Consider the following 103,908-nt stretch of genomic DNA (forward strand, 5'->3'; position numbering starts at 1 on the left):
AATAAAGTCAGTTTAATTTTTGCACTGGACCACACAACACAGAAGTTTTTCTCTTGCGATCTTAAACCCACGAAACATTCCTATGTAAAAAGTTGGGAAAAATCCGAATCTGAGATCAAAACTCCGAAAAAATAACACTGTAAAGTGTAAAAGGTCGTCAATTTTTATTTTCCGTTCTAATGAAAGAGTTCAAATATGTGTGACGTAAGACTTTACGCAGTTGTTTTTTTCGTCCGTTAGGTAGCGCCACTATACAAGCGCGCTAGCGGAGGAGCAGAAAGAACTGCGCAGAAACGTATGCGCAGAAACGTATGCGCACAAACACATTAATGCGTTGCCTGCGAGGGAGCTTTGCTCAGGACATTTGATATTTTGATGTGACGTCATCGCCTACGGGAGCGTATGCCGTGACGTCAAAGTTCACGATTTACCGGCATTTTTTCAATCGATTTATCTCGGGATCTGGAAGTCGTAGAAGAAAAAGAAAAATTCCGTTGGTCCTCATTTTTCCTGCTCTATGACTTTGAAACAAGGCTCGTTCTCACTTGTCGTTCGGGAAAAAAATCGTGTCGTATGTAGTGGGAACACTCTCATTTAAACTACATTTTGCCTACAGGACATTCGGAATAATCGGACGAAACTGACGGCAAGTAGGAACGGCCCTTACGTAGATCTAGGTACCTAAAAAAAAAAAAAAAAAAAAACGTATTTTTTTTCACAACTGATCTATTAGGACTGTGAGGAAAATAATTGATTAGATGATTAGTAAAAGCTGCTCGTAATTGCGAGTAGCTTAAAGGGGACTGCATCTGCCTTGTAGGCCCTAGGCCGCGTATACGATTACCGCCCGGCCACCCGGGGCAAACTTAAGCCAAAATGGGATGAGGTATTTTCGCTATTCGATTTTGTGGGTCCGACCGGGGAGGATTTTATACGGATAATAAGGTTCGTTCTCGGAACGGCTGGCTTTCTCCCAATCCTTTCTTCCTTCTCCCGACCAGCGTTTTCTGGGTGACTAGGTATGAAATTACATTGAAACACCAACGTCAATTCCACATTACGGTGGTGTAGTGGTCAAGACGCTCGCCTGGTAATCAGGAGGGCGTGGGTTCGATCCCAGCCGAGGTATGGAATTATCATCCTCATTTATTTGAGAATTTGACCACGTAATAATGGAGCTCTAAGGGTTAGGTGGTAGAGAACGCCTCCGGCGTTAACCTCGCCTAGTGGGTTAGAAAAAAAAACTGCCGTCTTCATCGACTATCATTCTGCGACACACAGTTTTTCCTGGTTTCCAGGTATACAAACACATTTGCCTACCTACCTCAATTCCTGTTGAAATAATAAAATGAAATAACAAAACCTCCTGTGTTTCCAACAAAAAAAAGGACATGAAAAGATTTAGGAGCGGGCTTATTTATTGAGGTCGCAGAAAATATGGGCATTTGGAGCCGGATAGTAAGGTTCGTTCTCGGAACGGCTGGCTTTCTCCCAATCCTTTCTTCCTTCTCCCTTCGCTATAATACCTCTATATCAAACCTTTTAGAAAAAAAACTGCCGTCTTCATCGACTATTATTCTGCGACACACAGTTTTTCCTGTCCAGGTATACAAACACATTTGCCTACCTACCTCAATTCCTGTTGAAATAATAAAATGAAATACAAAACCTCCTGTGTTTCCAACAAAAAAAGGACATGAAAAGATTTAAGAGCGGGCTTATTTATTGAGGTCGCATAAAATATGGGCATTTGGAGCCCAAAAATTACCAATTCGACCTTAACACAAAGGTTTGGAAAAATATTCACCCCAAAAAAGCCAGGAAGAATATGGGCATTTGGAGCCCAAAAATTACCAATTCGACCTTAACACAAAGGTTTGGAAAAATATTCACCCCAAAAAAGCCAGGAAGGGAAACATATTGGGAGGAAATTAAATAGGAGAGAGAGAGAGAGAGAGAGAGAGAGAGAGAGAGAGGACAGGTGAACAAGAGAGAAAAAAGGTAAACCAAGAGAAGAAAGAGGCAAAAGAAAATGGAATATGGAATGTAAAAAAAGAGGGCAGGTACCTAAAAAGGGAGAATGAGAAAAAAGTGAACTAAAAGAAGAAGAAAAAGAAAAAAAAGAAGGTAGACTTGTAGGTAGATAGCCGAAGAGTAAAAAGGAAATTAAAAACTGAAAAATAGGTACCTACCTACCTAACTTTATTCTATTCTATCTACCTCCCGACCTACCTGGGTCTATTATTATTATCATGTTATTATACCTATGTAGGTATTTCTTATAATATGTATGGCAATTTCTAAATAAATAGGTAGGTAACGTTTACAAACTTTATTTTACGGAATTCAATGGAAAAAATGGTGTTGGTGTATTAAAAAGTAAAAACACAATACTTCCCGTTTAGATACGAGGTCAGCAGGAGAACACCACAGAGAGTAATCCGTTCAAACATTCGCAATCAAAATATGAGTGCTTTTTTACTTTCTATTACTACAGTATAGCGGAGCTATACTAGTAATGAAAGTATTGCAATCGGTCCAAATTTTCAAAATCGGGAAATGGTTGGAAATATCCGTTTTGGGATCCCCTGATGTCAAAAAAGTGATTTTTAGCCCATGGTCTGTACGTAACGTACGTACGTACGTAACGTACGTACGTAACGTACGTACGTAACGTACGTACGTAACGTACGTACGTAACGTACGTACGTAACGTACGTACGTAACGTACGTACGTAACGTACGTACGTAACGTACGTACGTAACGTACGTACGTAACGTACGTACGTAACGTACGTACGTAACGTACGTACGTAACGTACGTACGAAAAAAAAAGTTCAATTTTTGGACACTTTTTAATGATCCCTCATTACATGGGGAGTATTTTAAGATAGGAAATTTTCGACCAAAAATCGGACGCCGTAGGGGGCTCAGGCTCGGGACTTAAAAAAATTTTCTTTTTTTTTTTTTTTTTTTCAAATACGTATTCCGCAAATGTAATAGAAAGTCGTGTGATGTTCACACCAGATTTTTTTTTTTCTTTTTTTTGTCGGTGGTAGTATTTGAACCGGGAACCTTGTGCATGATTGACTCCGTGACTGGCTGTTGCGGGGCCCACTCAGCCTCGTGAGGAAAATGAGTAGGTAGCTATGACAATATGTTAATGCGCATAGCGACCGGTGCCAGCATGGTAGGTAAACATTGGATTTTAGGATTATTGAGATATTGGGAAAAATCCTACGGGAACCGGTGGCTCCTTACTCCATAGATCTTTGGGACTTTGGCCGTAAGGGCCCCTTTTTTCTGAACCCCTCGATCCCAAAGGCCAAAATGAAAAGCTGATGCCATTTTGAATTCAATAGGGCATTCCCGTGTTAATGTTTCCAAGGTGGGAAGTCGAGGACTCTAGGGAAATTTAGAATTTTTTTGGCGTTGGCATGGAGAATTCGATTAATATTGGGTGGTGTATGATCCGTCTGTCAGGTTTCCACCCAACCACTGAATTTTCCTTTCACTGTGAGCCTTTTTAAGGGGATTTTCCCCTTTTTAGCCCGTCCTTCCTCTATTATTTAGGGGGAAAATGAACTTTTCTCCTCCTGAATAAAATTCAGGAGTAAATGGAATTTTCTTTCTTCTTTTCGGACCACGTCGAGGACCAGTTGAAACCCTCTCGCGGGCCACCATTGGTAACCGGACCACAGTTTGGGAACCCCTGCCCTAGTCATATAATCCCCTCTTCCCCTACACCGGTAATTTCATCGTGTAATCAAATTTCCAGAATATACGGGATAACGGGGACTCTCTTGGCTTTTAATCCGTTCCGTGTCTTTTGGCCCACTATACCGACTTGTTCAGCCGTACCTGTCAGGTCTACCTGATAGTGAGTGGCCGGCCTTAGGAAGAAGAAGGTTCCAAGATTTCCCATCCCCTCTTCCCCTACACCGGTAATTTCATCGTGTAATCAAATTTCCAGAATATACGGGATAACGGGGACTCTCTCGGCTTTTAATCCGTTCCGTGCCTTTTGGCCCACTATACCGACTTGTTCAGCCGTACCTGTCAGGTCTACCTGATAGTGAGTGGCAGGCCTTAGGAAGAAGAAGGTTCCAAGATTTCCAGGTATTAATCAAAAAAGGGACTTCTCCCTAAGTTCTTTTCACAGTTGGCGGTCAATAAATAGAGTATTTCTAACAATTTTATTGTACTACATAATATTATTGTAGTCTCAGGAAAAATCAGCCTACCCTGTGCTGATTTTTTTTATTTTGAACATTTATTTCAAGAGGGACTAACATCTTAGGTCTTCACCCCTAGTAGGCTGATCACTCTAATTAGAATTTCAATTGGATCCGTTGTTGGTGTTCACATATAATCGACTCGATCGATGGTCAATCGACGAGGTGAATCTATGTTGTCGAAGCAGTGATCGGTTTCAGTCGACATTGGTCGAGTCCATCGACTATCAATTAACTGCTGATCGATTATGTTTTCGCCAGCCTAGTTAGCTTAGTTGGTATTGCGTCTGCCTTGTTAGCGCTAGGCCGCGGGTTCGATTCCCGCCCGGGGCGGATTTTATCCTGATGGGATAATGTTCGTTCTCGGAACGCCTGACTTTCTCCTATCCTGTCTTCCTTCTCTCTTCAATTTCGGGACGATAAGACCATAGCAGTTACAGTTCCCTCTGTCAAACCTCTTTAAAAAAAAGATTATGTTTGGACACAGCTTTAGAGTTTGACAACCTCGGATTAAACGGGGAAGTCCAAAACGGGTTAATGTTTAGGTTAAACATGCTGGAGTTATCTTTGGTGACCCTAATTCCTTGGTTTAACACGGGGAGTGTCCTCCCCCCCTCCAACCTTCCAGCTATGTTATGTACACTGGAGGATATCTTTAGGTAAGAGGGGGGAAGAAGGAGGAGGAGAAAATGGAGGAGGAGGAAGAAAAAGAGAGAGGAGGAGGAGAAGGAGAAGAATATTAAGGAGGAGAGGGAGGAAGAGGAAAGGAAGGAGGTTTTTTGGAAGAAAACGAGAAGGGAAGGTGGAGGAGAAGAAACATTTCTGGAGATATGAAAAGTGCTACAGAGAAGGGAGGGGAGACGAGGAGAAAGAGGAGGAGGAGAGGGAGGAAGTGTAGAAGAGGGAGGAATAGGAGGAGAAGAAGAAGAAGAAGAAGAAGAAGAAGAAGAAGAAGAAGGAGGAGGAGGAGGAGGAGGAGGAGGAGGAGGCTTGCAGACGAACTGAAAAGAAAAATCGTTGATTTAAAATTAAAAAAGAAACTGTCTTCGTTCAACTAGTGTTGAAGAAAAATACCGAGGAGGAGGAAGAAGTAAAAAAGAAAATAACGAAGCAAAATAATAAATTAACGATCATTATTATTAGATGACAAGAAAAGGAGACGAAGAGAAATAGGAAGAGAAAGATGAATAAGAAGAAAAACAGGGAGAATAAGAAGAAGAAAAATGAAGGGGGAAAGACAAAGAAGAAGAAAAAGGGGAGGAAGAAGAAGGAAACAAATAGCAGGAAACAGAGATTCACAGAGTCCTCATGAATCACATACGAACAACATTCTGGAGATAATATTAACAGCGTTGGAGGTATCAGAGAAGGAGGAGGAGAAAGAGAAGGAAGAGGAAGAAAAGGAGGAGCAGAAGGAGGAGGAGAAGGAGATAATAAGGACATGAGTCTCCTCCTCAGGACTCTAGATTTACGGATGATAATATACCTCCGGTGTTAGAGTTCCTTTTCTTCTTTTTGGCCTTATTTTAAGTGGCAGGCTTCTCACTTACGAGAGCTTTTTCACCCAACCTCTAATCAAAGAAAGAATCAAAATCAAACCTCTTAAAAGGAAAAGGAAGAAGAAGAAAAAGAAGAAGAAGAAGAAGAAGAAGAAGAAGAAGAAGAAGAAGAAGAAGAAGAAGAAGAATGAGAATGAGAATGAGAAAAGAAAAATCACGCCAACGACATTCCATCACAAAATGACACTGCAAGCTCTCTCGAAACGCCTTGACATGTAAAGAAACTAGTCAGGCGTCAAATGTAGCACAAAGCTGAACATGACATGAAATGCATGACAAACCTTGACATGCAATAAGGGGGGAAGACAAAGGAAGAAGAAGAAAAAGGGGAGGAAGAAGAAGGAAACAAATAGCAGGAAACAGAGATTCACAGAGTCCTCATGAATCACATACGAACAACAATAATGAAAAGAAAGAAATGAGAAGAACAAGGAGGAGGAGAAAGAAAGGAAGAACAAAAAGAAGAAAAAGAAAGATGAGGAGGAGGGTAAGAAAAAGTGTGACAGCGCCGGGATAAATGGCGGGTTGCGAGAACGAGAAAACAAAAAAAAGAAGGAAGAAGAAGAAAAAGAAGAAGAAGGACGAGAAGAAGAAGAAGAAAACAATGTCACACATTCAAATAATTTACATCTCACTTGAGAATTTGGGAGAGAGGGAAAAAAATAATAATAAACGAAAAAGAAAGAAAAAGTGAGTGTGGGAGAGAGACATGAATACATTCGAAGAACAAAAACATACTGGAAACAAAAAAAGGAGGAGGAGGAGGAGAAGGAGGAGGAGAAGAAGGAGGAGAAGGAGGAGGTGGAGAAGGAGAAGAAGAAGGAGGAGAAGGAGGAAGAGAAGGAGGAGAAGGAGAAGGAGGAGGAGGAGAAGGAGGAGAAGGAGGAGGAGGAGAAGGAGGAGAAGGAGGAGGAGGAGAAGGAGAAGAAGGAGGAGGAGAAGGAGGAGAAGGAGAAGGAAAGAAAAGAAATGAAAGTAATGAAACACTTAGGTATCTTTTTATGTGCCTACAGGCTCGTTCCCACTTGTCGGTCGGAAAAAAAAATCGTGTCGTGTGTAGTGAGAACTCATTTAAATTACATTTTGCCCACAGGACATTCGGAATAATCGGACGAAACTGACGGCAAGTAGGAACCGCCCTTACGTAGGTACCTAAAAAAAAAAAAAAAAAAAAAAAAAAAAAAAAAAAAAAAAAAAAATTTTTTATTTCGTTTTAGTCCTAAACCTTCCTTCTATGTTTATTATTATTCTGAGGAGTTTGACAACCTCGGACTAAACTAAAAGGGGTTAATGTTTAGGTTAAACATGCTGGAGTTATCTTTGGTGACCCTAATTCCTTGGTTTAACACGGGGAGTGTCCTCTAACCCCGCCAACCCTTCCGGCTATGTTATGTACACTGGAGGATATCTTTAGGTAAGAGGGGGGAAGAAGGAGGAGGAGGAAGAAAAAGAGAGAGGAGGAGGAGGAGAAGGAGAAGAATATTGAGGAGGAGAATGAGAAGGAGAAAGACGAGGAGGGGGAGGAAGAGGAAAGGAAGGAGGTTTTCTGGAGAAACGAGAAGGGAAGGTGGAGGAGAAGAAACGTTTCTGGAGATATGAAAAGTGCTACAGAGAAGGGAGGGGAGACGAGGAGAAAGAGGAGGAGGAGGAGAGGGAGGAAGTGTAGAAGGGGGAGAAGAAGAAGAAGAAGAAGAAGAAGAAGAAAAAAATGTTGCTGTTTAACTTTTTCATTCAGGTCAGCCATCACTATTGAAAGAGAAGACTGATTTAAAAGTCCTTTTATAGTCCCAGATAACTCGAACCCGCGACCCAGCTATCCTATAAGTGACGGGATTCGAACCCGCGATCTACCGCTTACAAGGCAGTTACGCTACCTTCCAAGCTATAACTATTAAAAAAAAAAAAAAAAAACTCATCTTCCTTCTTTTGTTTGTCCTTCTATTCTTCTTCATCTTTCTTCTTTCCTTTTTCCTTCCATTCTTCTTCTTTTTCTTCTTCTTCTTGTAGACCTTGATTTCCAGGTGATTTTTTTTTTTTTTTTAGCTAAACCCTCTGTGGGGGTGAGCTTTTTCTTAAAGTGAGTAGACCTTGATTTCCAGGTGATTTTTTTTTCTTTCTTTTTTTTTCTAGCTAAATCCTCTGTGGGGGTGAGCTTTTTTTTTAAGTGAGAGTTTACCGTAAAAAGATAGCAAGGTTGAGAGTGAGAGAAAGGAAGAGAGAGATAGGGAGAGAAAGAGAGAGAGAGAGTTAGGGAGAGAGAGAGAGAGAGAGAGAGAGAGTACATTATATCTATATTGTTAGTACAAGAGAGAGGGAGAGAATAAAAGAAATATTGTCAGTGTGTGTAATGGAGGGAGACAAAGAGAGAGCGAGAGAGAGCGAGAGGGAGAAAGGAAGAGAGAGAGAGAGAGAGAGAACGAGAGAGAGAGGGGGGAGAAGAATGACATTTCCCCCTATCTACCTACCAACATGTCGCTTTTTTACTTAAAGTGAGAGTTTACCGTAAAAAGATAGCAAGGTTGAGCGTGAGAGAAAGGAAGAGAGAGATAGGGAGAGAAAGAGAGAGAGAGAGAAAGGGAGAGAAAGAGAGAGAGAGAGAGTACATTATATCTATATTGTTAGTACAAGAGAGAGGGAGAGAATAAAAGAAATTTTGTCAGTGTGTGTAATGGAGGGAGACAAAGAGAGAGAGAGAGAGCGAGAGAGAGAGAGAGAGAGAGAGAGAGAGAACGAGAGAGAGAGGGGGGAGAAGAATGACATTTCCCCCTATCTACCTACCAACATGTCGCTTTTTTATTTGCTTTTAATGTCTCTTTCTATTATACTCTATAAGCTGAAGCTAAAACGTTAAATATACGAGTATTTGTTGTCTCTCTCTCTCTCTCTCTCTCTCTCTCTCTCTCTCCCTCTCTATTTTTCTCCTTCTCTTTCTCTCTCTCTTTCTCCTTCTCTCTCTCTCTTTCTCCTTCTATGTTTTTATCCATCTATATCTCTTTCCCTCTTTTACTCACATCTCTTGTCTATATTGTTGTTCCTGTCCTTCTATTTTTAGCGATTTATTTTTCCAACCTTTTTTTTACCTCTAGAATTTCCGGTATATCTCCTTCTCTCTCTCTCTCTTCCTTTCCTCCCTTTTTCCTTCCTCCTTCTCTCTCTACTTCCTTTATCTTGTTTGGTAGTAGTTTTGGCCAGATGATTTGTCACAATAAATGTTCAGTCTGAAATCTTGAGGAGACCTTGGAGGAGACACCCTTGAATCCTCACAGCCTCCTGATGTTGATGTCTTGACTGAATCCTCACAGCCTCTTGACATTGATGGCTTGATTGAATCCTCACAGCCTCTTCACATTGATGGCTTGATTGAATCCTCACAGCCTCTTGACGTTGATGGCTTGATTGAATCCTCATAGCTTCTTGACGTTAGTGGCTTGACATTTTCGACCTTTTACAGTTATTATTTCGAAGTTTTGACCTCAGATTTGGATTTTTCCCAACTTTTTACATAGGAATCGACCATTTATTAATAATTTTTACCCATTTGCAACTGCTCCATTCCCCATCTTCTACCACTGTGAACGAAACGAATCCAGTCCCCGAGTGGATCCTTTGGATTCGAATTTTCAAAATACGTTTTTTTTCCTCTCAAAACGAATCCGGATTCGACAGATACATAGTATTTGGACAGAAAAATACGCCTACATATTATTATTATTATTATGACGCTCGCCTGGTAATCAGGAGGGCGTGGGTTCGATCCCAGCCGAGGTATGGAATTTTATCCTCATTTATTTGAGAATTTGACCACATAATAATGGAGCTCTCGGGGTTAGGTGGTAGAGAACGCCTAAGGCGTTAACCTCGCCCAGTGGTTGCCTTCCACTCAAGAGTCTATTATTATTATTGTTATTATTAGCAAAAAAGTGCTCTCGTTTATTTTAAATTCATTTACAACAGGTACATAATAATAGGTACAATATGTATGTGTATGTGTGAATCCCTTTCACTTACCCGTAATGACGAAGTTCTGCAGCTGTTTGAAAGCGAGCTCTTTGAGTCCGGCACTCCACAGGTGCTTCGTATAGGCGAACGTCACATGTGGATGGTCTATGGGCAGCGGATTGTCCGGATGAAGTGAAGGGGCCTAGTGGGTTGCCTTCCACTCAAGAGTCTATTATTATTACGAATTCGGGACCTCCGATGTGCAAGCCTAAGTAGGTACCCACTCGGGCCCGGTCGCCCTCACCAAACACAAAATATGAACGGAAACTAGGGGTCTTTATACGGATAAGGGTGGTAGGTAAGTATTGATGTTTTGTATGTAAATTAGACCCCGTTCACACGATTTCTATTCAAGGAACAACTTGGATTTTGTCAGCTGATATTCAGGCGAAATAATTGAGCTGTATGGTCGGTCCTTAAGGGGGGGGGGGATAAGAAGCGACTTTGCATTTGGTTTTTACTTTCCTTATTCTATAGCCGGTTTTCGGTGTAATTTAACCTGTATGTAAATTAGACCTCGTTCACACGATTTCTATTCACGGAACAACTTGAATTTTGTCAGCTGATATTCAGGCGAAATTATTGAGCAGTATGGTCGGTCCTTAAGGGGGGGGGAGGGGGGGAAGAAGCGACTTTGCATTTGGTTTTTTCTATATATCTTTTTGCCTAAATTCTGTTTAGGGATAAGGGGTAAAGTCAAGACTTTGGGAGAAGGATTAAGAAGATACAGAGAGAGAGAGAGAGAAAGAAAGAGAGAGAGAAAGAAAGAGGAGGAGGAAGAAGAAAAAGATACAAAGAAAGAGGGAGAGAGAGAATGAGAGAAAGAGAAAGAAAGAGAGAGAGGAGGAGGAGGAGGAGGAGGAGGAAGAAGAAAAAGATACAAAGAAAGAGTGAGAGAGAGAGAGAGAAAGAAAGAGAGAGAGAGAGAGGAAGAAGAAAAAGATACAAAGAAAGAGTGAGAGAGAGAGAGAGAAAGAAAGAGAGAGAGAGAGAGGAGGAGGAAGAAAAAGATACAAAGAAAGAGAGAGAGAGGAGGAGGAGGGAGAAGAAAAAGATACAAAGAAAGAGGGAGAGAGAAAGAGAGAGAGAGGAGGAGGAAGAAGAAAAAGATACAAAGAAAGAGGAGAGAGAGAGAAAGAGGGAGAGAGAAAGAGAGAGAGAGGAGGAGGAAGAAGAAAAAGATACAAAGAAAGAAAGAGAGAGAGAGAGAGAGAAAGAGAGAGAGAAAGAAAGAGAGAGAGGAGAGAACGAAGAAGAAAAAGATACAAAGAAAGAGGGAGAGAGAGAATGAGAGAAAGAGAAAGAAAGAGAGAGAGGAGGAGGAGGAGGAGGAGGAGGAAGAAGAAAAAGATACAAAGAAAGAGGAGAGAGAGAGAAAGAGAGAGAGAGAGAGAGAGAGAAAGAAAGAGAGAGAGAGGAGAAGGAAGAAGAAAAAGATACAAAGAAAGAGGGAGAGAGAGTTTATTCCTATGAATTTCACCCTGGGGGACGTTAACAATGGAAAACTTGAAACAAAAAGTTAAAAAAAAAAAAAATAATAATAATAATAATAAAGAATATTAGAAAGAAAATATGAATATTTCAAAGCATTAGAATATTAGCTTCGATTATGAATGCTGCTCCACTCCGCAGCCTAGTTAGCTTGGTTGTTTTGTAGCGCCTGGTAAGCGCTAGGCCACGGGTTCGATTCCCATCAGCCCGGATTTTATCCTGAACGCATAAGGTTCGTCCTGTCAGAACTGCTGGCATGCTCCTTACCCATCTTCCTTCCTTCTTCGATTTCAGGAAGATACGACCTTAGCAGTTACAGTTTACAGTTCCTTCTATCTAACTTCTTGAAGAAGAAGAAGAAGAAGAAGAAGAAGAAGAAGAAGAGAAGAAGAAGAAGAAGAAGAAGAAGAAGAAGAGAAGAAGAAGAAGAAGAAGAAGAAGAAGAAGAAGAAGAAGAAGAAAAAGAAATGCTGCTGTTTAACTTTTTTCATTCAGGTCAGCCATCACTATTGAAAGAGAAGACTGAAAAGTCCTTTTATATACACCGAAAGTCCCAGATAACTCGAACCCGCGACCCAGCGCTCACAAGGCAAGTGTGCTAACTTAGCTATTCTATAAGTGACGGGATTCGAACCCGCGATCTACCGCTTACAAGGCAGTTACGTTACCTTCCAAGCTATAACTATTTTTATTTTTATTATTAAAAAAAAAAAAAAAAAAAATTTATGCCCCCCCAGGAAGGGGAAAGCCGGGTACAAAAAATTCCAAAAAAAAAAAAACATTCATGCCTCTCCAGGAACGGGAAAGCTCGGTCAGAAAATTTCCGCCCTGGCCGGGATTTGAACCCAGCACCTCCGAGTTGAGAGTCAGTGTTCTTGACCACTCGGCCACAGAGGTGGAACTGTTCTGGTAACGATATTTCTCTGCAAAAGCTGGATCGTGTAAACCCGTCCTGTCAGAGTTTAGAGGACCCTCATAAATTGTCTTACCTTCCTAGTGTTTAAAGTTAGTTCGGACGTGTAAAGTGTTTCATTAGAGAGAGAAGAGGGGGGGAGGGGGGGTCAGAAAGAGATGTGGGAGTCATATCGTGCCCCCCTCCCCCCCTAGACCAGGGGTTCCCAAAATTGCTCAAGCCACGGACCACTTTTATCTTGATATCCCACGGACCGCTCAGCACCCCCTTCTTATTAACTAAAAATATCATTTTTATTTATCTATTTTTAAACTTTTTTACGGCTTTCTTTTAAGTGACAGGATTCTCCTAGAGGAGCTCTTCCACCTAACCACTAAATTTTCTTCCTTTACTGTGAGCCTTTTTAAGGGGATTTTCCCCTTTTTAGCCCGTCCTTCCTTTATTATTTAGGGGGAAAATGGATTTTTCTCCTCCTGAATAAAATTCAGGAGTAAATGGAATTTTCTTTCTTCTTTTCGGACCACGTCGAGGACCAGTTGAAACCCTCTCTCGGACCACCATTGGTAACCGGACCACAGTTTGGGAACCCCTGCCCTAGTCATATCATCCCCTCTTCCCCTACACCGGCAATTTCATCGTGTAATCAAATTTCCAGAATATACGGGATAACGGGGACTCTCTTGGCTTTTAATCCGTTCCGTGCCTTTTGGCCCACTATATACCGACTTGTTCAGCCGTACCTGTCAGGTCTACCTGATAGTCAGTGGCCGGCCTTAGGAAGAAGAAGGTTCCAAGATTTCCAGGTATTAATCAAAAAAGGGACTTCTCCCTAAGTTCTTTTCACAGTTGGCGGTCAATGCTATGGATACAATATACAATGGAATGGAAAAATTTAGGACAGTTTTCAGTTTTTATTGAACATTGTTACAGTCATTTTAAAGTCAATCTGTTCCAAATTTTCTGCACGTCAGTGTTTTGAAATTAAAATGTAAAAGAAATTTGGAAATACACATTGCGCTTGCGTAACCAGGAAGAGTTTAGGATCCACTATGCATATGAATTTTAGGAAAGCACTAAAAGGAATTCCTAATCATTAAGGTACCTACGTACGACTGTGCATTCGGCCCTTAATAATCTTTATACGAGTAGCCGCAGAGAAAAAAATAAAAGTCCCAAACACAAGGGGAATAAAAATACGAAAAATATAGAGAGAAGATTTTGGGAAAGGAAGAGAAGGAAAAGAGGGTGAAGAAGGAAGAAGTCCAGAAGGAGGAGGAGAAAAGGGAGAAAAGGAAAGAGTAGGAGTAAGAAGAAGAAAAATAAGAAGAAGAAGATGACCAGACGAAGGAACGAAGGAAGAGACAAGAGAGGAAAAGAAGGAGTGGGTGAAGGAAGTAGAAGGGATTTTTTTTCTTCTATTTCTCCTCCTTTTCATCTCGTTCCACTTTATATTTCTATTCTTCTTTCTCTGGTTCAAATATGGCGTCTGTTCGTCATAGGCCACTTTCGATTTTTAACCTATTAAACTGTTCAAAAAAGTTTTTCTGCTACTAACAACTTAATTTTATGATCAATTAATTGAGGAAAAATACGAGAAAAATTAAAATTACATTGTTCACTTGTAATTTAGGACCCACTATGCATATGAATTTTAGGAAAGCACAAAGGAATTCCTAATCATTAAGGTACGTATACGACTGTGCATTCGGCCCTTAATAGGTAATCTTTATACGAGTAGCCGCAGAGAAAAAAATAAAAGTCCAAAACACAAGGGGAATAAAAATACGAAAAATATAGAGAGAAGATTATGGGAAAGGAAGAGAAGGAAAAGAGGGTGAAGAAGAAGGAAGAAGTCCAGAAGGAGGAGGAGAAAAGGGAGAAAAAGAAAGAGTAGGAGTAAGAAGAAAAAAAAAATAAGAAGAAGAAGATGACCAGACGAAGGAACGAAGGAAGAGACAAGAGAGGAAAAGAAGGAGTGGGTGAAGGAAGTAGAAGGGCTGAAAGAATAAAAATAAGAACAAGAACAAAAAGGAAATGGGTAATAATCGTAAACGTAAAAGTGTTCAAAACAAATGCCATTCCTTTGCCTTCTTTACGTCTTTCTCTTCTTCCTCCCTCTTCTTCTTTATCTTCTTCTTCTCTTCCTTCTTAAATTTCCTTTGTGTTCTCCTTTTCTCTGTCTACCGACCCCTGTTGTTTTGAAAGAAAGAGAGTATACGAGGAAACGATCACAAAATTATGAGAACAAAATAAAGCAAGAACAATCTCTTCTTCCTCCCTCTTCTTCTTTATCTTCTTCTTTTTCTTCTTCTTCTTCTTCTCTTCCTTCTTATTTTTCCTTTGTGTTCTCCTTTTCTCTGTCTACCGACCCCTGTTGTTTTGAAAGAAAGAGAGTATACGAGGAAACGTTCACAAAATTATGAGAACAAAATAAAGCAAGAACAAAATACAAAAGCTCCAAAGAAATTATTGTTCCGAAAATACCTAGTTTCATAGCTTTTTTTTTTTTTTTTTTAGTGCCATTTTTTTTTCATTTATTTTTTAGTGCCAGCCTGAACTTTTGAATTTTTAAAACTTACAAAAATATTATCCACCGTATTAATAAAACACCAAAAAATTTCCCTCGAACTTGAGAAATGAGGTGAAAAAAGTGGCTTTGAAAAAGTTTTTTTTTCTTTTTTTTTTTAAATTGGAAATTTTTTCTCTAATTAGTTTTCCGTTTTGATTTTTTACTTTTATTATTATTATTATTATTATTATTATTATTATTATTATTATTATTATTATTATTATTATTATTTCACATGCCAAACTAAAATCCACACTGAAATGTAAGAGATTTTAACGTTACCTATTTTATTTTATGTTATTTTACATGTTTTCCCCAAACTCTCCCTCTCTTTTCTTATTTCTCTTCTTTTTACTCTTCTTCTCCTTCTCCTTCTCCTCCTCCTCCTCCTCCTCCTCCTCCTCTTTCTTCGTGGAATCTATTCCAGTTGTTTTTACTTTCTATTCTTCTATTTTATAAGTATTTATTCTTTTACCATACCTACGTCTTTATCGAAGCAACTTCTCTTTTTCTCACTCTCTCTTTCTCCCTCTCTCTCTCTCTCTCTCTCTCTCTCTCTCTCTCTCTCTCTCTCTCTCTCTCTTCCTCCTTCCTTCTTTCTATCTCTCTCTTCAAAAAGAGCATAGCTAGAATAGTTAGCTTGAGATTTTTTTTTTTTGAGAAAAAAATAAATAAATAAAATAAAAATAATAATACATTATTCATCAAATTCAATTCAAGTTCTCTCTCCCCCCCCTCCCTCCTCTCCCTCCCTCTTTCTCTCTCTCCCATCTCTCTCCCTCTCTCTTTCTCTCTCTCTCTCCCTCTCTCTTTTTCTCCTTCTCTCTTTCTCCTTCTATCTTTTTATCCATCTATATCTCTTTCCCTCTTTTACTCACATCTCTTGTCTATATTTGTTGTTCCTATCCTTCTATTTTTAGCGATTTATTTTTCCAACCTTTTTTTTACCTCTAGAATTTCCGGTATATCTCCTTCTCTCTCTCTCTCTCTCTTCCTCTTCTCTCTTTCTTTCCTCCCTTTTTCCTTCCTCCTTCTCTCTCTACTTCCTTTATCATCTATCTCTCTCTTCTCTTCTTTTGTCAATAATTTCATACAACCCTCTATCTTCCTTTTCATAAACAATCAAATCAAAAGCCTATAGAAACGTGTTCGAGTATTTCCTTTTGTGTGCTACCTAACCCTCTTCTCGTTGTAAAACATTCTCCATTTTATTCTTCTCCTCCTCCTCCTCCTCCTTTTTCTTCTTCTTTTTCTTCTTCCTTTTTTCAACTCTCAATCCTGATTCGTTTTCTTCTTCAATTTGATGTCTGTGTTTGTCAGAGCCACAAGTTAGGTTGAAAGAATTCTATTTTTGGGTTATTTCTCCTAATAATATTCAGGGTGTGGAATGTTACAGGTATTATAGTGTCGAGCTTCCCGATATTGTGTTCCGGAACTCAGTCACTCGATTGGGCTTCCGGAACCCTATTTTTCTCTCTCTCTCTCTCTCTCTCTCTCTCTCTCTCTCTCTCTCTCTCTCTGCAAGGAGCGAGATTATTGCTTGGGGCATTCTCATCCACAATACCCCCACTTGAGCTTAATGGCATCTGTTGCTCTAATGACGTTTAAGCGGGTTCAATGCCCACCATCGGCTTAGAGAGCATTCTCTCTTTCTCTGAAATTATTTGTGGTAAAGCAGAGCTTTTTCACAACTTTTGTGGGTATCAGAGGATTACTAAGTGGGGGTCTACTCCCAATAGCATCACCAGAGTCTTGTGAGATAACATGTACCGTTGGGATTTGCGACATAGGGAAGCGTATTTGAGCCATGTGTGCATGTCTTCATGAGGACTGATGACCAAAGTATGCACCTGGGGAGAGAAATAAAGCAGGTACTGGTAAGGTGATGAAGATAAGGGACATGCTACGGCATGGGCTCGATACGACAGAGATCAATATGATCATAGCTCGAGATCGATTTAGATTTCGGCAAAATCATAGACGCTCAGTCCCGGACTGCAGTCCAGTGTGACAGAAATCTAGAACATAGCAGGATCTGAGAGCAGGGGAGGACGAAGCTTTGAGTAGTTCAATACTGAGTCGTTTGAGCCACTCTAACCAGTCATCTCTAGATACTCTACTCTCTGTAGTCCATGCCTTACGCAGATCTGATACTGAGGCAAACATCTGAAATAGGAAATAAGTAGTGCATAATACACAAGGTTTTTTTTAGTGAGGAGGAAAATCTTTTTGACTTTTCTAGTATAGCTAGAGGGTATGCTGGAGTCACGGCTCAGGGTATGGTGTTTCGCCCTTCTGTGGCACCATTCTTGGCCGCTCAACCCGTTCCATATTTCAATAATCTGGTAATGCCGCCACTGGTCGCTACTCGATTAAAGTAGGTACTCAATTCTAATCACGAGGCTGAGTGCACCCCGAACTCCGAAATAGTAATCGATAAATGGTACGATTTTTTGAGATTACAGAGAAAAAACTTCTGCTCACTGGGGGATTCGAACCCGGAGTATATCTGTCAAAGTATTGAAACTCACATTCCTGCTTGCTTTTGCATGACAAGTATCTTTGCTCATAGATACTAGACCAAACGTCCTCCCATTTAATGCTTGTTCCTACTCACCTGTAAGCCAGAGCATACTGGTCCTTATGTACAGCCAGAACAGCACGGTACATAGCGCCGTCCGTACTATCCTGCGGTATGCAACCCACATAGCGTGCCATCGCATCCCACTGACCGAGAGGCCATGCTCCTGCCGCTGCTGTTCTCGCCATACGCTTTCTAGCACCATCACCTGGAAACATTATTTCGTAGCAATGAAACAACTGCTGCATTAGACTCGTGTTTTCTGTGTGGTAGCATGCCCATCTCGTAGTATGCCTCTCAGATGGGCGAGAAGAGACACACTACTTCCCATTTAGATGCTGGGTCAACACGAGAACACCAGAAAGTAACCCGTTGAAATATAATCGAAAAAAAATAGTACAAATTTTCTGTCGACTTTTTTTTTTTTTTTTGAAAAGTTTCAGATAAACAATTCTAAAAGCTGAGCTTACTAACTCGAATTTCAACATTCAAGTTCCATTGAATATTATTCAGAAAAGCATACTAAGCTATCACAATGAATACCCAATACCCAAGTAATCCAAATGTTCCAAGTCACCCAACACTTACCTAGTTTCTCCCAGTGATAATCTGCAGCGGCACTCAATTGTTCCCATTCACCCAATGCTTCCAGACATCTCATTTTGCCCAACGCCAATTCCTCGTTGTTTTCATCCTTGCTTAGTTTTTCTTCGTAGGAGGCGAGAGCTTTGTCCCAACGCTGTGGAAATTACGAGTATTATAGTTAAGGTAGAAACACGTGAGCTCACGTGACGTGATAGTAGTGTGGTAGTGAGGCTGTCCTGAACGAGATTACCTACAATATTATGGGGAAACTTTGAACTACATTTTCCTGATTTCCCATGAGCTCACATACAATTAATTCTTTCAGGCATTAGCCACCTTTGATAGCCTTGCACGACAGAAGCCAGAGTTCACGAAATTACGAGTATTATACATAGTTAAGGTAGAAACACGTGAGTGACGTGATAGTAGTGTGGTAGTGGGGCTGTCCTGAACGAGATTACCTACAATATTATGGGAAAACTTTGAACTACATCTTTCTGATTTCCCATGAGCTCACGTGACGTGATGGTAGTGTGTTTCTATGTTTACTGTCTAGCTGGTTTATTATTGACGTTCACAAAACAATCGTGACATGTATAATGAATTAATTCCTTCAGGCATTAGCCACCTTTGAAAGCCTTGCACGACACAAGCCCGGGTTCAATTTTTGGTGAAGCTTTCGCCTCTTCCTTGGATTTCAGAGTATACGTTACCCTGTTTAGGACAATGGACTGGGTGCTTGGTGCTTGCAAGTCTTGTCTCTAATTCAGCAAAGAGTATTTGGATCAATTGAAAAAAAAAGTACTTAGATACGACGATTGAGAGTCGGCAAGTGTAAAATAGCCTCTAGACCCGGTGGGCGAAAAAAATATTGCAAATGATTTCATTAGTTTCTGGCAATCATTTTAATAGATCAGTTACGCTTACTTGGGTCATGTTTCAAAGTCATAGAGCAGAAAAAATGAGGACTAACGAAATTTTTCTTTTTCTTCTACGACTTTTAGATCTCGAGATAAATCGATTAAAAAAATGCCGGTAAATCGTGAACTTTGACGTCACGGCATACGCTCCCGTAGGCGATGACGTCACATCAAATGTCCCGAGCAAAGCTCCCTCGCAGGCAACGCATTAATGTGTTTGTGCGCATACGTTTCTGCGCAGTTCTTTCTGCTCCTCCGCTAGCGCGCTTGCATAGTGGCGCTACCTAACGGACGAAAAAAACAACTCCGTAAAGTCTGACGTCACACATATTTGAGCTCTTTCATTAGAACGATTAGTTATTAGTTTGTCATTTACAGGAATCGACCTCCAAGCTAACTATGTAGCTAACTAAATAATTAGTTATTAGTTTGTCATTTACAGGAATCGACCTCCAAGCTAACTATGTAGCTAACTAAATAATTAGTTATTAGTTTGTCATTTACAGGAATCGACCTCCAAGCTAACTATGTAGCTAACTAAATAATTAGTTATTAGTTTGTCATTTACAGGAATCGACCTCCAAGCTAACTATGTAGCTAACTAAATAATTAGTTATTAGTTTGTCATTTACAGGAATCGACCTCCAAGCTAACTATGTAGCTAACTAAATAATTAGTTATTAGTTTGTCATTTACAGGAATCGACCTCCAAGCTAACTATGTAGCTAACTAAATAATTAGTTATTAGTTTGTCATTTACAGGAATCGACCTCCAAGCTAACTATGTAGCTAACTAAATAATTAGTTATTAGTTTGTCATTTACAGGAATCGACCTCCAAGCTAACTATGTAGCTAACTAAATAATTAGTTATTAGTTTGTCATTTACAGGAATCGACCTCCAAGCTAACTATGTAGCTAACTAAATAATTAGTTATTAGTTTGTCATTTACAGGAATCGACCTCCAAGCTAACTATGTAGCTAACTAAATAATTAGTTATTAGTTTGTCATTTACAGGAATCGACCTCCAAGCTAACTATGTAGCTAACTAAATAATTAGTTATTAGTTTGTCATTTACAGGAATCGACCTCCAAGCTAACTATGTAGCTAACTAAATAATTAGTTATTAGTTTGTCATTTACAGGAATCGACCTCCAAGCTAACTATGTAGCTAACTAAATAATTAGTTATTAGTTTGTCATTTACAGGAATCGACCTCCAAGCTAACTATGTAGCTAACTAAATAATTAGTTATTAGTTTGTCATTTACAGGAATCGACCTCCAAGCTAACTATGTAGCTAACTAAATAATTAGTTATTAGTTTGTCATTTACAGGAATCGACCTCCAAGCTAACTATGTAGCTAACTAAATAATTAGTTATTAGTTTGTCATTTACAGGAATCGACCTCCAAGCTAACTATGTAGCTAACTAAATAATTAGTTATTAGTTTGTCATTTACAGGAATCGACCTCCAAGCTAACTATGTAGCTAACTAAATAATTAGTTATTAGTTTGTCATTTACAGGAATCGACCTCCAAGCTAACTATGTAGCTAACTAAATAATTAGTTATTAGTTTGTCATTTACAGGAATCGACCTCCAAGCTAACTATGTAGCTAACTAAATAATTAGTTATTAGTTTGTCATTTACAGGAATCGACCTCCAAGCTAACTATGTAGCTAACTAAATAATTAGTTATTAGTTTGTCATTTACAGGAATCGACCTCCAAGCTAACTACCTAGCTAACTAAATAATTAGTTATTAGTTCGTCATTTACAGGAATCGACCTCCAAGCTAACTAAATAATTAGTTATTAGTTTGTCATTTACAGGAATCGACCTCCAAGCTAACTAAATAATTAGTTATTAGTTTGTCATTTACAGGAATCAACCTCCAAGCTAACTAAATAATTAGTTATTAGTTTGTCATTTACAGGAATCGACCTCCAAGCTAACTAGCTAACTAAATAATAAGTTATTAGTTCGTCATTTACAGGAATCAACCTCCAAGCTAACTAAATAATTAGTTATTAGTTTGTCATTTACAGGAATCGACCTCCAACCTAACTATGTAGCTTACTAATATAATTAGTTATTAGTTCGTCATTTACAGGAATCGACCTCCAAGCTAACTATTAGTTTGTCATTTACAGGAATCGACCTCCAAGCTAACTATGTAGCTAACTAAATAATTAGTTATTAGTTTGTCATTTACAGGAATCGACCTCCAAGCTAACTATGTAGCTAACTAAATAATGAGTTATTAGTTTGTCATTTACCTGTATGGCTCGTTCTCCCAGTATGGCCGTATCGAGGGGCAAAGGTCCCTTGTCACAGTGGTCCATAAACTCGGCCAGGTTCAGTATGGTCTGTGTGATCTCAGGTAGGTCAGGTACCATGATGGCCTGCTCCAGAGTGGCCAGGAGTTCCTGTTGAAGACTCTCAGTAAGGTCTGTCCAGCAGGACATAGGAAAAGGCTAGGAAGAGGAACACATTGTCAACTAAGAAAAATTCGGAAAAATTGTAGCTTTGGACAGAGAAAAATCGGACAAAGGAAACGTTGAACAGATCGCGAGGTAGCTGGGGACAAATAGGAATGAATAAACAAACGAGAAAATAGATCTATTCTCACTTTTATTTTTCAAAGGTTTAATCGAGGGAACTGTAACTGCTAAGGCATTATCGTCCCGAAAGCGAAGAGAGAAGAAAGACGGGATAAAGAGAAAGCCAGCCGTTCCGAGAACGAACCTTATCTGTTTAGGATAAAATTAATAAAGCCTAAAGGAAAGCCACGGTCAACCAGGCAGTAACGCGCTTCCCATGCAGAAGGTTCCATGTTTGATGCCCGGCACTCACAAAAGATTGATTTTTTTTTTTTGCATCGGTGCTGGCTATTAAGCCAATGTGACACTCGCATTGTAAACAGGTTTCTTTCTGGTGTTCTCATGCTGAAGTATCTATGTAATGTGAAGTATTGTGTCTATTCTCGCCCATATGATGAGAGACACAGACCGACCACACGAGTCAAACAGGCGAAGAAACATCAATTTTTTTTCCTTTTTAATAGATATTTTAACATTCAAAATTTACCTCTAAGTAACAATAAGAATCTCTTACCTGTGAATAAGTCTGTCCTAGAACATAGAATGAGAGACACAGACCGACCACACGAGTCAAACAGGCGAAGAAACATCATTTTTTTTTAATAGATATTTTAACATTCAAAATTTACCTCTAAGTAACAATAAGAATCTCTTACCTGTGAATAAGTCTGTCCTAGAACATAGTCCTAGCAAGAGTACTATCAAATAGACGCACTATGGTCTCCATAGCAACAGTACTATCAAATGGACGCACTATGGTATCCATAGCAACAGTACTATCAAATAGACGCACTATGGTCTCCCTAGCAACAGTACTATCAAATAGACGCACTATGGTCTCCCTAGCAACAGTACTATCAAATAGACGCACTATGGTCTCCACAGCAACAGTACTTTCAAATAGACGCACTATGGTCTCCATAGCAACAGTACTATCAAATAGACGCACTATGGTCTCCCTAACAACAGTACTATCAAATAGACGCACTATGGTCTCCCTAGCAACAGTACTATCAAATAGATGCAATATGGTCTCCATAGCAACAGTACTATCAAATAGACGCACTATGGTCTTTATAGCAACAGTAGGTACTATCAAATAGACGCACAGATGGGTTTTGTTCTCGGAAGGGCTGGTTTTCCACTATCTTGTCAGAACGGCTGGCTTTCTCCTTCTATTTCTCTCCGATTTTGGAAAGCTAAGACCCTTGTTGCAGTTCCCTCTATCAAATCTAAATCGGAAAAATCATCGTAGTTATAGGTAGTAAAAACCAAAGGAAAGTCTAGTTGAAAATTAGATCTCGCTTCGTTCTTTCAAAAATCTTACCTTGACAGTGACAGTTCTATCCTTGCTCGTATCATGAGTGAGTACTCGCAGTATTTGTGGCATGAGTTGTGGTAGATATATTTTGAATTCAGCGCCTAGAGCTACAGCTATGTGTTCTATTAGAAGTATAAGGGTGGTTTCTAGGTAATAATCTTACCTTGACAGTGACAGTTCTATCCTTGCTCGTATCATGAGTGAGTACTCGCAGTATTTGTGGCATGAGTTGTGGTAGATATATTTTGAATTCAGCGCCTAGAGCTACAGCTATGTGTTCTATTAGAAGTATAAGGGTGGTTTGTAGGGATGCTGTGCTTGACCAGAGATCCTGAGGGAGAGAGAAATGGGTATTGATATAAAAATTCGGGAATAATTTGTGGTGATCGACGTCTCACATTTTTGGGATATCAATATCACAGTATACATTTATGTGTACCTATGGTTCACATGATTAATTAATGAAGGTCATTAAAAATTAATTATTATTTATAAGCATCATTTTTTTTTTTTTTTTTTTTTTTTTTTAAGGAAGAAAATGATTATTGATCAATCTAAGTTTTTTTTTCAAAAGGTTTGATAGAGGGCGGAGTTAAACAATCTTTCGGCCCAAACACGACAAATTAAATAAATTAAAAGCCAGCCTAGCTAGCTTGAAGGGTAGCGTGGCTGCCTTATAAGCGCTAGGTTCCTTTGTTCTCAGAACGGCTGGTTTTCTCCTATCTCGACTTCCTTCTCTCTTCGCTTTTAGGACGATAAGACCTTAGCAGGTACAGTTCCTTCTATCACACCTCTTGGAGAAAAATCGTCTTTATTTTAATTGCAATTGTAATTTATTTATTTGCATCGGGTATACATTATAATATTGAAAGGGAAAACACATGATAGGTACAATGAAAAATTCTGCCATTTCTGTTCCTGTCTTCGGATCATACCTGTATGAGTGTCTTCCTCAGAGAAGGCATAACGTAAGCTGGGTTGAGAACAGACAGACGTCCCAGTATACACACTGCTCGCTCCCGGATTTCAAATATTTCATCGTTCATAGCTACAAACAGGGCGCTGAGATTTTCAGCCTGGGCCAGATGCTGATCGAAACTTTCATCTAGAGATGCTAGAACCCAGAATCGTACTTCGGGCACTGGAATACATACAAAATAATAAAGAGATATGGAATAATTGGAATATGGATGATCGAACGAAGTGAACTCGTTTTAATTTTAACAGAAAACCAATTTTCCTTTAGTTTGTTTTGTTTTTTTTTGTTTTTTTTTTTTTTTATTTTACCTAGTATTTCGAGAAAGGCCTGGTCCGACTTGGGTAGGAATGTAATTTTTTTCTTCTTTTCCAATTTTTTCCAAATGTGTGTTTTTTTTTCTGAATAATTTGATTTGAATTTTCAGAATAATCTAGGCCTTATCTTGCCCTTGAGATCATTTTGAAACCCAAATATGGTTACGAGATTTTGAAATTAAGAGATTGAACTCCAGAAGCCTTGGTCCATTGGTCCAAAGATTCATGCACAGGCTAACACCCAAAGCTCACCTTAATAAGTTCAAAAATATCATCCAGATAATTCCGGATGTGCTGCTTGACAATGGCGATCAGGAATGCTAACTGTTGCACCAGGAACTCCTTCAGGTTAGTATCCGCAGTTCTGATCACATTGAGAAAACTTGGCATCACTTGAGCTATGAATGGAACACACTTGATCCCGAGGGATTTGAATATGAACGCGATAGCCTGGAATGAAAGGAAAGATAAAAGGAATTTTAATTGTGTTAAGCATAAATGCTCGTCACAAATGTCGTTCCCCGCTTAATATACTACGCTAAAGTTCATGACATGACTTGGATTCGAACATCCAACCTCCAGATTCAAAGTCCACCGTGCTAACCACTGCACCACTGAGGTTGAAAGAAAAGACAAAACACAAGTTAAGTGAACCATGTATTTAATGAAGAAGAAAGGAAGAGGAAAGTACAGGAAGACACAAAGAATCGAAGGAAAGTAAGAAAGAACTGATAGCGAGAAAATGCAGAAAGAAGAAAAATAAAGAGAGAACAGATAAGAAAGAAATCAAGAGACAGGAAACGAAGAAAGAAAAGGAAGAAATAATTTTAGAGAAAATCAGTACCTATGTGCCTTTGTTTAATATTCAGTGTATTATTATTCTTGATATGATTTTTTGATTTTACTTTCATGTAATGATTTAAAATCAAGACTACAGCCCGTTCTCCCTTTATTCCCAATATAAGGTTCAAGTCACCCATCCATTTATTGGCCTTGCTCGGCGTAGCTTACCATAGGTGACGCAGGGAGTACAGGAAGACACAAAGAATCGAAGGAGAGTAAGAAAAAACTGATAGCGAGAAAATGCAGAAAGAAGAAAAATAAAGAGAGAACAGATAAGAAAGAAATCAAGAGACAGGAAACAAACAAAGAAAAGGAATAAATAATTTTAATTCAAAGGGATAAAGAAAGAAATCTGGTCTTTGGGGCAGAGTATTTTTCTTACATAAGACTCGAGACCAAAGTTCACTGACTACCCGTTATGAATTTTCTGTGTGAAGATGACAACAATTTTTGTATCATCTGGAGGTAGGTGATAAAAAACTGAATATTAAACAAATTAGGTAGGTACATAGGTACTGATTTTCTCTAATCACGATCGAATAAACTACGGGTAAAAAATTCCCGGAGGGACGGGCCCTTTAGGACTATTGCACTGAATTTCTACAAAAGTCTGACAAATTTATGAATAACAGAATAACAAAAAGAAAAAGAGATAAAATGTATGTTGACTTACCTGTACCACCATGGTGTGATAGTTGGATAGAGAGGGATCTCTGAAGATCTTGATCAGAGTAGCTATGGCAATGGCTGGATAATATTCTTCCAATGTAGAGGAACTCATGTTGACCAGCATCTCACTTGTGGTCAACTCTGGGAAATCGGACGAAAAAAAAAAACAACTGCGTTAAGTCTGACGTCACACATATTTGAACACTTTCATTAGAACAGAAAATACAAATTGAATTTTCGACCTTTTGCAGTTATTTTTTCGGAGTTTTGACCTCAGATTTGGATTTTTCCCAACTTTTTACACAGGAATCGACCATTTATTTATAATTTTTACCCCTCTGGGAAAAAATAATTAACATACGGTCATTTGAGAAGTAGAGTACCTCAGACAAATTTTTCACAATAGAAAAGTTGCGCTGACTGGTAAGGTTTCAAAGTCATAGAGCAGGAAAAATGAGGACCAACGGAATTTTTCTTTTTCTTCTACGACTTCTAGATCCCGAGATAAATTGATTTAAAATATGCCGGTAAATCTTGAACTTTGACGTCACGGCATACGCTCCCGTAAGCGATGACGTCACATCAAATGTCCCGACCAAAGCTCCCTCCCAGGCAACACATAAAATTGTTTGTGCGCATGCGTTTCTGCGTATTTCTTAAACTCTGAGGTCACAACTCTGAACTTTTTCATTACAAGGGCAAATGAAAATTGAATTTTCGTCCTTTTCCAATTACTTTTTCGGAGTTTTGACTTCAGATTTGGATTTTTCACAACCTTTTACTCGTACGTAGCAAGTGCTCCATTGGTTTGGTGAACTGTTGAAATCACTCAGATAGGGCCCTTGCCTATACAACTTGTTGTTGTTATAGCGGCTTTAGCTATAGCCGAAAGATGATGACAGATTAGAGAAAATATATCTCTTCTATCTGCCATACACCAGGGTGATGGTCTCTAGCCATGTTTGACTGGCTCGTCCTGAACCGCAGTTGACCATTGTGAGGACTTGTGCTTGTTTTAAGCAGATGCCTATACTACTTACCATGACTAGTTTCAGTTTCACTCTTGAGATCAGTCATAAGGAGTAGTACAGTAGAATCTATCTGAGAATCAATCTGGCCTAGATTCATCTTATGTTTATAAGGATCCAGAGCGCCAAGAAGTCCCAGCACTCGAATCGTTTCTCGCCTGGAATTTAAAAATAAGTAGGTAAACCATTTTTATAACTTTTGGAGATGTTTTGAGAGAGGGAACTGTAACTACGAAGGTCTTATCGTCCCGAAATCGAAGAGAGAAGGAAAACATAATAGTAGAAAGTCAGCCGTTCCGAGAACGAACATTATCCGTTCAGGATAAAATCCGCCCGGGGCGGGAATGGAACCCACGGCCTAACGCTTACAAGACAGACGCGCTACCAACCAAGCTAACTAGGCTAGGCGAAAAAGTTTTAATAAAGTTAACCATAACCAAGAAGCTATCGCTTGTGTTTGGTTATGGTTAGTAGATTAAATTATTTTAGTTAATTTGTTAATTGCCATTTTCTTTTTACCATTGCCATTACCTGATAATACACTGCTCATATTACCTGATAATACTCTGCTTTCAGTACCTGATAATACACTGCTCACATTACCTGATAATACCTAATAATACACTGCTCACATTACCTGATAATACTCTGCTTTCATTACCTGATAATACACTGCTCACATTACCTAATAATACACTGCTCACATTACCTAATAATACTCTGCTTTCATTACCTGATAATACTCTGCTTTCATTAGCTAATAATACTTTTCAAGTTGCTGTCCCAAAATAAAACCCCATATTTGTAGATTCGTTGAAGCTTAACCCATCCTTTAGGGCTGTTTGCCCCCACACCTAAAATAGAACCCCAACTTACCATCGAAATTGAAACTCCCCAGCGTGGAGAGGGCGAGCACAATGCTTTGTACATCATGAGTCTCCGAGCTCCCTGAACTAGACGTCACCAGGGAAGGGGAAGCACCAGGATGACGCAATGTGCGATTCATGAGGACTTGGGATAACATCCTGAGGAGACCTGTGAATAAAATGCAATGGAAAGGAGAAAAATAATAGGTATTAGGATTTATTTATTCTGCTTTCATTAGGTACCTAATAATACACTGCCCACATTACCTGATAATACTCTGCTTTCATTACCTAATAATACTCTGCTCACATTACCTGATAATACTCTGCTTTCATTACCTGATAATACACTGCTCACATTACCTGATAATACTCTGCTGTTCAGTCTTCAGGAAGTTCATGAGTATATCGAGTAGACTAGGATACTTGTTGTACGGTTTAACCACATAGCCTGTGGCCTCTACCAGCTGACCGAGGGCCCACAAGGCCACGCCCCTTTTCTCAGAGGAGGAGGAGTCTATGAGCATGTCCAGCAGAATGGGGAGGAGCTCGTCTATCCAGAATTGCATCTCCGCCCCGTTCACCTGATGAGGAAAAAATGGGACAGAATCAGAAAAAATTCTAGTGCTATTCGAACAATGGGGCTCAACCAAATGAAAATTTTTTTCGAGGTAGAGTCCTATTCCGATGTAAAAGTACCCAAAAAGTGCATTGGCGCACTCAAAAACATCCAAAACGGTCCCTAAATCCCCTAAAATGTCGCTCAAAGGTCGCAAAAAAAAATAACGTTGAAGCAGCCATGGTTTACGAACTCGCATGAACTGACGTCATCACGAAAAAATGGCTGCCCGCGAAAATTATAGGGGCTCCACCAAATGACAATTTTTTTCGAGATAGAGTCCTATTCCGATGTAAAAGTACCCAAAAGTACATTGGCGCACTCAAAAACATCCAAAACGGTCCCTAAATCCCCTAAAATGTCGCTCAAAGGTCGCAAAAAAAATAACGTTGAACTGACGTCATCCGACCTCGCATGAACTGACGTCACATCACGAAAAAATGGCTGCTCGCGAAAATTTTGTGCGTTTCAAAATTCGAAAATTTCAAACGAAGATTTCTCATCTTAGGAAGCCTCAAATGAAATTTTAAGCATTTCAATATAAAAAATCGGGAATAATATTTGTGGTGATGGACGTCTCACATTTTTGGGATATCAATATCACAGTGTAAATTTATGTGTACCTATCGTTCACATGATTAATTAATGAAGGTCATTAAAAATTATTTATTATTCATAAGTATCAATTATTTTTTTTTACTAATAATGACACTGCTAGTTGTACCTTGAAATTCATTTTTGTTCTTAGTATTTCGAGAAAGGACTGTCCGACTTGGGTAGGAATGTAATTTTTTTCTTCTTTTTCAATTTTTTCCAAATGTGTGTTTTTTTTTTTCTGAATAATTTGATTTTAATTTTCAGAATAATGTAGGCCTTACCTTGCCTTGCCCTTGGGATCATTTTGATTTGAAGAAAGAAGAAACCCAAATATGGTTACGAGATTTTGAAATTAAGAGATTGAACTCCAGAAGCCTTGGTCCATTGGTCCCCAATACTTAATAGATTGAACTCAATACCAAGATAAGCCGCAAGGATAAAACTCGACCTTATTACAACCTCGGTGGTGTATTGGTTAACACGGTGGTCTCTGCATCTGGAGGTAGGTGGTTCGAGTCCAAGTCAAGTCATAAAATTTTGTGTACTGTATCAAGCGGGGAAGCAACCTCCGTGGCCGAGTGGGTATCACGGCTTGCATGCCAGAGGTCCCGGGTTCGATTCCCGGCGAGGTCGAATTTTTTTCTGCTCTATGCTAGGAGTTCGGAGTGCACTCAGCCTCATGAGGACAATTCAGTAGCTACTTTGATCGAGTAGCTTTGAGTATGTACATAGGATAATATACAGTTGAACTTAAGTGGGGATCCAAGGGGCCGACAAATTTTTCCAACTTATCCAGGTTTCCCAGTTAAAAAAGTGTCCCACTTAGAGAGGTTGCCAAGAAGGGGCCACGGTTTTTTTCCCAGTTATCCAGGTTTCCCACTTAGACGAGTCCCACTTAGACAGGGTCGACTGTAGTTACCTCGGCTAGATCTCCTATAGCTGTCAATATAGAGATGACTACACCAGGATAAGGTTCTGGTTCTCTTAGCTTGGGTACGAGTACTTTAAGGATGGGCTGCACATAGGGCTTGATAAGGCGGGGGGCGCTTACTACCAGATGATCCAACATACGGGCACTCTGTTCCTTGTTCCGTCCCATACCGCTGTGCTCCAACTCACTGAGGAACTGAACAGGAAGAAAATGATTATTGATCAATCTAAGTTTTTTTTTCAAAAGGTTTGATAGAGGGCGGAGTTAAACAATCTTTCGGCCCAAACACGACAAATTAAATAAATTAAAAGCCAGCCTAGCTAGCTTGAAGGGTAGCGTGGCTGCCTTATAAGCGCTAGGTTCCTTTGTTCTCAGAACGGCTGGTTTTCTCCTATCTCGACTTCCTTCTCTCTTCGCTTTTAGGACGATAAGACCTTAGCAGGTACAGTTCCTTCTATCACACCTCTTGGAGAAAAATCGTCTTTATTTTAATTGCAATTGTAATTTATTTATTTGCATCGGGTATACATTATAATATTGAAAGGGAAAACACATGATAGGTACAATGAAAAATTCTGCCATTTCTGTTCCTGTCTTCGGATCATACCTGTATGAGTGTCTTCCTCAGAGAAGGCATAACGTAAGCTGGGTTGAGAACAGACAGACGTCCCAGTATACACACTGCTCGCTCCCGGATTTCAAATATTTCATCGTTCATAGCTACAAACAGGGCGCTGAGATTTTCAGCCTGGGCCAGATGCTGATCGAAACTTTCATCTAGAGATGCTAGAACCCAGAATCGTACTTCGGGCACTGGAATACATACAAAATAATAAAGAGATATGGAATAATTGGAATATGGATGATCGAACGAAGTGAACTCGTTTTAATTTTAACAGAAAACCAATTTTCCTTTAGTTTGTTTTGTTTTTTTTTGTTTTTTTTTTTTTTTAGTATCAAATCATGGTAAAGCAGAGCTTTCTCACAACTTCAGCGGATATCACAGCATTCGTGTACCTCCTTTGGAGTCAATTTCCATATTTCAATAATCGTTTTACTTACACTGGTAATGCCTAATGCCGCCATTGGTCACTACTAAATTAAAGGAGCTATGTATAAAATGTATAAAAAATTAAATAAATTCCTTAATAGTAAAAGCGTCTCATACCTGTATCAGTAATGCCCACTACTAGCAGTTTGCCGAGGACATCTGCCACAGTGGTCACCACAGTCTGAGACGGTCTGTTCACTGTAGACTCTATAGCTAGTCGTAATAGTTTACTACATGTCTTCACAGCTTCCAATCGGATCTGTTGTTGTTCAGAATTGAGGAAGTGGTCTGCACAACGCCGCACGAATTGAAGCAGAGAATGACCTGAAAAAATTTTCAATTAAGAATCAAATTAAGTAGGTATGATGAAGTTTTTTTTTTTTTTTTTTTTTTTTTTTTAAAATTTTTTATTAGGGGAACCCAAATTGGAGAGGGAGAGGAAAAAAGGAAAAAAAATTACCTGATAATGCTCTGCTTTCATTACCTGATAATGCTCTGCTTTCATTACCTGATAATGCTCTGCTTTCATTACCTGATAATACACTGCTCACATTACCTGATAATACTCTGCTTTCATTACCTGATAATACACTGCTCACATTACCTAATAATACTCTGCTTTCATTACCTGATAATACTCTGCTTTCATTAGGTATCTAATAATACACTGCTCACATTACCTGATAATACTCTGCTTTCATTACCTAATAATACTCTGCTCACATTACCTGATAATACTCTGCTTTCATTACCTGATAATACACTGCTCACATTACCTGATAATACTCTACTTTCATTACCTAATAATACACTGCTCACATTACCTAATAATACTCTGCTTTCATTACCTGATGATAAGAGAAAGCCAGCCGTTCCGAGAAACAAACTTATCCCTTCAGGATAGGTTTTTTTTTTTCTTAGCGTAAGTACAAAACTTACAAGTCCCGTTATTTACAGAGGAAGCTTTGGGGAAGAATACAAATTACAAAGACTTGGGAACATACATATTTTGAAAGGAAGTCAAAAGTCAAATCCAAAAAGTGTCTTTTAAAAGGACGAAAAGATAGCCCAGTTGGCTTGGAGCTTGGAAGGTAGTGCGCCTGCCTTGGAAGCGCTAGGTCGCGGGTTCGATTTCCGCCCCGGGACGAACTTTATTTTTTTTTTTTTTTGCCAACGTTTCGGTCAACTAGGGCCACGTGGAATATTCAAATTGTGGGCATATTTTTTTCTCTTCTTTATCCTAAAGTATTTTTAATATGTCGAAAATTTAATTTCAAGTTGCCGTTCCAAAATAAAATCCCAACTTACCATCAAAATTGAAACTTCCCAGCGTGGAGAGGGCAAGCACAATGCTTTGCACATCATGGGTCTCCGAGCTCCCTGAACTAGACGTCACCAGGGAAGGGGAAGCACCAGGATGACGTAATGTGCGATTCATGAGGACTTGGGATAACATCCTGAGGAGTCCTGTGAATAGAAAGGAATAGACGGGAGAAAAATAATATGGCACACCCCACCCAACTAGACCCCACATCATTATGGACCAACGCCGTGGCAGCAGCCACCTTCCTGGACCTGGAAGATGAGTGACCGAACGTTGTCAATGACGTTAACAACAACTCCACCAACATTTTTTTTTTCCTTCAATGGTGGGACATTCTTTGTCCGGTTGGGGGACGTTTAACAGGGAGTAGACCAGCTTGGTCTGGCTGGGGGACTTTGAACAGGGAGAGTACCAGCCTGAAATTTCCTTTGCTGAAGAAATAGCACAGGTTTAGTGCGAAAGGCGTCCACTTGTAAAAGTTTCGGAGTCTGGCCTATGGATATAAATCAAGCTAGTCACTATCCTGATCTGTCTTCGGCTCAGGTGTGGGGGGGGGGGGGGGGGCCCCCATCGGCAACCTGCAAAAATCTGTGGAGAAGCTGAGAGCCTATTCACAATTTTTTGTTGAAAGTTTGATAGAGGGAACTGTAACTGCTAAGGTCTTATCGTCCCGAAAGTGAAGACAGAAGGAACACGGGATAAGAGAAAGCCAGCCGTTCCGAGAACGAACCTTACCTGTTTAGGATAAAATCCGCCCCGGGCGAGAATCGAACCCGCGACCTAGCGCTTAGAAGACGGACGCGCTAAGAACCAAGCTAACTAGGCTGGCAAACTGTATCTTTGGACGAAGAAAAATTCGTATAGTGAGAACAGGCTGTTACCACTTACCTTCAGAGATATGTCTCTTAAGTTGAGGTACACTGGATGCTAGTTCCCGTAGTGTTATAGTCAGGGCCGGACTCAGTCCAGTAGCTAGCATGGGTTCCAGGAGCTCCTTCACATCAGGCTTGATCTTAGACCCTACCGCATGACCCAGGAGGGTGACACACATGAAGATCGCAGGATCGAACCCCGCCACGGACCGTTTCTTGAGGGAGGATTCCTGGAAATAGGAGAAAGGTTTTATTTTCAACATAATATTAATCAGTAATAATCTAATAATAGAAATCTGGCTGGGGGACTTTAAACAGGGAGGATACTAGCCTCAAATTTCCCTTGCTACTTGCTAACAAAACAGCAAGGTTTGAGTGCGAAGGGCATCCACTCGTAAATTTTCGTAAAAACCAAGTGTCAGCAAAAAGCATAGGGCTGATTGAGAGGCTGACGAAAAACGCCGACCTCGTCTGAACACGGGAAGAGGCGAAGAAGAATAATTTATGAATAATAAAATAATCACCTAGCTAGGGCTGATTGAGAGGCTGACGAAAAACGCCGACCTCGTCTGAACACGGGAAGAGGCGAAGAAGAATAATTTATGAATAATAAAATAAGAGGTGTTTGAAAGTCTAGTTAGCTTGAAAGGTAGAATGCCTGCTTTATAATCGCTAGGTCGCGGGTTCGATTCCCACCCAGGGCGAGCTTTTTACTTACACTGGTAATGCCTAATGCCGCCATTGGTCACTACTAAATTAAAGGAGCTATGTATAAAATGTATAAAAAATTAAATAAATTCCTTAATAGTAAAAGCGTCTCATACCTGTATCAGTAATGCCCACTACTAGCAGTTTGCCGAGGACATCTGCCACAGTGGTCACCACAGTCTGAGACGGTCTGTTCACTGTAGACTCTATAGCTAGTCGTAATAGTTTACTACATGTCTTCACAGCTTCCAATCGGATCTGTTGTTGTTCAGAATTGAGGAAGTGGTCTGCACAACGCCGCACGAATTGAAGCAGAGAATGACCTGAAAAAATTTTCAATTAAGAATCAAATTAAGTAGGTATGATGAAGTTTTTTTTTTTTTTTTTTTTTTTTTTTAAAATTTTTTATATAGGGAACCTGCTAGTGGTGGATCTCCAACAAACCTCTTTTTCAAAAGACCTCCAATGTTACTATGTTTTATCCAGGGAATTACGAGAGGCAAACGTCAAGAGGTTTGATAGAGGGGACTGTAACTAGGGAGGTCTTAAGGTGTGTCCTCACATAGCCGACCGGCATGTGAACATCACACGACTTTCCTTATCCTATTGAATGATGCTTATTTGAGTGTTCTTTTACCCTAACTTTTACAATGCATGGGTTCTAGGAGCTCCTTCACATCAGGCTTGATCTTAGAACCGACCGCATGACCCAGGAGGGTGACACACATGAAGATCGCAGGATCGAACCCCGCCACGGACCGTTTCTTGAGGGAGGATTCCTGGAAATAGGAGAAAGGTTTTATTTTCAACATAATATTAATCAGTAATAATCTAACAACAGAAATCTGGCTGGGGGACTTTAAACAGGGAGGATACTAGCCTCAAATTTCCCTTGCTACTTGCTAACAAAACAGCAAAGTTTGAGTGCAAAGGGCATCCACTCGTAAATTTTCGTAAAAACCAAATGTCAGCAAAAAGCAATCACCTAGCTAGGGCTGATTGAGAGGCTGACGAAAAACGCCGACCTCGTCTGAACATGGGAAGAGGCGAAGAAGAATAATTTATGAATAATAAAAGAAGAGGTGTTTGAAAGTCTAGTTAGCTTGAAAGGTAGAATGCCTGCTTTATAATCGCTAGGTCGCGGGTTCGATTCCCACCCAGGGCGAACTCTATCCTCGACTGATAAGGTTTGTTCTCGGAACGGCTGGCCTTCTCCTATCCTGTCCTCCTTCTCTCTTCAATTTCGGGATGATATGACGTCCGTTGTTACACTTCCCTCTATCAAACCTCTTGAGAGAAAAAAAGGAGAGAAAAGTGCTTCGTTTTACCAGAAGTAAAAGGTAACATACCTTGGTAGGTAGAGAGGCTTTGATGATGTCAAATATCTTGGGTAGGTCTGGTAGTATGCTATCTCCCACTGCTACAGCTATCAGTCCTATAGTAGTGAAAGCAGTGGGTCTGTCTTTATCTCTACCCCGTAGATTGTTCAGCAAGTGAAGCAAATAGATCATGGATGGCTTCAGATGGCTGAAATGGCATGGGGGAAGAAATAGTGATTATGATAACAATCAGTTTATAAAAATCTGGTGTGAACATCACACGACTTTCCTTATCCTATTGAATGATGCTTATTTGAGTGTTCTTTTACCCTAACTTTTACAATATCTCAACCGTTTTGTCTCTATAGCTGAAAACGGCCAAAAAACGGTCGAAATCTGTCCAAAAGCGGTCAAAATACCGCCAAGCGCAGCAACCATCTCAACCAAACGTTTTGTGTTGCATCCTTGTCACATTTGTGAACTACATACCAAATTTCAAGTCTCTAGCTCATGCCGTCCCCGAGATATTGTTAAATTACACCGAAAACCACCAAAAAGCGGTAAAATGCCGCCAACCGTTGCACCAATCTTAACCAAAAGTTTCGTGTCGCATCCTTGTCACATATGACATCTACATACCAAATTTCAAGTCTCTAGCTCTTACCGTTCTCGAGATATTTTGTTTACAGACAGACACACAGACACACACACGGACCAATGGCTGAAACTTCGTATTTAGGCTCTAGGGACCTCAAAACGTGTTTCGTCACTAAAATCTGACCATCGAAATTTTGACCCGATTACATTACTTTCCTTCCTATAGGATAAGGAAAGTAAAAAAAAGAAATGGAACTGAGTAATTTTTCTGCGATGGTCAATGGTCTCGGCAAGGGTCCATGGTCTATGGTCGCCGTTTTGGCCGCGCTGCACTAAGGCCAAATCGAAGGGGCTGGAATGAACTGAACTAGTCACAAAAACTCCTATTCTAAAGTCAAGATTCAAGTATAGATTGCCGAATTTATTGTTAAAGCCCGAAAGTTTTAAGTTTTCCTCAAAATAAATACTGAACAGCCAGCCTAGTTAGCTTAGTTGGTAGTGCGTCTGCCTTGTACGCACTAGGCCGCGGGTTCGATTCCCGCCCGGGGCGGATTTAATCCTGAACGGATAATGTTCGTTCTCGGAACGGCTGGCTTTCTCCTATCCTGTTTTCCTTCTCTCTTCGATTTCGGGACGAAAGGACCTTAGCAGTTACAGTTTCCTTTTATCTTGTTCTTCTTTACCTTTTCCCACTCAAGTGGGGGTCGGCATTTTTAGACTACAATTTCCAGTTGCCTCGGTTATGAACATCATTTCTTGATAATCCCTTCTCACTCCAGTTCCCTTTTATAAATTTACTAAATTATTAGAGCCGAAGTAGGGAAAATCAGTGGTTTGGAGAACGTAAGTGAGAACCCTGCAACTTAAAGTAACAAGCTGTGCCCGTCCCTCCGGGAATTTTTCAGCCCGTAGTTTATTCGATCGTGATTAGAGAAAATCAGTACCTACATATGTACCGATGGTTTCTTCAAATTAAATTGATCCTAAGGGAAAGGTAATAGGTAATACCTAGACCCTCAACAACTAAAGTGTGCCTGAAGGCATGTGATGTGTTCCAATCTGGAACCCCTTTTCCTTGGGAGCCCAGACAGACCCCAGTTGGGGAATCACTGATGTAAGTAAATCATCTTTGTGGAGAGTTAAAGAGAGCTTTAAAAACAAAAAAATATGCCTGACATTTTTTTCCCAATATTAAGACAAGCCTGTTGAGAATATGGAAATAACCTCTGGTGTGCAAGCCCTATTTTCTGTAGAGAGAAACAATGGAAGTTTATAAATTCAGAAATATTACCTATTGCTATAATTCCACTTTTCTTCTCATTCACATCATTGGCAGAGACCATTTCAAATATGTGATGATTGAATGCATCAGTAAATGCTGTCACTTCTTCTACTGTCACCTCTCTTAATTCTGTCCTCACCTGGAAAATAAAAGAAATTTATGAATGTCACTTGGGTACTTTGATAGTTTTGTTAATCTTATTACACATTCTGGTTATGTCATAACTGGTCACTATTCATTTAAAGTAGCAATTCAATGGTCCTCATGAGTAGTCATGAGGCTGAGTACACCCATTAATGCAACAAACTTTGATGCTACTGGGAATGAAACCAGACCCCCAGTGTCCAAGCCTAGTGTGATAAAAACTCAAAACTCAACCACAGAAGTTACTATACATCTACTTTTTTTTTTTTCCATAGGATGGAGTGGTGGTCATATATTAATGTGCAGTAACCACTTCGCCATGGGAGCTGATTAAAATGAAATTAAATGTTTATTCTTTACCATTGCAAAGTGTACTCACGTCTGTACAAACTTCTCCTTATTGAACGCAGCCAGACGCGGTAGAATGGTAAGCAGCACACTATTGGAGCGAGCGAGGCGCTGTGCCAGCACCGTGTTGGCCACTTCCTCGAATCGCTCGCTAATGAGGGAGAGACACGCGGCAAACTCACGTCTGTACAAATTTCTCTTTATTGAACGCAGCCAGACGCGGTAGAATGGTAAGCAGCACACTATTGGAGCGAGCAAGGCGCTGTGCCAGCACCGTGTTGGCCACTTCCTCGAATCGCTCGCTAATGAGGGAGCGACACGCGGCCGACTCGTACAGAGGCAGGCAGGGGTCGTTGGGCCCGGCTGACTTGGTCATGTCGGCCAGGGAGACTATGGACATGTTGGCTGAGCCTGCCCGGCCCACTTTGGAGCCCATCACCATCACCTGTTGACGCGACTTGGAGATCATACCCAGAGAGTCCTGAAATACAGAGATGTTCATTTATGGACGTAAAAAAATTGAACTTGTTTTTTGAGACCAGCCTAAGTAGCTTGAATAGTGTGGTTTGAGGTGGAGAGAAGAGACAATGTGGTTTGAGGTAGAGAGAAGAGAAGAGACAGTAGGCATTTTAGTTCTAGGGAGTAAAAGGAAAAGGGGTAGGCCGAAAATGAGATAGAGAGATAAAATGGAAGAAGATTTTAGAGAGAAAGGATGGAGGAAAGAGGAAGCAAGCATTGGATAGACTGAAATGGAGGAGTAGATGGAAACGCTGACCCCCTGATTTACGTTGTTGGAATGCTACATTTAAGTGTCGAGCTTCCCGATATAGAGTTCAATATTAGAGTTTCAGCACCCAGTCACTCTATTGGGGTACCGGCACCCTTGTTTTTTTCTCAGTGTAGAAAGAATATAAATTCTTACCTCTGAATCATCACACGTAGACACTTGCAGTCGGTTCATCAGGTCCTCGTAGGTTCTTTCCCACGTAACATTGCTCACTCTCAACAACTCATTGAGAACTAATAGGGAGCCGTGTATTCGGTCCTCTCTATTCACTCCCTTCTCTCTACTAAACACCTCGTCCAAACCACTCATCGCTTCCTCGAAACAGAGACGATACCTGTGCAAGAAATAGGAGAGAATAAAATATTGTCGTAGACGTGATGTTTCGTCTCTTGTGGTTTAAGGTCGGCCCGGACGTCGCGACCGACTCTGGGTGGCTGGGGAAGACTTGGAGAACAAAACTGATTGCTTAACTTAACACAATTTTATTGATGTCGGGCTTTATTTTCTAACTCGTTGTTGCCCCAGCCGACTTCCAACCCAGAATGTCTTTTGGATGCTCTGGTACACACGGTTCAAACTGTTTGTTTATTTGGCTATCACGTCCACTTCTAAGTCGAATCATCTCTTTTATCTGAGTTGACGTACGCAACCTTCGGATAAGATTGTGTTGCTTCCTCCGACTCAGCTCTGGGATCATTGAATCTTGAAGGTGGACTCTCTACTGGTCTTTTGTTGCCAAATCCCTACGACAATATGGCTTGTTTACAGCTGCCATGGCGTAATGGTCACTGCGCTTGCACGCGGGGCCCGGATTCGATTCCCGGCGGGGTTAAAAAAAAATTGTTTTGTTCAAATGATTGATTCTGTGACTGGCTGGTGCCGGTGCAAGCATGGTAAGTAAACTAGGTGTTAGGATTATTGAGATATTTTGAAAATCCAACAATGCTGCCGTGAGCACCAAAAATTGTGGCATAATAACACAAAGGAATTGCATTAATTATTATATGCCAGGACTACCCAACCAGTTGATTTCAAGTTGATCGTGGCCAGCACACCCAGTAGTGTTTGAACTCTTTGAACCTGACAATATCATCTTACACACCCTATTACTCCAAACTTGTGGACCAAATTCAGAGTCAAGTCTCTAATTAGGTAAGTCGATCGCAAGACTGTATTAAAAATTCAAGTCGATCTTCCTCTGAAAATGTTGGGCATCCCTGCTATATGCAGTACAATCCTATGTCCAAACTTAGCACTCAGGTTTCTTATTCCTAACTTACCACTGAGGTTTCTGGCTCTGTTTAGCCGACTCTCGTTGAGCTGTCACTACCAAGGCAGCCCGTATTGCCTTCACAGCGTGCAGTCTAATCTCTGGCTTAGGATCTCGAACTGCGCTGAACACAAAGTCGAAGAACGCCTGCACATGCTGATAGAAGATGGTGGGAACTGTGACAGCTAGCTCCTTCAGAACCAGGACCTGGGGGATGAGAAGAAATGGGTTAGGAATATGAAAGATTGAAAGGATCTACAATAGAACCTTCTCACTAGATTTGCACTCCAAAGGTCCCGGTTTCGATTCCCGGCGGGGTCGAAGTTTTTTCTGTACTTGGAGTTTGGGGTGCACTCATTATCGTGAGGACAATTCAGTAGCTACTTTAATAAAGTAGCGACCAGTGGCGGCATTACCAGTGACTTTCTGATTCATACCTCCATTTCTGCCTATCTCTCTTTTCTTTATGTAAAAAAAATGTAAATGCAGTTTCTTTGTGTTATTATGTCACAACTTTGGTGCTCACTGCAGCATTGTAGGATTTTTCCAATATCTCAATAATCCTAAAATCCAATGTTTACCTACCATGCTGGCACCGGTCGCTATGCGCATTATATTACATAGCTACTCATTTTCCTCACGAGGCTGAGTGGGCCCCGCAACAGCCAGTCACGGTATCAATCATTTGCATCATACAAATTTCTTGACCCCGCCGGGAATCGAACCCGGGTCTCCCGCGTGCAAGGCGAGCGCAGTGACCACTACGCCATGGGAGCATTTTTTCGTTCAAGGCGGTTTAATACAACATTTTCTCATTTATAAAGGTTTAGCAAAGTGGAAGAGCAAACTGATGAAAGCATGACAAATTTAAACAAGTTAAGAACAAATTCTGATTTATAGAGGTACCTAATTTTAAAGTCCTAGTGGTCCCACTATTACGGTTCCTCTAATTTACTCAAATAGGACTAGAGAGTTCCTTTACCTCAGCAGCAGGCTACTACTATTATTGTGGTCAAATTCTCAAATTTTATTGAGGATAAAATTCCATACCTCGGCTGGGATTGAACCCACGCCCTCCCGTTTACCAGGCGAGCGTCTTGACCTCTACACCACATGTCTATTTTGCCATCACCTTTCGGCTATAGCTAAAGTCACTACAACAAAAACAACCACTACACCATCAAGGCACCAAAATAGAGAGTAAAAAATTCTACAACACAGACGGGATTGAACCCACGCTCTCCTGATTTCAACGCGAGTGGGGGAAAAAAACTTACCGCTGCATGTCGTTTGCCCTCAACTCGATCACCTCCCAACCACTCGATAGCTTTCTTCATCTCGAAGTCTGCATACTCAACTGCTACATAAGACTCATGTGGTCTGTGTTATACCATGCCCATCCCATATTTATTTTATTTAGACTGTCAAATTAGGACATGTAGTCCCATTATCAGGACATGTAGTCCCATTAGATGGGCAATAAGAGACACAATACCTACTTTCCATTTTGAAATATTTGCAATTGAAATATGATTTTTTTTTTATTTTTTTTTTTTTTTTTTTTTTAATGGTGGTACACCCATTAATGCAACAAACTTTGATGCTACTGGGGATGAAACCTGACCCCCCAGTGTCCAAGCCTAGTGTGATAAACACTCAACCACAGAAGTTACTATCCATCTACTTTTTTCCATAGGATGGAGTGGTGGTCATATATTAATGTGGTGGACCCTTACCAATGGCATAACACACAGGATGAGGAAGAGGAAGAACAATGATATTGCTACTCATTTTCAACAAAAAATCATGGAACTTAAAAACAAAACAAAAAAACAAAACAAAGTTTGTTCTAGCAATGAAACAACTGCTACATAAGACTCATGTGGTCTGTGTTATACCATGCCCATCCCGTATAGTATGTCCCTCATTAGATGGGCAATAAGAGACACAATACTTACTTTCCATTTTGAGATATTTGCAATTGAAATAGGTATGATTTTTTTTAATGGCGGTATTTGATCTTGGGACCCTCTGAGTGGCAAGCAAGTCAATTACCACTGGGCTAACCATGCCCTTAATTTATTTTCAACAAATTCATTGAACCTGTTGTACTTACATAATGATGAAGATCTCTGGCAGTTTTATTTCTGACTTCTGGATTCCTGGACTTGAGTCCAGCGACAAACTGCTGTACAAGTGTTCTGGACATGATGTTATTTGAAGTTCACTCCACAGAGACTGAAAAGAAATAAAAAAAGGAATTTTTAATTGTGTTAAGCATATTTACTTAAATGCTTGTCACAAATATTGTTCCCCAATTATTACACCTAAATAAATATTATGACTTTGACTTGAATCAACAAACTCCAGGTCCAAAGTCCAACGCATTAACAACTGCACCACTGAGGTTGGTGGCTGAAAAGAAATACAAAATTAAACAACCTGTGTCAAAATAAGGACCCCTTGAAGCCTAGCTTAAAAATGACTGGTAACCAATGACAAAAGAGTATTGTATGCACCAGTACCCACTGGATCACTGAGGTTGAGCAACATTATGCATGGTTGGTCTGGAACAATAAATGGTGCTGGCTACTTTAGGGTACTCTCCAAGCAGAAAGGGTGAGACATCAAAGCGGAATGTCAAAAAATCTGAATGCACTGACAGGATATGTATACCCCAACATATTTAAATAACCTCTTGCTTAAAGCTAAAGGAATGAAAACAGCGTGTTTTTTCACCCTTTTACCACGTAGTTTGTGCTGAAGTTGAGTGCGTGGCATATGTCACGCTCCTAAACAATTGGTATAGTAGGTACTATAAACGTATAGGTACATACATATAATTATGTAGATAACATCTATATGTATGTATACGACAGACAATTAGGTACAATAGGAAATTACATAAACTCTGGGAGCAGGTAATAGAGGTAGGTACTACAGTAAGTACCTACTACCTACCGGAAGGAAGAACCATATTATACGTTGCATTGGAAGAATACCGATTATAATGGTGACAATGATGACATGCTATAGGAAATATAATGGTACCTATACTTAATGTCATAGGAAATACCCCCCGTAATGGCTTGACTCACCTGACTGATATTTTATGAGTCACGTGCTATTATACAACCTCTGGGTTCCTGAGTAGGAATCTGCGACTAACAGAAATCAGAATGTCTCCTGGTATAGTCCTAGATACCGGTAGACATTTTGCTGATTCGTGGCCCATTGGGCTTTTGGAGAACTTTTTCTGAGTGAGATTTACAATTCACTCATCTAGTAGTACTTAGGTGTTAATGTCCAGGACCTCACGGTTCTGGGCTAATTATGGGTTAACACTGTCAGGGTATATCTAACCTCCTTAAGAGATCCAAAAGATATGTCACGAGATCTACCCTTAAGAGATCCAATAAAATATCTTAGGTACCGTGGACTCAATCTCTAACCGAACAACACCATCTTACCTTACCTTTACAAGTCTGTTTGAGTCCAATCATCCGGCTGTGTCGGAGTGAGCTCCGTGTAGGTATATGTCTCTCCGGATTCAGACTAAGACTTGAGTCCAGCGACAAACTGCTGTACGAGTGTTCTGGACATGATGTTGTTTGAAGTTCACTCCATAGAGACTGAAAAGAAATAAAAAAAGGAATTTTTAATTATGTTAAGCATATTTACTTAAATGCTTGTCACAAATATTGTTCTCCAATTATTACACCTAAATAAATATTGACTTTGACTTGAATCACCAAACTCCAGGTCCAAAGTCCAATGCATTAACAACTGCACCACTGAGGAGGACTGAAAAGAAATACAAAATTAAACAACATGTGTCAAAATAAAGACCCCTTGAAGCCAAGCTTAAAAATGAATGGTAACAATGACAAAAGAGTATTGTATGCACCAGTACCCACTGGATCACTGAGGTTGAGCAACATTGTGCATGGTTGGTCTGGAACAATAAATGGTGCTGGCTACTTTAGGGTACTCTCCAAGCAGAAAGGGTGAGACATCAAAGCGCAATGTCAGCAGTGAAAAGGACTACCCCATGGCTCACATTATTAAAAATTAAACACCAAACTAACAAACACCTAAAGGGTTATAGGTACCCAAGTGTTTGGTATTTTATTAGGATAATACCTATTTACATGGTTTTTTACTTACCTAGTTTACTGAGAGCTTTTGATTTCAATTCCAGTCATTGCTTTCTTCATCGGCTTACCATCCAAGTCAAGGTAAAATTAAGCACTTAGTTGACTGAAGTTAGCAATGTCATAGTGCCTGGACGAATGACCGTCTAGGCACATCATCACGTGGTACAGATTAATTCGAGGTGCACTCATACAACCACCTGAGCACATCAACTGAAGATATTTACCAACCTTAACTTCTTCAGTGATCACTGAGATCCATTGGGAACTGATCCATTCGACGTGTTATCACCAATGAACGGGCAGGGACAGAGGCCCTTGTAAGCGCTAGGTCGCGACGCGGGCTCGAGTCCTGCCCGAGGCGTATCTTACCCTAAACAGACAAGTTTCGTTCTCAGAACGGCTTGCTTCCTCCTATCGTGTCCTCCTTCCTCTCTTCGTTTCGGGGACGATAAGGTTTTAGCAGTTACAAGTACAGTGGCATCTCGATTAGCCTTCATATTAGAGAGTTTTTGAAACCAAATTAAGCGTCCCGTTAAATGAACTCTTTGACGTTATTTGACGAAATAAACTCGTTTCTGCGCAATACCAACAGAAAATCGGTGTCTTTTCTTTTGAACGATCTGCTTACCGGTATTCCACTCCAATGTGGCGTATGTTATCAGTTTATCAGTCATTTCAGGCAAAAAGTTCAAAACTTTTCGGAAAATCCGAGCATTTTTTATTGTTAATGTGAGAACCTGGCAAACTTCTCCTACAATAAATTACCCTCATTCAGGATGCTGCGTTGTCAGATTTCACCACCGTTGTGCATAATATTTTCAATTTTTTTATGCACATTTATTCCACACCATTTCTCCCCATAAAAAGAGATTTTATTTTCAGTAAAATGAGAATTTATTTGTTAGGTATACACTAGGGTGGAGTGAAACTATAGGGATGGAAATTTTTTTTCGAATTTCGAAACGCCTGATATGTCAAAAGTTGCGTATTGATGAGTACGCTCTTCAAATCTTGAATGATACTCTTCATGCTTTGATTTTGACTATTGAACTGGGCAATGTTATTACTCTTATTATTGCCTGGGGCAATGCTATCGCTGGTAATGCTGTCACAGATGGCATAGGAGAGGAATGTGAGATGAAAGATGGCGAAGATGGCAGCACAGAAGCACAGGACGCAGGTGATGAGTGACAGACTGATGCTGAAGATCTGAAACCAAAACACGAGCTATGTTAGGCCAGCCATCAGCCACTCATTATCAGGTAGACCTGGTCAGGTATACCTGATAGAGTCAGTTTTCCCTGATAGTGTGTGTCCTCATCAGGTGTCAGGTATACCTGATCAGTTCACTTGATCAGGTATACCTATCACCTATCAGGTCTACCTGATAGTGAGAGGCTGGCCTTAGACCCAAGTCTACAGAATCATATTGAATCTTTAATCTTTAGCCTTAGTTTAATAGTGAGTCCAGGACTCTCAGGGCCTTCAGCCAGATGTCCATCACTCCACGAACGACTTTTATCACTCTCCGCGTTGAAAGTATTGACACATTTGACAGATAATGCGGCCTTTTTCACGGAATAAGTCTCAGAGGGTAGGAATAGGTAATGAGTATGGAGTCTTCGACCGAAGGAGCCCTCTAGGAAGCAAGGCAGCTAGCTGAACGCAGCTTCTCACTAGTCTCAGGGATCTTTAGAAATGCTGAATGAGTCAAATACTGAATCCTGAATGTAAACGCATAGTTTACCTTGTAGAGGAACATGTAGCAGTTGAGTTGCATCCCAGGGTATTCCTTCCGACAGAAGTACAGCAAAATGTACGCTGAGAAGCCAGCCAAGATGAGCTGTGAACATTGAGGCAATTGAAATGGAATTATTTGTTTTATTTATCCAACAATTCTTTCCCAAGCTCAATAAACCTTGAGCTGAATCCTCCTCGTCTAAAACTTCAGCAAAAATAGCTCAAGTTTGTGTCGACTGAGGAGTAAACCGCTCATCCATTGCTTTTGGCTATCTATTGGACTTTGGGTTTGAATTGCATCTGTTGAACCTGAGGTAATGATGTACCTACGACTGTAGCTCTTAGTTAGTTAGCAATGTCATAGTGCCTGGACGAATGACCGTCTAGGGCTCTAGGCACATCATCACGTGGTGCAGATTAATTCGAGGTGCACTCATACATCATACAACCACCTGAGCACATCAACTGAAGATATTCACCAACCTTAACTTCTTCAGTGATCACTGAGATCCATTTGATTGGTAACTGATCCATTCGACGTGTTATCACCAATAAATGGGCAGAGGCCCTTGTAAGCGCTAGGTCGCGGCGCAGGTTCGAGTCCTGCCCGAGGCGTATCTTACCCTAAGCAGACAAGTTTCGTTCTCAGAACGGCTTGCTTCCTCCTATCCTGTCCTCCTTCCTCTCTTCGTTTCGGGGACGATAAGGTTTTAGCAGTTACAAGTACAGTGGCATCTCGATTAGCCTTCATATTAGAGAGTTTTTGAAACCGAATTAAGCGTCCCGTTAAATGAACTCTTTAACGTTATTTGACGAAACTCGTTTCTGCGCAATACCAACAGAAAATCGGTGTCTTTTCTTTTGAACGATCTGCTTACCGGTATTCCACTCCAATGTGGCGTATCCCGAGTGTATAGGGTGGAACAAAATATGACTAGCCAGACACTGATGCAGGTTATGATCACTCCCAGTATCAGCTGTAGCACAACCAGCTTCTTAGCCACCCTATGGTACCGTATGATGGGAGGTAGATACTTGTGAGGTACTGAGGAAAATAGAAGAAAGATGATATTTGATGTTTAATAAATTCAATTTTATTTTTTAATGTTTGAAGTGTTGACTCCCTCATCGAAAGCTGTCAAGTTATACCTACAACATGATCTAATCCACCTGAGGAGTCGGAGTGAACAACCTACTAGCTAGAGCTAAGAGCCTTTCGGGGGGGGGGGGGGATTTTTCTCTGTCCAACCTCTTAAAAAAAAAATTACGGAGAATACACATTAATAAATCTCAGCGTAACTTCCAGAGAAGTTCAGATTTACAACTAACTACCAATACCGCAACAGCACAACACACAAATAGTTCCTAGACCTTAGAGCTATCTATTCAACTCTTATTCAATAAATCTGTCAGAACCGATGGGTATTGTTGTAGTCTTATATAGGTACCCAATAACCTATACATACTCCTATATTACACGAGTACGTATACAGGGTGTCTAACCTCAAAGTGCCCCATAGGAAATTAACCCGTAAAAGCAGTTTTTTGCCCAATAAAAGTCCACTTTGAGGTTGAACACCCTGTATGTATTTTAGACTGTACCTATGCAAGAATGGCTTTCAAATTGCAAAATTTCTAATCAATCAGCATGGTATTCTTCAAGCTCAATTAACAATTATCATTCGATTTAATTACTCTTAGTAGATGGTAGAGATAGTGGAGATCATTTGATTAATCTTATACGGAGGAGGCTAGGAGGTACGTATAGTGGATGTTCAATCTTTCAAGTTTCAATTAATCTGGGATGGCGAAGTGGATAACTGAAGTAGTCAAGTTATACAACATGATCTAATCCACCTGAGGAGTCGGAGCGAACAACCTACTAGCTAGAGCTAAGAGCCTATCGGGGGAAAAAACTTAATTTAAAACGTCAAAGTTTCCCTGACTGGGGTTGCAATACAAGTTACAAGTTATAAGGAAGGTAACTCTGATGTACAGTTAGTTGGAGAGAGGAGCGCACCAAAGTTGTCACCCTAAACATCCAGGCACCCTGTATTTTAACACAACAAAACTGTATCATGGGCATCGATTGGTTCAACTGTATCATTGGCATCTTCTTTGCCTCAACCACCCCGTATAAGTCCCAAAATAAGACTTTGTTAAGATGTTAGGCAATCAAGAACTCTATCACACCTAATTGATTTATTCCTTGCTCTACAGTGAGGGGGAGATAATTTCAGCTGATCGTAGCACAAACCAAAGTTAAAACAACAGAGGGGAGTCAAAAATACGAGGCATTCGAAGAATCACTCAATATTCAAATGAATATCTAATGAATATTATACGCAATGAACGTACGCATTAGAAACACTTCTTACGCAATACGCAGAGTTATGCACTTTTTATGAAATCATCGAGGCTGCATTCCTGAATTTGTAGCTTGTACAGAAGCGCATTTTGTGCAACTGCAGGTCTAGATAGACCCTATTGCTAGTGATGTTTACTTGATGTTTACACTAGGCCAATAACTGGACTACTTACCTACTCCTACTGGCCTTGTTACGTCCAATCCAGCAATATTGGATGGGTACATTGGTGAACAAAAATCTGAATGCACTGACAGGATATGTACCTCAACATATTTAAATAACCTCTTGCTTAAAGCTAAAGGAATGAAAACACCGTGTTTTTTCACTCTTTTACCACGTAGTTTGTGCTGAAGTTGAGTTCGTGCTGTGCGTGGCATATGTCACGCTCCTAAACAATTGGTATAGTAGGTACTATAAATGTATAGGTACATACATATATGTAGATAACATCTATATGTATGTATACGACAGACAATTAACAATTAGGTACAATAGGAAATTACATAAACTCTGGGAGCAGGTAATAGAGGTAGGTACTACAGTAAGTACCTACTACCTGCCGGAAGGAAGAACCATATTATACGTTGCATTGGAAGAATACCGACCATATAATGGTGACAATGATGACATGCCATAGGAAATATAATGGTACCTATACTTAATGTCATAGGAAATACCCCCCGTAATGGCTTGACTCACCTGACTGATATTTTATGAGTCACGTGCTATTATACAACCTCTGGGTTCCTGAATCTGCGACTAACAGAGATCAGAATGTCTCCTGGTATAGACCTAGATACCGGTAGACATTTTGCTGATTCGTGGCCCATTGGGCTTTTGGAGAACTTTTTCTGAGTGAGATTCACAATTCACTCATCTGGTAGTAGGTGTTAATGTCCAGGACCTCACGGTTCTGGGCTAATTCTGGGTTAACACTTAAGAGATCCAATAAAATATCTTAGGTACCGTGTACCGTGGACTCAATCTCTAACCGAACAACACCATCTTACCTTTACAAGTCTGTTTGAGTCCAATCATCCGGCTGTGTCGGAGTGAGCTCCGTGTAGGTATATGTCTCTCCGGATTCAGACTATACAAGTCTGTTTGAGTCCAATCATCCGGCTGTGCCGCAGTGAGCTCCGTGTAGGTATATGTCTCTCCGGATTCAGACTACTCCGGACACTCTGGGGGACGGTCGTCTTCATCGTATACACCAGAGGGGGCTAATTCTGGGTTAACACTGTCAGGGTATATCTAACCTCCTTAAGAGATCCAATAGATATGTCACGAGATCTACCCTTAAGAGATCCAATAAAATATCTTAGGTACCGTGGACTCAATCTCTAACCGAACAACACCATCTTACCTTTACAAGTCTGTTTGAGTCCAATCATCCGGCTGTGCCGCAGTGAGCTCCGTGTAGGTATATGTCTCTCCGGATTCAGACTACTCCGGACACTCTGGGGGACGGTCGTCTTCATCGTATACACCAGAGAGGGAGATCCTCTCACGTCTGGAGGGTCGTGGAAAGTTCGGCTCCTCTTGAGGTTGACCTTGGTGGGGTGGTCATCTCGGATGTCCGACGTCCAGTTCTCGTAGAAGCTGACCGGTCGACGGACTTTGTGATGGGTGGGAGCGTCTTGGAATGATTGTTGGGACGGAGGAGTTGGTGGGATTCGTGGAAATGGTTCTGGTGGCTCCATGGTTGTTGGGTGAGTCAGCTGTGTCCGTGAAGTTCCAAGGTGATGGATAGTATCATGATTGACGAGTTGTTGGGATCACTGATTTGTCTTCTCGAAATCAGGTTTTTGTCACATATCTTTTTGAAAAATGTTTTTAGTAAAAACTCGTTACCTTTAGGAATTATTAGGTGGTTGTTATGGGTAGGTATATGTTTTTTGTAAACTTTTTACACCGTCGAAATGTGTCTTATTGCAGTTGGAGGCTTTGTTAGATTAATTTTCGAAATTATTTTATTTTTTAAGAGGTTTGATAGAGAAAACTGTAACTGCTAAGGTCTTATCGTGCCAAAAGCGAAGAGATAAGAAAGACAGGATAGGAGAAAGCCAGCCGTTCCGAGAACGAACCTTACCTGTTTAGGATAAGGTCCACTCCGGGCAACTAAGGGAGAAGGGGGATAAAGAGATAGAGACATAGAGACCAGAAGATAAAGAGGGAGATAGGTTGAAAGAAGTAATAAATTAGGGATGGGATATTCGACTCTTTTTGAATATTCGAATACCACGACTCGATTCTTTTCAAATATTCGACTCAAAGAATCGACTCAAACTCCAGGTCCAAAGTCCAATGCATTAACAACTGCACCACTGAGGTTGGTGACTGAAAAGAAATACAAAATTAAACAACCTGTGTCAAAATAAAGACCCCTTGAAGCCTAGCTTAAAAACGAATGGTGACCAATGACAAAAGAGTATTGTATGCACCAGTACCCACTGGATCACTGAGGTTAAGCAACATTATGCATGGTTGGTCTGGAACAATAAATGGTGCTGGCTACTTTAGGGTGCTCTCCAAGCAGAAAGGGTGAGACATCAAAGTGCAATGTCAGCAGTGAAAAGGACTGCCCCAAGGCTCACATTATTAAAAATTAAACACCAAACTAACAAATACCTAAAGGTTATAGGTAGGTACCTAAGTGTTTGGTATATAATTAGGATAATACCTATTTTACTTACCTAGTTTACTGAGAGCTTTTGATTTCAATTCCAGTCATTGCTTTCTTCATCGGCTTACCATCCAAGTCAAGGTAAAATGAATGTCAGCAGTGAAATGGACTGCCCCATGGCTCACATTATTAAAAATTAAACACCAAACTAACAAACACCTAAAGGGTTATAGGTACCTAAGTGTTTGGTATTTTATTAGGATAACCTAGGATACTTACCTAGTTTACTGAGAGCTTTTGATTTCAATTCCAGTCATTGCTTTCTTCATCGGCTTACCATCCAAGTCAAGGTAAAATGCCGTGAACTCAAATACAAAAGAAGCAAAGAACCTTGAACCGCTAAGGGCTGGCGGAATTTCCCATCAAAAATGCATGAACTTTGGAAATAGTTATCAGTTTATCAGGCATTCAGTCAGGCAAAAAGTTCAAACTTTTCGGAAAATCCGAGCATTTTTTGTTGTTAATGTGAGAACCTGGCAAACTTCTACCATAAATTACCCTCATTCGGGATGCTGCGTTGTCAGATTTCACCACCGTTGTGCATAATATTTTCAAATTTTTTATGCACATTTATTCCACAACTTTTCCCCCATAAAAAGGCTAAAAAGAGATTTTATTTTCAGTAAAATGAGAATTTAGAATTTATTTGTTAGGTGTATACACATATCTGCAAAAAATACCTACCTAACTAATTTAGAAAGAAAAAAATCATACAATAGACAAAATAATTTTATTTCCTTTACAATATTCTAATGCTCTAGAATCTACATAGATTACGAAGGTAACAAAAATTTAAAATGCCCTGTTATGTACAAAAAATTAACCCGTCAAAATGGGCACATAGGTAACCATGTACAAAAAGATCACACATTTTTGTAGACTCTGGAAATTGGACGCGGGACGACAAGTCCTGCGTGCTTGCAGGTACCTGTTCGCGCACAGTTATCTCTCTCATTTGTTCGTAATAATGGACGGCTTAGTCTGATGTCCGTGAAGTTCTAAGGTGATCGATAGTATCATGATTGACGAGTTGTTGGGATCACTGATTTGTCTTCTCGAAATCAGCTTTTTGTCACATAGATATCTTTTTGAAAAATGTTTTTAGTAAAAACTTGTTACCTTTAGGAATGATTAGGTGGTTGTTATGGGTAGGTAGTAGGTATGTTTTTTTGTAAACTTTTTACACCGTCGAAATGTGTCTTATTGCAGTTGGAGGCTTTGTTAGATTAATTTTCGAAATTATTTTATTTTTTTGAAGATGGCAGCACAGAAGCACAGGACGCAGGTGATGAGAGACAGACTGATGCTGAAGATCTGAAACCAGAACACGAGCTATGTTAGACCTGGTCAGGTATACCTGAAAGAGTCAGTTTTCCCTGATAGTGTGTGTCCTCATCAGGTGTCAGGTATACCTGATCAGTTCACTTGATGAGGTACCTATACTTATCAGGTCTACCTGATCAGTTCACTTGATCAGGTATACCTATCACCTATCAGGTCTACCTGATAGTGAGAGGCTGGCCTTAGACCCAAGCAAGATGTTTTACATGGGATGCATGTTACGAACTGGCATGCTGAATACAATCATTATGTAGATTTCCTAATGAATGTAATTCGTATCGTATGTTAGATGTGTACAGAGCATACTAATAGGAACAACATGGGATAATGATTCGATAGGATGTTTTCGAAAGTGTAAATCCATTTATTTCAGCTTAAAAGAAGCTGTTGACTGTGTGAAGAGCAAGATATCAGAATCCTGATTCCTGAGAAGAAGATAGATAATAACTGTTTAGGCGAAGTTAATGTTCGACATTTTTTTTAGCACCCAACTCTTGGAACTTGGGCTCTATTTTTTTGTGGCCAAAAATTTTGAAGAAATGAAGACATCATCCAATACTGTTGATGTGCCGCAGGGATTCAAACCCGCGCCACCCTATTTCCCGAACGGAAGTCTGCATCCTAAGTACCGGGTGCTCTATGTAGGTATCCAAGAACATGCACAGTTATGGAAAGGAGATAAGGGAAAACTAATTAGAGCTCAATACTATTTTAGATCCTTCCCGTAGGTGTAAATTCAAGATACCTCAACACACCTTCTATTCTCAACTTTAATTACTTTAAGGTAAGTTCTACCACGCACGCAGAGGCACACCAATCTTCACCAGATGACTTTTACCCAACGCACCTTAGAATCACATCAGTTACAACTACCAGAAGTAGTTCGCCTTGCAAATTCCTAGGGTAAGTGGGTAAGTCCCACTAGTTGGTAGCTGGGTAGGACTATCTCGTGCATTGCACTGAAGAAAAATGCATCACGTAATCTAGAGGACATGCAGAGTTGCAATCAAGATAAATCTAGATATCATTCACAAACCTACATTTATGTGTTTACCTATAATTTATGCAGAAATTCAGCCTTGATCTCACGATAGCAATTGCCATTTCTGCTGGATCATAGATAATTGATTGTTTGTTTTTTATGTCTAGGTCTTTATAATTTGCAATATCGGTATCTACAAGTATCTAACCTCTGTTCATTCATTTTTATGAGCTTGAATGGCTTGTGGAGTTATCTGGGTACGTACAGCGATTACTACTTTTAAATTTTTTCTGGCTTCTTGATAAAAAGATCTTAACAATTATTGTTAACATTACTTTATACTATGTCTTGGGCCAGCCACTCACTATTAGGTAAACATGACAGGTACGCCTGAACAGGTTCACCTGTCACCTGTCAGGTCTAGGTACATAATAGTGTGTGCTCATCAGGTATCAGGTAGACCTAACAGGTGAACCTGTTCAGCCGTACCTGTCAGGTCTACCTGGTCTTGCTCCTCATTCTTTCTAGTCCACAGTCACTTTGTTTATACCTTGCTCATTATTTTTAATTTAACTTTAATTACGGAGAATACACATTAATAAATCTCAGGGTAACTTCCAGAGAAGTTCAGATTTACAACTAACTACCAATACCGCAACAGCACAACACACAAAGAGTTCCTAGACCTAGAGCTATCTATTCAACTCGTATTCAATAAATCTGTCAGAACCAATGGGTATTGTAAAAAATGTAAATGCAGTTTCTTTGTGTTATTATGTCACAACTTTGGTGCTCACTGCAGCATTGTAGGATTTTCCCAATATCTCAGCATGATTTTTGGTGTCACCCCTTCCTAAAAGTTTCATATTTTCCTAATGAAGGTCCATACCAAATTTGGTGCTTTCCTGAATAAATGCAGCTTTTGGCCAAAATTGTGACGTTGGGCCACCCACTACACGTGACTCGTATGAATTCTTTCCGCATGCTAAACTGATAAGAAAGTGGATCCGCATTGGCAATAAAAATCCACTAATGACGCAAACTTCTCCTACCATAAATTACCCTCATTCGGGATGCTGCGTTGTCAGATTTCACCACCGTTGTGCATAATATTTTCAAATTTTTTATGCACATTTATTCCACACCTTTTCCCCCATAAAAAGAGATTTTATTTTCAGTAAAATGAGAATTTATTTGTTAGGTATACATATATCTGCAAAAAATACCTACCTAACTAATTTAGAAAGAAAAAAAATCATTCAATAGACAAAATAATAACTTTATTTCCTTTACAATATTCTAATGCTCTAGAATCTACATAGATTACGAAGGTAACAAAAATTTAAAATGCCCTGTTATGTACAAAAAATTAACCCGTCAAAATAGGCGTATAGGTAACCATGTACAAAAAGATCACACATTTTAGTAGACTCTGGGAATCGAACCCGATACGACAGATAGGAGGTAGCTCTCTCATTTGTTCGTAATAATGGACGGCTTAGTCTGCGCACTGTCCACATGCGAGTACACATACAGGTAGCGACTTTTCCAATGCAGACACATTTTTGTAGACTCTGGAAATTGAACCCGGGACGACAAGTCCTGCGTGCTTGCAGGTACCTGTTCGCGCACAGTTATCTCTCTCATTTGTTCGTAATAATGGACGGCTTAGTCTGCGCACTGTCCACATGCGAGTACACATACAGGTAGCGACTTTTCCAATGCAAATACACGTAGTAGAACAATAAAACGCCCGCGGCGCCATTCAGAACACCGGACGCCAGGAGAACAAGCGATAGTTTCGAGCGCACGTCTGCGCAAGTTACGGGATAGAGGAATGATTGGATGCTCATCTTCATCATGTTATCAACGAGTGGATTTAGCGCAACACTTTGGATTGCGCACATACAAGTATTGTTTTGACTAGTGCTCTTCATACTCTGACTAATGAACTGGGTAATGTTATTACTTTGATTATTGCCTGGAGCAATGCTATCGCTGGTAATGCTGTCACAGATGGCATAGGAGAGGAATGTGAGATGAAAGATGGCGAAGATGGCTTCATTCATTTTTAGAGCTTGAATGGCTTGTGGAGTTATCTGGGTACGTACAGCGATTACTACTTTTAAATTTTTTCTGACTTCTTGATGAAAAGATCTTAACAATTATTGTTAACATTACTTTATACTATGTCTTGATGTCTTGGGCCAGCCACTCACTATCAGGTAAACCTGACAGGTACGCCTGAGCAGGTTCACCTGTCAGGTCTACATAGTGTGTGCTCATCAGACCTAACAGGTGGACCTGTTCAGCCGCACCTGTCAGGTCTACCTGGTCTTGCTCCTCATTCTTTCTAGTCCACAGTCACTTTGTTTATACCTTGCTCATTATTTTTCATTATTAATTAAACTTTAATTACGGAGATGTAAGCGCTACGCCGCGGGTTCGATTCCCGCCCGGGGCGGATTTTATCCTGATGGGATAATGTTCGTTCTCGGAACGGCTGGCTTTCATGTAGGTATCCAAGAACATGCACAGTTATGGAAAGGAGAGAAGGGAAAACTAATTAGAGCTCCATACTATTTTAGATCCTTCCCGTAGGTGTAAATTCAAGATACCTCAACACACCCTCTATTCTCAACTTTAATTACTTTAAGGTAAGTTCTACCACGCACGCAGAGGCACACCAATCTTCACCAGATGACTACCCAACGCACCTTAGAATCACATCAGTTACAACTACCAGAAGTAGTTCGCCTTGCAAATTCCTAGGGTAAGTCCCACTAGTGGGCAACTGGGTAGGACTATCTCGTGCATTGCACTGAAGAAAAATGCATCACGTAATCTAGACATCTAGAGGACATGCAGAGTTGCAATCAAGATAAATCTAGATATCATTCACAAACCTACATTTATGTGTTTACCTATAATTTATGCAGAGACAGACTGATGCTGAAGATCTGAAACCAAAACACGAGCTATGTTAGGTCAGCCACCAGCCACTCATTATCAGGTAGACCTGGTCAGGTATACCCTGATAGAGTCAGTTTTCCCTGATAGTGTTTATCCTCATCAGGTGTCAGGTATACCTGATCAGTTCACTTGATGAGGTACCTATACTTGTCAGGTCTACCTGATCAGTTCACTTGATCAGGTATACCTATCACCTATCAGGTCTACCTGATAGTGAGAGGCTGGCCTTAGACCCAAGTCTACAGAATCATACCTATTGAATCTTTAATCTTTTGCCTTAGTTTAATAGTGAGTCCAGGACTCTCAGGGCCTTCAGCCAGATGTCCATCACTCCACGAACGACTTTTATCACAGAATCATTAATCTTTTGCCTTAGTTTAATAGTGAGTCCAGGACTCTCAGGGCCTTCAGCCAGATGTCCATCACTCCACGAACGACTTTTATCACTCTCCGCGTAGAAAGTATTGACACATTTGACAGATAAGGCGGCCTTTTTTCACGGAATAAGTCTCAGAGGGTAGGAATAGGTAATGAGTATGGACTAGTATGGAGTCTTCGACCGAAGGAGCCCTCTAGGAAGCAAGGCAAGGCCCCACTCGGAGGCTAAGTTATACGTTATCCTACCAGCATCAGCAGCTGGCTGAACGCAGCTTCTCACTAGTCTCAGGGATCTTTAGAAATGCTGACTGAGTCAAATACTGAATCCTGAATCTAAACGCATAGTTTACCTTGTAGAGGAACATGTAGCAGTTGAGTTGCATCCCAGGGTATTCCTTCCGACAGAAGTACAGCAAAATGTACGCTGAGAAGCCAGCCAGGATGAGCTGTGAACATTGAGGTAATTGAAATGGAATTATTTGTTTTATTTATCCAACAATTCTTTCCCAAGCTCAATAAACCTTGAGCTGAATCCTCCTCGTCTAAAACTCTATTTATCCAACAATTCTTTCCCAAGCTCAATAAACCTTGAGCTGAATCCTCCTCGTCTAAAACTTTAGCAAAAATAGCAAACCTCTTAAAAAAATAATTACGGAGAATACACATTAATAAATCTCAGCGTAACTTCCAGAGAAGTTCAGATTTACAACTAACTACCGATACCGCGACAGCACAACACACAAAGAGTTCCTAGACCTAGAGCTACAGTCCACGTCAACTGGGAAGTCCGATGGAAGCGCATGGAGGGGAACCGCAACTTCTCAACTGTAAGTCGGACAGTTCTAAAAGTTTCACCATTCGATTTGGCGTGAAAAATCCCATGGGATCAACTATTCACATGCTTACTTGTTAATCAACGAGCTATTTTTTGACGAGTGCGCACCCAAAGGTCATCGGACTTCCCAGTTGAAGTGGACTGTACACTAGGTATAACATGCTAACTCTTTGTCTCTCGATTCTCAGACGTGGTAATCAACTATTCAACTCGTATTCAATAAATCTGTCAGAATGTACCAATGGGTATATTGTTGTAGTCTTATAGGTACCCAATAACCTATACATACTCCTATATTACACGAGTACGTATACAGGGTGTTTCACCTCAAAGTGCCTGTAGTCTTATAGGTACCCAATAACCTATACATACTCCTATATTACACGAGTACGTATACAGGGTGTTTCACCTCAAAGTGCTCCATAGGAAATTAACCCGTAAAAGCAGTTTTTTGCCCCATAAAAGTCCACTTTGAGGTTGAACACCCTGTATGTATTTTAGACTGTACCTATACAAGAATGGCTTTAAAATTGCAAAATTTCTAATCACTCAGCATGGTATTCTTCAAGCTCAATTAAACAATTATCATTCGATTTAATTACTCTTAGTAGATGGTAGAGATAGTGGATCATTTGATTAATCTTGTACGGAGGAGGCTAGGAGGTACGTATAGTGGATGTTCAATCTTTCAAGTTTCAATTAATCTGGGATGGCCTCATAGGAAATTAACCCGTAAAATCAGTTTTTTGCCCCATAAAAGTCCACTTTGAGGTAGAACACCCTGTATGTATATTAGACTGTATCTATACAAGAATGGCTTTAAAATTGCAAAATTTCTAATCAATCAGCATGGCATTCTTCAAGCTCAATTAAACAATTATCATTCGATTTAATTAATCTTAGTAGATGGTAGAGATAGTGATCATTTGATTAATCTTGTACGGAGGAGGCTAGGAGGTACGTATAGTGGATGTTCAATCTTTCAAGTTTCAATTAATCTGGGATGGCGAAGTGGATAACTGAAGTATTGGTGAAGGCAGAAAGAACCAAGATTCAGCTTGTAAACTTGTAAGGTGGGTGGTACAGTGGTGCACTGTAGAAATATCGATTCTTTATTAATTTGTTTTCATAATCTGATTAATCTGCGGATAGTTTAATTGGTTGAGTCCATAATTATGTGGATAAATGGACGTAAAATCTGTTTCGGCAACAAAGTGTGATACTAATGAAGCTCCCATGTGGCCAATCCCTGATGGAAATGGTTCGGAAGGTAGGTACAAAAAAATAGGTGAATGAGTATGGACTATTATAAGGAAATCGTAGGAAAATCCTTTAAAAAAAGTGCTGTAAACGTTTGTAAACTACATCATCCTCTTCAAAATGGAAGGTAGGTACAAAAAAATAGGTGAATGAGTATGTGAGTATGGACTATTATAAGGAAATCGTAGGAAAATCCTTTAAAAAAAGTGCTGTAAACGTTTGTAAACTACATCATCCTCTTCAAAAATGAGCCCTGGAAGAGGTTTGGAATCCTCTTTTGTTTGAACAAGGAGTATCTACTTCTTCTTCATCTAGTGCCTATCCGTTAACGAATGTTGCTACTGCTTGCTCAAACTACAGTTCTATCAATGAGTCTACACCGGAGTCGACCCGAGTCCTCCGGAAGTTGCCTCCAATGAATCACAAATCCCAATCGGGGGGAAAAAAAAATTCTTTGTTGATTCTGCAAATCGAACCCGAGGTTCTGTAGGTCCCTATGTCCCTATGGACATAATTATCCACTCATGCCCAGAACCTCACAATGATCCTTGAATAATTTCAATTGAATATAAAACATGATAAAATGTATTATGCTAGTAATAAAATGGATAGCACTAAAAAAAAGGGATTTTTGCGATATTTTACCACTCGTAAACACTCGTAAAACTACACAAACTCAAGTACTACGCTACTCGTACTTTAATACTTTAACTTTAATAAACAAACTAGGTAAGTACCGCACTTGATCATCGCTACGCGAGAAGGCGAGAACTAAAACTAACATCAGCATCACCGCTCACTAATAACAACAGAAGGTAAAGACCATCAATACCGTGTGAGAAATTACTCATAGACTGATCTTCTGACTATCCTGATTGGCCAGAGATTTCTTGTCGAGACATGATGATCGACCGAAGTATAAGTTTAGATTTCGGGTCCGATCTTTTTTAAAGAGGTTTGATAGAGGGAACTGAACACAGGATAGGAGAAAGCCAGCTGTTCCGAGAACGAACATTATACGTTCAGGATAAAATCCGCCCCGGGCGGGAATCGAAGCCGTGACCTATCGCTTACAAGGCAGACGCGCTACCAACTAAGCTAACTAGGCTGGCTGGTTTTAGTTTTCAACTTGAAGATTTTTCTTTTTCTTGGGCGATAACTCTGGAACAGTTTGTTCGATTTTGATGAAAGACATTCATCATTAGGTAGGTTATGAAGCGAAAAGTACTGTGAGGTTCTTTTCGTGTACGCTTGCTCCAGGTCCAACTATTCCTGGAAGTAGGAGCAGGTTTTAGTTTTCAACTTGAAGATTTTTCATTTTCTTGGGCGATACCTCTGGAACAGTTTGTTCGATTTTGATGAAAGACATACAACATTAGGTAGGTTATGAAGCGAAAAGTACTGTGAGGTTCTTTTCGTGTACGCTTGCTCCAGGTCCAACTATTCCTGGAAGTAGGAGCAATCAGTAAATCAATCATTGCCCTACTAATCTTCTTTAAAAAATAGATAATACCTATGCACGTACCTACTACCTACCAACTCGTATGTTTTATGTTCAATTAAAAGTGTTTTGATTAAATTTTTATCAAATTCAACAGAGAGGAAACCATTTCGTTACGTACATTTCGACTGATTGTTGTTTGTTTGCTTACATTATTTGCTTCATTTTCTACATAGGTACTCGAGCTGGGGCACCTCTGTTATTTATCAATAATAATCACATTTACCCTGACCTGTGTAATTTCAAATTTCAATAATAATGTTGGCACACTCTAATAAATATTAATAAAAAATAAAAAAAAATTCAATAAGTCACACAGACCTATCAAAAACTAAGTATAGGTATTTATTTGTCTGTGGTTGTCTAGTTTAACAAACAAAGTGAGTTTCAAGGTACATTTTAAACTCGATTTAGTTTAAATTTTGTGACTTGACTTGGACTCGAACCACCAACCTCCAGAATCACCAACCTCCAGATTCATTCAAAGTCCACAGTGCTAAGCACTACACCATTGAGGTTGGTTGTAGGAGCAAGTTCTATTATAATTCATGGAATCACTTGATAGGACAATTTAGACTTTAGATGGGGGTCATATACTTACAGCCATAGAACATGTAGAAGGCGTCCTCATCCATCCAACCCGTTCTGATGGGCAGCGGCTGTCTCCCAATGCAGAGGTTGATGTATCATGGGCATCGATTGGTTCAACTGTATCATCGGCATCTTCTTTGCCTCAACCACCCCGTATAAGTCCCAAAATAAGACTTTGTTAAGATGTTAGGCAATCAAGAACTCCATCACACCTAATTGATTTATTCCTTGCTCTACAGTGAGGGGGAGATAATTTCAGCTGATCGTAGCACAAACCAAAGTTAAAACAACAGGATCAAGAACTCTATCACACCTAATTGATTTATTCCTTGCTTAACAGTGAGGGGGAGATAATTTCAGTTGATCGTAGCACAAACCAAAGTTAAAACAACAGAGGGGAGTCAAAAATACGAGTCATTCGAAGAATTACTCAATATTCAAATGAATATCTAATGAATATTATACGCAATGAACGTACGCATTAGAAATTAGAAATACACTTCCTCGGCAACAAAGTGTGATACTAATGAAGCTCACATGTGGCCAATCCCTGATGGAAATGGTTTGGAAGGTAGGTACAAAAAAATAGGTGAATGAGTATGGACTATTATAAGGAAATCGTAGGAAAATTCTTTAAAAACAGTGCTGTAAACTACATCATCCTCTTCAAAAATGAGTCCTAGAAGAGGTTTGGAATCCTCTTTTGTTTGAGCAAGGAGTATCTACTGCTTGCTCAAACTACAGTTCTATCAATGAGTCTACACCGGGCTGTCAGGGAGACCCCCGATCCGCCACCTGGGGAAGCGCCCGATGGGGGATCCAGATAACCCCACACGGGAGATAACCCCACACGGGCCTATGTCCCTAAGGACATAATTATCCACTCACACCCAGAACCTCACAATGATCCTTGAATAATTTCAATTCAAAATAAAACATAATAATGTATTATGATTTATGATATGATACTAATTAAATGGATAGCACTAGAAAAAAAGAGGATTTTTTGTGTGATATTTTTACCAACACTCGTAAAAGTCGTAAAACTACACAAACTTGAGTGCTCGTACTTTAATACCTACCTACTTTAACTGTAAAACTACACAAACTTGACTTTATAAACAAACTAGGTAGGTAAGAACCGCACTTCATCATCGCTACACGAGAACTAAAACTAACATCAACATCATCGCTCACTAATAACAGCAACAGAAGATAAAGACCAATACCGTATGAGAAATTACTCATAGACTGATCTTCTGATTATCCTGATCGGCAAGAGATTTCTTGTTGAGACTACATGATGATTGACCGAAGTATTAAGTTTAGATTTCGGATCCGATCTTTTTTTAAGAGGTTTGACAGAGGGAACTGTATAACTGCCAAGGTCTTATGGTCCCGAAAGCGATGAAGGAAAACAGGATAGGAGAAAGCCAGCCGTTCCGAGAACGAACATTATACGTTCAGGATGAAATGCGCCCCGGGTGGGAATCGAAGCCGTGACCTATCGCTTACAAGGCAGACGCGCTACCAACCAAGCTAACTAGGCTGACTGCTTTTAAGTTTCAACCCGACTATTTTTCTTGGGCGATAATTCTCGAACAGTTTGTCCAATTTTGATGAAACACATCTTAGGTATGCGGTATGCCAGCCTAGTTAGCTTAGTTGGTAGTGCGTCTGCCTTGTAAGCGCTTGGCCGCGGGTTCGATTCCCGCCCGGGGCGGATTTTATTCGACTTCAGATGAGGGTCACATACTTACAGCCATAGAACATGTAGAAGGCGTCCTCATCCATCCAACCCGTTCTGATGGGCAGCGGCTGTCTCCCAATGCAGAGGTTGGGAAAGCTTGGGATCCTTGGAGGGTACAGAAGCTCCATTTGGCATTTGGTATTCACGGCTTTTTCTCCTTTCTTATGCTTCAAATACAGGAAATTGTCAAATAACCTATGTGTTCGACTTTTATTCTAAGAGGTTTGATAGAGAAAACTGTAACTGCTAAGGTCTTATCGTGCCGAAAGCGAAGAGATAAGAAAGACAGGATAGGAGAAAGCCAGCCGTTCCGAGAACGAACCTTATCTGTTTAGGATAAGGTCCACTCCGGGCTGGAATCAAACTCGCGACCTAGCGCTCACAAGGTAGACGCTTTACCCTCCAAGATCACTACACATATTAGCTCGTCCAATTTTTCTAGCTGCGAATTTTTACTCGATCGACGCGATACAAACGAACGTCTGGAGCTCAAATCAGATTTCTTGTTTGAACTCGCGACCTATCGCTTACAAGGTAGACGCTTTACCCTCCAAGATCACTACACATAATAGCTCGTCCAATTTTTCTAGCTGCGAATTTTTACTCGATCGACGCGATACAAACGAACGTCTGGAGCTCAAATCAGATTTCTTGTTTCTTGTGAAGTCAAGTGGGAAAATAAATGAACTTCGTGTGAGTTTTGGATCGGGGTTGGCAACAATGCGTGTAATTAGATTCCCATGGCCGAAACATTAGGGGGGCTTTGGGGCAGAAGACTGGAAGTTGTTTCTTGAAGATCCAGTAGGGGGTTTTTGGTGGTAGACAGCAGTCTAGCTGATGTGAGTTTGAAAAACAACGAAACCTGTCTTCGACGACTGCAAGATGTTATCTCTAAAAATTTAGGTGTAGGTATAGGTACCTACGTATAATAGGTCCTAGTGGTTCTAGAGGTAGGTAGGTACTTAGGCAGGTAGATAGGTATATGTATTTAGGGGTGTCTTTCGTTACAAAATAGAGGTAATCTCTATAGTAGCGCGGCCAAACTTTCTTGACTTGGCGGGGCGCTACCGCGCTCCTTAATAACCTACGTATAATAGGTCCTAGTGGTTCTAGAGGTAGGTAGGCAGGTAGATAGGTATATGTATTTAGGGATGTCTTTCGTTACAAAATAGAGGTAATACGAGGTTGGGTGAAAGTTTTAGTAGGGGGTAGCCAATATAATTTATTAAACCTTTTCCTCGCCGGCCTAGTTAGCTTAGTTGGTAGCGCGTCTGCCTCGTAAGCGCTAGGCCGCGGGTTCGATTCCCGCCCGGGGCGGATTTTATCCCGAACGCCTACGTATAATAGGTCCTAGTGGTTCTAGAGGTAGGTAGGCACTTAGGCAGGTAGATAGGTATGTATTTAGGGCAGTGGCGTAGCGTGGTCTAACTCCAAGTGTAGGGCGGACACTAATTTCTATCACAATATCTATCTAATAAGAATACAATAATAATAGTCAATATTTAAGAGTATTTGAGTGGAATTTTTGAGTGTATGGCCGCCATACACGCCCTACATGAACGCTACGCCACTGATTTAGGGATGTCTTTCGTTACAAAATAGAGGTAATACGAGGTTGGGTTAGTAGGGGGGTAGCCAATATAATTTATTAAACCTTTTCCTCGCCAGCCTAGTTAGCTTAGTTGGTAGTGCGTCTGCCTCGTAAGCTCTAGGCCGCGGGTTCGATTCCCGCCCGGGGCGGATTTTATCCTGATGGGATAATATTCGTTCTCGGAACGGCTGGCTTTCTCCTATCCCATATACGCTTGCTCCCAGTCCAACTATAGTCCAGGAAGTAGGAGCAATCAGTAAATCAATCATTGCCCTACTAATCTTCTTTAAAAAATAGATTCGTATGTTTTATGTTCAATTAAAAGTGTTTTGATTAAATTTTTATCAAATTCAACAGAGGGGAAACCATTTCGTTATGTACATTTCGACTGATTGTTGTTTGTTTGTTTGCTTACATTATTTGCTTCATTTTCTACATATACATATAGTCGAGCTGGGGCACCTCTGTTATTTATCAATAATCACATTTACCCTGACCTGTGTAGTTTCAAATTTCAATAATAATGTTGGCACACTCTAATAAATATTAATAAAAAAATAAATAAAAAATTCAATAAGTCACACAGACCTATCAAAAACTAAGTATATGTATTTATTGTCTGTGGTTGTCTAGTTTAACAAACAAAGTGAGTTTCAAGATACATTTTAAACTCGATTTAAGCCAGCCTAGTTAACTTAGTTGGTAGTGCGTCTGCGTTGTAAGCGCTAGGCCGCGGGTTCGATTCCCGCCCGGGGCGGATTTTATCCTGATGGGATAATGTTAAACTGTAACACTGGAGTTTGATGGAGGGAACTGTAACTATGGAGTTTGATGGAGGGAACTGTAACACTGGAGTTTGATGGAGGGAACTTGTTGGAGCAACCATGTTTGAAGAGGGCGGGTAGAGAAAGGGCGAAAGAATCGCTCAAGCTGAAATTTTGAACACTAAAATATGATTGTATTGAAAACATGCGACGTGAAATAGAACACAGGAGAGGTAGTTTGGAAATCAAATAGGTAGGTAATGTCAAAATATCATCATTTATATAGTGGATGGGACAAAACTAGGTACCATAAAACTGATGATAAATAATAATATTTTAGCACTAATGAATTGATCAAAAATATCAAAATACCTATGTAACTTGATCAAATAACACGTGTGTGCATAATTCCACCGTTGATGTAGAATGTTGTGCATAATTTCGGCGACATGACAACACTGTACTACCGCGTACACCGTTGTGAAGCGAGCCATGAATTTTTGATAGCAAAAATTCTTAAACTTGAGGAGGGAAATTTCAAATTTTTGTGATTCTTGATTCTTCTGATTTTGTCCATTTTTGACAAAACACTGCCACTTACCTTATACCTTTACCATTTGCCACCTTGCCAGGTGGACTGACACATTTCCTTTCCTCCAATATCTCTGTTGGGAAACAATGTTGTGAAAAAACCGTCGCTGTTGTCCTGGGTGTTTTCTGAGTAGTTCTGATTTTTCTTAAAATGTTGTGCATAATTTTGGCGACATGCAACACTGTACTACTGCGTACACCGTTGTGAAGCGAGCCATAAATTTTTGATAGCAAAAATTCTTAAACTTGAGGAGGGAAATTTCAAAATTTTGTGATTCTTGATTCTTCTGATTTTGTCCATTTTTGACAAAAATCATCACTGCCACTTACCTTTACCATTTGCCACCGTGCCAGTTGCCAGGTGGACTGATACATTTCATTTCCTTTCCTCCAATATCTCTGTTGGGAAACAATGTTGTGAAAAAACCGTCGCTGTTGTCCTGGGTGTTTTCTGCGTAGTTCTGACTTTTCTTAAAACAGTACAGACCTACAGATCTTCAAAATGACTGACAATGGATCCATCATTTATGGTCTGGAGTTTCAAGTAAGTTGGCCAATCACTTACCTAATTATTAGGAACACCTTTTCATAAAACAGTAAACAGTACAGACCTCTTATTCTGAGGTACAGACCTACTTACAGCTCTTCAAAATGACTGACAATGGATCCATCATTTATGGTCTGGAGTTTCAAGTAAGTTGGCCAATCACTTACCTAATTATTAGTTTTTCTTAAAACAGTAAACAGTACAGACCTACAGCTCTTCAAAATGACTGACAATGGATCCATCATTTATGGTCTGGAGTTTCAAGTAAGTTGGCCAATCACTTACCTAATTATTAGGAACACTCAAGTTTTTTTTTTATTATTATTTTTTTAAAAAGAGGTTAGACAGAGAGAACTGTAACTGCTAAGGTCTTGTCATCCTGAAAGTGAAGAGAAAGACAGGATAGGAGAAAGCCAGCTGTTTGGAGAAGGAACCAGGAACCTTATCTGTTTAGGATAAAACACCATCTTAGGATGTTTAGGATCTTCTCGCCCATCTGATGAGAGGCATACTACGGGATGGGCATGCTACAACACAGGCCACATGCGTCTAATGTAGCAGTTGTTTCATTGGAACCTTATCTGTTTAGGATAAAATATGTCCCAGGTGAGAAGCAACCTTATGTTCTATTGCTTAGCTTACAAGGCAGATGTGTTACCCTCCAGCCTCCAAGCTAACTTTGCTGGTCAGAAAATTTCCTTATGGTAAAAATATCTTGATTTCCAGGTGCGAGCGTTATCAGCAGTTGTGGCTGAAACAGAAGCTATTAAGTTTCTCATTGGAACTCAGTCTACCAAGATGACAAATAATCAAGTCCACCTCATTCATTTGGATGAAGATGACAGCTTGAACTCACAGGTAAAAAAAAAGGGAACTGTAACACTGGAGTTTGATGGAGGGAACTGTAACACTAGAGTTTGATGGAGGGAACTGTAACACTAGAGTTTGATGGAGGGAACTGTAACACTGGAGTTTGATGGAGGGAACTGTAACACTAGAGTAGCCTCCAAGCCAACCTAGGCTGGTCAGAAAATTTCCTTATGGTAAAAATATCTCGATTTCCAGGTGCGAGCATTATCAGCAGTTGTGGCTGAAACAGAAGCTATTAAGTTTCTCATCGGAACTCAGTCTACCAAGATGACAAATAATCAAGTCCACCTCATACATTTGGATGAAGACGACAGTTTGAACTCACAGGTAAAAAAAAGGGAACTGTAACACTGGAGTTTGATGGAGGGAACTGTAACTATGGAGTTTGATGGAGGGAACTGTAACACTGGAGTTTGATGGAGGGAACTGTAACACTGGAGTTTGATGGAGGGAACTGTAACACTGGAGTTTGATGGAGGGAACTGTAACACTGGAGTTTGATGGAGGGAACTGTAACACTGGAGTTTGATGGAGGGAACTGTAACACTGGAGTTTGATGGAGGGAACTGTAACACTGGAGTTTGATGGAGGGAACTGTAACTATGGAGGTCTTATCATCCAGAGGTCAAAAAGCGAGGGAGGAGAGGATAGGAGAAAACCAGTCATTCCATGAACAAACCTTTGTTTAGGATAAAGTTCATTTTGGGCAGGAATGGAACCAGCAACCTAGCATTTACAAGGCAGTTTCATTCTCTTTCAAGCTAAATAGGCTGGCTTGTAATATTATTACTTATTTGTAGACAATAGATCAGTTGCACTTACTTGGGTGATGTTTTAAAGTCACAGAGCAGGAAAAATGAGGACCAACAGAATTTTTCTTTTTCTTCTACGAATTCTAGATACCGAGATAAATTGATTTAAAAAATACCTGTAAATTGTGAACTTTGATGTCACGGCATACACTCCCGTAGGCGATGACGTCATAATTCATGACTTCCGATTCGTTTGTTTGTGCGCAAGCGTTTCTGCGCATTTTGATGTGAAATCTGACGTCACAACTCTTTGAACTTTTTCATTAGAACGGCAATTAAAAATTGAATTTTCGACCTTTTAAAGTTACTTTTTCAGAGTTTCGACCTCATATTTTGGATTTTTCACAACTTTTTTCGTAGGAATTGACCTGTTATTAATAATATTTTCCCAATTGCAACTCCTCCATTTAGTTATATTGCAGGACTATTGGGAGGTTCTACAATGGTTCATGGTTTTACTCTTACAGATTTTCCAACACAAAGAAGGTGAGATCTGGTCTCTCAGCAGTTCTCCTCATGATAGCAGTCTAATATCTACCTGCTACAATAGTTTGACGTCGGATATGAATTGTGTCATGGGCTCAGCATTGTGGAGAATACCAGACACACAGAGTGACACAACACCGGTGCTGGAACTCGTACAAACATTGGACACCCAGAGTCATGGCTCTGAAGTCAAGGTGAGTAAAAAACATCTAATCATCCCAGGATCTAAGTAGGTAGGTACTAAAAAATATTTTCGTCTTTGCACTAGTGGCAATAACACATTGAATTTACCCGTTCTCAGTGGATCAGTGTTTTTGGTGGAGTGGTGGTAGCTTGTTGCTTGCTATTATGGGGTGCACTCAGCCTTGTGACAAAATGACAAAAATTGTTAGGTTGAAGTATGAGCAAAAAAAAAATAATTAAAATAAATAAAGCTTCTTCAAAGCTACTTGGTAGCAGTCATAGCATAACTGTAGTAAAGTGAAAAATGCACATTTATTATTATTATTATTATTATTATTATTATTATTATTATTATTATTATTATTATTATTATTATTATTATTATTATTATTATTATTATTATTATTATTATTATTATTATTATTATTATTATTATTATTATTATTATTATTATTATTATTATTATTATTATTATTATTATTATTATTATTATTATTATTATTATTATTATTATTATTATTATTATTATTATTATTATTATTATTATTATTATTATTATTATTATTATTATTATTATTATTATTATTATTATTATTATTATTATTATTATTATTATTATTATTATTATTATTATTATTATTATTATTATTATTATTATTATTATTATTATTATTATTATTATTATTATTATTATTATTATTATTATTATTATTATTATTATTATTATTATTATTATTATTATTATTATTATTATTATTATTATTATTATTATTATTATTATTATTATTATTATTATTATTATTATTATTATTATTATTATTATTATTATTATTATTATTATTATTATTATTATTATTATTATTATTATTATTATTATTATTATTATTATTATTATTATTATTATTATTATTATTATTATTATTATTATTATTATTATTATTATTATTATTATTATTATTATTATTATTATTATTATTATTATTATTATTATTATTATTATTATTATTATTATTATTATTATTATTATTATTATTATTATTATTATTATTATTATTATTATTATTATTATTATTATTATTATTATTATTATTATTATTATTATTATTATTATTATTATTATTATTATTATTATTATTATTATTATTATTATTATTATTATTATTATTATTATTATTATTATTATTATTATTATTATTATTATTATTATTATTATTATTATTATTATTATTATTATTATTATTATTATTATTATTATTATTATTATTATTATTATTATTATTATTATTATTATTATTATTATTATTATTATTATTATTATTATTATTATTATTATTATTATTATTATTATTATTATTATTATTATTATTATTATTATTATTATTATTATTATTATTATTATTATTATTATTATTATTATTATTATTATTATTATTATTATTATTATTATTATTATTATTATTATTATTATTATTATTATTATTATTATTATTATTATTATTATTATTATTATTATTATTATTATTATTATTATTATTATTATTATTATTATTATTATTATTATTATTATTATTATTATTATTATTATTATTATTATTATTATTATTATTATTATTATTATTATTATTATTATTATTATTATTATTATTATTATTATTATTATTATTATTATTATTATTATTATTATTATTATTATTATTATTATTATTATTATTATTATTATTATTATTATTATTATTATTATTATTATTATTATTATTATTATTATTATTATTATTATTATTATTATTATTATTATTATTATTATTATTATTATTATTATTATTATTATTATTATTATTATTATTATTATTATTATTATTATTATTATTATTATTATTATTATTATTATTATTATTATTATTATTATTATTATTATTATTATTATTATTATTATTATTATTATTATTATTATTATTATTATTATTATTATTATTATTATTATTATTATTATTATTATTATTATTATTATTATTATTATTATTATTATTATTATTATTATTATTATTATTATTATTATTATTATTATTATTATTATTATTATTATTATTATTATTATTATTATTATTATTATTATTATTATTATTATTATTATTATTATTATTATTATTATTATTATTATTATTATTATTATTATTATTATTATTATTATTATTATTATTATTATTATTATTATTATTATTATTATTATTATTATTATTATTATTATTATTATTATTATTATTATTATTATTATTATTATTATTATTATTATTATTATTATTATTATTATTATTATTATTATTACTCCCCTCTACAACATATAAAAAAAAAAAAAAAAAAAAAAAAAAAAAAAAGAACGAAGGATTACAGTAAACATAAGTTATACCTAAATACTCGTATTTATAGTGCATCATGCCTATAATGTTAAGAGTAGGTACATATATTATAGTAGAAGACAGATTTCCTGATCAAGGATACAGTACTTCAAGTGTGATCGTCTGTAGGCACCTTAAACAAGTCTCAAAGAATATGAAAGAACGAAGAAATATAGTAAAAAATTAAGTACTTAAATATAGTACCTCGTGCCTATAAAGTTAAGAATATTGTATAGAAGACAGATTTTCTGGCAAGGTTATCCGGTAGGCAGACACATCTGTATACTCCTATAGGTTATCACAAGCCTGCCTTTCACTCCTTGTTTACTTTGTGTTAACTTAATGTGGAATTACGTAAGTTTTATTTTGATTTATCAAGAGTACAACATTCCAAAAATAAAGGGAACTTAATACACTCCTTGTTTACTTTGTGTTAACTTAATGTGTGATGTTGATTCAACTTCTCCGGTTTTGTATGTGAACCTTTTGCACTCCAATCGAAGAAAACTCCAAAACCCCACCATGCCGTTGACCACAAGTGGGCTTTTGAAGATGGCGTTATTACCATGCCATATACTGTATCTAGGTTTTTTCTATTTTTATTGTTGGACCTGATCGGGGGTTGTGATCTTAGCATGGTAGCCATGCTTTGGAGTGCAAAAGGTTAAGTAAGCCTTGACATCAGTGGTGTTCAAAGTGTGGGCCACGGGCTAACAATGCATCGCGGTCCCCCTGTTTCTCTGCCGGTTTGTTCCATCATAACTTGCGAATGGTGTGTCCGATTTTGATAATCTTGCATTTCCAATGGTTTATGTACAAGCGCTAACACGCCACCTAGTGGTTAAACTGAAACTTGTATATTCCTTTAAAGGGGGGAAATGGGTTTCAGAAGAGGGGAAGTCGTTTCAGATTCCTTAAGAAAAATAACTGATTTTTTCCAAACTTATTTGTTTCTAACATGTTGGGTAAAATTTGTGTGAGCGCCGTATAACTATTTGATTATGCAATGTGCAACATTAGGAAAGTTTAGTGGAGATGTCAATGTTACATACTTTGCCGCGTAACTATTTGATTATGCAATGTGCAACATTAAAGAAGTTTAGTGGAGATGTCAAAGTTACATACTTTGCCGCGTAACTATTTGATTATGCAATGTGCAACATTAGAGAAGTTTAGTGGAGATGTCAAAGTTACTTTGCTCTATTTGCGTAAGTGCGTACCCATAATACCGTATAACGGTAACTGCGTTTGTCTTTTCTATCAGTGTGATGTTACTCATTTTTCCAATCCTCCTCTGTCATTCTGTTAGGTTTCGTAAATTTTACTAATAAATACATACCTAGGGAAGGATCCCAGGAAATGCATTTTTACTTTCTATTACCCTTACGTATAGGGAACCTATACAAGGTAATGAGAAAGTATTGCAATCGGCCCAAATTTTCAAAATCGGGTAAGTTTAGTGGAGATGTCAAAGTTACATACTTTGTCGCGTAATTATTTGATTATGCAATGTGCAACATTAGAGAAGTTTAGTGGAGATGTCAAAGTTACATACTTTGCCGCGTAACTATTTGATTATGCAAAAGATTGCTGATCAATCGAGTGCCCAAGGCGGAGAAGTATAAGATATTGGCACTTGATTAGGAGAGTATCTATCCGAAATGGAGGAGCCTGATTTTCTTTTTGTTATGTGAGAGGTAGCAGTGGAATAATCTCTCTCTTGGGCCAGCCACACACTCTCAGTTACACCTGACAGGTACGGCTGAAAAGGTCCGCCTGTCAGGTCTACCTGATAGTGAGTGGCTGACCTTCCATTACAATGTGATAAATGATACCCAATAATTTACGAAATTACATCAATACCAAATTCAGAATAATTCTGAATTATTCACAATAATTGAATTAACAATTAACTCGTTCTTTCATACAAACTTGTGCTAATGTACCATATCGCCTGTAAGTGAGTAATCACAAGTTGTACACTGTAGAACTAGGCAGTAGACGGGTTTTCCTCTCGAATTCATAACAATGTGATAAATGATACCCGATAATTTACGAAATTACATCAATACCAAATTCAGAACAATTCTGAATTATTCACAATAATTGAATCAACAATTAACTCGGTCTTTCATACAAAATTGTGCTAATCTACCATATCGCCTGTAAGTGAGTAATCACAAGTTGTACACTGTAGAACTAGGCAGTAGACGGGTTTTCCTCTCGAATTCTACGCAATATCCTCATCTGAATATTGAGTCATCTTGTGCTGTGACGTAAGAAACTGAAGGTGACTACACACGATCAACAGACACGCAATTCCCCAGATGATCTCCTATCCGGACACCAACCACGCGCAACGTTGCTTAGCTTCGGTGATTTATTAGAAAGTGGTGCATTCAAAGTTCTATCACCGCGCTACTGGTTAGGCATTGGCCTGATTTCTTCCAAACCAGGCTTGGCTGCAACCCTACACATGATCGAGCACAGTTATACTTGATCGTTTGTAGGCAACTTAAACAAGTCTCAAACAATATTAAAGAACGAAGGCCAGCCTAGTTAGCTTAGTTGGTAGTGCGTCTGCCTTGTAAGCGCTAGGCCGCGGGTTCGATTCCCGCCCGGGGCGGATTTTAACTGCAACCCTACACATGATCAAGTACAGTTACTCTTGATCGTTTGTAGGCACCTTAAACAAGTCTCAAACAATATTAAAGAACGAAGGATTACAGTAAACATTAAGTTATACCTAAATACTCGTATGTATAGTACATCATGCCTATAATGTTAAGAGTAGGTACATATTATAGTAGAAGACGAATTTCCTGATCAAGGATACAGTACTTCAAGTGTGATCCTCTGTAGGCACCTTAAACAAGTCTCAAAGAATGTGAAAGAACGAAGAAATATAGTAAAAATTAACTACCTAAATATAGTGTCTCATGCCTATAAACTAAGAATACATATTATAGTAGAAGACAGATTTTCTGATCAAGGATACAGTACTTCAAGTGTGATCCTCTGTAGGCACCTTAAACAAGTCTCAAGGAATATGAAAGAACGAAGAAATATAGTAAAAATTAAGTACTTAAATATAGTACCTCGTGCCTATAAAGTTAAGAATATTGTATAGAAGACAGATTTTCTGGCAAGGTTATCCGGTGTTCCGCCTGTCAGGTCTACCTGATAGTGAGTGTGTGGCCTAAAGATCGGAGTAAAAAGAGGAAATTTAAATTGGGTTAAGCGTACTTTAATGCTTTGAGGTACGTCTCAAAGTCAAATGAGGTGAGCCAGTAAAAGGTACGAACCTTACAATAGAGAACTAACTTCAGTGTTTGTCACAAAATAAAAAATGTCGTTCCCCACTTTATCTTCTTCTTTTTTTCTTTCCCCGTGTTCAGACGAGGTCGGCGTTTTTCCTCAGCCTTTCAATCAACCAATTTCAATCAACCCTGGGGTGATTTCTTTGGGTTGACATTTGGTATTGACTACAGACATTTTACGAATGGATGCCCATTGACTACAGACATTTTACGAATGGATGCCCCTTTGCCATCCACCTTTGCTTTTCCTTTAGTTAGTGAAATTTTAGGCTGGTGCATAAACTGTTTAAAGTCTTCCAGCCAGATTTTGTTCCCCACGTTTCGTTAGAATAGATTAGTCTAGATTCTAGAAGTTTGTTTGTCAAACAAACGTCTTGTTTGTCAAAGACACTTCATTCAATTGCAGAGTAGGTACATAAATTTCTTTACTTACCTTTCAACATGATGCTGTCCCAATCATTATTCTGATCATAAATGACAGACCGTCTCACTCGCTGTGTATCCTGACTGGGGTAGACTTCCGGTCGTGCATCCCCCACACTAATATAAACACAAAGTATCACCAAACACAAAACGAACCGTATTAGCATTTTTCACCTTCGCATGCAATGTCTGAACTGAAATGACATCGAGTGTGGTTTTTTTTTTAGAACTGACTGAGTCATCCTACGCCTTTGAACGAAGACTCTTTCTGTCCTTGTCTTTCAAGACTAATTTTAGTTTCATAGTTTGGACAGATGGTGGGACCTGATGTTCTGTCTCTTTCGCTCTTGTTTTGATTGCTTATCAACGGGAGAACACCTTTTTCACACCTAATAGGTAGATGCTCAAACCTTTTTTCTACTCTTTATGGTCTTCTTGTTGGGTAAAATTTTTGTGAGCGCCGTATAACTATTTGATTATGCAATGTGCAACATTAGAGAAGTTTAGTGGAGATGTCAAAGTTGCATACTTTGCCGCGTAACTATTTGATTATGCAATGTGCAACATTAGAGAAGTTTAGTGGAGATGTCAAAGTTACTTTGCTCTATTTGCTTGTTGGGTAAAATTTGTGTGAGCGCCGCATAACTATTTGATTATGCAATGTGCAACATTAGAGAAGTTTAGTGGAGATGTCAAAGTTACTTTGCTCTATTTGCGTAAGTGCGTACCCATAATACCGTATGACGGGAACTGCGTTTGTCTTTTCTATCAGTGTGATTTTACTCATTTTTCCAATCCTCCTCTGTCATTCTGTTAGGTTTCGTAAATTTTACTAATAAATACATATCTAGGGAAAGATCTCAGGAAGTGCATTTTTTTCAATTGTTTCACATTGCAGAGTTTGAACATTATTAAAGGAACAAGATGGATATACCTACGAAACAAATACTGAAAATAGTGATTCTTCCACAATGATAGTTATAGACTCTTGACAGAAAATCACCAAACAAGGTTAACGTTTAGGGGTTTAGGACATTATATTCACCAACCAACTCTTTGATCACTGTCACGCCAGATATTATTGTATTTTTTTTTTTTTTTTTTGTTCTATCAATATTAAATTATTCAATACAAACGAAGACGTCTTTTTTCTTACATTTTCAATCTAGTACGTACGTATTTGTTGACACAAGTGGGTACTTATTTCAATAGATCAGTTGCGCTTACTTGGGTGATGTTTCAAGGTCATAGAGGAGGAAAAATGAGGACCAGTAATTGACCATTTATTAATAATTTTTACCCATTTGCAACTCCTCCATTCCATAGCATAGCTTACTTGGTGTGGAACTGTGTATATCCCCCCTTGGTGTGGAACTGTATATATCCCCCTTCCCTTTGATGCCTACCACTCAGGTCCAGACCGTCTTAACGTGTATGGCGGAAAAAAAGCTCGAGACCCAGATCTACACTGAGAAAAAAAAAACTAGGGTGCCGGAAGCCCAATCGGGTGACTGGGTTCTGGAACTCTAATATGGAAGCATTCCAAATCAGAGGAAGTAACCCTGAAGACGTCTTTTTTCTTACATTTTCAATTTAATACGTACGTATTTGTTGACATAAGTGGGTACTTATTTCAATTACATAGCTTACTTGGTGTGGAACTGTATATATCCCCCCTTGGTGTGGAACTGTGTATATCCCCCTTCCCTTTGATGGCCGCCACTCAGGTCCAGACCGTCTGAACGTGTATGGCGGAAAAAAGCTCGAGACCCAGATCTACACTGAGAAAAAAAACTAGGGTGCCGGAAGCCCAATCGGGTGACTGGGTTCTGGAACTCTAATATGGAAGCATTCCAAATCAGAGGAAGTAACCCTAACTTATTTGTTTCTAACTGATTTTTTCCCAACTTATTTGTTTCTAACTGATTTTTTCCCAACTTATTTGTTTCTAACTGATTTTTTCCCAACTTATTTGTTTCTAACTGGTTTTTTCCTAACTTATTTGTTTCTAACTGATTTTTTTCCTAACTTATTTGTTTCTAACTGATTTTTTCCTAACTTATTTGTTTCTAACTGATTTTTTCCTAACTTATTTGTTTCTAACTCAAGAGAGTTCTTCCACCCTAACTTGTGGTACCCTGTCAACAATTTTTTTTCTCAGTGTATCAGATGGTCTGAGTATGAGTGGTATAATGACCGATCATTTTCCATAGGAAGTACGCATAAGTTTTGGCCCCTGAAGAAAAACCTTATAGCATTGATGTTGTATTGTGACAATCCTTCAAAGTACTTTCTGTTGTATTAGCGAGTTGCAAGTCATGTTGTCATGAACCAATAATGCCTACAACTACAAAGTCAGATTAAAATGCAATGCCATCGCATCCCTTCTTTTGAAACTTTCTCTTTTTTTTTCAATGAAAAATTCTGTAGCCTCGATTTTTGTTATGGGCTCTTTCAGCCAAAGACTCTTGTCGGCGCTTAAGAAAGGTCTTAACAAAGAGGCATGTTTAAAGGCTCCTGAAGAAAAACCTTATAGCATTGATGTTGTATTGTGACAATTCTTCAAAGTACCTACTGTTGTGTTACCGAGTTGCAAGTCATGATATCATGAACCAATAATGCCTACAACTACAAAGTCAGATTAAAATGCAATGCCATCGAATCCCTTATTTATTCCGACTTTCTCTTTTTTCAATGAAAAATTCTCTAGCCTCGATTTTTGTTATGGGCTCTTTCAGCCAAAGACTCTTGTCGGCGCTTAAGAAAGGTCTTAACAAAGAGGCATGTTTAAAGGCTACTGAAGTATTTTGGACAGTGATGGATTTACAAGGGAGGACAAGGTATCATAAAGTCCATTATGATCATGAGGGTGGGCTAGAGGGGGCGGCATGTGGTGCACCCATGGGGTGTGACGAAAATAACAAGGAAAATTGAAATGAAATTTTGTATTTTTATTTTAATTTATTTTATTTTATTATTTTTTTTTAATCAAATATCTAGGTAGGGCTTATGAAATTATTTTTACACCTTAAACTTAAAGAAACTATCTATAAGGGACCCGTAAGGAGATCGCCAATAAAACAACATGTGAAAGGCACCCTCTTGTCTAGTGTTTTAACCAGCTCTTTCGTTGTCCTTACAAAGCTGAGTGCACCCCGAAATCGCCGGCATTATTGTTCCCTGGTTCGGGTTGTTCGATCCAATCTGTGTGAATCTTTTTTTTTTTTTTTTTTTTTTTTGATATGAACATATTTCCCTCCAGCAATTTTATTGGTAACACGACCTTTTAATAGGTCGTTCGCGCTTCGGGCCGACAAAAATGTTCACTTCAATAGATTTTTTCCTCTTCTTATTGCTCATCTTGAGTGATTTGGTATTCTGTCACCTATGAATAAAGCTAAAAATCTCTCAATGTGTTTAAACAAATTATAAATGGAGTACAAACTCTTTAGCACTCCGAAAATAAAACCAGAGCCGCTTGGAAGACCCAACCATTCGAAAATCAAAATCGACCTGTTTTGTTTTGTAATTTTTGTCTCCAGTAATTAAACAGAACATAAAGGCTCATAGGGAATCGCTTATTGTTTTAAATGGGGACTGTTGTAACGATGCCGACAGAGGACTTTGTAGACGTTATAATTCATTTGAAACGGTAGAGCTAGGAGCTAACGGCTATAAAACATGTTTTTTTCCTTTTATTCGACACAAAATCGTGAGTTGGATAATGCATTTTTGTACACAGTAGTTATATTTGTTGAATACAGTCATGACTTTGATTGAGCGAACATTGGTACTGTACCTTTTTAATTAACTTTGTCAGGTACCTATCTACCAATAGCGGATGTCCTTCACGTTAGAATTGGAAACAATACTGACTTTTATTTGGGCTGTGACTTCGATTATAATTATAACTTATCTATGTACATAACTACGAAGAGGTACCTATTAGTTGCTATGTAAAATATTCTTACAGTGTTAATAATATTTGATTATCTGAGTATGTATGTATGTTCATACCTATCCAAAAATAAAATTATTAATCGAGTCTGTTGATTCTTGTTGCATCAAAGTAACCTTATAACGAACCATGGTGTCCTCCTTTTTTAATTCTATTTCTGATTCCATTAAATACGAGTTTGTTTCTTGCTCAAATTAGAAAAGTTGAGAAACAAATAATATACAAATCAAACAGTAATTCTATTAACTTTTGAAAGAGATATGTACTACAAACAGTTCAACTTAAAACCCGTCAGGGAGTGGGAGATAAAGGAAGAAAGAAGGAGAGAGAGGGAGAGAGAAAGAGAGAGATTGTTTGCTAAAAGATAACTCAATTTCGAAATTAGAAGGAAAAACAGAAAGGCTGGGAGGAAAATAATGAAAAGAGAAACTGAAGAACGTTGGAAAGATTAAAAACTCAACTAATCTTCCAATCTTTGCTAATTTGGTTACCTACCTAAGTTGTGTTCTACTTTGTACGTACCAACCTATCTTTAAGAAACAAATAATATACAAATCAAACAGTAATTCTATTAACTTTTGAAACAGATATGTACCTATGTACTACAAACACATTGAGGAAAGGGAGAGAAAGAAAAAGAAAGAGAGAGGCAAAAGATTGTTTGCTAAAAGATAACTCAATTTCGGAATTAGAAGGAAAAACAGAAAGGCTGGGAGGAAAATAATGAAAAGAGAAACTGAAGAACGTTGGAAAGATTAAAAACTCAACTAATCTTCCAATCTTTGCTAATTTGGTTACCTACCTAAGTTGTGTTCTACTTTGTACGTACCAACCTATCTTGACTTTTCTTTACTTTTCGTTGAATTTTCCTTTCTTCAACGTAGAAATAGGTAGGTCCTACCTGCCCTAATGATATTATCTCATTTATCCTCAAAATTATACTCTCATTTTTTAATGTTGTTCGCTCATACTTCCACCATTTTTCCTTCCTTAGTAAATTTTGACATTTTTTAGTTGCTGTGCATAAAAAACAAAACAATCTCTGTGCTGATGAACACATAAAAGTTCCAAGTTTTCGTCTCTTTAACCGAAGCATATGCTAGAGTAGCTAGCCACTAGTTAACCTTGACAGAGAGGGAGGCATTTTTGCTTAGTTCATCTCTAAATTTAGTCAACATAATATGTCCATAAGAATGGCAAAAATGCCCAACGTAAAAAACAATATTTGTGGGACTTGTTACAATATTTGTATAAGGCAAGATTTTATCTATTATCGTTCTTGGAATTTTTTGCTGCTACCACTTGGCACCTTGGCAGCTATAGCAAAATCATTGGTATTTGTGATTCCATAATCAAGTCAATTTTAAGTCAAGTGTCAAACAGTGACTCTAAAAGGTTTCTCATCCCGTCATCTCGTCTCAAAAGGTCCTCAAAAATGTGACAAGATCAGGACAGGTGTCAAAACTATCAGGGTACTAGGTTCATCTCCTCATTATGTCAAATTAATTCTCTAGTCAAATATTTTGAATGGTCCATTATTTTGGATATCGTATCTTTTTTCACACAAAATCTTGAGGGCATTATCCCATTTGTTTATCTTAGAATCTGGTAAGGGTCTCTCGAGAGATGAACCCAACAGTTAACCCAACGCTCAGGGCATTTCGGATGCTAGGGAGTTTGCCATGTAGAATGTGGTAGAATCCGGGAGATCTTGTGGTTTTTTACTTGGGAGTGAACTATTCTTGTCAAATTTTCTCGAAAAATACACCCAACTACGTATCTACCCACACACTTATAATATGCTTCAGAGTTCAGACACAAAATGAAGCTTTAAGAAGAAGAAAAAAAGTTTGATAGAGGAAACTGACGGGATAGGAGAAAGACAGCCGTTCCGAGAACGAACCTTATCCGTTCAGGATATACATAATCCCTTTATTCAATACAGTTCTCGTCAATACATTTCTGGTTAATAATTAAAAATAAAAAAATCATCAGAGGTTTTTCCTATTTACAAAATATTTGTAGAAATCTCCGATTATTTACAAATTACCGCATGAATCGATTTGACAAAGAAGTCCAGCAGGGCTTTGGATTTTGAGATTCAAAACAATTTAGAATTTACTCGATCTGTAAAATGTAGATTTCCATTGAGAATTAACTACAAAGCAAACCAAATGTCTCTATCAGGATTCAAAACAATTTAGAATTTACTCGATCTGTAAAATGTAGAATTCCATTGAGAATTAACTACAAAGCAAACCAAATGTCTCTATCATGGTGTTGCCCATTAAATCCTGATTATGAATGGTTTAATTGGGCACAATGTTTTTGGTTAAACAATTCTAGAAAATATTTACCTATTTTTATTTTTAGTTTCCCAGGATACACGTTAAACAATGCTAGAAACCATCCTTTTGTTGGAATTTCTTCAAAAGTTTGCTCTATAAAAGGTTATAAAAAAATAAACATAATTAAAAAAATAAACATAATTAAATAATGAGAAAAATAAAAATTCTGTTATGTACGTATAATTTTTTAGTTTCCCAGGATACACGTTAAACAATGCTAGAAACCATCCTTTTGTTGGAATTTCTTCAAAGTTTGCTCTATAAAAGGTTAGAAAAAAATAAACATAATTAATTAAATAATAAAAATAAAAATTCTGTTATGTACGTATAATATGGTGTGGTTACTCTTTTATTAGGTGTAATAATAATGTTTATTGTTTTCCATAAAATAATCTCAGAAATAATCATTTTGTTCCTTTTTAAGTACTGCAGTAGTACTGGTAATATCTTCACTTCCCTTCCCTAAAGAAAAAAGTCAGGTATTGATGGATGTGCCTTTTGAACAATAAATGTATTAAAAAAAGGCCCCGCTAGGCCGCGGGTTCGATTCCCGCCCGGGGCGGATTTTATCCTGATGGGATAATGTTCGTTCTCGGAACGGCTGGCTTTCTCCAACCTTGGCTGCGATTGAACCCATGCCCTCCTGTTTACCAGGCGAGCGCCTTGACCACTACACCACCGACCTACATAGATATAAATTTTCTTTGGGGAAATGGGTTCTCTTCAAGTAAGACATGATGAAAGCAGTCAATCTTCAGGATTTCATCATAGGGATAGGTACCTGTCTCTGTCTATCTAAGAAAAACACCCTCTCATAGCAATTTTATTGGTAACACAACCTTTTAATAGGTCGTTCGCGCTTCGGGCCGACAAAAATATTCACTTCAATAGATTTTTACCTCTTCTTATTGCTCATATTGAGTGATTTGGTATTCTGTGACCTATAAATAAAGGTAAAAATCTCTCAATGTGTTTAAACAAATTATAAATGCAGTACAAACTTTTTAGCACTCCGAAAATAAAACCAGAGCCGCTTGGAAGACCCAACCATTCTAAAATCAAAATCGACCTGTTTTGTTTTGTAATTTTTGTCTCCAGTAATTAAACAGAACATAAAGGCTCATAGGAATCGCTTATTGTTTTAAATGGGGACTGTTGTAACGATGCCGACAGAGGACTTTGTAGACGTTATAATTCATTTGAAACGGTAGAGGGCACGACACGATTTTTTTTTCCGACGGACAGATGGGAACAGGCCTTAACTCCTCCGTTTACTTCACTTCAGTGGTTGTAGAGGTGTATTTTCCTTTTAGGGTTGAATATGGATGTGGTTGAATTTTTCCCCTTTGGGCGTAATGGGCTGCAAAGGAAAATTACGCATGATAATAAATCTCTCTCTCTTTTTTTTTTTTTTTTGAAAATTTTTGACATTTGACATCTCTAGGTTCTAGGTACATAGAAGGTATTCTAAATTTCCTAAATTCTAGCCTGATCCACTACTAGAGTGTTTACTGTACATGTACACAGTACAGCATGATAATGTTTTGTAATTTTTGTCTCCAGTAATTAAACAGAACATAAAGGCTCATAGGAATCGCCTATTGTTTTAAATGGGGACTGTTGTAACGATGCCGACAGAGGACTTTGTAGACGTTATAATTCATTTGAAACGGTAGAGCTAGGAGCTAACGGCTATAAAACATGTTTTTTTCCTTTTATTCGACACAAAATCGTGAGTTGGATAATGCATTTTTGTACACAGTAGTTATATTTGTTGAACACAGTCATGACTTTGATTGAGCGAACATTGGTACTGTACCTTTTTAATTAATTTTGTCAGTACCTATCTACCAATAGCGGATGTCCTTCACGTTAAGGTGGCGTTCCGATCCTAGCTGCTGGGTCGCGCGACTTCCATTACAAACTTCCAGTCGAACAAAAATAGTATTTTAAATCACATGAAAACCTCACGGGCAGCCCTTTTATTCAACACAAAATCGTGAGTTGGATAATGCATTTTTGTACACAGTAGTTATATTTGTTGAACACAGTCATGACTTTGATTGAGCGAACATTGGTACTGTACCTTTTTAATTAACTTTGTCAGGTACCTATCTACCAACAGCGGATGTCCTTCACGTTAGAAACAATTCTGACTTTTACTTGGGCTGTGACTTCGATTATAACTTACCTATGTACATAACTACGAGGAGGTATTAGTTGCTATGTAAAATATTCTTACAGTGTTACTAATATTTAATTATCTGAGTATGTATGTTCATACCTATCCAAAAATAAAATTATTAATCGAGTCTGTTGATTCTTGTTGCATCAAAGTAACCTTATAACGAACCATGGTGTCCTCCTTTTTTAATTCTATTTCTGATCCCATTAAATACGAGTTTGTTTCTTGCTCAAATTAGAAAAGTTAAGAAACAAATAATATACAAATCAAACAGTAATTCTATTAACTTTTGAAAGAGATAGGGTAAGTGTACCATTTATTCGCCCACCTAAAAAACGTACCATTTATTGGCCCACCTGTACCATACGCCACATAAATTTTTAATTAAAGATTTTAGGATGAGACTGGAAAGTCACTTAAATATCTTAATTTGACGGGACCAACCCAATTTCCAATAGGAATGAGCTAACAAGTAAATAAAATAAATCAAATTTAACAATAGGTAATTACAAAATGGGAAAAGTTCACACAAAAAAAAAAAAAAAAAAAAGGGTCAAAGGCCCCCAGCAATAAATGGTACGTTTTTTAGATGGGCGAATAAATGGTACACTTACCCTATGTACTACATACAGTTCAACTTAAAACCCGTCAGGGAGAGGGAGATAAAGGAAGAAAGAAGGAGAGAGAGGGAGAGAGAAAGAGAGAGATTGTTTGCTAAAAGATAACTCAATTTCGGAATTAGAAGGAATAACAGAAAGGCTGGGAGGAAAATAATAAAAAGAGAAACTGAAGAACGTTGGAAAGATTAAAAACTCAACTCATCTTCCAATCTTTCCTAATTTGGTTACCTACCTAAGTTGTGTTCTACTTTCTACGTATCTACCTATCTTGACTTTTCTTTATTTTTCGTTGAATTTTCCTTTCTTCAACGTAGAAATAGGTAGGTCCTACCTGCCCTAATTTTATTATCTCATTTCTCCTCAAAATTATACTCTCATTTTTTTTAACGTTGTTCGCTCATACTTCCACCATTTTTCCTTCCTTAGTAAAATTTGACATTTTTTTTAGTTGCTGTGCATAAAAAACAAAACAATCTCTGTGCTGATGAACACATAAAAGTTCCAAGTTTTCGTCTCTTAAACCGAAGCATATGCTAGAGTAGCTAGCCACTAGTTAACCTTGACAGAGAGGGAGGAATTTTTGCTTAGTTCATCTCTAAATTTAGTCAACACAATATGTCCATAAGAATAGCAAAAATGCCCAACGTAAAAACTAACATTTTTGTGAGACTTGTTACAATATTTGTATAAGGCAAGATTTTATCTATTAACATTTCTAATAAAATATTATCGTTCTTGGAATTTTTTGCTGCTACCACTTGGCACCTTGGCAGCTATAGCAAAATCATTGGTATTTGTTAGGTGGCAATAGGAGAGTTCTTCCACCCTAACTTGTGGTACCTTGTCAACATTTTTTTTCTCAGTGTATCAGATGGTCTGAGTATGAGTGGTATAATGACCGATCATTTTCCATAGGAAGTACGTATAAGTTTTGGCTCCCGAAGAAAAACCTTATACCATTGATGTTGTATTGTGACAATCCTTCAAAGTACCTACTGTTGTGTTACCGAGTTGCAAGTCATGATGTCACGAACCAATAATGCCTACAACTACAAAGTCAGATTAAAATGCAATGCCATCGAATCCCTTTATTCCGACTTTCTCTTTTTTCAATGAAAAATTCTGTAGCCTCGATTTTTGTTATGGGCTCTTTCAGCCAAAGACTTTTGTCGGCGCTTAAGAAAGGTCTTAACAAAGAGGCATGTTTAAAGGCTACTGAAGTATTTTGGACAGTGATGGATTTACAAGGGAGGAAAAAACAATAAATGTATTTAAAAAAGGCCACTGGGCCACTTATATTTTACTAATTTGTTAGGTACCTAGTCTCCAAATCTGAACCTCAGCTCATTGGCTAGGGAATGTGTCAAATTTGTCATACACTTGTTAGATACATAGATAACACAATATTCGATATCGATTGTCAACTGGTATCAATATTGTCAATTGACAAGGTAGAATGGGTAATCGATTAGGTGCCTACGTAAATTTATAGTTCTGCGTACACATTTGGGCAGGGCTGGTTTCAGGTGTCAGCGAAATGAGACCCGGCACCCGTAAATAATAATAGACTCTTGAGTGGAAGGTAACCACTAGGCGAGGTTAACGCCGGAGGCGTTTTCTACCACCTAACCCTTAGAGCCACATTATTATGTTGTCAAAGTCTCAAATAAATGAGGATAAAATTCCATGCCTCGGCTGGGATCGAACCCACGCCCTCCTGTTTACCAGGCGAGCGTCTTGACCACTACGCTACCGAGGCAGGTAAAGGCCAGTTCCCACTTGTCGTGAGTTTCATCCGATTTTTTTTCAGAATGTCCTGTAGGCAATGTAATTTAAATAACAGTTTTACCACTACACACAACACGATTTTTTTTCTTAACGACACGAAATGTCCTTGTAGGCAATGTAATTTAAATGAGAGTGTTCCCAATAAATTAAGCACGACACGATTTTTTTTCCGACGGACAGATGGGAACAGTCCTTAACTCCTCCGTTTACTTCACTTCAGTGGTTGTAGAGGTGTATTTTCCTTTCAGGGTTGAATATGGATGTGGTTGAATTTTTCCCCTTTGGGCGTAATAGGCTGCAAAGGAAAATTACTCATGATAATAAGTCTCTCTCTCTCTTTTTTTTTTTTGAAACTTTTTGACATTTGACATCTCTAAGTTCTACATAGAAGGTATTCTAAATTTCCTAAATTCTAGCCTGATCCACTACTAGAGTGTTTACTGTACATGTACACAGTACGGCATGATAATTACTAGGCTATTGTTGATCATATTGTTTTACATCCATTGTCACCCATTGTTCCATCAGTATTGTGAAAGTTGACTGCTTGAGTAATTACTATTGACAGCAAAGATGCCGCTTCTCTTGACACTTTTTTTCGTCCTTTGTTTTTGATGGGTCAAGAAATTCAGCATGATAATTACTAGGCTATTGTTGATCACATTGTTTTACATCCATTGTCACCCATTGTTCCATCAGTATTGTGAAAGTTAACTGCTTGAGTAATTACTATTGACAGCAAAGATGCCGCTTCTCTTGACACTTTTTTTCGTCCTTTGTTTTTGATGGGTCAAGAAATTCGAATGAAAATCCCTAAAAACACCATTCGATTCGGATTTTGTATGACGAATTTTACTGTGTTTCTATCGTTCTATTTTGAACAATAATTCTTTACGGATCTCCGGCCCAGCCTATGTTTCCCATTTTTTGGCAATTTTCGAGTCGCTCTACAAAAATCCCTAAAAACCCCATTCGATTCGGATTTTGTATGACGAATTTTACTGTGTTCCTATCGTTCTATTTTGAACAATAATTCTTTACGGATCTCCGGCCCAGCCTATGTTTCCCATTTTTTGGCAATTTTCGAGTCGCTCTACGAAAGGTTGTAAATTAAAAAATCCGTCATTGTTTGACTTGTAATTGCTTCAATATTTTGGAAAAGGGTGGTGAAATATTCGTTCATTGTTCGTTCTAATTGATTTGATATTGTTTCTTTTTGTTCCTTTTTGTTCGTGGACTTTTGAGCTTGACTTTAGTTGACCAAGATGCTGCTTTCAAGTTTTAGCCGAAAATTTTGACGAGTCTTTCACTCGAAGAAGAAAAAGAACAAGAACAAGAGGAGGAAGAAGAAAAAGAAGACGACGAAGAAAAAAAGGAGGAGGTGGACGAGGAGGAGGAGGAGGAAGAGAAGGAAGGAGAAGAAAAATAAAATGGAAATTCAGGAAGAAAAAGAAGAAGAAGAAGAAGCATTGAAAACAATTTGCTTAAATTTTCCAACATGGCTGCTTAATTGACAGAAGAATATAAACATGGAGCTTCAAATAGTGCGGGGTCAATGATGATATTGTTTGTTTTTAATCAGAGGAAAACGAGGGCCCGAGAAGGCACCGTAAAAGTAGATTAAACGGCACGGAAGATAATAGAGAAGAACGGTGATTTATCTAATTAATTTATATTTTGTCTTCATGTCCAGAGAATAAGTGCCGCACGTAGACGGACGTCCCTGCTGAAATCTCAAAAAGCTCTGCACTTTTTCCTCCATCAGGGTTAGAAGAAGTCTACTCATTTGTATCCTTCAAATTAAATTGGAATGAAAAAGAGAATAAAGTTTCCGTCAGTGTTTTTGTACAGAATAAATTGTATAATATACATTGTATAACATATTATGTTTTGTATATAATTATGTTTTGTATATAAATTGAAGAATTTTCATAAATCGCCCCAAGATACACGGGGACATTTTTAGCTTCATTGATTTTTGCTTGCTGCTTTTTTTACGGTGCAGAAAAAAATGGTGCTCCTGCAGAACACAAGATTCTAAGCCGTAGTTTGTTTGTCAAACAAACGTCTTGTTTGTCAACGACACTTCATTCAATTGCCAAGTAGGTAAATTTCTTTACTTACCTTTCAACATGATGCTGTCCCAATCATTATTCTGATCATAAATGACAGACCGTCTCACTCGCTGTGTATCCTGATCCTGACTGGGGTAGACTTCCGGTCGTGTATCCCCCACACTACTATAAACACAAAGTATCACCAAACACAAAACGAACCGTATTAGCATTTTTCACGCTAGCATGCAATGCTTGAACTGAAATGACATCGAGTGTTTTTTTTAGAACTGACTGAGTCATTCTACGCCTTTGAACGAAGACTCTTTCTGTCCTTGTCTTTCAAGAAGAAGAAGAAGAAGAAGAAGAAGAAGAAGAAGAAGAAGAAGAAGAAGAAGAAGAAGAAGAAAAAAAAAAGTTTGATAGAGGAAACTGTAACTGATAAGGTCTTCTCGTCGCGAAATCGAAGAGAGAAGGAAGACGGGATAGGAGAAAGACAGCCGTTCCGAGAACGAACCTTATCCGTTCAGGATATACATAATCCCTTTAATCAATACAGTTTTCGTCAATACATTTCTGGTTAGTAATTAAAAATAAAAAAATCATCAGAGGTTTTTCGTATTTACAAAATATTTGTAGAAATCTCCGATTATTTACAAATTACCGCATGAATCGATTTGACAAAGAAGTCCAGCAGGGCTTTGGATTAGGGTTTGAAGAAAGCATGAAGAAGAGAGCGCAGGGTCGTAAGCCGTTCGGTAGACGGAACTTCAAGCGGCGATACTTTCGGCTTACGTCTTCCAGCTTGTCCTATGCCAAAGATAAAAGTAAGTTTTGTGCCAAATATGGCAAATTTTGAACTTTAAAAAAGAAGAAGAAGAAGAAAAAGTTTGATAGATGGAACTGAAACTGCTAAGGTCTTATCGTCCCGAAAGCAGAGAGAGAAGGAAGACAGGATAGGAGAAAGCCAGCCGTTCAAACTGTTGTTCTTTTTTCGTAAGTTTTATGACGAATTTTCAACGAATGAAGTAAGGTTCATTTTTGGCGATTTTTACGCCAATACAGGGTTTGAAGAAAGCATGAAGAAGAGAGCTCAGGGTCGTAAGCCGTTCGGTAGACGGAACTTCAAGCGGCGATACTTTCGGCTTACCTCTTCCAGCTTGTCCTATGCCAAAGATAAAATTGAGTTTTTTTTTTAACTTTCTATTGTAAATGTAAATGCAGTTTCTTTGTGTTATTATGTCACAACTTTGGTGCTCACTGCAGCATTGTAGGAAAAAAGGCCCAATCTGGGCCAATTATATTTTACTAATTTGTTACCTTGTCTCCAAATCTGAACCTCAGCTCATTGGCTAAGGAATGTGTCAAATTTGTCATACACTTGTTAGATACATAGATAACACAATATTCGATATCGATTGTCAACTGGTATCAATATTGTCAATTGACAAGGTAGAATGGGTAATCGATTAGGTGCCTACGTAAATTTATAGTTCTGCGTACACATTTGGGCAGGGCTGGTTTCAGGTGTCAGCGAAATGAGACCCGGCACCCGTAAATAATAATAGACTCTTGAGTGGAAGGTAACCACTAGGCGAGGTTAACGCCGGAGGCGTTTTCTACCACCTAACCCTTAGAGCCACATTATTATGTTGTCAAAGTCTCAAATAAATGAGGATAAAATTCCATGCCTCGGCTGGGATCGAACCCACGCCCTCCTGTTTACCAGGCGAGCGTCTTGACCACTACGCTACCGAGGCAGGTAAAGGCCAGTTCCCACTTGTCGTGAGTTTCATCCGATTTTTTTTCAGAATGTCCTGTAGGCAATGTAATTTAAATAACAGTTTTACCACTACACACAACACGATTTTTTTTCTTAACGACACGAAATGTCCTTGTAGGCAATGTAATTTAAATGAGAGTGTTCCCAATAAATTAGGCACGACACGATTTTTTTTTCCGACGGACAGATGGGAACAGGCCTTAACTCCTCCGTTTACTTCACTTCAGTGGTTGTAGAGGTGTATTTTCCTTTTAGGGTTGAATATGGATGTGGTTGAATTTTTCCCCTTTGGGCGTAATGGGCTGCAAAGGAAAATTACGCATGATAATAAATCTCTCTCTCTTTTTTTTTTTTTTTTTGAAAATTTTTGACATTTGACATCTCTAGGTTCTAGGTACATAGAAGGTATTCTAAATTTCCTAAATTCTAGCCTGATCCACTACTAGAGTGTTTACTGTACATGTACACAGTACAGCATGATAATTACTAGGCTATTGTTGATCACATTGTTTTACATCCATTGTCACCCATTGTTCCATCAGTATTGTGAAAGTTAACTGCTTGAGTAATTACTATTGACAGCAAAGATGCCGCTTCTCTTGACACTTTTTTTCGTCCTTTGTTTTTGATGGGTCAAGAAATTCGAATGAAAATCCCTAAAAACACCATTCGATTCGGATTTTGTATGACGAATTTTACTGTGTTTCTATCGTTCTATTTTGAACAATAATTCTTTACGGATCTCCGGCCCAGCCTATGTTTCCCATTTTTTGGCAATTTTCGAGTCGCTCTACGAAAGGTTGTAAATTAAAAAATCCGTCATTGTTTGACTTGTAATTGCTTCAATATTTTGGAAAAGGGTGGTGAAATGTTCGTTCTAATTGATTATTTGATATTGTTTCTTTTTGTTCCTTTTTGAAGAAGAAGAAGAAGAAGAAGAAGAAGCAGCATTGAAAACAATTTGCTTAAATTTTCCAACATGGCTGCTTAATTGACAGAAGAATATGTATAAACATGGAGCTTCAAATTAAATTGGAATGAAAAAGCGAATAAAGTTTCCGTCAGTGTTTTTGTGCAGAATAAATTGTATATGTTTTGTATATATTAAATTGAAGAATTTTCATAAAGCGCCCCAAGATAAACAGGGACGTTTTTAGCTTCATTGATTTTTGCTTGCTGCTTTTTTTACGGTGCAGAAAAAAATGGTGCTCCTGCAGAACACAAGATTCTAAGCCGTACAGCATTGAAAACAATTTGCTTAAATTTTCCAACATGGCTGCTTAATTGACAGAAGAATATGTATAAACATGGAGCTTCAAATTAAATTGGAATGAAAAAGCGAATAAAGTTTCCGTCAGTGTTTTTGTGCAGAATAAATTGTATATGTTTTGTATATATTAAATTGAAGAATTTTCATAAAGCGCCCCAAGATAAACAGGGACGTTTTTAGCTTCATTGATTTTTGCTTGCTGCTTTTTTTACGGTGCAGAAAAAAATGGTGCTCCTGCAGAACACAAGATTCTAAGCCGTAACATGTAGCGTGATTGTACAAAAATAGGCCGTGTACCTACCTCATCTACTGTAGTGGTCAAGGCGCTCGCCTGGTAAACAGGAGGGCGTGGGTTCAATCCCAGCCGAGGTATGGAATTTTATCCTCGGTGGTGTAGTGGTCAAGGCGCTCGCCTGGTAAACAGGAGGGCGTGGGTTCAATCCCAGCCGAGGTATGGAATACCTACCTCGGTGGTGTAGTGGTCAAGGCGCTACCTACCTCGGTGGTGTAGTGGTCAAGGCGCTACCTACCTCGGTGGTGTAGTGGTGTAAGTGTACCATTTATTCGCCCACCTAAAAAACGTACCATTTATTGGCCCACCTGCCCACATTTATTTTTCCAATTTTTGTTTTTATGACTACAATTTTTGAATAGCACTGCTTCGATAGCGGTCTTTAAGCCCTTTCTTTTGATGAAATTGAATCTTGAAAAAGTTCGTCCAGTTCAGACTTATGTGGCGTATGGTACAGGTGGGTACGTTTTTTAGGTGGGCGAATAAATGGTACACTTACCCTATAAATATAATTTAAATTGTAAAAAAATGGGAAAAAAATGTCATTCAGTACAAATTTATAAAGTAGCCAAGTATGCCAAATGTATTATTATTACTGTAAATTGTAAAAAAATGGGAAAAAAATGTCATTCAGTACAAATTTATAAAGTAGCCAAGTATGCCAAATGAATCTGGAAAAGCGGGAGTAGAACCTTGAAATGAAATGTATAAAAGTAACAGAAAATACAGAAGTCATGTACAATAGAGGTTGTAGGTAATGTCAGGTAGGTATCAAATAAATATGCTACAAAAAATGCATTTCTCAAGTCAAAAGTTATCAAAATCTCTGACACAATTCTCCATCATTTTGTCACTACGTAGGTGTCATCCTTATAGAATCTTTCACAAAATCTATCCAACAATCTAAAAGAGCAAAAGTACATAGAAAAAAACTTGATAAACACATCGACTGAACAAAGTGGTAGGGTTCAAACACATTTTCCTATCTAGTCGGGATAAAAAAAGCTTTGTTACTGATCTACATAATTGAATCTCATGTTCCATTTTTACTTTTTTGTACCGTGTTTGCTGATAAGCTGATAACGGTATCCCATTTTTTTTTATTTTGCTTCGGAAAATTATTCATATTTGACTTTTTATCATCTTCAGTTCAAGGACCTTCTTCTTTTTCTTCGCCTTTTCTCGTGTACAGCTGTGGTCGGCGTTTTTCGTCAGCCTCTCAATCAGTCCTAAATAGGGTGAATGCTTTGGGCTGACATTTGGTTTTGGCTACAAATTTCAAGTCTGAATGCCCTTCGTACCCAACCTTTGCTATTTCTTTAGCAAGGGAAATTCAGGCTGAGATACTTCTTGTTTAAAGTCCCCCAGCCAGACAGTTCTTGCCTCTGCCTGACCAAGATGATAAAACTACCCATCTGTTGAAACTTTTTATCCACTTGATTCTGCAGGTGGCACAGCCCAATCTCAGTGTTATCGCAGTGGACTTTGGATCTGGTGATTGGTGGTTCGAGCTCAAGTCCAGTCATAAAATTTATATGTAGATGGTTTGTAAGGGAAATTTGTGACAAGCATTTAAGTGTACTTATCACATCATTAAAATTCCTTTCTTCTCTCTGAGTGACCGGTCTCAAGTCTCATCTAAAGGTCCGTACCAACTTGTCGTGAGTTTCATCCGATTTTTTCCGAATGTCCTGTAGGCATGTACCTAATTTAAATGAGAGTGCTCCCACTACACACGACACGATTTTTTCCGAACGACAAGGGGGAACTGGCCTTAACAGGCCAAAGATACGCCGCACGCCGCGCCATTCCTTTCAACGGTTACATTAGAAAAAATCGGATGAGGTCCGATCCCATTTGTCGTGAGTTTCATCCGTTTTTTTTTTTTCCCCCGAATGTCTTGTAGACAATGTAATTTAGATGAGATTGTTCGCACTACACACGACACGATTTTTTTACGAAACCTTTCAAACGGTCACATTATAAATCAAAGGCAACCATGATCCAATTCAACCCGATAAAAAAAGTGATATTATTTATGTTTTCAGGGTGTGAAGAAGTGTTAGTCAGGGAAATCGTTTGAAGTGAAAAGTATCGTATCCGTGCGATCTGAAATCCTGCTCGGAAATCTAATTTGAACTTTTTTTCTTTATTGGATTTATTTTTCAATTCAAAAGTTGTAAACTTTCAAAACGACGATGTGTGGGGAAAGATGAAACGTCATAAAAGCTTTATTGGATTTATTTTTCAATTCAAAAGTTGTAAACTTTCAAAACGACGATGTGTGGGGAAAGATGAAACGTCATAAAAGGCAAAACAATATGGCGGAGGGGCGTGGTCTGACAAACGGGAAAAGTGGGTGGAAAAGATCAGAAGACTTGGAACGGTTTCTGCTTTTCCATTTCGTTCCTTCAGTGTGAAATATTTCATGCTTGGTAGGTCAGAGTTGTGAGAGCTACTGATGGGGGATCACGCTTGCACATGAATACAATGTTGTTTCTTATTCTTCACAACAAGTGAGTAAAGTCTTGACAAATTCTTGCTTAAAGAGGGTCAGCAAAACAGTATTCCCTAACCGGAATTTTAGAGCGTTTGCCCCTAAAATGTTTCTAACCCTCAGAGTGGGCTTTTTGTGTACGATTTTCCTGCTTACAGGATCTTCAGACCGTGGACTTGCGAGTTCCAAGGAAAGAGGCCATTCCTCCTTATTGTAGATACTCGATTTCCTGTGTCAAAAATGAAGGGACCACGACTTTTTTCCAGTTTTTCCAGGTTTCCTGTTTACACAAGTCCTGTTTATCCAGGTTCGACTGTCTCTTTGAAAATAGCAATCTAGCTATCGAGATTTGAGATTGAGAGTAGTAAAGCTTGTGAGAATGAAAATGATTTCTTACGAATTCACAAAACGTTATACAAAGTACCTATCTATGCAGTGACAGTGTAAGAAATAATACCTAAGAAAGTAAGAATCCCAATTTAAAACAATGAGACCAAAAAAGAGCACATTGAATGCGTGAAATATTATTTAACCCAAATAAAAAATCGTCCACTATTGATTACAAATCCCTCAAGGTCGTCTATTAGGTCCAAACTCTCCTCATAAATCCACATTATGCAAAACAAAACAATGGACAAAAACCTTTTTGTTACTAACTGAAATACAACTGGTTTATTCTGAGAAGTACCCGTCACTTTGAAAGACAGTTCTCACGAACCAAAACCAATTATTGGGTCAAGGACTAACTCGTCAAGAGTATTGATAGAGATGGTTCAATTGAGACCACAAGACAAGACAAGTGTGCTAAATGGATTTGGATTTCGTTCCAGCTCATCACGATCTGGTTTGTCAATGTAAACATTTGGGAGATTTGGTAAGACTTTAAAGATATTTGGACATTCTCTTAACGGTGTGCTAAATGGATTTAGATTTGGTTCCAGCTCATCACGATCTGGTTTGTCAATGTAAACATTTGGGAGATTTGGTAAGACTTTAAAGATATTTGGACATTCTCTTGACGGACGGACGGAGATTATCTTGAGGATCTTCGACAAATGTTTTGAGTGGCAGTGACTCTCTTGGAGATTCCTGGTCCTGAGGGATTGCTTCAGGATTTGTGACTGGATACTGGATAAATGCCCTGTATCCACTCTATGCCAAATTACTGTTGCCAAATCACATATGTACATAATACCTACCTGTGACTCGAAGATTGAATTTCATGATGGAGAGATTATAGGTCTGAAAGGCGACGAAAAAATCCCTTTTATTATAGGCAAACAGATGTCCAATTTGGTGTCATGCCACATTCTCCTTTTTCAATGTTAGCAACGCCAGTCTAGTTAGCTTAGTTGGTAGTGCGTCTGCCTTGTAAGCGCTAGGCCGCGGGTTCGATTCCCGCCCGGGGCGGATTTTCTCCTGATGGGATAATGTTCGTTCTCGGAACGGCTGGCTTTCTCCTATCCTGTCTTCCTTCTCTCTTCGATTTCGGGACGATAAGACCATAGCAGTTACAGTTCCCTCTGTCAAACCTCTTAAAAAAAAAAAAACCTACGTCAATAGTTTGAAGAGACGCCCGGCATAAATCAACACGGAACAGAGTTTTGATGTTTTACTGATTTTTTTTTTTTTTTTTTTTTTTTTTTTTTTTTTTTATTTTATGTTAAAATTTTTTTTTAAATTAGGCGTGTCCTTTCCATAACGTTCCAAGTGCTAAAAAAAAAGAGGTTTGATCGAGGGAACTGTAACTGCTAAGGTCTTATCGTCCTGAAATCAAAGAGAGAAGGAAGACAGGATAGGACAAAGCCAGCCGTTCCGAGAACGAACATTATCCCATCAGGATAAAATCCGCCCCGGGCGGGAATCGAACCCGCGGCCTAGCGCTTACAAGGTAGACGCGCTACCCTCCAAGCTAACTAGTCTGGCAGGGAGATGTGTTGTTGTAGCGGCTTCAGCTGTAGCCGAATGGTGATGGCAGAATAAAGAGAAGATATCTTTTTTTATCTGCCATACACCTGGGTGATGGTCCCTAGCCAACTAGCCATGTTTAATTGGTTCGTCCCAGCTCCCATGGCGTAGTGGTCACTGCGCTCGCCTTGCACGCGGGAGACCCGGGTTCGATTCCCGGCGGGGTCAAGAAATTTGTATCATGCAAATGATTGACTCCGTGACTGGATGTTGCGGGGCTCACTCAGCCTCGTGAGGAAAATGAGTAGCTATGTAATATAAATGCGCATAGCGACCGGTGCCAGCATGGTAGGTAAACATTGGATGTTGGGATTATTGAGATATTGGGGAAAATCCTACAATGCTGCAGTGAGCACCAAAGTTGTGACATAATAACACAAAGAAACTGCATTTCCATTTACATTTTTTACTTCAGTAGGTACACCACTGACACCACTGAGATTCGTTTCATTTTACCTAACCTAAATTAATCAGCTTCATTTTCACCCAGCAGAGCTTTAATGACTCCCCGCTTTAACGGCAATAGGTAGAGACGAGAGCAAACTTTTTAATTAACTTTGGACGTCAGAGCAGTAAAAACGGCGCAAACAAAAGCTGGAGGTGCAAACGGAACACGCTGAAAATCACGTTCTGTGTGCTTAGCAATAAAGTAGCAGATGAGGTGAGGGGGTTATTGATTCAGTGCGGGGTCAATGATGATATTGTTTGTTTTTAATCAGAGAAAAACGAGGGCCCGAGAAGGCACCGTAAAAGTAGATTAAACGGCACGGAAGATAATAGAGAAGAACAATGATTTATCTAATTAATTTATATTTTGTCTTCATGTCCAGAGAATAAGTGCTGCACGTAGACGGACGTCCCTGCTGAAATCTCAAAAAGCTCTGCACTTTTTCCTCCATCAGGGTTAGAAGAAGTCTACTCATTTGTATCAACATGGCCAACTATGTGTAGGAACTTGGAACCAAAAATATTTTCACACGCTCCAAAAGAACCCAAATGAAAATGGTAAAAGGCTTTTGAAACATTTATGATATTGTTTCCTCAAGAAATCAATGGATGTACGAAATACTTCCGAGAGTTTTGGATTTCCTTCGTACACTTGTGGTGGATATCTCCCAATAAATTTTTCAGCTCCCAATCCCTATATGAATATTTCAACTCCCTACGTGGATATATCACACACTATCAGCTAAAATGGCTTCAATACGTTGGAAACAACAGTCTTTCCTCGGTGATTAGATTTATATCGATGGGAACCGAGTCAAAATATGCGGAAAACAAAGGAACCAACATCTTAGCACGAACTCTGGAAGCTATGATTAGGGAAGACATAAATTCTACAAGTGTCACCACAAGATTTCTCTACAATCAATTCCATCAAGAGATTTTCTTCAGAGATTTTAGATTCTATATATAAATATCCAGAGGTTCCAACGCGCAGATTCCCAGCAGCAGGTTGCTTCCAGATTGATAAAACATGTGAATTCTGATAACATCTTGAGGGACACATCTGGTACTGACCCTGTTGGGTGGCCACAAGACCAGGGACCCCTCATTTGGAGAAAGTAATCAATGTCCCACACTCCCACACCTAGGCCGGGAAGAGCTATAAGTACTCGGGCCTTTAGACAAACACGATTGAGCAATAAAAATCTATTCCATTTCATCTATAGGTCCCATCACCTCTAGTTTTGAGCTCACGAGTCAATTAAATTTAAACATAAAATTAATGATCTTCAAATCAATACAGAAGACGTAATGACTCTTTGACACTAAACTTACAAAAAGAAGTTATAAATAATAATAATAAAAGCAGTTTCTTTGTGTTATTATGTCACAACTTTGGTGCTCACTGCAGCATTGTAGGATTTTTCCCAATATCTTAATAATACTAAAATCCGATGTCTACCTACCATGCTGGCACCGGTCGCTATGGGCATTTATATGTCATAGCTACTCATTTTCCTCACGAGGCTGAGTGGGCCCCGCAACAGTGTATCCGAAATGATTATACTGGACCAATAAAAATCTGGCTTTCAAAAAAGAAAAACAAAAAAGTGTTGTAAGGGTATGATCAGAATGATTGTTCTAAAGTTGTTCCTGTTTAACTATAAAACTTGATGAATATTTTCTCTATGATTCTGCACTATCAAGAATGGGCTATCATTTTGAACATGAAATTGATAGCAATAATATCAAAATTGATAGGAACGATATCAAAATAATAGCAATGATATCATTGTCGATATTATTGGCGCGGACCTTTCTCCTATAAGATTAACCAATTTGACCTAACAGACATAACTTAACATAACCTCTCTTTATACTCACTTGATCTGGGCATAATAAGTATTTTTCTTCTGCCCTTACAAGATTAATTAGACTAAGGGACTTTTGTAAAAGAATGGGTAGTTCCCGTATATTTAAATGAAAAATTAAATCGACTTGAGCCCTTGTTCCATCCCACCTTTGAATCAAAATCATTCATAAATGGCCTCATGCAGATGCTAAATTGGGATACATATACAACATAGAAAAAGCCTCTTATCGGGTCCAGAGCACTAGTTTGGGAACCCCTACATCATCTTCTCAGACTTTACGATCAATATATGACACCGGTGTTGTCTCACACGCTAACGCTGCAAGGTTTAACCCGCGCCGACGTTAGGGCAGGAAACCGGTTGATGCGTTGAGATTGAGATGCTCAGCACGTACGTCCGGTTCCGATGCCGAGGTGCTCTTCTACCCAACCCAACGACAAGGACCTCCGGGGTCAGTAATTCTCTATGAAGCATTAAAAAATGCTGATATTTTTAACGTAAATACCTACTGGAAGGTGGTCTACCCCAAAGTTTTAACTGAGCGATTTTTCCTATATCCGACTGAATGCTCTTTGTCCGATTCTGAATTCCGGTTTCATTCCAAGTGATACCCATCTTCACGATGCACTGATCACCGGATTGTGTATGTAAGAACCTGTCCGTTGTCATGGTTACCTGACGACCTTTACCTTGTCAAAGTCAGGCCTCATCTGATTAGTCTCATTACAATAGCATTATATCTATCCAATGTTATATATGACAAAAATTGCACGCGTTTCAAATCATAAACATATGCTGGTATTTGTGAACATATTGGTAGGTAACCGTTACATTTTTCCAGTCTGTTCAATTTTTTTCCAACTTTGTTGAACATAATCATTTTGTGACTTTTTTTATATAACGGTCATCACTGAGATCTTCAGGTCAATAACTTGATTAGTTATATATATTTCTATACAATAGGGCAAAATAGAATTATATCTAAAGTTATCTCTTTACAATGAAGGTTAATAAGTTGGTATCTCTTTATAGTGATTGATATCCATAGTGTGCAGTGATTAGAATATGGTGGTTTATGGGTTTATATATCCGGATGATTCTATAACAGATCTAGATCCTCTTCTAACATTGTGAATATTAAATTAGTTTTCTGAGGTCAGTGTGAGGACGTAGTTTTTGTGGACGAAGGGAACAGATCTAGATCCTCTTCTAACATTGTGAATATTAAATTAGTTTTCTGAGGTCAGTGTGAGGACGTAGTTTTTGTGGACGAAGGGACCCTGAAAACTGTTCTACGAACCCTGCCTTTAGCCTTTAGTCTTCTGCCTTTCTCGATGCAAAACACATGATAAATGAAGTAAAAATTGAATTCACATCTGCTCTGAATCAAATAACCAGCGGCAAAAATTGCACGCGTTTCAAATCATAAACATGTGCTGGAATTTGTTAACATATTGGTAACCGTTACATTTTTCCAGTCTGTTCAATTTTTTTTCCAACTTTGTTGAACATAATCATTTTGTGACTTTTTTTATATAACGGTCATCACTGAGATCTTCAGGTCAATAACTTGATTTCATGTGGAGTATACGTCGAATATTTCTTCATAATAGTTGAGTAGTAAGCTTTTTATCATGTCATAAATTTTAGTCAGTTTGCCTATTTATTAAATTTTTATTTATATTTAATTTATTAGAGTCTTTTATTATATTTTTCGCCAAGTGTGTCTATTATAAAGCTCTCTAAAGTTTCTGAGGCCTTATTCAGCCCATTGTATTTTTCATGTGGGAAACCGTAACCGTACCAAAAAGCCAAAAGCCTCGGGCAAACTGCTGGAAATTGGACAGATTCTCATAAATCACATCCGTGGTCACCATCTCTTTGCCAAATCTCGCGCCGTAAACCAGTTTCTTTCGTATTTTGGGACTGTTAAGATTCACCAAAAGCACCAAATGAATAAAGAAATTGAATATATTAAATTCAAATTAATTGCTCTCTACCATCTGGTCGCTTCTATCATGTAAATTTTACTGTATTTCTTTCAATTTTATTTAATACTTTTATTCATTCTGTTATCTAATTTTATTCATTTCTTTTTTCACTTGTCTCATCTTCATTGTATTGGCCTGGTGGATCTTTTCTTTAAATTTCTAACAGTTCTTTTTCGTCTTTCCTTTCCACTTCTTCAATGTCATTTATTTCTTCTTTGTCTTCTTCTCCTTGTTCTTCTTCTTTTTCGTCTTCGTTGTTGTCGTCTTCTTCAATGTCATTTCTTTCTTCTTTTTCTTCTACATTTTGGTCCTCTCTCATGTTAACCAAGTCCAGTATTGTGCTAACAAACCCGTTATGTGTTGCCTTCTTCTTCTTTTTCGTCTTCGTTGTTGTCGTCTTCTTCAATGCCATTTCTTTCTTCTTTTTCTTCTACATTTTGGTCCTCTCTCATGTTAACCAAGTCCAGTATTGTGCTAACAAACCCGTTATGTGTTGCCTGCTTTGTTTTGCTGATTTTTTTTTTTTCCATGCATTATCATTTTTAATGTGTTATCATTTTTTAAAAGCCTCGCTTCAAGAAATGTTCATCAAGATGTATTGGTTCCCATGCATTATCATTTTTAATGTGTTATCATTTTTTAAAAGCCTCGCTTCAAGAAATGTTCATCAAGATGTATTGGTTCTTTGTTTCTTGTTCCTTCTAGTTCTGCTCTCGGGTGAAATTCATACTTGGTTGAACTAATGCGTGCATTAGCCCTTGCTCGGTTATTGCTGTTGTTGTTTGTGTTGTTGGTGTGAGTGTTGTCGTCGTTGGTGATGTTATTGTTATTCTTGTTGTTGTTGTTGTAGCGGCTGTAGGTTGAGTGGACCGGTGATAGTATACAGAAAAGGCATAGTCTGATTTGAGTCAGTCATGCACATGTTGTTTGTGTTGTTGGTGTGAGTGTTGTCGTCGTTGGTGATGTTATTGTTATTCTTGTTGTTGTTGTTGTTGTAGCGGCTGTAGGTTGAGTGGACCGGTGATAGTATACAGAAAAGGCATAGTCTGATTTGAGTCAGTCATGAGCGGCTGTAGGTTGAGTGGACCGGTGATAGTATACAGAAAAGGCATAGTCTGATTTGAGTCAGTCATGCACTGGGGTGATGGTTCCATTAGTCCCTGGTCATGTTGATTTCTAGTTCGCCCTAAACCACAGACAACCATCGGCATAGTCATGGCTTGTCAAGGCTTGAGGGTTTTCTTTCCAATCCTTTTTGAGTTGTCACCCTGGTAGATAGAGATGGTTCAATTGAGACCACAAGACAAGTGTGCTAAATGGATTTAGATTTGGTTCCAGCTCATCACGATCTGGTTTGTCAATGTAAACATTTGGGAGATTTGGTAAGACTTTAAAGATATTTGGACATTCTCTTAACGGACGGACGGAGATTCTCTTGAGAATCTTCGACAAATGTTTTGATGGCAGTGACTCTCTTGGAGATTCCTGGTCCTGAGGGATTGCTTCAGGATTTGTGACTGGATAAATGCCCTATATATCCACTCTATGCCAAATTACTGTTGCCAAATAACATATGTACATAATACCTACCTGTGACTCGAAGATTGAATTTCATGATGGAGAGATTATAGGTCTGAAAGGCGACGAAAAAAATTCCAGATTGCTCATCAGGTATCAGGTAGACCTGATCGGGTGTACGTGTCGTCAGGTCTACCTGATAGTGAGTGGCTGGCCTAAGTTCCAAGAGTTCGTCTATTAGTAAGAACGGTTGGGCATCTGTGGCATCATGTGTTACAGGTGTACGTGTCGTCAGGTCTACCTGATAGTGAGTGGCTGGCCTAAGTTCCAAGAGTTGGTCTATTAGTAAGAACGGTTGGGCATCTGTGGCATCATGTGTTATAGCTTATAGCAGTTGTATCAATAGGAAATGTGTACGATCATGTGCTACAAGGCAATTCATTGGAATATTAGAAACCATTCACTGAAGCTCGTGTCATGCCATGCTATGCATTGTCAATATTATCCATGTATGCAGATTGTAGAATATACCCTCAGTGCTAGAAATCAAGGATCAAAAGCACGTTTAACTAAGAATCGCCAGTAAAGATTTTAAAAATGCCCATGGACATCTCCTACGAGTGAGGCATTCAGGACCTCCAAAGAGATATTCTTGACCATCTGCAATACTCTCGTTGCTGTTGCTAATGCCCATGGTTATCTCTCTCTCTCTCTCTCTCTCTCTCTCTCTCTCTCTCTCCAAAGGCCTACTCAGTCTACAGCCTCTACAGTATCTACCTGTCTATGACTCAATCACCCTAAATAAATTAATGAGGTCTCCTTAAATGAGGTCTTTTCAGTTCTACAGCAGAGCTTTCCCGTAGTATGTCGACAGGACCTGGGATCAATCATGTTGCAGATGCAAACCAATATGTTGCAGATACGGTCACTCGTGGCACCTTCCACCTACTCATACTCCCACTCAAGACAGCGGGCAGGCCTATTCAGTCTACAGCCCCTACTGTATCTACCTGTCTATGACTCAATCACCCTAAATGAATTAATGAGGTCTCCTTGGTCCTTAAATGAGGTCTTTTCAGTTCTACAGCAGAGCTTTCCCGTAGTATGTCGACAGGACCTGGGATCAAACATGTTGCAGATGCAAACCAATATGTTGCAGATACGGTCACTCGTGGCACCTTCCACCTACTCATACTCCCACTCAAGACAGCGGGCAGTGTAAAGATGTGTTTACACATCTTTAGAGGCCTTTGAGCATGCTCGAGACTATGCCCGAACAATCTCCGAACATTCTCGAAATATCAATGCTTGAAGATTTTTCGACCATACTCTGAGGTAACAGGAGATAATCCATCTTACATCCACATATTATTACCTAGCTCTTTTGATTTATACATACCTACATAGATATCTCTTTTTATTCTTATTGTTGCTAATCATCCAATTCATTCATCATAAAACATCATCTAACCATTCTCTCTCCAGTATATTATTGATGGTTAGTTCCTTAACCACAACATTGTCTAGGAAACCATAGGTCATGACTTGCGCGCTGAGTGGGGTCTTAATGGACGCAAACAAGAGTTTAGGTAAAACCAGGGACCGACTTTAGGGGCACTTAATCTCTCAATAGACGCAAACAACCGGAGAATTAATTTAGAAATTCAACCATGCACCCTCGACATCTTCTAATCAAGCTACGAATCAGTCAAAAAAGAAAAGTATAGACAGAATAATGTCCGCACAACACAACGAATTAAGAACTAAACCTATATCTGTCGAAACTATACCCAGAATAATAATAGGAGACACCCTCGACATCTTCTAATCAAGCTACGTATCAGTCAAAAAAAGAAAAGTATAGACAGAATAATGTCCGCACAACACAACGAATTAAGAACTAAACCTATATCTGTCGAAACTATACCCAGAATAGAGGGCTGACTTGTGAAGAAGCTTAAAATGGTTACTTTCCAAACTATGTTATACATATGTATCCGAAATGATTATACTGGACTAATAAAAATCTGGCTTTCAAAAAAGAAAAACAAAAAGTGTTGTAAGGGTATGATCAGAATGATTGTTCTAAAGTTGTTCCTGTTTAACTATAAAACTTGATGAATATTTTAGAAAAGTACCTATATGACAGAATAATGTCCGCACAACACAAAACGAATTAAGAACTAAACCTATATCTGTCGAAACTATACCCAGAATAGAGGGCTGACTTGTGAAGAAGCTTGAAATGGTTACTTTCCAATCTATGTTATATGTATCCGAAATGATTATACTGGACCAATAAAAATCTGGCTTTCAAAAAAGAAAAACAAAAAGTGTTGTAAGGGTATGATCAGAATGATTGTTCTAAAGTTGTTCCTGTTTAACTATAAAACTTGATGAATATTTTCTCTATGATTCTGCACTATCAAGAATGGGCTATCATTTTGAACATGAAATTGATAGCAATGATATCAAAATTGATAGGAATGATATCAAAATAATAGCAATGATATCATTGTCGATATTATTGGCGCGGACCTTTCTCCTATAAGATTAACCAATTTGACCTAACAGACAGTAGGTAGTAGGCATACTAGCAAATTGCCCGTGCTTCGCCACGGAACACGGAAAGTTGATCATAACTCGAGATCTGTTTGGATTCCGGCAAAACCCTCTCTTCCTGTACATCTAGATTCTAGATTTCTAGAACTTATTAGGATTATGCCTACCAAATTTCAGCTTTCCAGATGTTCGGGTTTTGGAGATAGAGCGATCAGTTTATAAATGATCTGGATCTACTTTTACATAATATAGTAAAGATACCGTGAGCCAGCCTAGATAGCTTAGTTGGTAGTGCGTCTGCCTTGTAAGCGCTAGGCCGCGGGTTCGATTCCCGCCCGGGGCGGATTTTATCCTACGACTTTGATTTCCGAAACGGAACTCATTCTAATATAGGGCGCCACTTTGGGTTTGTTATGGTTTAGTATACAGACGTTGCCAAGCCAAAGACGGAGAACGACCTTCAGAAGAGGGGAAAACTCCGAAAGGAAATACGACTTCAGTTAGGTAAACCACTACACCTGCCAGCCTAGTTAGCTTAGTTGGTAGTGCGTCTGCCTTGTAAGCGCTAGGCCGCGGGTTCGATTCCCGCCCGGGGCGGATTTTATCCTGATGGGATAATGTTCGTTCTCGGAAACGGCTGGCTTTCTCCTATCCTGTCTTCCTTCTCTCTCCGATTTGGGACGATAAGACCATAGCAGTTACAGTTCCCCCTGTCAAACCTCTTAAAAAGAAAAGAAGAAAGAAGAAAAGAAAAGACACTGACCACCAGCTCGAGAGTTCGTTCGGGTCAATTTTGCTTAACCTAAATGTGAAGTCAGGCCTTCGAGTTGTGCACCCAGCAGAGCTTTAATGGGACTCCCGCTTAGAGCGCGGCGAGAG

General features: G+C 38.4%; 3 protein-coding genes and 1 long non-coding RNA gene across 4 annotated transcripts; 1 reads left to right on the plus strand and 3 right to left on the minus strand.

Annotated features, from left to right (window-relative positions):
* Positions 1-9,803: 9,803 nt before the first annotated feature.
* On the minus strand, positions 9,804-50,731 carry LOC103508150 (serine/threonine-protein kinase Tor-like; the record flags this gene model as incomplete). The annotated part of the gene is given in 29 exon segments (XM_026822834.1): positions 9,804-9,931; positions 16,490-16,617; positions 16,793-16,933; positions 17,384-17,556; positions 17,937-18,096; positions 21,139-21,326; positions 21,409-21,439; positions 22,119-22,148; positions 22,217-22,511; positions 22,885-23,114; positions 24,329-24,526; positions 25,593-25,729; positions 26,629-26,774; positions 27,846-28,066; positions 29,618-29,824; positions 30,237-30,442; positions 30,798-31,004; positions 31,989-32,147; positions 32,893-33,106; positions 33,723-33,907; positions 34,234-34,363; positions 34,934-35,111; positions 37,306-37,449; positions 37,451-37,755; positions 38,197-38,395; positions 39,342-39,538; positions 40,609-40,688; positions 41,435-41,569; positions 50,503-50,731. Coding segments are annotated over 28 exon segments (4,723 nt in total), but the record flags the coding sequence as incomplete, so codon positions are not given.
* Positions 41,556-58,825, minus strand: LOC103508151. Its single transcript, XM_008472685.3, has 8 exons — positions 58,698-58,825; positions 49,025-49,451; positions 48,608-48,668; positions 46,107-46,273; positions 45,236-45,331; positions 44,488-44,697; positions 42,807-42,963; positions 41,556-41,569 (listed from the first exon to the last, which is right to left on the minus strand). The coding sequence occupies exons 2-8, from the start codon at positions 49,298-49,300 to the stop codon at positions 41,556-41,558; spliced, it is 981 nt and encodes a 326-aa protein (XP_008470907.1). The 5' UTR covers positions 49,301-49,451; positions 58,698-58,825.
* Positions 58,826-65,110: 6,285 nt separating this feature from the next.
* LOC103508152 (EARP-interacting protein homolog) lies at positions 65,111-67,788 on the plus strand. The gene is made up of 3 exons (XM_017443629.2): positions 65,111-65,384; positions 66,114-66,245; positions 67,537-67,788. Exons 1-3 carry the CDS (start codon positions 65,343-65,345, stop codon positions 67,786-67,788), a joined length of 426 nt encoding a protein of 141 aa, XP_017299118.1. The 5' UTR covers positions 65,111-65,342.
* A 3,947-nt stretch (positions 67,789-71,735) lies between these two features.
* On the minus strand, positions 71,736-77,116 carry LOC113466970. The gene is made up of 2 exons (XR_003391201.1): positions 76,902-77,116; positions 71,736-71,939 (listed from the first exon to the last, which is right to left on the minus strand). It is a non-coding gene; the product is annotated as an uncharacterized LOC113466970 (long non-coding RNA).
* Between the last annotated feature and the right edge of the window lie 26,792 nt (positions 77,117-103,908).

The sequence above is a fragment of the Diaphorina citri genome, unplaced genomic scaffold (assembly GCF_000475195.1).
Source record: "Diaphorina citri unplaced genomic scaffold, Diaci psyllid genome assembly version 1.1 scaffold373, whole genome shotgun sequence".
In the NCBI taxonomy this organism is placed as follows: Eukaryota; Metazoa; Arthropoda; class Insecta; order Hemiptera; family Psyllidae; genus Diaphorina; species Diaphorina citri.

Bases quoted from the DNA above. Each gene is read 5' to 3' on its own strand.
- LOC103508151 (XM_008472685.3), bottom strand. From the start codon at position 49,300: ATGGAGCCACCAGAACCATTTCCACGAATCCCACCAACTCCTCCGTCC. The intron at 45,332-46,106 runs GTAAGCAGATCG...CAATGTTCACAG, and splicing joins CACATTGGAGTGGAATACCG to CTCATCTTGGCTGGCTTCTC. The intron at 42,964-44,487 runs GTACTCATCAAT...ATTTCTTTTCAG, and splicing joins TCATTCAAGATTTGAAGAGC to TCTCTATGGAGTGAACTTCA.
- LOC103508152 (XM_017443629.2), top strand. From the start codon at position 65,343: ATGACTGACAATGGATCCATCATTTATGGTCTGGAGTTTCAA. The intron at 65,385-66,113 runs GTAAGTTGGCCA...CTTGATTTCCAG, and splicing joins TTTATGGTCTGGAGTTTCAA to GTGCGAGCGTTATCAGCAGT. The intron at 66,246-67,536 runs GTAAAAAAAAAG...TTACTCTTACAG, and splicing joins ATGACAGCTTGAACTCACAG to ATTTTCCAACACAAAGAAGG.